The sequence below is a fragment of the Ursus maritimus genome, unplaced genomic scaffold (assembly GCF_017311325.1).
Source record: "Ursus maritimus isolate PB19 unplaced genomic scaffold, ASM1731132v1 scaffold_12, whole genome shotgun sequence".
Lineage (NCBI taxonomy): Eukaryota > Metazoa > Chordata > Mammalia > Carnivora > Ursidae > Ursus > Ursus maritimus.
The window spans coordinates 49,003,766-49,147,944 of NW_024423564.1; the positions used below are offsets into that span (position 1 = coordinate 49,003,766).

At 41.5% G+C, this 144,179-nt stretch overlaps 2 protein-coding genes and 2 long non-coding RNA genes across 10 annotated transcripts in view; 2 read left to right on the plus strand and 2 right to left on the minus strand.

Annotated features, from left to right (window-relative positions):
• Positions 1–50,554: 50,554 nt before the first annotated feature.
• On the minus strand, positions 50,555–97,196 carry LOC103663031. 2 transcript variants are annotated; one of them, XR_568637.2, is made up of 7 exons: positions 96,957–97,196; positions 92,071–92,492; positions 79,068–79,161; positions 61,898–61,986; positions 60,084–60,265; positions 59,236–59,390; positions 50,555–50,608 (listed from the first exon to the last, which is right to left on the minus strand). It is a non-coding gene; the product is annotated as an uncharacterized LOC103663031 (long non-coding RNA). The 2 variants fall into 2 exon arrangements; XR_005834137.1 differs by having other exon boundaries at positions 60,084–60,316.
• Positions 97,197–97,333: 137 nt separating this feature from the next.
• Positions 97,334–111,429, plus strand: SERBP1 (SERPINE1 mRNA binding protein 1). Of its 4 annotated transcripts, none has more exons than XM_008690735.2 (8): positions 97,334–97,770; positions 101,477–101,627; positions 102,502–102,642; positions 102,755–102,844; positions 103,385–103,504; positions 106,169–106,346; positions 109,552–109,725; positions 111,038–111,429. In XM_008690735.2, the coding sequence occupies exons 1-8, from the start codon at positions 97,458–97,460 to the stop codon at positions 111,092–111,094; spliced, it is 1,224 nt and encodes a 407-aa protein (XP_008688957.2). In that variant the 5' UTR covers positions 97,334–97,457; the 3' UTR covers positions 111,095–111,429. The 4 variants fall into 4 exon arrangements, with proteins under 4 accessions (XP_008688957.2, XP_008688959.2, XP_008688958.2 ...); XM_008690737.2 differs by having other exon boundaries at positions 103,430–103,504; XM_008690736.2 differs by having other exon boundaries at positions 102,773–102,844.
• Positions 111,430–122,970: 11,541 nt separating this feature from the next.
• Positions 122,971–144,179, minus strand: part of IL12RB2 (interleukin 12 receptor subunit beta 2) — an 80,217-nt gene continuing 59,008 nt past the window's right edge. For 2 of the 3 annotated variants that reach the window (XM_040627155.1, XM_008690739.2), the window contains exons 10-16: positions 143,577–143,777; positions 139,027–139,125; positions 138,778–138,936; positions 134,300–134,437; positions 131,413–131,503; positions 128,895–128,994; positions 122,971–123,894 (exon numbers count right to left, since the gene is read on the minus strand). In XM_040627155.1, the coding sequence (XP_040483089.1) occupies positions 123,352–123,894; positions 128,895–128,994; positions 131,413–131,503; positions 134,300–134,437; positions 138,778–138,936; positions 139,027–139,125; positions 143,577–143,777 (1,331 nt within the window). In that variant the 3' untranslated portion in view covers positions 122,971–123,351. The remainder of the gene's footprint in view (positions 123,895–128,894; positions 128,995–131,412; positions 131,504–134,299; positions 134,438–138,777; positions 138,937–139,026; positions 139,126–143,576; positions 143,778–144,179) is intronic. The other variant, XM_040627156.1, reaches the window with a different exon arrangement.
• On the plus strand, positions 123,802–127,676 carry LOC103663035. The gene is made up of 4 exons (XR_568639.2): positions 123,802–123,933; positions 124,040–124,191; positions 124,542–125,362; positions 126,541–127,676. It is a non-coding gene; the product is annotated as an uncharacterized LOC103663035 (long non-coding RNA).

Here is a 144,179-nt window from a genome sequence, read left to right on the forward strand (position 1 = left end):
CAAGTGTTCAGTGCATCTTCAGTAACAGGAAGTCTACTCCCCCAATCCCCCTACATTTGCTAGGTATGTGTTTCTTTAAGGCTAAAGAAATCAGAGATGTGAAGAACTGTTGACTCGAGATGGTTCTCTCTGCAATTTGCCCACAGATGGATCAGCACCATCCCTATCAGACAGTCCTTGTGCCTTTGAGACCCAGAGAGATTCATGGATGATTGAAATAATGATAGATGCTGATGTGCAGAAAAGACTTCTCACTGTTATAAAGCATTCCTGTGTTCCTCATCTTATAGTGAAGTGTATAAAGGCCAAGAGTGTTACAAAGGACACATCAGGGTTCAAATTTTAGCTCTACCGTGTGACCAGGGGTAAATCACTTAACCTCCCCGGGCTCCATTTCCTCATCTGTAAAATCAGGATAAAAATGCCATTCTCAAAGTGTTGCATTGGGAGGATTAAGAAGCATAGTAAGTGCTAAGCTTAATACCCAGCATGTGGCAAAACCTCAGTCAAGGGTAGCTAGGACTATAAGGATTCCCACCATGACTTTGTGAGGCAGGGCAGGCCTGCTTCGGAGATGAAGAAATTAGAGCTCAGAGACAGGGGTGACTGATCCATGGGAGTGGCAGAGGCTCCTGGGTCTCAAACTCTGATTCTCCAGGCACTGAGTCCAGGGCCCTTTCCTCACACCACATACAAGGTGCCTATACTCCCTGCCAAGTCTATAGACACTCGGCTGAGGTGGAGAGCTCAGGGCTGGAGAAACAGCCACATCCAAGGGAGCCAAAGCAGGCAGTGGGGGACCCACCAGACAGGCAGGAGCTGGATGCCCAGAGCTCAGGGCTTAGACACAAGGGGGGAGAGCCAACCCTGGGTGGACGGCAGGGAGGGCCAGAGGGGTGCATGAGGCCAAGGCACAAGGTCCTTGGCATGAAAGGACAGATGGCCTCACAAGCAGCCAGTGAAGCCTGACTCAGGGAATGGCATAGTGACATGAGAGGCCAGAAGCTGGAGACCAGGAGACACGGAGAACTCAGAGACAGAAACAGAAGGAGGAAAACCTGACTGAGAGGCTCCCTGATAGCATTAACTTAGGATGGCATCTGCCTTTTTGGGCATGGCAGGTGAAAACAGTTTGTGGTAAAGTCAGCTCAAGGAACTCCTTTAGGGTTCCTTCTAATGACATTTAAAAAAAGTGTCTTTCCTTAGCAAACCAAGCAACATCCCCTTCATCTCTAAATTCAAGTCAAATTCCTCCAAGTCTACAGTCAAATGAAATTAGCTGGGAGAAATACGACTTGATATGATTGGATCTGGGTCTCTCTGATGTGCATGTGATGTGTCTATGTGATGTTGCCGTGACTGTCCAGAAGTCACCAGAATCTCTTTAAGCCTGTCTTCAGAGGCCAGGAGTCAAGGAATCTTAGAATGAAAGGTCGTGCAGCTCAAATTTCCCTCCAGTGCACGAAACCTCCCTTCCAAAGGGAAGTGGTCTGCCAGGCTTTGCTTGAACATCTCTGAGGATGACGAGCTTGCTCCCCGCCAAGGCAGCCTCTTACGTATATGGACAGCTCTGAATTTTAGAAAATGTTTCCTCGTTTGCCTGCCAGGATCCCTTCAGTTGCCAGTGACAGAAAGGCCAGCTGAAACGGTCATTACCAAAAGAATAATTAAGGAATAACTTGTGTGGCAGGCTCTTGACGGACCCATCAGATGCCCCTCCAGTGAAGGATGTTTAGCACCAGCTGACGGAGAGCTACCAGTCAGCAATCTTTAATCCTCAACCCCTTCAGGAATTGCTTTGCTGCCCCAGCCTTTCCTGGGGTAACCCAAAGCCAATGAGTAATCAATGCTGGACTACAGATGTCTGGATCATCTCCACCCAACTCAGGGTGTGGCTGAAGCCGTTGTAAGGCCTCGCTTTGCAACCTCTACTCCCTTCCCTTCCTCAAGTGTTCATCCCCAGGACACTCCCCAATGAAATATCCCACACCCCAGACTCCATCTGAGTCCACCTTCCAGGGAACAAAATTGTGACATACTGGCTCACCTAACTGAAAGATCTAGAGAACATAAGGCACAGCTGCTTCCAGGGGCTCAGAAGGAAAGAGTTGGGGCATAGTGTTACCCCTTCTTTTTGGCTGTGCGCTCCTTTGTGTTGAGCTCCCCGTAGATATATGCACCTGTGAATCCAGTGAGGGGAGAAGATTTTTACCAACAATTTCCTAGAAACTCAAAATGTACTTCTCATCAAACTGATCTGAGTCACAAGCTGATTCTTAGACCAATTATTGTGGCCAGAGAGGAAGCGGTATGCTGATTATCTTAGGCCAGAGCTGTAAGATCACCTGGGGAAGGTAATAGAGTTAGCCCGCCAAAATGACCATGTTGGCCAAGCGTAAGAGGGATTTATTCCCTGAACGAGACATGGGTTCTGTGATAAGAAAGAAAAGCAGACACCATGCAGGCAAAACCCACAAACGTCTACCACAATTTTACCACGTGGGACTTGGTCCCCATGCTGTTCCCATTCCTAGGGCCCCCTGATGTCAGCCTAAGCCCTCTGTCACCAGATAGCCCTTCATGTTTCTGAAGAGCTCCACTCCACCCCCACCTCCGGTCTGCTCCCCCCAGTTCCTGACCTTCCATCCTCCTATGGCCTGACCCTGAGTCCTCTCACCTCTTCTAAAAACAATCTATCTTTTGTCTTTAGTTTCAAAGTGTGCTACCCAGGATAAAATACAAAGCTCTTAGAAAAGTACAAGATAATCACTTCTCTCCTACCCATCCTACTTCTATTAGTGGAGTCCGAAATCAAAATAATGAGTTTTTCTCGGTGGGCAAAAAATTGACTTGTAACAATGTTAGCTCTTTACTTGCAAATCCCTATTTGCTGACCACACTTACTGCTCAGCTGCTTTCCCAAGTGCCATGGCCTCACTCCACTGCTGTGCAGTTGGAGTTTTGCACAATATTGTGTATAAAAAATTACAATACTATAGGTATTGATGGGCTATTAGTGCTCATGCAACCTTGCGTCTGGGTGTAGGGTTATAAAAATTCACATGAGTGAGAAAAAGTACTAGATCAGAATCCTGGATTCAAGGCCCAAGCTCCAACTTCTACAAGAGGTAGGACCTCTGCAGGTCACTTAATTGCTCAATCTCCATTTCGTCACATCTACAATGAGTTAAAAATAGCTACCTCGTGTGGGGTGTACATATCAAAGTCCAATATATAGGCTTTGAAAACTATGGGAATGTGTGTGTGTATGCGGTATAAAACACTGCATTGTAAAATGTTTTTCTTACCATATAAAAATGTTACAGTATAAAATGTTTCTCCTACTGTAGGTCACAGTTTAGAAATCTGGAGAAAACACTCCTTCACACCATGTGCTCCAAAGTGCCCAGGCCTACATCTGTCTTATTCACTATGGTGCATGCAGATACACACACACACACACACACACACACACACAGAAACAAAGGCTTCATGAAACAAACCTCACTCCTTACAAGGAAGTAAAAAATAAAGCTAAGTAGCAAACATGAGTTTATTACTATTGAAATGTAACCTAGAAAAAAAACTCCAAGATAAAGATTACAAAACCTAAATAAACTGGTCATGACCCACTATGCTGATTTCACAGCCCGTCAGTGATCGGAACTCAGTCTCAAAAGCCCGGGTCTGGTACAAGAGCCAGACAAGCAGATAGGGAATCCAACAGAGTGTAAATACTGCCCTGAGGAAACGGCACCAGCCAAGACCCAGGAGGTGGGAGGGCTTTCTAGAGAAAGTTGCACAGAAGCTGAAGCTGAAGGATGACCAGGAGTTGCAGACACCGCGGCTGAGAGAAGCCTGGGCAAGTGTGGAAAGCGACTAGCAGAAGGACCTGTCTGTGCAGAGAGAAAACAAACCCCTGGCCTCTTGCCACCCAGTACACAGGAAGGCGAAACCAGTATTTCGTACCTAAAATATCACAGTGAGCCGAGGTCATCGAATTGAATGGTTGCAAGTTAAAAACATAAAAGCATCCTTACAAAAATCTATGTATTATTACAAAACCATTAAGTATGCAAAAACATTGCTCCATGTAAATAAAAAAAGCACTTCAGAACTCTTAAGAAATAAAGAAGACAATTATGACCAAGATATTTGAGAGGTGGGATGAAGTTCAAGGTTATTCTCTCACACTTCCTTAGGGAGTACTCAATCAGGCATAATTTATGTAATTGCTCACGCTTACTTTTAATCTCAGTGGAAATGAAACTGCTTAAATTGCAAAGGTGATAAAGCTTTGAAAAACGTAGACAGGTGTGGTTCCTGGCTCCAGAGAGTTCCCCTTTTCCATGTGCCCGCCATTCTCAGCATTACTCACACCTGCAGACGAGGCAGGGCCTCAGGCTGCAGCTCCCAAGTGGAGCCAGGGTAGGGCTGGCTCCTATAAAAAGCAACCCAACCACAGACCAACCACCTTCCAGCTGACTCTGCCCCCACACTCCACTTTCCGGCACTCCGATAATTGGGCCTCTGATTGACTCGTTTCCTGGTTCTGGTCCATCTCCCTCATGCCAGGACCTGGCTCCTGGACCTCACCCCCTTTGGCGTGGCATTTCAGCAAACGTTTTTCTTTCTCCACTTGGCTCCAGCCTCTACCTCCACCGTTTCCTCTCTACATAACCCTTCCGCTCACCTGCAACAAAATTATTGCCCTAAAAGGTCCTAAGAAACTAGATGACCTGAGAAGGGGCATGCATTGTCATTCGTTTTTTGAATTTATTAAAGAAGTCCAAGGGGATCCAAAGGGTGCAGAATAGATTAACTGAGGGCAGAGAAAAGGGTGTTAGGTCAGGAAAGCAGCAGGTCTGTTCAGAGAGAAAGGGGGACAAAGAATGAGACATCTCAAGCATCCAACAGGCAACATGAAGATGGAGGATTTCAAGTGAGTGGCTGAGATGAAGAAAGGAAGGAGCCTATACAGCGAAGCTTGAAGTTTTGCTGCATTAGGCTCCAGCTACCCTGACCTTTTGGTTGCTTCAAACACAACTTCTTCCTATGATGTGTTGTCCCCTTGGGCTCGGCAGACTGTCCCCCCACCCTGGCTCCTCCTTACTCATCCTACAAAGTCATATTATGGGTCCCCTGCTTGAGGAGGCCTCCCCAGGCCATGTCCCCTATTATAACTATCACCCCACCTTCTTTTCTTAGTAGCTCCCATCTGACCATGATTACCATATTGGATACACCATTATTTAAGGTTTCTCTTCTTCACTAGATTGTAAGGTCTGAGAAGGTAGAGATTATATTTAGCTTAACTTTCTGCTATGCTTGATAGCCCCTAGACATTTCACTTAGGTGAGCCAGTATGTCACAGGTTCATTCCCTAGAAAGCAGACTCTGAGATGGAGTTCGGGGGAACGATATTAATTAGGGAGCATCCCAGGGATGAACACTTGAAGAAAGGAGGGGAAGAGGACAGAAAATGCAGATGAGGGCAGGAGGTGCCCTGGCACTAGAATGGCCTTCAGAGTTATTGCAGCTGGGCAGAGATGACAGGCATTGATTACTCATTGACTTCAAGTCACTTCAAGAAGGGGTAGGACCTTGGGCAAGGTAACTAAGCAGCAAAGCCATCCCTGAAGGAGTTGACAGTTAAAAGTTGTCTGCTGACTATGGCAGAGTTTAGTTAGAAATTAAGACTTTCAGGGCACCTGGGTGACTCAGTTAAGCGTCTGCCTCTTGATTTCAGCTCAGGTCATGATCTCAGGGTCCTGGGATCAAGCCCCATGTCAGGCTCCATGCTCAGCATGGAGTCTGCTTGAGATGCTCCCTCTCCCTCTCCCCCTCTCCCTGCTCACACACATGCTCTCTCTCTCAAATAAATAAATAAAATCTTTTTTTAAAAAAAAAGAAATTAATACTTTCAGAGGGAATTCAAGATGGCCGTGTAGGAAGACCCTAAATTCACCTCCCCTTACAGACACAGCCAACTTATAGCTAGCTACCTACAAAACAATTTTCTCTTGAAAAGGACCTGAGAACTAGATGAACAGCATCTCCACAACAAAGGACTAAAGAAGTTCATTGAGCAGAGTAGGAGAGGCAGACATGGCCTTGCCCAGGACCTCACCCCAGATTCAGTGACCCCACAATCAGGAGAGATCCCAAAATATGGAACTCTCCCTCGAGGAGTGGAGGGATTGTGCCCCACATGAGACATCCAACCCCGGGAGTTAGCACCAGAAAGACCAGCCCCCAAAACACCTGGCTTTGAAAATCAATGAGGATTAAGAACAGAAGAATCCTAGAACTATAGGGAATGGAGATTCAGCTCTTCAAGGGCTTGCATACAAACCCACTCACCCTGAGACCTAGCACAGAAGCAACAAACTGCAAAGCACCTAGGACATAAGTAGGGGGACCCACTTACTAATTTTAAAGCTGCTACCAGAGAGGCAGGAACCCGCAGGGACTTTACCCAGGGATGGAAGTGCTGGAAGACACCATTTTTACAATCTCATCCTCACTTGCTGGTAATGGAGCAAACAGGTACCATTTTTGGTGCCCTCCCTCTGGCCTACTAGCTCCAGATGGCATTCTCTGCCCAACCCATGCCATATCCCAAATGGGAAAGTGCCCCCAAGCCACACCCTACTGGAGCAGATGAGCGACAAATGGACCAGACAATTGCTCAGAGCCCTGCCCACCCCACATAGCAACCTAGCTGCAACCAGGCCAGATGAGTGCCCTGAGCCCCACTCTCCCTACACAGCAACCACAGCCCAATCACTCCTGCAGGTCCATACAGCTCACATGAGGGATGCTTAGAGAGTGCCTAGCTCTGTGGCCAGGGGAGATTGCACTTCTGGGCCACACAGAACAGATCCTACACAAGACCATTCTTTCAAGACTGAGAGAGGTAGCCATTTTGCCTAATACACATAGACAAACACAGAAAGACAGGTAAAATGAAGAGACAGAAGAGTATGTTCCAAACCAAAGAACAAGCAAATCCCCCAAAAAAGACCTTAATGGAGATAAGCAACCCCCCTGATAAAGAATTCCAAGTAATAGTCATAAAGATGCCCACCAAGGTCAGGAGAAAAATGGATAAACACAGCAAGAACTTCAACAAAGGGAAAATATTAAAAAGTACCAAATGGAAGTTATAACTGAAGTGAAAAATACACTACAGGGTTCAATAGCAGAATGGATAAAATAGAAGCACAAATCAGCAAGCTGGACAATAAAACAATGGAAAACAACTAAAATAGAGCAGCAAAATGAAAAAAAAAAACAATTAAAGAAGTGAGGATACCTTAAGGAACCTGTAGGAATCAAATGGAATAACATTTGCATTATAGGGGTCTCAGAAAGAGAAGAGAGAAAGAAAGGAATAGAAAAGCTATTGGAAGAAATAATGGCCAAAAATGTCCCTAATCTGGACCTCCATGTCTAGGAAGCCTAGAGAGTTCCAAATAAGAGGAACCCAAGGAGAAGCCTGGTGATGGGTCTTAAAGAGCACGTATTGCAATGAGCATGGGGTATTATATGCAAACAATGAATCATGGAACACTACATCAAAAACTAATGAAGTACTGTATGGTGACATAACATAATAAAAAAAGAGAGAGAAGCACACTGAAACACATTATGTTTAACACGTATAATGAAACACATTATAATTAAAATGGTAAAAGTTAAGGATAAAGGGAGAATCTGAAAAGCAGTAAGAAAAAAACAACATACTACATAGAAGGGGAAACCCCATAAGGACATTAGCAGATTTTTCAGTAGAAACTTTGCAAGCCAGAAAGGAGCAGCATGACATACTCAAAATACTGAAGGAGAAAAACTGCCAACCAAGAATTTTTTTTATCCAACAAGGTTATCATTCAGAATTGAAAGAGAGATTAAGAGTTTCCAGCTAAGCAAAAGCCAAAGATATTAATCACCACTAAACTGACCTTATAAAAATGTTAAGGGGACGTCCCTAAGCTAAGAAGAAAAGGCACTAATTAATAAGAAAACATGTAAAAGTAAAATCTCACTGGAAAAGGTAAATAAATAATAAAGGTAGCAGATCAACCACTTATAAAGAAAGTATGAAGGGTAAAAGATAAAAGTAACAGAAATAATTAAAATACAATAATTAGTTAAGTGATGCATAAAATAAAAAGATGTAAAATGTGTCACCAAAAATATAAAATGTGTGTACGGGGATAAAAATATAAAGTTTTGGCCTGTGTTCAAAATTAAGTTACTGTTAACTTAAACCAGACTGCTATATACAAAATATATTATATGTGATCCTCACAGTAATCACAGAGAAAACGTTTACAATAAATATACAAAAGAGAAAGGAATCTAAGTATAACAATAAGGAAAATAAATTACAAGAGAAGAAAAAAAAATTACAAGAGAGAAAGAAGAAAAAAGGAACAGAGAGAAACTATAAACACAGCCAGAAAATAATTACCAAAATGGAAATAAGTACATACCTATTAATTACTTTAAATGTAAGTGGACTAAATTCTCCAATCAAAAGACAGAGTGGCTGAATGGATTAAAACAAATAAGACCCTTCTATGTGCTGCCTATAGGAGACTCACTTCAAACCTAATGGAACTCACAGAGTGAAAGTAAAAGTACAGGAAAAATATATGCCATGCAAATGGAAATAAAAAGAAAGCTGGGGCAGTGGTGCTTATGTCAAATAAAATCGACTTTAAAACAAAGGCTACAACAAAAGACAAAGAAAAGCACTATATAACAGTAAAAGAGTTGATCCAACATGAAGATATAACATTTATAAACATTTATGCACCCAACATAGGAGCACCTATATATAAAGCAAATATCAACAGGAATAAAGGAAGAAATAGACAGCATACAATAATAGTAGGGGACTTTATTACCTCACTTACATCAATGAATAGAGTATCCAGAAAGAAAACCAATAAGAAAACGTTGGCTTTAAACAGCACATTAGACCAACTGGACTTAATAGATATATACAGAACAATTCATCCAAAAACAGAAAACACTTTCTTTTCAAGAGCACATGGAATATTATCCAGGATAGATTGCATGTTAAGCCACAAAACAAGTCTTAATAAGTTTAAAAAGATTGAAGTCATATTAAGCACCTTTTATGACCATGATAGTATAAAACTGGAAATCAATTACAAGAAGAAAACTGGGAAAAAACAAAAATACATAGAGACTAAATAACATGCTATTAAACAACCAACGGGTCAATGAAGAAATCAAAGAGAAAAACAAAAAGTACCTTGAAAAAAATGAAAATTGTCTACCTCAAGAAACAAGAAAAATCTCGAACAATGTAACTGTACATTTAAAGAACTAGAAAAAGTAGAACAAAGAAAACACAAAGTTAGTAGATGAAAAAAAAATAAAGATCAGAGCAGAAATAAATGAAATAGAGACTAAATAAATAAATAGGGTCTGGTTCTTTGAAAAGACAAGCAAAATCCACAAACCTTTATTTAGACCCATCAGGAACAAAAGAGAGAGCCCAAATAAATAAAATCAGAAATGAAAGAGGAGAAATTATGATGGATACCACAGAAATACAAAGGATCATAAGAGAATACGCTAAACAATTATACACCAACAAATTAGATGACCTAAAAGAAATGGATAAATCAATCTTTCAAGACTAAATCATGAAGAAATAAAATGTGAAGAGACCCATTACTACTCATGAAAGTGAATCAGTAATCAAAAACTCCCACCAAACAAAACTCTAGGTTCAGATGGCTTTATAGATGAATTCTACCAAACATTTAAAGAAGACTTAATACCTATCCTTCTCAAATTATTCCAAAAAATTGATGATGAAGTAACAATTCCAACTTCATTTTACAAAGCCAATAACAACCTGATACCAAAACCAGACAAAGATACTCTAAGAAAAGAAAATTTCAGGCCAATAGCTCTGATGAACATAGATGCAAAAATGCTCAACAAAGGTTGGCAAACCAAATTCAACAATACATTAAAAGGATCATACACTACGAACAAATGGGATTCGTGAGATGCAAGGATAGTTTAACATCTGCAAATCAATCAACATGATATACCACATTAAGAAAATAAAGGATAAAAATCATATGACCAACTCAATAAATACAGAAAAGCATTTCACAAAACTCAACATCCATTTATCATAAAAATTCTCAACAAGGTGGGTATAGAGGAAACATGCCTTAACCTAATAAAAGCCATATATGACAAACCCACACAGTTAACATTATACTCAATGCTTAAGAGTTGAAAACTTTTCCTCTAAAATCAAGAACAAGACAAGGATGCCCCCTCTCCCCACTTTTATTCAACATGGTACTGAATATTCTAGCCATAGCAATCTGACAAGGAAATGAAATAAAAGGCATCCAAATTGGTGAGGAAAAAGTGAAACTGCCACTATTTGCATATGACATGATATTATATACAGAAAGCCCTGAAGATTCCACAAAAAAAACTATTAGAATAAATAAATTCAGTAAAGTTGCAGGATACAACATTAACATACAGAAATCTGTTGCATTTCTATATATTAATGATGAACTACTAGAAAGAATTAAGAAAACAATCCCATTTACAATTGCATCAAAAAGAATAAAATACCTAAGAATTTAAACGAGGTAAAAACCTTACACTCTGAAAACTGTAAGACTTAAAGAAAAAATTTGAAAATGACACAGATAACTGGAAAAATATACCACGCACATGGATTATAAGAATATTGTTAAAATGTCCATAGTATCCAAAGCAATCTACAAATCCAATGCAATCCCTATCAAAATACCAATAACATTTTCATGGAACTAGAACAAATAATCCTAAAATTTGTATGGAACCACAAAAGATCCCGAATAGCCAAAGGAATCTTGAGAAAGAAGAACAAACCTGGAATTATCACAGTCCCCGATTTCGAACTATACTACAAAGTGTAGTAATCAAAACAGTATGGTGCTGGCACAAAAATAGACACATAGATCAATGGAGCAGACTAGAGCCCAAAAATAAACCCATGCTTATACGGTCAATTAATCTACGACAAAGGAGGCAAGAATATACAATGAGGAAAAGACAGTCTTCAAGAAATAGTTTTGGGAAAACCGGATAGCTACGTGCAAAAAATGAACTGGACCACTTTCTTATACCATATGCAAAAATAGGTCAAAATGACTGAAAGCCTAAATGTAACATATAAAACTAAAACCATAAAATTCCTAAAAGAAACCAAAGGCGGTAAATCCTTGGACATTGGTCTTAGCAGTATCTTTGTGGATCTGTCTCCTCAGTCAAGGGCAACAAAAGCAAAAATAAATAATTGGGACTACATCTAAATAAAAAGCTTTTGCATAGCAAAGAAAACCATCAACAAAATGAAAAGGCAACTTTCTGAATGGGAGAAGATATTTTCAAATGATATATTAGATAAGAGATTAATATTCAAAATATATATTTTAGAAAACTTATACAACTCAACACCAAATAAACCAAACAATCCAATTAAAAAATGGGCAGGTGACCTGGATAAATATTTTTCCAAAGTAGACATACAGATGGCCAATGGGCACATGAAAAGATGCTCAATGTCACTAATCATCAGGGAAATAGACTTCAAAAACCACAATGAGATATCACCTGACACCTGTCAGAATGGCTAGAATCAAAAAGACAAAAAATAACAAGTGTTAGAAAGGATGTGGAGAAAAGGGAACACTTGTGCATGATTGGAGAGAATGTAAATTGGTGCAGTCACTGGAGAAAACAGCGCAAATTTTCCTCAAAAACTTAAAAATAAAAATGCCATACAATTTAGCAATTCTACTTCTGGGTATTTATCCAAGGAAAACAAAAACACCAATTTGAAAATACATGTTGCACCCTTATTTCACTGCACATTATTTACTATAGCCAAGATATGGAAACAACCAAAGTGTTTGTCAGTGAATGAATGGATAAAGATATCTCTCTTACATACACTTACACACACACACACACACACACACACACACACTACTTAGTCATGAAAAAAAGAATGAAATCTTGACATTTGCAACAAGGATAGACCTTGACATTTGCAACAAGGATAGACCTAAGTTATTATGCTAAGTGAAATAAGTCATACAGAAAAAAAACCAATACCATGCGATTTCACTTACATGTGGCATCTCAAAAAACAAAACAAACAAAACAAACCAGAAGCAGACTCATAAATACAGAGAACAAGCTGGTGGTTGTGCTGGTGGTTGTGAGAGAGAAGGGGAATAGGGAGTGGGCAAAATGGGTGAAGGGGATTAAGAGGTACAAACTTTCAGTTAGAAAATAAGTAAATCAGGGGCGCCTGGGTGGCACAGCGGTTAAGCGTCTGCCTTCGGCTCAGGGCGTGATCCTGGCGTTATGGGATCGAGCCCCACATCAGGCTCCTCTGCTATGAGCCTGCTTCATCCTCTCCCACTCCTCCTGCTTGTGTTCCCTCTCTCGCTGGCTGTCTCTATCTCTGTCAAATAAATAAATAAAATCTTTAAAAAAAAAAAAAAAAAAAAAAAAAAAAAAAGAAAATAAGTAAATCACAGAGATGTAAAGTACAACATAGGGAATAGTCAGTAATATTGTGGTATGATGTATAGTGACAGATGGTAACTAGAATCACCATGGTGATCACTTTGTAATGTATACAAATATTGAAGTACCATGTTGTATGCCTGAAACTAACATTATATGTCTGCTATAACACAACAAAAAATAATGAATACCAACTATAGAAAGGCACTTCCCATACATTATTTTATCTCCCCAATGAGTGATGGATATATAACTGTCTTATTTGCTACAGAGGAAACTGAGTCTCAGAAAGTTGACAAAACTTGCTTAGAATCATGGAGCTCCAAACAGTGCCAGATACAAACCCAGCTCTGCCTGAATGTGGGCTCACTGCTCATCTTTTGCCTGAGGACCTTGGCTCAGCCCTTGCTGGGAAGTCATAAATCTGGACATTGCAGCTGCAAGGGGGCCTTGCGGTGGCCGGAGAGATGCTACCTGGGCCAGCCTGGCATTTGACAAACTAAGTCTGAGCACCCATCCTTCTCTGTGGCTGTACCCTTGTGGGTGAACCCCAACCTGCTAACCTTACTTGCCCGGATTCTTGATTGCTCTCTTTGCAGAATGAGTCAACTCAGCCCTCCTGACCTTGGGCTGTACTCTTGACTGTAATTAACCTGGCCACAGCCACAGTGGCTCAGCCAAGAGAGCCCATAACCCTTTCTCTGGCGCCCTGCCTACTCTTAGATGAATGATCTCATTGAGTATAACAGGTGTAGGTGTTCTTGCTTCTATGAAAATCCCCAAACCTCTCATTGTATTCTCCCATAGAAAATATAAGCTTGAGCTATCCCCTGCTAATTGGTAAACTCCTTCTGGGCAGGATCAAAGTCTAATTCCACTTTGATTCTGGGTACCCAGTGCGTTATCTGGAGAGAGCAAATGCTTATGGTCCATTCAATGAAAAGGTAAAACCAATCCACACACAAACGAGTGAAGCTAGTCATTCAAAACTAGAATGACACTGACAAAAATTACTAATGTGTTCCACTATATCAGAAAGATCTAGACTTAGAACATCTTTTATTCATTTAGCAAATACTTATCTAACACTTGCTAATTGTCAGACATTGTGCTAGGTGTTAGAAGGACATCACGGAAAAAGAAGATACAGTTCCTAACTTCATGAAGCTTACAGACTAGGAAAAGAAATTAATATCAACAAATCCTTGTTCAAATAACAGCCATTATGAGCCGCAGTACAGAGAAGCATGATGTTGTGCAAATGAGCATAATCAGGTGCTAATCTGATCTCAGGGGCTACAGAAGATATTTCAGTTGGAACCTAAAAGGTGAATGGGAATTAGCCAGACAAAGAGGAAAGAATAGAAGGAGCTCTGTCCATCCATGGCATCTAAGGACTTAGATGTCCTTAGAGTAGGCCTGTGGGACAAGAGCACCAAGAAGACAGGAGAAGGGACCTGGAGATACTGAATGACAAGGATGAGGAAGGTGTGGCTAGGTTATTCAGGGCACTGTGAGCCATGGCAAAAGCTTTGAATTTTTCAATAAAAGAACTGGGAAACCATGGACAGTGTCTAAGCAGGGGAATAACATAATTAGATTGTTTTTTTTAAAAATCTCCCTGGCTGCTATGTGGGAACTAGATTAGAGAATGCAAGAAATGGGGGGTGGGGGGCTTGGTGCCTAGGTGGCTCAGTTGGTTAAGCGTCTGACTCTTGATTTTGGCTCAGGTCACGATTTCAGGGTCATGAGATCAAGCCCCGTGTCCGGCTCTGTACTGGAAGTGGAGCCTGCTTGGGATTCTCCCTCTCCCTCTGCCCCTTCACTCATGCTCACTTACTCTGGTGCTCTAGCACGCGCTCATGCCCCTTCTCTCTCTCCACCAAAAAACTCTGCCCATCCCCCTTTTCCCCCCCCCCAAAAAAAAAAAAAAAAAAAAAAAAAAGGATGTGGGGAAACTGGTTAGAAGGCTTTTGTAGCAGTCCAGGCAAGATACTCTGTTGTCTGGGAGCAGGGAGCCAGCAGGAGAAATGCAGAGCCATAGACAGAATGGAGAACTCCTTGGGAGATGACTGGATCGTCAGGGCTTGATGATTATCCAGTCCTGTAGTGGGGTAGGGTGAAGGGGAGGTGAAAAGGAGAGGAGGTGTCAATGAGGACACATCCCAGATTTCATCCTTGAGTATCTAGATGGCAGGTGGTGTCATCCTCTAGATAGGAAACCGAAGAGGAGGAATGAGCTTAGGAAACAGCTGATAAATTCATTTTAAACCTGTTGAGTCTGTGGTGCTAGGCACATATGCATATGGCGATGACAGTAGGTGGTTGGACATGTTGGACAGAGCTCAGAAGGCAGATCTGAAAGGGAAATATAAATGTGGGAGTGGTCATCATATAGGTGGCATTAAAGGCCATGGTTGTGGATGAGATCACTCAGGGAGAGACTAGAGTGAAAAGAGAAAGTTAAAACAGACAGGAGTCAGTCTAGAATAAAGTCTTCATGACTTTTGCAACATCAACAGCAAAGGCCAGACGATGACCACGTGTGCCCACCACTGAGTCTTCCTTGTAGGGCTTGGAGCTTATGGGATCAGCAATGGATGAAGGTCAGCCAAGCAATTTGGCAAGGCAGTCTCGGGGGGAGGGGAGGAAGTAGACTTTTACATCCTGATAACCCTGAAAGAGGTCTGTTCCGAAGAGGGGTACTATTGAAACTCTATACTTCTCTTGGGTAAAAGTCTCCAGGTCAACCTCCTTCCTGTGCTCCTTACGATTTTTGCAGTATTGAAATGGTGGACTCCTACAGGGTTAATTCTAAAAGCTGAGGAAATCCAATTTCTCAGATATTAAAGGGAGTCTGGCTCCTGAATGCCATTGCTTGCACAGAAGAGCTAACCCATGAAATCTAGTTGGTTAAATATGAACTTACCCACAATCAGCATACCATCCTGTTGTCAAGTCGCACAGTGCCAAAACTGAGTTATGTAAGCTCAGTGGATTTATTAAGAGCTATTTATCAATTTAAGAGCATAAAACCAAGGAGGAGTCAGATTCTCGACTGAGGCGGACAGGTTTATGCAGGGTATGACTCAGGTGCCTTTTCCCCGCAAGCTCCCTAATAAAATGCAATGGTTGACTGAAACCTATAAATGTTGTAGGAAGGATTAGCTTGTACCTTAGAAGTGGCAGCTTCCAGAAAATAAATGGCAAGAATCTTGATACATACCCGCACATATATACACAAACATACCTCCATACGCACACATGCATATCCATCTCTATGTACATACCTATGTGCGTATGTAGAAATATACAAATACTTTACAGAAATGAGAAAAGCATTTGTGGGAGTGAAGCCCTAGATTCTAAGTCGGCCTCGTAACTAACCCCCTTTTGCACAATTTACCATCACAGATGTTTGTGTGCACACACACACACATCCAAAGCAGCAAAATATGCTTCAAGCAATGACAAGGTGTGGTAAATGATCTTTCCCCACCCCCAGCCCCCGTAATGACAAAAGCACTTGTCTCAGTGCCTCGGAGACAAGTGCCTTGGAGAGAAACAGGCTTTCTGAAGAAGATAGCACCTGAGCCAGACCTAGAAGTTGTGCTGGGGTTCCAGTAGCTGGGTAGCTGGTGGGGGTGGTGTTCTAAGTGGTAGAGAGCAGTTTGAGCAGGGATGGGAAAGGGATGGTGAGGATCTTGGGAAACACCAAGCTTGCACTAGAGTATCAGGTACATTTTGGAAAGAAATGGAAGATAAAAATGGACAAGCAGGGGCGCCTGGGTGGCACAGCAGTTGAGCGTCTGCCTTCGGCTCAGAGCGTGATCCCGGCGTTGTGGGATCAAGCCCCACATCAGGCTCCTCCGCTGTGAGCCTGCTTCTTCCTCTCCCACTCCCCCTGTTTGTGCTCCCGCTCTCGCTGGCTATCTCTATCTCTGTCAAATAAATAAATAAAATCTTTAAAAAAAATGGACAAGCAGCTTGGGGGCAGGTCACGGAGGGTCTCCAATTTGGGATGACATAATTTAGATTTCATCTGTAGAAAATGAGGAGTGGGAAGCACTTGAAAGGGTTTCAACAGGAAAGTGACATGACTAGGATTATGCTTCAGGGGCAATATTGCTCACAGGGTAGAGAGAAATTAGCAATGGAAAATTCAGGAGGTTGTAATACCAGGCCAGGCCAAAATTTAAAATAGTGACGTTGATGAAAATCTACTAACATAAAAAGATGTTTAATATAAATTTCTAAGCCTAAGTCAGTTGCAAATTGATATTATATAAAATCTCCTTTTTTGTAAAATAAATACACGTACACATTCTGGGTATATCTGCAGAGAAAAAGTCTACAAAAAATATATCAAAATACCACATTGGTTGTTGGTGGGATTATGAAAGACTTATTTTTCATTTGATTTTGTGTATTTTATATTATTTCCTACAATGAACAATATCATGTGTTTAAAAAGAGGGTGGGGAGATGGAATCTGCCTCTTTCAACCAAAATGTCCATTAAAGTGCCTTTCCAAACAATAGAATCATCTACTTTGGAGCTAGATTGTACCTCTTCCCTCATTTAATAGCCCCAAGTAAAGGTCATCGTGACCTGAACAAGGGAGGAAGCCACCAGAATGGGAAGGACTCAGACTTTTCCTTCTGAAGTTTCTAAGCACTGGAGAGCCATACAATCTGGTTTATATAAGGAATGCCAGCAGTCATCACTGTAGGCTTGAAACTGGACAGGTCACTCTGCCACTCACACAATTACCGGACAAGTTCCTGGGATTACCAAGACCCACCGCACCACTGAAGAGCAGTGAAAAATCGGACTGTGAACATGATACGGTTCAACAGCATTCTTGCAAGCTCTCAAGCACTTCTTAGTACACTGCTCGCTCACCTGGGGTTGTGCTAGAATCACCACACACACCCCAACTCCACCCTCCTCGCTGATTCCGATCCATCCACAGCAAATAACGTATGAAGATCTTAGCGTGTGCCAGGCACGGCTCTAAGTGTGGGAGGCGCCCCAAAGATCCAAAACAGATTTACTGGGTCAGACCTTTTGCATTTCATTTCCTTGAAGACTCCCGCTCTGCTTTTTCCTTCCTTGGTTCTTTCTGCTTGGCTCCTTCTGGCTTCTTAAATGTGAGCAGTTCAATAGCTGGGGTTTTTGTTGGTTCTCCGCCATATGCCCAGAGCCTAGGACACCTGCTTGGCCCATAGCAAGGTCTCAACGAGTAACTGTTGAGCAAATGGGCTTCATGTGTGTTTCTCGCTCCACGGGGATCATGCTTCCCCTAAATTTTTGCCTAGCTTGTGCCTATGAACCCCTCTTTGCTCAGCTCAAACATCACTCTCTTTGAGAAGCTTTCTGGAATTAGCCAGAGTCCTCTGTTAATTATTCTCTTGGTATCCTGTGTTTCTCTTTGGAGTACTTTATCATCATTGTAATTACATAATTACTTAATCTGTCTCTCCTGTTAGTATCGAAACTCCATGAAACCTGGGACCCAGCTGGTGTTGTTTACCACTCAATCCCCAGTTCCTACCACAGAACCCAGCCCGTGGGAGCCACTCAATGAATGGCTGTCCGGTGACAGACTGACCGAATACTTATAATTTGATGATCACTGAAACCTAGCTGAAAATGGGATTATTGTTGCTGCTGTGGTTATTGACGATGATTGCAGAGAGCTGGCAGCCAAGCAGGTCACAGGCCCACAGGCCCCAGGCGAAGTAAGCCCCGAGGCATTTTCAGCCGCCCGGTGCTGTTTCTGAGAGCAGATTCAGAGAATCGGTGGGTGCACGGCAATCACGAATTCATGCAACAGAAGTTGAGGTGTAGTTAGGTGTGATACAAAGGTGACTGGAGCAGTCTCTGTGTTCGAGGGGCTTACAGCTCAGTGGAGGTAATAGTCCCAGAAAGGCAGTGACATGTTGGAGGCTATGAGCTGTGTAGGGGTAGCTCAACCAAGTACCACAAACTGAGCGGCTATTGTTTCATAGTTCCGGAGGCTAGATGTCCAGGATGGAGGTGTCAGCAGGGCCATGCTCCCCCTAGAGGCACAGGGGGTGGGGCGGGTAGGAATGTGTTCCAGGCTTCTCTCCACGTGTCTGGTATTCCTTTGCTTATGGCAGCAGAACTCATCTTCACATGGTGTTCTCCCTGTGCGCATGTCTCTGTGGCCAAATTTCCTTTTTTTTTTATAAGAATACCATTCATACTGGACTGGGGGCCACCATGATGACCTCATTTTAACTTGATTACCTCTGAAAAGACCCTGTTTCCAAGCAAGTCACATTCTGAGGTACTGAGGGCTAGGATTTCAATATAACTTTTCCGGGGTCACAATTCAGCCCAGAACAGAGGCACTCTAAGAGAAGTCTGCACAGGACTCAGTGGGGCAGCAGAAGGAAACAATCCACTCCAACGGAGGTAGGAGTGAGGGAGGGTCCAGAAAAGGCTTCTCAGAACAGGTAAATCTTGGACTGAGTCTTGACAGGTGAATGGGCATTTTCCAAGAAGTGTGGGGTGAATGGGGGGTAGGGTGGGGTATACGATGAAGAGAGGGTGAGCAGAAACCAGATCAGAAAAGACTTGGTATAACCAAAGTGTTGGGCCTGAGTGACTCCCAAGTCCTCTACCCTTCTAGAATCATCCTTATGTTCAATATTCAAATGGAAATGCTGAGGCAGCCCTGCCGTAAACAGTGGGGAGCCTGATATCTCCGAGGAGGCTCCGCGTGGTTCTGGTTGAGGTGAGACTTCCCTGGGCCACCTGGCATTGCAGCTTGCTGCCCATTCCCCTGGCACTGAGGGCTCACTATGGATCTCAGCCTCCACTGCTGGAGTCCCTCTTCTGCAGCCCTCGATTCTTTCTCGCACCAACTTGTTTTCCACAACTGTGGCCTGGCAAGCTTAGGCTACAGGCTGGAGAGAGCCAGAGGACACAGCACAGAACAGGGGACAACTTCTTATGAAACACTAGCTACAGTGGCCCCAACTTGGCTTGGCCACCTCCACCGATGGGAAGTTCCTACCAGCCAACTTAACCTCCTTAGTCTCCTGTGACCACCTCTTCTCTGTCTCAACAGTTAGACTCTTCTAGAAGTTTTTAAAAAGACCAATGCCCAGGACCACCTCAAACCATTTAAGTCAGAATCTATGGGAGTGGGGCTGGGCAGGTATACACCTTAAAGCTCCTGGGTGAGTCTAGAGTGCCACTGGCATTGCAAATACAGCTCTGTATCTAGACCTTGCTCATCTGTCCCCTTCCCCATTGTCCTGGCTGCTAAGGAAAGCTTCAGTTCCTATTACCTCATTACACAGAGCAATTCCTCTTCCTTTCTGTCTGTCTCTCCCTCTCTCTCTGACTTGCTCTCACTTATCTAGGCTTAGGCGCATTAAGGCAGCTCTTCTCAAAACAAACGAACAAATAGTCATCCTGATGTACTCCTACACAACAGAATCCTTTTCCTCTAAAATGAATTGTGTCTCTCCCTTGAGAGGGAAAAAATTGCGACTCCCAGATTTTGTTTTAAATACCATATTTCAGTGATTTTAAGACTCAAACGTTTTCCATATTTTAATCTATCTGCAATTGGATATGTCTTATCCTTAATGAGTTATCTTAGTTTATTTGAAAATTTTTTGTAGTACTTCGAATAATAAAATACTCCACAATTATAAGGGGATTTGATTTGGTGAAATAGGGTGGCAATTACCTTTTTATTCCTTCTTCCACACGGGCTGGCTTTGCCTGGGAGTTTGTACTTTTGTACTTGCGCTGTAGGTAGTAGGGAGGGTTTTGAGTGAAGGCAAAACACTGCAAAGTTTTGCTTCCCCAAACCACTTTGTCTCATGCCCATGAGAGTAAAGGCAGGCATGCTCCTCAACTGAACTGGAATTACCAGGTCTGCTTAGAGGTCAGGGGATCCAAAGTTGGTTCGTTGAGAGCAGGAAGGAGTTCCCTGTGTTAAGGCCCAGGTGTCACTGTGACCCAGGAGCTATCCTCAGAGAAGGGCAACAAGCTCTCTCCCAAGAGACCACAGGACATAGTATTCACTACCTTGATGAATTCTCCCCCTACAGCACCCGCTTTCTTGCCATCCCGGAGACCTGACTTTGTTGGCACGCCCCACCCAGGTCCTTCTTACCCAGGCATCTAGGTATTAACTACACACACACAAAAGGCTGATATATAAGCTACAGAACGCCCATTCGTTAATTTACGAAGCGAAATAAAGCTGGCAGGCAGACAGCACACACTAGTAAGGAGATTTGACCATTCCCTCCCTGAAGGCAAATGACTGCAAAAGCTAAGTTATAATGAGAAAGCCAATGTATTTACTTATAATGAGAAAATCAACTTTCAAGAGTATTGGAAGTTCACACTGACCAGAACGACTTGTTCTTTTCCTGTTGAAAAATGAATCATGCAGATGCCAAATTATCCAGAAGACCATGAGCAAGGAATAGGGGCCAGGGTGATGGTTGAGCATTAGACTTATCTCTTAAGTCCAACTGCCTGTGGTGCTCTCACCCACTTACAGCGTGGTTGTGCCCAGTCAACCTCATTGCTCAGGTCTGCTTGCCAAGTTTGCTTCTTGCTTGGAAGCTGAATGGATAGACACTGCCAGCATTTGCCCTTGAGACTTGCCATTAAGCTTCCCAGGCTGGCCAGTCCCCATCTCTTACCCTGAGGTCCTCCTGCTCCCTAAGTAACCAGCGCTTTGTTGACTCCCTCACAGTCACAACCAAATCCAAATCCAGCCTCATCTACTGAAGAACACATTTAAACACAGTCTCCTAGATTCTTCCCACAAATGGTTTATCTCAACTCTGCATGTGTATTTCGGTGTTTAACCCTTTATAAATTTATTTACAAGTACTTCAGGACTCCTGGCTATCACAGCCAGGAAATTCTCATTAGCAGCCTCAGAACAGGGATGGGTTTTGCTGGGTCTGCATTGTAGGAGTCACCCTATCAGAGGGTTAACGACACAGCCCCTGGAGTCACATGGAGCTGGGTTGCAATCCCAGTTTTGCCTTAGATACAGCACACACTTTCTCTGAGTCTTATTCTTAAAATGGGAAAGTAACACCTGTATCTCCTAGAAGAATGAAATAAAATAATAATGCACAAAGCTTGGCACATAGTATGCACTATTCCTTCCTCTTCCCCTTTTCAACTGTTCTCGTTATTAGAAATTGTCCCACAAAAGCCTTAGACTTCCACGAAAAGCTCCTCCTCCCCACTCTGCTTACCCCCACCCACCAGGCATTCCTAAGGCAGTGAGAGAGGCCTAGCAGTTAAATTTTTCTTTTTCTTTTCTCACAATGTCTTATATACACGAAAATATCCACATCTATGTATATATGTCTAAGATTTACTTTAAAATAGTGGGATGAGAAAGTAGGAAAATGGAGAATATAGAGGACAGATTATTGGCCATGAGTTGATAATTGTTGAAGCTGGATAATGGGTACATGGGAGTTCATTATACTGTTCTCTGCACTTTTGTATATATTTGAAATTTTTCATATTAAAAATATTTTTAAAAGAAAAAAATCTTACTGATAAGTTTCTATATGCTCGACACTGGTCAAGGAGATAGAGTTTAAAAGAATAAGTTCAGGGGCACCTGGGTGGCTCAGTTGGTTGACTGTCTGCTTTCGGCTCAGGTCCTGATCTCAGGATCCTGGGACTGAGTCCCACATCAGGCTTCTTGCTCAGCAGGGAGTCTGCTTTTCCCTCCCCCTGCTTGTGTTCTTTTTCTCTCCCTCTAAAATAAAATAATATAAAATAAAATAAAATAAAATAAAATAAAATAAAAAAANAAGAAGAAGTTCAGGTCCTGCCCCTGAGGAATTTATGAGTTAGTGGTAGAGACAGGCATGTTAACGGTCGTTTCCAGCAGAGTGATGTGAATAAACAGGGGGCCCAGTGAGACACCTTGCCCAGCCTGGGCAGAGAACGGGTGACTCCACAGCTTCCTCCTCGCCCAGCCCTCCTCCAAGACCATATCACTGGCTTGCACAAATGCACGTGAGACACAGCAGGCCTTGCAGAGAAGGACATGCCTGAGTGGACATCACTCCCATCGCCGTAGGATGCAAGACTCAATTTATTTATCACCTTCTTTGAGAGCTACTTCATTCTGTCTACCTTCCAAGCTGAGCTAGGTGACTTCCTCTGACCTATGTCTACCTCCATTAGCCTTCATCACGCTGAATCGAGTGGTTATATTTGGTGGGCTGGGGGAGGAGGAAGAAGTCCTTGTAAACCTTGTATAATGCAAAACTCCCATAATTCAGCACCAACCCTGACAGAAGGGTGCATGCGTACATCTACCAGTAATGGTGGTAACCGTGTGGCAAAAGTGTGAACATGACCTGCAAATCACCAGGTTTGCCGGCATTAAACTTAGGCAACTCGACCAATTTGTAATTTGAGAAGCTTCCCACTTCCTCACTATTTGCACGTAAGTGAGACTCGATTCCTACATTTCTACCACACTGCTTCAAATCCACAGCATAATGGAAAACTGCATACAACCTGACCTCTAAACTGTAATGATCTGTTCGCTTCTGACAGGGTCCTCTTCCTCACCTCCTGTCTTTTCCTAGTAGAGTAGAAGGAGGGAGGGAGAAAGGAGGAGAGGGTAAGTTTAGACAGGAAGACTGTCTTCTCTTCCTCTTTGCCCTCCCCTACTCCCTTAATGCGCAAGGTACATTATATGAGAATTTAATGTTAGCAATCATCTTTTCTGTGCTGAACAGTAACTGACATAGAAGTGATGTTAAATTCTGCTGTGGACTAGCTTCGCCACCTTGGGCTTGTCATTTCACTTTCCAAAACTTTCATCCCCCATCTATAATACAGGAATAGCAGGGCTGACCTGACCCCCTAAGGGTCATAAAAGGGTCATACAAGATAATGCAGGAGAAAGCCTTTTGAACACTATAAAACTGTAGACTCTCGTTAGGGGTGTTATGACTGGCTGACACAGGGCGCCCACAGCCCGGCACTTCCGAGTGACTCACCGGCACCTTATTATAAGCCCGTCTCACGAGGAGGCCCTGTGGGTCACTGAGCTAATGTTAGCAAACCACTTAGAAGAGGAGAAGGCCTTTAAAACAGCTGGATTGCTTCCAGTTAGATGACCCACAAGGGTACAAAGAGCAAATATGAACTTTTCTCTTCCTTTTAATTTTCTTTTAAAAAGGGGACAACTCACTGCATCATTAGTGCACATCACAGTGTTTGAATTAGCCAAGCGAGTGCAGAAGAGATTTCTGGGGGCAGGGTTAGTAAAAATATTATTATTGTTCTTTTTAAACATGAGCAAAGCAATGTGTGCTTGTTAAAAAATGTAAATGGTATGGAGGTACAGAAAATAAAAGGGAAAACTCATTTTCCCAAATACCACCTCCTCCCCTTCCCAGAGATAGCCACTATTAAGATTGATGTTTGGAGCCTTCTGTGAGGACTGTCCTGCAATTTTCTGTTTTCATTTAAGCATAAATGGTAGGTTTTTTTTAAGGGTGGAAATTTTTAAAGATGTTAAGAAGGAAATATTAATGTTCTACAAGGGGTCTGTTCATTCGAATGTGTCTCTTGAGCCAAAGCACAGAGTTGAAACGTTCTAGTATCTGAGAGAAAATCATGCCCCGTATACACCTTTGTCGTGTTTGTGCTCCCAAACTAGCATATGAGCTTCTCGAAGCAGTGTTCCCAGGCCCTAACACAATACCTGGCACAAATAAATGTTTGCCGAGTGAATAACCAAATGAGCACATCGACCATGACCCCACAATTCCTGCAGAATTAATCCCGGCTAGGCCCCCGCTGGGCTGGATGGCATGTTGCTTTCCCAGCACTTTCACACATTAGGTCATTTTGTTCTCACAACACCCTCTAATGTATGTTGCCCTTTGTATTTCATTTTATCATTATTTTATAGCTAGGGAAACAGTCCTAGTGAGGTCACAGAGCTGGGCCTACAACCCAAATATTTTGTGTTGCCCTCAATGCCAGTCTTGCTTGTGTACCAGGTCAAAGGCAAACAGAATCAGTTTAATTTCAACACAGCTGAAAGCTCCTTTTGAGGCAGGGTGGGTGAATTCCCTTTCAGCTGATGAGCTAGGAAGACTACTTTAGATCAGGCCCTGCATGGCTGGGCAGTAAACTTGATCAAGCCCTCTCATTTGCAAATCCATCTTCTGCCATCTGCTGGAGGAAAGCAGCATTTCTTCACTGCCATTCATCAGCCATTTCAACAGTTTTCATCTATTAAGAGCCGTGCAATTTACATGACTAATTCCTTTTCCTCCTCCAAGCAACCCTATGAAGTAGGTCCAAGTCTTATCCCCATTTTCAGTTGAGGCAACTGAAATTAGGTAACTCCCCTTATGTGTCCTAGTTCCCTAGGGTCACTGCACCAGATGATCACCCACTCGGCTTAACACAATAGGAATTAATTCTCTCACAGTTCTAAAGGACACAAATCCGAAATCCAGGTGTTGGCTGGGCCATGTTCCTTCCAAAAGCCCTTGGGAAGAATTCTTCCTTGCCTCTTCCAGCTTCTGGTGGCTCACGCGTTCCTGGGTTTGTGGCCACATCCCTCCAGTCTCTGCCTCTGCCCTCATATGGCCTCCTCTTCCTTCTCCCTCTGGGTTTCTCCTCTGTGCTTCTCTCTCTCTTTTAAGATTTTATTTATTTGAGAGAGAGAGAGAGAGAGAGCACAAGCAGGGGAGTGGCAGAGGGAGAGGGAGAAACAAACTCCCGGCTAAGTGGGAAGCCAGATGTGGGGCCCGGATCCCAGGACCCTGGGATCATGACCTGAGCTGAAGGCAGATGCTTAACCAACTGAGCCACCCAGGTGCTCCTGAACTCATTTTTTAAATGTTTGTAGAACATGGACTTTGTGCTGTGAATCACTAACACCACTCGACCCCTACCATCAAGGAGTCTACAAACTAGCAAGCAAGTGGGCAAATAGCCGGAAGTGCCATACACCTGAGGATCCTCTGAGCTGCTACCTGATGGAGGAAGTTGCACCTGAGAAAAGCCCTCCTGGGAGAAAGGCGAATGGAAATGGCATGACATAGGGTGCTCCAGATGTTCTACATACATTATTTCAAGCAGTCCTCACAATCCTATGAGGAAGGTGTAAGTCCATGGTCCATTACCCAAACTCCCTGGGGCCAATGCGCTTTGGACTTCAGACATTCCTGGGTTTTAGAGAAATAGTATGTTGCAAGCATTTATTTATTTCTTTTGCTAAAATATATTTATCCAGGCCAATTGATAATACTATTCATCAACTTCGAAAATTATTTATTGGGCTCTACTCTAATGATATTTATTGAAATTTTGTATATTTTTATCATCAAATAGACTGCATTTTAATACTTTAATACTTAAGTATTAAAATTTTTTTGGCTTTTTAAGTTTTTATTTTAATTCCAGTTGGTTAACGTACAGTGTAATACTAGTTTCAGGTGTACAATATAGTGATTCAATAATTCCGTACAACACCAGGGCTCACCACAACCAGTGCACCAAACATCTAATGTTATGTACCCAACGGTCTGAGGCTATACCCTGTAACTAATACATTCATAATTCTGTAGCAAAACATGTATGTTCACATTAAATAAAATAAATACAGACTATAAAAAGGCTCAGGTGAGTCCAGGGAAGGGTTTTACCACCAAATTAATTAAGATCAATTAGATTTCACCGCCAAATGAGTTAAGAAAAGGATGCCTGTTTTTATTGCTCTTAGGTTTGGGGACGATAGATAAGACACTGGGGAGCCCCAAATATTATTTGCCCCACTTTACGGACAAAGAAACTAAGGCTCAGAAAACTTGCCCAAGACTCACAGTATGTGGTGTAGATAGAACTGGAACATTTGTCTCTCTGCTCACCCTTAGCATCATCAGTTTTGGCTTCAAGTAAGCTACCTGAGCCCTACCTAGCCCTGAAAAATATCTTGATTTCGGAAATAATATTGATGGCTCCAGTCCACTCACTTGAACCAAAGCCTTAAGTCATATGAACATGGATAATTTTTCTGTCTACCCATGTTTGTGACATGCCATTTTTGAGACATCTGGTAGTGTGAATAATTCTGTGGTTTCAGGCAGGGGGTGAAGTTCTAACTTGTGAACTCGGAAGGGGCTTTAATTAAAAAGTCATGCTGATGACAATACAGGCAGAGTTGCTTAGACAGCAAAACCAGACAACTCCTTTTTGTTGACCTACTTCAAACACATATGATTACGTAACTTTATAAGAATAAAATAAGGTCCCCAAGAGAGTAATAATTATTCTTAACAGCACCTTTAAAAAAGTGGCCCAACTAACAGAAAACACCCAGTGTAAGAATAATTTAAAATGCTGGCCTCCTTCATTGATAAAGCAAGGTCAGGTTTCCTGCCCTCTCACTCCCAACACACATGCACAACACACATCACACACACGCCCCACATACCACACACATTTACACACCCACACACATCTCCCCGTACCACACACGCATCACACATATCACACACATGACACACACCCCACACACCCCCCACATGCATCACACACTACGCACACACACACACCATAGAGCACACACATCCACACACACATATATACCACATACTCCCCTCACGGCACGTATATTCCATATATACGTGTACCACATACCACACACAGGCACACACACCCCACATGCCACACACAGACCCCCCACATCTCCACACACACATCATACACCACACACACACACACCACACAATGTGCATCCTGTGGACAGTGAACCTTGGTTGGCGTTTACTCTTCCTTTCATCTCCACCAGGCAATGTGGTGCTGAATGCGACTGCGCACGGCCAGCCCCTGGTTACGCTCAGCAGGCCAACAATTCAGTCTTTTCAGTTTAACTCCATGACTTACCACCACTTTTTGTGTCTCTGAGGAGAGAATTCACTCCAGGCCAACAAAGATGTCCATTTTCCTTCTACAGCTCAGTCTTGCAGCTTCTCCTCACCACTAGGTTTTCACCGTGGTTTTGTCTCTAGACACAACAGATGTCATGCTCAGAAAATTCCCTTAATAAATCAGTTTCACGTTCCTCACACTTCAGCAATGAGGAATGAAATGACAACTTACCTGAAATAATCCAAATTTTCCATTCAAACCGCACCAATGACAATTATGATGATTGCTAACTTTACACATTGAGAGGTTACTATGCGCCAGGCAACCCTTAGCATGCTGTGTGATTTATCTTGGGGGAATAAAAGTGATCAAATATCAGCTTTCAGAACTGCACTATACTGTATGCAGATCACAATAATAAATACTTACATAGTATTTTCATGTGTCAGGCCCTGTTCTAAGTGTATTATAGGTAATCCCCTCATTCTAATTCACACAACAACCCTCTAAGGTAGATACCTATGTTATGTGATTTTACGGATGGGGAAACTAAGATCCAGAAAGGCTAAGTAACTTGTCAAGGTCACACAGCTAGGAAGTAAATAGCTAGGATTATAATCATGACCCTTAGGCTCTGAAGTGCATATTCTTTCCCACTGCTGTGGAAATATTGTCTCTGTAGGAATGAGGTCTATGTCTCATTCATCCCTGCATTTGAGCTCCCAGCACCGTATCTTGCAGAAATAGATGCTTAACAGATGTTCAAGGAGGAAGGAAAAGAGAAATAAGAGAAGGAGAAGAGGCAGCAGTTTCAGAGGCATGCCCTCGTAGAAATGAAGACCAGGGCCCATTGAGTCACCAGTTACATTTCTGAGAGAGAAGAGCTGACGGACCTTTGCTGGGGTTTGCTTCTGTGAGCTGTCAGACCGTCTGCTGTAACCCCACCAAGGGAGAACCCTTTGCAGCCTCACCAATGGCCGAAGGACAGACCTGTCAGCATCTGCTCGTGATTCCAACAGCAGGATTATAAGGCCCTGCACTGATCAGGGGTGCAATTTGAGGGCACAGGAGCATAGTCGTTCTGCTGGGTCTGTTCTCCAATTGTACAGCATTTTCTAATATTTGTACGGAAATATTCTGACTGAAAGATTGTGAAGACTACGCTGATGTGGTGCACAAGCCTGGCATGGAGAGAAGCTAAGGAAACAACTGGATCACTACTTCCTCGGGGCTCTGGAAAATGTCAGACTTCATTAGTGTAGGTATCACATTTTCTCACAGTTACTTGTTTACATCTAGCTCTCCCGCCAGCCCAGGTGTTCCTGAGAGGCAAAGACCTTGTTACTCATTCTTGGTGTGGCATAAGTGGCTAAACATGTGGCCTGGGGAGTCAGATTGCCTGAAATAACATTAAGGCTTCATCACTGTGTGACATTTGGTAAGTGACTAAACCTCTCTGAGCCTCTCCCTTTTTTTTGTTAAATAGGGAACAATGATAATATTTTCCATAAGGGAGCTTCAGCCATTGAGCAAAGATCGCTGGCTGCTGCCTCGAGGAAGCTGTACTTGAGGAAAAGCTTCCCAGTGAGAAGAAAAGGGAATGACAATGAAGCAGGGCTCTGCAGGTACTGTTTCTGGAAAGCATGATGAGTAAGTGAGAGCTTTATACAAATTGTTTAGCACAAATGCCTGGCTCTTGTAGCCTGTGACAAAGACTGCTGTTTTACCTAGTGCCAATGCTGCCCTTCTTTCCTAGTAATAATGGTACCGAAGTTTTTAGTGGGTTGTGTGTCTGGTTCTAGAAAGAAGTTTCTGGAGAACTGTAGAGAAGTGGTGGGGTGCACGTGGCAAGGGGCAGGTGTCCACTGAGAGAGGCCATCGTCAAAGTCATGATAAAAGAAATACTGAGCTGGAAGAGTTAAGATGGCGGAGGAGTAAGGGACCCCTTTTTCAGCTGGTCTCCTGAGTCGAGTTGGATAGGTACCAGACCAGCCTGAACATCCACAGAATCAGCCTGAGACGCAGGAAGATACATCTGGATCTCTACAAATGAACATCTCCAGCGCTGAGTATTGAGGTATGAAGCGGGGAGCAGTGAAACCGCGCACAGATATTGGAAGATAAACGGAAGGGGGAGGGAGCAGCCGTATTCAGGCACCGGGAAGCGGTAGCCCCCTGCACGGGGGAGCGGGCGGACTTGCGGACGGCACCCGCGAGACAGCAGACTGAGGCCGTGAGCCAGGGCACGTGCACGACCAGACTGAAAACCGGAGCTCCGGTGCACTCACTGGAACCAGACTGAGACCAGGAGCTCTGGAGCGCACGGGGGCAGCTGGCAGCTGGAGGCTGGCGGTGTTAGAAACACAAAGGACAGAGACGCGCTGGCCCTGAAAGTGAGGGCTGGGACGCCGGGTGTGGGGCGCACATCCTGGGACGCTGCAGGGTTGAGCAGCACCAACAGAATCAGAGTTAAAGTGGCTGATCCCGGCGTTCCGGAAAGGAGTCCCTCATCGGGCTCCTCCGCTGGGAGCCTGCTTCTTCCTCTCCCACTCCCCTGCTTCTGTTCCCTCTCTCGCTGGTTGGCTGCCACATAAATAAATAAATAAAATCTTTAAAGAAGAAGCCCACATCCCTAAGATCCCTATAAAACAAGGGGCACGGCCTGGGACCCAGTCAATAATTTGGGCTCTGGAAACCCCGCAACCTCTCTTCATCAGAATGACAAGAAGGAGAAGCCCCCCCCAGCAAAGAAAAGACAGTGATTCTGTGGCCTCTGCCACAGAAATAATGGATATGGATGTAACCAAATTATCAGAAATGGAATTCAGAGTAACGATGGTCAAAATGATGAGTAGAATTGAAAAAACTATTAACGAAAAGGTTACTGAGAATATAGAATCCCTAAGGACAGAAATGAGAGCGAATCTGACAGAAATTAAAAATTCTATGAGCCAAATGCAGGCAAAACTAGAGGCTCTGACGGCCAGGGTCGCAGAAGCAGAGGAACGGGTTAGTGAATTGGAGGATGGGTTAATAGAGGAAAAAATGAAAATAGAAGATGGTCTTAAAAAAATCCACGCCCACGAATGTAGGTTACGGGAGATTACTGACTCAATGAAACGATCCAATGTTAGAATCATCGGCATCCCCGAGGGGGTGGAGAAAAACAGAGGTCTAGAAGAGATATTTGAACAAATTGTAGCTGAAAACTTCCCTAATCTAGCAAGGGAAACAAACATTCGTGTCCAAGAGGCAGAGAGGACCCCTCCCAAGCTCAACCACGACAAACCTACGCCACGTCACGTCATAGTGCAATTCGCAAATATTAGATGCAAGGATACAGTATTGAAAGCGGCCAGGGCAAAGAAATTTCTCACGTACCAAGGCAAAAGCATCAGAATTACGTCAGACCTGTCTACACAGACCTGGAATGAGAGAAAGGGTTGGGGGAGCATATTTAAAGCTCTTTCAGAGAAAAACATGCAGCCAAGGATCCTTTATCCAGCAAGGCTGTCATTCAGAATTGATGGAGAAATAAAGACATTTCAGAATCGCCAGTCACTAACCAATTTTGTAACCACGAAACCAGCCCTACAGGAGATATTACGGGGGGTTCTATAAAAGTAAAAAGGCCCCAAGAGTGATACAGAACAGAAAGTCACAGCCAATACAAACAAAGACTTTACTGGCAACATGGCAACATTAAAATCATATCTCTCAGTAATCAGTCTTAATGTAAATGGTTTGAACCATCCCATAAAACGCCACAGGGTTGCAGATTGGATAAAAAGAAATGACCCATCCATTTGCTGTCTACAAGAGACTCATTTCGAACCCAAAGATGCATTCAGACTGAGAGTAAGGGGATGGAGTACCATCTTTCACGCAAATGGACCTCAAAAGAAAGCTGGGGTAGCAATTCTCATATCAGATAAATTGGATTTTAAACTACAGACTATAGTTAGAGATGCAGAAGGGCACTATATTATTCTTAAGGGAAGTATTCAACAAGTGGATATGACAATTATAAATATATATGCCCCCAACAGGGGAGCAGCAAGATACACAAGCCAACTCTTAACCAGAATAAAGAGACATATAAATAAAAATACATTAATAGTAGGGGACCTCAACACTCCACTCTCAGAAATAGACAGAACACCCTGGCAAAAACTAAGCAAAGAATCAAAGGCTTTGAATGCCATACTCGACGAGTTGGACCTCATAGATATATATAGAACACTACACCCCAGAACCAAAGAATACTCATTCTATTCTAATGCCCATGGAACATTCTCAAGAATAGACCATGTTCTGGGACACAAAACAGGTCTCAACCGATACCAAAAGATTGAAATTATCCCCTGCATATTCTCAGACCACAACGCTCTGAAATTGGAACTCAACCACAAGGAAAAATTTGGAAGAAACTCAAACACTTGGAGACTAAGAACCATCCTGCTCAGGAATGACTCGATAAACCAGGAAATCAAAAATCAAATTAAACAATTTATGGAGACCAATGAGAATGAAAATACAACAGTCCAAAACCTATGGGATACTGCAAAGGCAGTCCTAAGGGGGAAATACATAGCCATCCAAGCCTCACTCAAAAGAATAGAAAAATCTAAAATGCAGTTTTTATATTCTCACCTCAAGAAGCTGGAACAGCAACAGAGGGACAGGCCTAATCCACGCACGAGGAAGCAGTTGACCAAAATTAGAGCTGAAATCAATCAAGCAGAAACCAGAAGTACAGTAGAGCAGATCAACAGGACTAGAAGCTGGTTCTTTGAGAGAATCAATAAAATTGACAGACCACTGGCAAGACTTATCCAAAAGAAAAGAGAAAGGACCCAGATTATTAAAATTATGAATGAAAAAGGAGAGGTCACGACGAACACCATTGAAATTGGAAGGATTATTAGAAATTTTTATCAACAGCTATATGCCAATAAACTAAGCAATCTGGAAGAGATGGAATCCTTCCTGGAAACCTATAAACTACCAAGATTGAAACCGGAAGAAATTGATTCCTTAAACAGGCCAATTAATTATGAAGAAATTGAGTCAGTGATAAACAACCTTCCAAATAACAAAACTCCAGGCCCGGACGGTTTTCCTGGGGAATTCTACCAAACATTCAAAGAAGAAATAATACCTATTCTCCTAAAGCTATTTCAAAAAATAGAAACAGAAGGAAAGCTACCAAACTCATTCTATGAGGCCAATATTACCTTGATCCCCAAACCAGGCAAAGACCCCCTCAAAAAGGAGAATTACAGACCGATTTCCCTAATGAATATGGACGCCAAAATCCTCAACAAGATACTTGCTAATAGAATCCAACAGTACATTAAAAGGATTATCCATCACGATCAAGTGGGATTCATACCTGGGATGCAAGCGTGGTTCAATATTCGCAAATCAATCAGCGTGATACATCATATCAACAAGAAAAGACTCAGGAACCATATGATCCTCTCAATCGATGCCGAAAAAGCATTTGACAAAATACAGCATCCTTTCCTGATTAAAACCCTTCAGAGTGTAGGAATAGAAGGTACATTTCTCAATCTCATAAAAGCCATCTATGAAAAGCCTACTGCAAATATTATTCTCAATGGGGAAAAGCTGGAAGCCTTTCCCTTAAGATCAGGAACTCGACAAGGATGCCCACTCTCGCCACTATTATTCAACATAGTACTAGAAGTCCTTGCAACAGCAATCAGACGACAAAAAGGGATCAAAGGTATTCAAATTGGCAAAGAAGAAGTCAAAATGTCTCTCTTTGCAGATGACATGATACTCTATATGGAAAACCCAAAAGAAGCCACTCCCAAACTATTAGAAGTTATAGAGCAATTCAGTAACGTGGCGGGATACAAAATCAATGCTCAGAAATCAGTTGCATTTCTATACACGAATAACGAGACCGAAGAAAGAGAAATTAGGGAATCCATCCCATTTACAATAGCACCAAAAACCATACGTTACCTTGGAATTAACTTAACCAGAGACGTAAAGGACCTATATTCTAGAAACTATAAATCACTCTTGAAAGACATTGAGGAAGACATAAAAAGATGGAAAGATATTCCATGCTCATGGATTGGAAGAATTAACATAGTTAAAATGTCCATGCTACCCAGAGCAATCTACACTTTCAATGCTATCCCGATCAAAATACCGATGACATTTTTCAAAGAACTGGAACAAATAGTCCTTAAATTTGTATGGAAACAGAAAAGGCCCCGAATCTCCAAGGAACTGTTGAAAAGGAAAAACAAAGCTGGGGGCATCACAATGCCGGATTTCGAGCTGTACTACAAAGCTGTGATCACAAAGACAGCATGGTACTGGCACAAAAACAGACACATAGACCAATGGAACAGAATAGAGAGCCCAGAAATGGACCCTCGGCTCTTTGGGCAACTAATATTTGATAAAGCAGGAAAAAACATCCGGTGGGAAAAAGACAGTCTCTTCAATAAATGGTGCTGGGAAAATTGGACAGCTACATGCAAAAGAATGAAACTTGACCACTCTCTCACACCATACACAAAAATAAACTCCAAATGGATGAAAGACCTCGATGTGAGACAGGAATCCATCAAAATTCTAGAGGAGAACATAGGCAGCAACCTCTACGACATCGGCCAAAGCAACCTTTTTCATGACACATCCCCAAAGGCAAGAGAAACAAAAGATAAAATGAATTTATGGGACTTCATCAAGATTAAAAGTTTCTGCACAGCCAAGGAAACAGTCAGAAAAACTAAGAGGCAGCCCACAGAATGGGAGAATATATTTGCAAATGATGCTACAGATAAAAGACTGGTATCCAAGATCTACAAAGAACTTCTCAAACTCAATACGCAAGAAACAAATAAACAAATCATAAAATGGGCAGAAGATATGAACAGACACTTTTCCAATGATGACATACAAATGGCTAACAGACACATGAAAAAATGTTCAAAATCATTAGCCATCAAGGAAATTCAAATCAAAACTACATTGAGATACCACCTTAAGCCAGTTAGAATGGCAAAAATTGACAAGGCAAGAAACAACAATTGCTGGAGAGGATGTGGAGAAAGAGGATCCCTCCTACATTGTTGGTGGGAATGCAAGTTGGTATAGCCACTCTGGAAAACAGTGTGGAGGTCCCTTAAAAAGTTAAAAATTGAGCTACCCTATGATCCAGCCATTGCACTACTGGGTATTTACCCCAAAGATACAGACGTAGTGAAGAGAAGGGCCATATGCACCCCAATGTTCATAGCAGCATTGTCCACAATAGCTAAATCGTGGAAGGAGCCGAGGTGCCCTTCAACAGATGACTGGATTAAGAAGTTGTGGTCCATATATACAATGGAATATTACTCAACTATCAGAAAGAACGAGTTCTCAACATTTGTTGCAACGTGGACGGCAGTGGAGGAGATAATGCTAAGTGAAATAAGTCAAGCAGAGAAAGACAATTATCATATGATTTCTCTCATCTATGGAACATAAGAAGTAGGAAGATAGGTAGGGGAAGAAAGGGATAAAGAAAGGGAGGTAAACAGAAGGGGGAATGAAGCATGAGAGACTATGGACTCTGAGAAACAAACTGAGGGCTTCAGAGGGGAGGGGGGTGGGGGAATGGGATAGGCTGGTGATGGGTGGTAAGAAGGGCACGTATTGCATGGTGCACTGGGTGTTATACGCAACTAATGAATCATCGAACTTTACATCAGAAACCAGGGATGTACTGTATGGTGACTAACATAATATAATAAAAAAACATTAAAAAAAAAGAAATGCTGAGCATTCTGATGGTGGTGGAGAGAAGTGGGGAGCATTAGGGGTGTTACTGGGCAGAGTCAGCCAGATTTTATGAATGTCATGGTGACAGAAGGAGGCAGGTGGCAGGGCGGGGGAGAGGCTGGAGGACACCCCGATGTTCAGCATGGTGACTAAGTAATGGTGACTTAGTAATTTATATTCACTGAAGTGGAGAATGAAGGAGGAGTACCAGGTTTGGGAGGCAGGGGATGACTGTAGTGAAGGACACGCAGGGGTGGGGGTGCCTGGGGATGTCCCACCCAGATGTCCAGCCAAGTTCTTTTTGTTCACTGCCTCTGTGGAATGGCGTTTCATCGTCAATACGAGTCCTGAAAAAGGGTTTTGCAAAGAGCGCGTGAATGTTCTGTGCCCAGAAGATCAAAACAACCCGCAAAGACAGCAACTTTCACACACGCGCAGCCCACTGCCAGCCCTCAGGCGGCTCCCCCTGCACTTCCGGTTTGCTTTCCAAGCCCGCAGCTCAGCCCGGCCTCACCCCCACACCAGGCTCCCTGGGCAGGAGACAAAAGGTGCGTATCCACAGCACAGAATGACCATATCCACCCTGTCAGCAATGGTTTCTATGGAACGTTTAGTCACAGTGTGAGGGTTTCCTTTTTACTGAAAAGTCATTTCAGTGAAAATAGCTAACATGATGATGTTGAATACACAGCAAACGATGGAGTTATTTCTCCACTGCATTTCTGCTCTCTGCAGACATTTCCCTATAATTCTATTTTGCACCAACTCCATGGGGGCTTTTCCAAGTCTTGTAAAGCTAAAAAGTGCCTAAAGCAAGTGTCCCACACAAGTTCCTGACCTCAGCCAAGGGAGGTCAAATTGCAAGGAGCAATGGTTTTCTGTCTCCACAGGGAGCTCTCAGAGGTGAACCCACCACCTTGAAGACCCAGCCCCCACTTAATGCTTGCTAGTGCCTAACACTACATTAAATCCTTTCTACGTATTATTTCATTTCATCCTTAGAACTAAACAATAAGGCAAGGAAAATGAGGCTCAGAGAGGGTGAGGAACCTGCCTAATGTTGCACAGCTAATAAAAAAGAGAGAGCGAATTCCAAACAAACCGGTGTCACCCCAGTTTCCGATGCTTAACCAGTAGGCTGCCCTGTCCCTCCACCATCAGTCCAGGATGTCACCTCCCTGCTGATCTGACCACAGTTAACATCGCTGTCATTTATTTCCAGGTCCTCTTCCTCACTTTGCCCTACTTTCCACTTGCTGTTCTTCACATCCAGGCTCTCTGTTTTACCAGAAAAGAATGTGTGTGGTTTTCTACCATCCACCCAGTATTAGGAGAGGAAAAGTCTGGGTCATGAAGAAACACAGAAGCGGTGTCTCTGGATCTACTTGCTCTCCTCTGAATGAATCATCAGCCCGGTCACCAGTGGTGACCAGTGTCAGGATGGCTAGGAAAGCAGCCACTTGGTGGAGCTGTTTGCGCAGGTGACTTGCACACCCAGCTGGGGGCATAATGGTCTTAAAAATGGAAAAATTATCTATTTGGGTTTACATCGAATGTCAGGTATGGGTATCCTGAGCTGTAAGGGGAAACAAATAGGAAAGAGTGGGAATGTGTAGAAGAGATTTTGACAGTTCTGTTTTCCTTCTCTCTGAATTGCTTCTGTTTCCTCCGAGCTGCCCTTTCTCTTTGCTCGCCTGGATCGTGGTCTTCCCTGGTAGATGGTAGACGGTGAGCTGGTCAGGCTAGGACAGGCTAGGCTGCCGTGCTTACACGTACAGGGTTGCCATATAGAGAAACAGAGGATTGAGATAGCACACCAGCTTTAAACACCTCAGCCCAGGGACGCCCGGGTGGTTCAGTCAGTTAAGCATTTGCCTTCAGCTCAGGTCATGATCCCGGGGTCCTGGGATCGAGTCTCACATGGGGCTCCCTGCTCAGTGGGGAGCTTGCTTCTCCCTCTGCCTGAAGCCCCCTTTGCTTGTGTTCTCTCTAACAAATAAATAAATAAATAAAATCTTTATTTAAAAAAATGCCTCAGCCCAGAAGCAGCACGTGCCACTTCTGATCAAGTTCCAGTGGCTACAGCTAGTCCCAAGGGCCAGGGAAGGTAATCTCTCCCCATGTCCATGCAGGAGAGGAGAACAGGGCATGGGAGCCCCGGTGATGTCCTTCACGGAGACTTGTCTTTCATGTCTGGTGACCCCCTAGATGCCCGCATGATTAGGGACACAGGGAATTCTGGCAAGATGCTAATGCTAATGGTGTGGAGTTATTTGTAAGATTGTGGGTTTTTTTTAACCTTATAAATTTATATATAAATTTATATATAAATAGAGATTATATATAATTTATAAATCATAAAGGTCACCCATTTTCAGTGTACAGTTCAAGGATCTTGAGTAAATGTACCAAGTCATGCCACTAGGTGGTGGAGCAATTTCAGAATCTCCTTGAATCCTGCTAATAACACATTCACAGCAACTAGGTTATCAAAATCAAAAAACCCATGAACAACACCTACAACAAAACCTGGTAACCAGTGTTTCCTTGAACACCAAATTTCGAGTGAGCAGGGTCACCCTACCAATAACCGTATGAATCACATGGTATAAGAAGCTGTGCAAAAGGAAGAGGAAGGAAGGTAGAGGGACCTCTGATACTCCTGAGAACTGAAGGATACCCAAATCACCTGAAGAACTTACTGGAAATTTCCGCGGGTCACTTAGAGAACAGTGGCAAGGCTGGGGTACAGAGAGAAGGTTCTGATGCACAAGTGAGTGCATGGAGACTAAGGGAGATCTGACCGTGTAGGGGCTGGGGGGAAAGGCCAAGAATCTGGGCCCTTTGAGCTCTAAAACCTGCAAAACCAGGGATGCCTGGGTGGCGCAGTCAGTTAAATGTCCAACTCTTGGTTTCCACTCAGGTCGCCATCTCAGGGTCGTGGGATTGAGCTCCATGTGGGACTCCGTGCTCAGTGCGAGTCCACTTAAGATTCTCCCTCTCCCTTTACCCCTTCACCACTGCCCCCCCACCAAACGTGCGTGCTCTGCTCTCTCTCTCTCTCTCAAATAAATAAACAAATCTTTAAAAAAAAAAACAAACCTGCAAATCCAAAGCACTCTTCCAGGACAAAGCCCTACTCTGAGCAGAAAATGCTGGGAGGAGAATCCAATCTGAGCAAGGTGGGAACAAGGGTAAAGAAATGGTGAAGTCAAATCAAAGGCGGGGAGTGAAGCTGGGAAGAGGAACTCAGAATGTACGATGTCATATTTTTAAAATTACTTCATGAAATCAACAGAAGGGAAGCTCAAGACTGTGAAACTAGGGAAGTTCTCTGTTGTCATTGTTTCCTCCTGAAAGCAGAGGAAAACTAATTTCATCAAAAAAGGAGTCCTAGGGAAAAAGTATAGTCAAATACCAACAATGCTATTATATAAAGGAAAGAATAAGAAGCAGAATAATATCGCCTCAGCCAATGAAAGAATACCAAACACACGTCACAAAGCAGAAACGTAATAAATGTAATGGAAATGAATGGAAAATATAATATTTCAAAATAAACTAAAAAAAGAAAATAGAAACTATAAAAGACAACACAAATCAGGATGAGAAAAAGTCAAAGATGGAATGAATGATTCAGGAAAAGGAAGATTTGAAAAGAGAAATGAAAAAATTCAAAACAGAATTGGAAATAAAAGAAAAATTGCTTCGGAAATGAAGGCCAAACTAGAAGGAATTCAAGAATGAACAAACCAAACGAAAAATTCCCTGAGCGAAATAGAAAATGAAAAATAGCAGAAGTTTTGTTTGTTTGTTTGTTTTGGGGGGGAGGGGCAGAGGGAGGGAGAGAGAGAGAATCCTGAGCAGGTTCCACGTGGGGTATAGGACCTGACACGGGGTTCGATCTCACAACGCTGAGATCATGACCTCAGCCAAAATCAAGAGTCGGACACTTAACTGACTGAGCCACCCAGGCACTCCAAAAATAGGAAAAGCTTTTAAAACCAAAAAGGAAAGAAGACATAAAAAGGGTTTGAGGGACATGAGAGACTATGGACTATGAGAAACAAACTGAGGGCTACAGAGGGGAGGGGGGTGGGGGAATGGGATAGACCGGTGATGGGTAGTAAGAAGGGCACATATTGCATGGTGCACTGGGTGTTATACACAACTAATGAATCATCGAGCCTTACATCGAAAACCGGGGATGTACTGTATGGTGACTAACATAATATAATAAAAAATCATTATTAAAATAAAAAAAAAAAAGGGTTTGAGGGAAAATGATAAATATGGAAAATAGGTAAAGAATATCCAATACATATATGATGAGTCTCCAAAGAAGGAAACAAAAGAATAAAATAAAAAAAATTACTAAAAACTAAAACTTAAAAAAAAAACTTTCTTGAAATTAAAAAAACCCAAAAACCTTAAAACTACGTATTGAACAGACATACCGTATATATTGGAAAAATCAATCCTCAACATCTCCACTCTGAAACTACTGGACTTTAGAGAAAAAGAAAAAAAATCCTTTGTGCAATCAGACAAAAACAGGTATTTTATAAGAGGAAGAAAGTCAGATCATCATTAGACTTTCAACATCAATGCCTCATGCATTGATCAGTAGAGTAACTTATTTAGGATACTCAAAGAAAATATGAGCCAAGAATTTTAAGTCAACTTTAAATTGATCTTTGAATAGACAGACAGCAAGCACACTGTCATGAAAAAGCAAGAACTTGGGAAGCACTACCTCTGGGAGTCTTCTCTGAGGAATCGGAAGAAACTTCAGGCAACCAAGTGGCTGAGGAGATAGCTATGCTGAAGTAATTCAGCTAACAAAGGAAGGTAAATTAAATTCTTAATAAAGCCAATTCAACACAGTGAAGGTGGATTCTTTTTCCAAAGTTGACAGCACAATTAACACTCAGTACTTTTGTGTTCACCTATAAAAATATAACCAGCTCCATCTTTTGCCAGTAGAAATATGATTTCTCCACTATGTGCTCCTCCAAAAGTGCTTTCTAAAAGGTTTTCAGGGACTTTCTATAATCAAATGGTCTCTAACACTGCTCACCCTTCTTGACTGCACCATGACTTTTGACCACCTTCCTCCTTCTTTAAATAAACTCTCTTCTTTCTCAGCACCCATGATTTCTCTCTCATGGTTTTCCTCCTAACCACCTGGAGACTTTCTCCTTCCCCATCTCCTCTCTCTGACATCTAATCAATGTTGTTGTCTTCCAGTGTTTTATCTTTAGAAGACCCTTGTGTCTTTAGCAGATACCATTTGGGGTATTTTCCTAGTCCCACAACCACCTCTAGTCCTTCTTCCTAGGAACAATCCCCATTCCCACCCCACATTTATGGGGATGAGCCTTTAACAGATACGTTTGCCCTGTGTTCCTGGTCTTAGCTGATTGGCCCAGGGGAAGACAACAGACCAAAGACCAGCCAGTCAGATTCTTGTTCCCCACATTAGGAACTGAGACCCAAAGTCTTGACCAACTCTTTGGCTGGAACTGTGACATGAGAATCTGGGATCCCAAGGCACCTTCATTTTAACAAGTAGGCTAAGAAGTGAGGACAGCTGTCAGGGAAAGGACAGAACAAAGCACATAAGTGTAGAGAAGCAGAGACAGGTGACGGTGAGAATTCCTGGCATGATGTTTTGGTTCCCAGATTCCAAGCCCATTCTCACCCTTGGGTTCCATGAGACAGTCACAGCTCTGTTCTTCTATCAAGTTCCTGTTGTGTTCAGTCTCACTCACCATGGTCACTGCTATTCACAATTTAAGTGCCAACTGACCTCTTCCACCTCTATTCACTCACTCTGGATTATTTCATTCCCACTGGAGCTTATCCCAGAACCCCATCCTACCCAACTGAAAGGCACCATTGCTTTGTATTTCTGGAGGAGGGAATGCCATAGCTCAGGAGAAATCCTCCCTGGTGCAACTCATTTGTCCTCGCTTCGTACCATCCTGGGGCTTAAGGCTTTTCTGCCATGGCTTTCAAACAAGAAATCATCTGTTCCTTGTCTTTCCTCTGGGCCCTGCCAGCCTTCCCTTAGCTTGGCAACCTCACTTTAGTGCCCCAGGCTGATACCTCTTATCTAGAATTCCCTTTTCTCTAAGTCTGGCCAGTTTGACTTAGCACCTACTCTCTCCATCCAAGAACAGCCATGTTCTCAGCCATGCCCCCCACCCCCACCCCTGACCTGGGTATTCATATCGGCTTGGTGCCTGTCAGCACCTGCTCTCAGGACTCAGTTCTGTAACCCTTCCTTAGGACAGAGCCCACTCCAGAAATAGCAAATACATGGCACATGTGATCAGTTCCCACTATTCCCACCACAGAAATGTTTTCATTGATCATATCTTTCTTTCTTGCTCATTCTAGACAAGGCAACATCTTAGAATCTTTAATATAGTTCTCTAACACCAACAAATTATCCATCGGGGTTTGATTCTGGTGGTGTGAAGGAATGATAACATTGACAAGGAAGAGACATTTTGAGAACGATTTGGGGAAATGTGTTGAATTCTGCTTTTTTAGCCCTTAGATTTGAGGAGAAGTCATAATTTCTAAGTGCAGCAGTCTGATAGACAGCTAGAAAGCCAGGGTCACAGAGGAACAGGGCCCAGAGAGGGACACCTCCTTCCCCACCTTGGGATTTCTCTGCAGCCTGGGCTTCTTCCCCTGGACTGTCCTCAACCCTGGTCACTGGCCCCTACATTTCTGTGGGAACTATTTGTGCTTTGGGTAATATAGTGACTAAAACCTTTGGTTCTAAAGCCAAGATCTCAACTCTCCCACCACCAAATGTGGGAGGCACTTCGGGCAATGTATTTAACCCCTCTGTCGCCATGCCTTTGTTTCCTCATCTGTAAAATGGGATGGTAATCAGATCTCATCGCATTGTTGTGAGGATTGAGCTCATACATGTAAAGGCTTACAATGGTGCTCAGTAAATGGCTGTAACTAGTACTATCCCACAAGGAGACTATAATAGAAGGCAGTAGACTCAGCTGGTCTTTCTCATCTTTCTCTGGCACACAGATGGTTCTGAACAACAATGAAGAGCTCAGGCTTTGAAGTCCCAGAGATGAAATCTCAGCTCTGGCACCGGGTGACCTGAGAATAAGTGTCCTCCTTGTAAAACTGAGATAACAATACCTACTTTACAGAATAACTGTATTAAATAACATAACATGCATAAAGCTCCAAGGACACATCAAACCCTAAAAAAAAAAAAAAGCACACTCTTATTATCAGGGCTAGGTATAGTGTTATGGCTGTGTCAGACAGCTTGGTTTTGAATTCTGGTTCTGCCACACAGTTGTTTCCTGATCTTGGCAAGTTCCTTAGCCTCGGTTTTCTCCTCTGTAAAATGGCAATATAATGCTAGCACCTAGCATATAGGGTTGAGGTATGGATCGGGTCATAAAATACGCATCTAGTCCTTGACCCACTGCCTGACACATATCTCAGCCAATGCCAGCTTGTTCTTGTGTGCTTAATAGAGAAAGATCTTAAAAAATAAACTTGCTAAAGGACAGAATCTATGAGCTCTGTAATTACAAAGATTCATCCTAATATCAGATTCAGGTTGAGCTAAACCCATAAATGCAAGGAGAGCCCTGAGAGACTGCAGCCCAGGAAACCAAGCCTTCTCCCTGATGTCTCTACTCATGACATGGGCTATGGGGACAATTAGCATCTAGGATCATAGGCTGTTAGAGCTGGAAGGATCTTTATGGCTAGGTTGTACAGACTATTTCCTCCTGAGTAGTTGAACCCCAAAGAGGTCAAGTGACGCCAGTTGTAGACTGAGTCTGAACCAAGATTCAGGTCAGTCCAGTGCTTTCATCACTGCAACACACTGCTTCTCGACTCCACAGCCTCCTCACTTGAAAACAGAGCTCTGCTTGCTGTCCATCGCCTGCTTCAAGGCATCAGGGAGCTAGGAATTTCAAACTCCTCCTGGGACAGAATTTCACGATAGGAAGATAAAGCAAGAATGGTGTAGAGTCTACTTTCAGCCTCTAGAGGGAGCGCTGGGCACGGCCGGGAAGCACCAGCCTGGCGCGCTCCCAGGCCCTTCTGGGCTGGCAGCAGCATGAGGAGGAGTCCTCCCCAGGCCTCCTCCCAGCAGGCCAAGCCCTTCTCCAGCGCGTAGAGCAATGGGAACAGCCCATGATCTGGGCATAAACACATGGCTTTCAGCCTTATTCCACTCTTGCAGGTTACATGCATTTGTGCACATACCTTAATCCCACGGAGCCTCGTCTGTCATTTGGGAAGAGCCATATCTGTCTTGCCTCTTTCAGGATTTAAAAGGCCTAAGTCTAGGAAAATACCTCAAATAAAGAGAAACAAGCCTGCAGATTTGTGTGCAATAGCAGTTTTCACACTTTTTGGTCTCACGACCTTTTTATACTCCTGAAAAATTATTGAAGACCTCAAAGAGCTATGGTTTATATGGCTTATATCTATCAATATTTACCATGTGATAAATTACTACTAAGATATCTAAATAAATACTCATTTAGAAATAACAAGTCAGTATATGTAGGCATGAAGAGCATTTTTGTGAGATAATATTGTCCAAAACAAATAATACATTTTTTTCAAGTCTTTTTAATGTCTGGCTTAATAAAAGGGAGATGAATTCTCCTTCTGCCATAAGTCTGCAGTGATTTTACCCCTGTAACCTCTGAAAAACTCCACTATGCACTGTGAAAGAATGAAAGTGAAAAATGAAATGAAATGAAAAAAAAAGTTTAACTTTGAAATGAAAAAAGGTAATAATAAACTTGAGAGCTCCCTGAAGGGTCTCAATGACACTGCAAAGGTCCGGGGACCACACTTTGAGAACTGCCAATATACAAAACCATGTATTTCTGTGTGCTTTATGACAGGGAGACTCCTCTCTCTCTTCTCATGGCCACCAGCCTGGTTCAGACTAGCATCACATGGGGCAGATGACAGCAAAGCCTCAGAACTGGTTTCCTTGCCCTTCTCCCCCACCGCTCCCACCCATGGAGGGAATTCTTCATAAAATGCTGCCTGATTATGACACGGCCCTCCTCGAAGTCCTCCTGTGGCTCCCCATTGCCTAGTCACAGCTCACATGGGTGTCCGGCTCCATGGTCTGACTGTAGCCAAAATGCTAGGCTTATGTCACACTCTGGCCCTCTGCTATGCCTGGTGGTTTTAGCAAAACCCTCCTCCACACTTGCCTTCATGGCCCACCCTTGCCCTGATGCTTTTGTTTCTGCTGGTCCCTGCCCTTCACACACCCTCTGTCCACTTCTTCCCACTCACCTTTTGTTTTCAGACTCATCCTCCCAACTGCAGATCTTCTACAAGCTTCTAAAATACTTCCTTAGTTTGCCCTCATTTAGGCAAAGCAGAGTGTTATGACATAGGGCTTCTGACCCAGCTGTTGTGAAGTGAGTATCCCCCAAAAGTTGCTTTATTGGTTTCTTATTGCCACCGTAACAAATTACCATAAACTTGTTGGTTTAAAATGACACGAATTTATCTTATGGTTCTGAAGTCAGAAGATGAAACTGGTTCTTAGGGGCTAAAATCAATGTGTTAGCAGAGCTTTGTTCCTTTTGGAAGCTCTAAGGGAGAATCCATTGCCTTCCTAGCTTCCAGAGGCCTTCCTTAACCAGCGGTCCCTTCTTCCATCTACAAAGTACATCCCTCCAGCCTCTCCTTTCTCTCTCTGCTCCTTCCTCTCTCTGACTTTCTTGCCTCTCTCTTATGAGGGCCTTCGCGATTACATTGAACTCATCTGGATGATCTGGGATACTCTCCCCATGGCAATCCCATCTGCAAAGTCCTTTTTGCCATGGAAAGTAATATAAGCACAGGTTCCAAGGATTAGGGTGTGGACATTTTCGGGTGGCCACTATTCAGTCTACTATCACGGTTACTATTAGCAAAAGATGAAATCAAAACGCAACCTCAATGAATTGTACAAGTCTTGGAGTCAGACATATGTCCCTACGTGAAGATAAAACTCATTCATTTGATTGCTTTGAAGATTAAATGAGATGATCTGCATGAAGCATGATGACAGCTGCATAATGATCACTTACCAAATGTCTCTATTATTATTAGCCATTATTTGGCATTTTACCATCAGCTGACTTGGAGTCCCCTTCACAGCACTTGTCATATTTAATAACTTTGTATGTATGTTGGGTGACTGTGGAGTATGTTATGATTTTAATTATGTTTTAATTATGTAAACACTGCCTTAATACATTCTCCTTGTAAAAGAAATTGGTTTGTTTAATTTATCTCTCTCATATTAGATCATAAACCCTGCATTGACAAAAACTATTTTGCACAACATCAAATTCCCAGAATCTAGTCCAGTAGCAAATATATACATAGTTAACACTCAATAAATAGTTGTAGGATTAATGGATTCAATCTACCTTTTAAAATACCTCTCTGGTTTCCCATTGAAGTTCAGGTTCTGAGCATGACAAACAAGTTTTAGCAGGTCTAGTCTCAACTTGCTTGAAATTTCACTTCCTATCAATACCTCCCAGCCTTGTCCCCTACCCTACAGCAATACTGAGCTCACCCTGTCCTCCTAGGGCTTGTGCCCTTTCTTGTACTCAGAGCAGCTTTCTTTGCCTAAAATGCCTTCTCCTCACCCTCAGCAACAAAAACACACACACAACCCCCTTGTTGTCACCTGGATGGTTTCTGCTCACACCTGGATAATTCACCCACACCAGCTTGAAGCATACCAGATTGCAACTCCCTGTCCCCCTGACATTTCCTTCCCACTGTCCCACCCCAACAGATGTTGTATCTTTAAGGGCAGGGACCAGGTCTTACTGTTATATCCCAGAGTCTGGTAGGTGCATGAACATAGTAGGCACTCAATTAGTGGTAGCCGAAGGCCTGCATCTGCCTCCGTCTCTATAATGTCAGTTCCCTGGGTGCAGGGACTTTGTATCCTCCGACTGTAGTCAGGCTCCTGGCAGGAATATAGGGGGCAGTGAGCATTCCACAGATGTTTGTCCAACGACCAAGTCTCTCCACAAGATGCCCTGTCTACATTAACAATAAATTACAGGTGGTGTGCTAATCACCACTGCTAGGCTTTGGAAGGGATTTTAAAAAATAATAAAAACAAAACACCGTTCTTCCCTCCAATGCTTACTGGAGCATATGGTGGGCGGTACCCAATATAAATGTCTACTGATGGTTTCTACAAATACGTTTCAATGGATTCCACTGGTCACACTTCTTGCCAAGAAGTATATCTCACAGCAAGAAAGGCTAGCAAATAATCCTATAATAGCCACTATGCTCCCCATTCAATCAGCAATTTTCTAGCCCTGACTCTCCTCAGTATCCTACTCTGCACCTGATCACCCCCTTCCACAGATAATACTAGTCTCCTACAACTCTTGACAAACTGGCAGACCTACTGTGTGTCCAGCATCAACCATTCCTCCTCTTACCTTATTGGCACTTTGCCAAGGATCTCAGAGGGCTACCCTTCCCCAACCCACTCTTATCTCACTTGGCAGGTCCCCAGATGCCCAGAGCACCGGTCCTATCTCCTGAAGCAGAGCTGAACCGTGGTTCTGGTAGCAGGAGAAAGGACGGTTGGTGGCAGGAAAGAGGTGTGAGCAGAACAGTCTCCAGAGCACCCAGACACACCCACTGAAATGACAGATACCACTTTATTTTCTGTATTATGGAGGGAAAAAAATTGTCAGTCTCCCAACAGGGAGCAAATGGTTGGTTGTATAATTGTATCCTTTACAACTGTTTACTTCATTAGTTTCTTTCCAACCATCCCCATTATCCACAAGTATATTAAATATTACTATGGTTGAAGGAAATAGGTGATAAAGAAGGAAATGAACATTTGAGAAGAGAGGACTCTGTCAGGCAAGCACCGTGCTGGGCATCCTGGTATATGTTAGCTCTTTAATATTCACCAAAGCCAGCATGCCAACAAAAAGACCATGCAATAGTAGGTATTTTATCACCCACAATGCCCAGGGCTGCAGAAAGTTTTATGTGGTCACACAGCTGATAAGCAGTATTACCACAATTTGAACCCAGTTTCTAAAAACCCATGCTTTCTATGCTACGGAAAGATGTCTGTTATTGCTCTATGACAGGCACTTTGCAAATGATATTTCACAGAATCCTTCCCACTACATGATGGGAAGTGGTTTCACACCACCATGTCATAGGTGAGGAAGCCAGGGTGAGAAAGGTTTGGGTGCTCTGTGCAAGTCCTTATTTACAAATCAGGAGATTTCACATTAAAATTTTGAAGAGCGCGCACACACACACACACACACACACACACACACACACACGATAAGAAAAAACGTTCTAGCTATGTTAAGCAGGAAAACATTCCAGGGAATTGGGTGCTCACAAGATTGATGGAGAGTGGCCCCCCAAAACAGCACTAGGAACAACACCCAGATGGTATCTCAACTGCTCAGTCCAGGCTCCTATCACCTGAGCCACAACTCAGGATGGGGGAGCTGTCATCACGGCTAGAGGCTCTGCACTGGCCAGACCCGCACCAGCAAAGCAGTGTAGCAACAAGCTGATCCCACCTTCACCCCCATTTAACTCAGTTTGAGCCTCCTGTGAGCAATCTAAATGGCAGACTCTAATCATACCCAGAACGTGTCAAGAAGGCTGATAAAGGTGGATTTTATTTCTCCAGCCTCTGCAGTTCAGGGAGGCATGAGGAGAAAGGAGGGACAGATGCAGAGCGAGTCATTCTGCTGTATCTGTCATAGGCTTTATTCCCACAGGGCAGCCATCTGCTGGAGCTGAGAAGCCCTCTTCAGGAGGGGCCAATGACCAAGTCCTCCAATTGGCATTAGTGCTATGTGTATTGCTAATCTACTGCTTCTCCCTGCTACATAGTGCCCCACTGTGAGAACCCAGCACTTCTCACCTATCCCTGCTGCCCGTGATGGAAACCCAAGCTGCCTTTTGGGTCTCCATGGGAATTTGCCAAAGACTTATGTTTGGACCCTATGGACTTTTGAGCTCCTCTCACCTAATTTCAGTTTTATCCAGACAGAAAGAGGAGAGAGAGAGAGAGAGAGAGAGAGAGAGAGAGAGAGAGAGAATATAGAATAATAATAGATATCATTTATGGAACATTTACCATGAGTCAGACACTCTTCTAAATGTCGTAATGTACTGATTCATTTAAAACAGTCCTCATGGCATCATCATGGGGATTAAATTAAGCAACATACGTATCTGGCGCCTTATGTCAGGGACATAGTGGTACTCACTAAAGGACAGTTATTATCACCGAGAAGTATGTCAGGGGCTGGACACCAAAGCCCAGCCTTGTCTAACACAGTCTGGCATGCACTCCCAGACAAGGTGCCTCAGTTTGCCTTTGTGCACCCACTCTATGGCCTGGGCTACTTTGATTCTAGCCCCTTAAACACAGATGGCACTGATTCATTTACCTCTCTGACTCCCCATGAGATTAGGATGCCTTTGAGGGAGTGGTCTTATTCTTTTCAATACTATAATCCTAACACCTAGCGCAGTGACTGCCAGACAGAGGCATTCAATCCATGATTTTGGATGAAGGTACTCATGTGTAGGGAGTTTATGACTAAGCCTGAATCTTGTAAGGGAAAGACACTGGTGGGCACCATTCCTTTGGAGTTACAAGGAGCATGGGCACATTGGCCTCTGAAGGTCAAAAAAAGGATATTTTGTACCAGGCCAGGGAATGTCATTCTCTTGAGGAATGAACTATATAGGGAGACACCAAAATCCACGGCTGTTTCTTACACACGCAGAGAAGCCTAGTTGGGGGTGGAGTAACAGGGGGAGGACAGCAACTTCCACAATGCTAAGGCAGGCCTGCCTGTTCTCAAAAATGAACATTTCCTAAAGGGCTTCTTCTCAGATCAATTGGCCACTCTATACACAGCAAATCAGCATTCCCATGTCTTCCACCATGTTCCAGAGACTGACGGGTTCAAGGTCAATAATATAATTCTGTCCAACTCAGATTTACGGTGCCAAGCTAATGTGGAAAATCAAATGATTCTTCTGAGCTTCTGCAGCCTGCCAAGCACTGGTAGGCACCTCTATCTACAGCACTAACTTAATCTCCTTAACCATCCTGTGGGTGGGTACTGCTGCTACCCACATTTTTAGATGAGGCAACCAAGGCTTCAAAAGCCTGAGAAACTTGCCCTCATGTGAGTAGTGGAGAACCAGGTTTTAAAACTAGGGCTGTCTGGCTACCGCTAGAACCTTGTCCTTGTCCTTTAAAGTACCTCTCCCAATTGTTAATCATCCACTGTGTCATTACTGGTTTATCACATGCCTCCCTGGCCAGACAGTATGCTCCAGGAGAGCTAGGCCTGGTCTGTGTTCACTGCTGTGTCCTCAGCACCAGCACATAATGGGCCACAATGGAAATCCACTTATGGTCATTGAGGGAATATTTCAATGAATGAATGAAATTCACAAACGCAAATGACAAAGATTCTGCTCTCCAGCATGTGGCAATGGTCCCATCCTCAACTCCTTGTTGGCTTTCACCTGGACTGTTACAATAATTCCCCTATTGCTTCCAGATTTTTACGCATCCCCATCCTCCATATAAGGATTGGTTTGATCTTCCTCATATACTCGAGCACATCGTNGCTGAATATCATCACCAGTGCCCCATTTCCGGCAGGATAGAGTCCAAACTCCTGGGAATGGCCTACAAGATTGTTATATTGCCCGTATCTGCTTTGGGAGCTTTAGTTGCTGCTGTGAAATCTAGGCCCTGCCCACACCAACTCCGAGCGCACTGTAACAGCAGCCATTCTAACTCAGCTCACTGTTTCCCAAACTTGCATTCTTTACCTGAAATCAACCCATCTCCAATAGCCCCCACCCCATGCCCTGCTCAGCATACCTGATAGATATCAACTCATCTTTTTTTTTTTTTTGAGATAAAAATCACTTAACATAAATTTTACCTTTTTAATCATTCTAAATTGTACAACTCAGGGCGCCTGGGTGGCTCAGTCAGTTGAACATCTGCCTTCAGTTTGGGTCATGATCTTGAGGTCCTGGGATGGAGCCCTATGTAAGGCTCTCTGCTCAGCGGGGAGTCTGCTTCTCTCTTTCCCTCACTCCTCCCTGCCGCTTGTGTGCAAGCGCTCTCTCTCTCTCAAATAAACTAGAGAAGAAAAGAAAAGAAGAGAAAATGTATGATTCAATCACTCCTATTACAGTCTTCTGCAACCATCACCACTATATAATTCCAGAATATTCTTATCATCCCCAAAAGAAATCCTGTGCCCGTTAAGTCATCACACCCCAGTCTCCCCTTCCCCCAGCCCCTGGAAATCTGCTCTTTGTCTCTGTGGATGTGTCTGTTTTGAACATTTCATATAAATGGAATAATACAATATGTGGCTTTTTGTGTAATTCACCTTTTAAGACTCAACTCAAAGTTCCTCTACAAAGTCTTCCCTGACCCTTCAGCTGGCTGTGACCCACCCCCTTTGTGCACAAGTTCCAAATTCTCATGGACACCTCCGTGTTGCCCCCTTTCTCCTTCTACACTTCTATAAGGACACCCGTGATACTCATTCCTCCTATTGGACCACGTCCGTCTCTTTCCATTAGCTTGGGAGTTCTTTGAGGGCAGAGAGCATGCTACTATTCATCTTTACATTTGCAACATATCCTACAGTGTCTGGCACACAGCAGTTTCTTTAAAATATATGCCGAATACATATCTGAGGTGGTGATAAGGTGCCCAGGCTCTGGGTCCTGTGAGTGTAAGGCACTCCAAAAAATGCCTGGCACATAGCAGTGTTCCATAAATATGAACTCGACTGATTGATTATAAAGAGTATTTATTATTGCAGTAAACGTCATTCACAACAGGTGCTCAAAAATAATGGACTGGTGGTGTATGAAGTCGGAGCTCATTAATGTTGATGGAGGCTTCTTGGAGGAGGTGGGAATTGACCTGGTCATTCAAAGTTGTGTGAGCACTCAAAGAGCAGGTGTGAAGAGGCACAGAGAAGACTAAGAATGGACATTAGGGACCCAGAGATTAAGGCCTGGGCAAACGCAAGTGGGACAGGGAATATGGGGCCTAGTCCAGAGAGGTGTGGCAGAGGCTTATTTATTCAAGAGGACAGAGGCCTAAAGAAGTAGCCTGGGGTCCAGCTTGCGGTGGGCCTATAGGCAGTGTGGAACTCTTAAATGTCTTTGAATATGAACTGGGATAATCAGATCATGGTTTAAAAAGAAGATAAACCTAGTGGTCCCAGGAAGATGGGTAAAAATGGGGAGATGCTAGGGACTAGGCTTGCAAACTCAGATGTTTACAGAGGGTAGGTGAGGAACTTACCTGACTGAGGAGGTCTGGAGGTAAAAAGCAACAGGGACTTGGCCAACTGAACCAAAGATGCTCAATTTCAGTCATTATTGGCATGAAGATTGCAAGTTCAGTGTTACCGAATTTTTCCTTTTTCAAAGAATACCATAGGATATAGATTTTTATGTGATCCTTTTATTTTTTTACAGATTTTATTTATTTATTTGACACAGAGAGAGAGAGCACAAGTGGAGGGAGGAGCAGAGGGAGAGGGAGAAGCCGACTCCCCGCTGAGCAGGGAGTCCAATGTGGGGGCTCAATCCCAAGACCCTGAGATCGTGACCCGAGCCAAAAGCAGATGCTTAACTGACTGAGCCACCCAGGCGCCCCTAATCCTAACTTTTAAATATGAATTTGTAAGTTAAAATGGCCCTCAGAACTCACATGTGTGTCCTCTGAGGAAAGGATAAGCTATTCTAATTATCCAGAGAGAAGTGATCAAGTCCTTAGGGAAGTGGCGCTAGGAGTAAAAGACAGGAACAGGAAGCTCAAAGATGGTGGAGCTAGGATCAACTCTATTTGGTGACTATTGGATGCAGACGATGTTGAAGAAGACACTGCTATTCCAAGCCTCAGTGACGTGGAGGAAGCTGATGCCACAGGCAGCTTCACGGAAATGGAACCAGAATGGCTCTTGAATCAGAACTGGTTCAAACTCAGCCCCTCACTCAGGAGCTACACGACCTTGAGCATGTTCCTGACCTTCTCTGAGCCACAGTTTCTTCATCTATTATATGGATGTAATATTAATATGTATCTTATAGAGTTGTTTATAAAGGTTAAATGAGGGGTGCCTTCAGTGGCTCAGTCAGCTAAATGTCTGCCTTTGGCTCAGGTGGTGATCCAGGGTGCTGGGATCGAGCCCCACATCGGGCTCCTTGCTCAGCGGGGAGCCTGCTTCTCCCTCTCCCTCTGCCCCTTCCCTCTGCTCATGCTCTCTCTCTTTCTCAAATATATAAATAAAATATATTTTTTTAAAAGATTAAATGAGATTTGTGCATGTGGGATGCTTAGCATAGAGTCTGGCACATAATAAGAGCTCAAATGTTGTCAAACTTATTGGCAACATCCCTCTGTCCTACTTCCAGTGGAGCCTCCAGTTGTTTACTTACTGGTCTGTGCTTGCCCCAATCCCCCCGTCCAGGAATGTCCTGTGACCCATTTCTGGCCAGTGAGAACATTGTTGTCCTCTTATGCTAGTGACTGGCTCAGGGACCCATCAGACAGTCTGAAATTGGAGTCAACAACAGAGGACACAGAGTGGAGAGATGAAAGAGAGACTGATTCCTCCTGGAGCATTTGATTGTCTGCATCATGCCACACCTGAAATCAACTCTACATCTCAACTTCTCAATTAAGTCTCCTTTAGGTTATGTCATTTCGGATTGGATTCTCTGACACATGTCACTAAAAGAGTCCTGATTCTATTACTACAACCACTATCATTGTAACTTTTAAACTTAGATTCCTAATGATGGCATATCATTTGTAGAGTTTAAAGCTGACAGCTCTTGGAAAGGATTCTCCAGCCATAATCCCCTGGGGAGGAGGTTTTGTTTGGGAACACCTCTTAGATGAGAGTGTGAACATGATGTATCTCTGAGGTACTCTGAGAAGGCATTTCAAAGTGGGAACAGAGCCTGGTCACACCTCAGCAACACCCACCCAGCTTGAAGTTCAGAATCCTACTTTGAGGGTAAGGCAATGGCCAGTGAGGTCATTGCTTCTGCAACTTCTGGAGTTCTTGTCTGGTTCCCAGGGGAGAATCTCAGGTTGGACACTAGCTAGGGAAGCAGCAGTCTGGTGCGATCTTCAGACTAGGGAGAACCCTGGGTGTGTGGACAGAAGACCTTTCAACTTGACCCTCCAGGGATATGATGTCTAGGTTTTGCCAGCTCTGCTCTCACATCCCAGAGGGTCATAAGAGGGGGTGTTACATCTTGGCTCTGCCGCTTGGAAGCTATAAGCATAACGTGTTACTTAACTGCTCTGTGCCTCAGTGTCCTTATCTGTAAACTCGGGCTCTGGTGACACTTGGGAGACATGGGTTTTTAGCCCTGTCTCCAAAACACACTAGCTGTCTGATCCAGACATTCTATTCACCTTTCTGATTCTTATTCTCTTCATCAGTAAAGTGGGAAAATTTAACAAAATAATATATCGAAGGCACTCAGTAGTGTCTGAAACACAGTATGTATGTTCTTAGAAATTTTTCTTTTCCCTCTCTGAATCTCAAGTTATTCATCTGTAAGAGTGAAGGGGATGAGGGTAAATTCTAGTTACTGGATAATCCATGAGGTTCCCTGAGGCTGGAAGATATTCCAAAATATTCTATGTTGCTTTAATTTATTTAAAGTGGTAAAAAACCAGGCGCCTGGGTGGCTCAGTCAGTTAAGCGTCTGCCTTCGTCTCAGGTCATGATTTCAGGGTCCTGGGATTGAGTCTCGCATCAGGCTCCCTGCTCCGTGGGGAGTCTGCTTCTCCCTCCACCACCTCTGCCTCTCTCTCTCTCTCTCTCTCTCTGTCTCTCATGAATAAATAAATGAAATCTATAAAATAAAATAAAATAAAATAAAATAAAATAAAATAAAGTGGTGAAAACCATAGTGCAAACTTGTCATGATACTATAGAATCATAACCCTTTATCCAAAACTCTTGGTGCCAGATGCAATTCAGAACTATTTAGTAATCTTTACTGTATTCTTTTGTAGGATAATACTGCTCCATATCTTGCATGTAACTGAACACCTCCAGGAAGATCTGGGTAACGCTTCTATGGTGGTTTTGAAATAATGTCCACACATTTTTTGATACTCATTTCTTCAAGAAGTGACATCTAAATCTCCTTTTCCTGTGTGTGGGCTAATCTTGGTGACTCTCTTTTAAGAAAGGGTAAAGCAGAAGTGACAGTGGGACATTTCAGAGACTAGGTCGTAAAAAGCATTGTGCTTTCTCCTGCCCATGGCCATATGAGTGAGCTGTCTTGCAAGGGAACCCCTGGCCCTGGGCAAGACTTCAGATGACTACAGCCCGGTAGCATCTTGACCACAACTGCAGGAAAGACCGTGAGTCAAAACTACCCAGTTAAGCCTCTTCTGAATTCCTGACCCACAGAAACTGTGAGAAAATAAATGTTTGTTGTTTTAAGCCTTTAAGTTTTGGGGTAATTTGTTATGCAACAATAGATCATTAATACAACCCCATAATCAAGCATACTGATAATTTTGCAGTGTAGTGTCTAAATATTCACAGCAAGTAGTTTAAATAACATCGGCCAAAAAACCTGCAGTCATGTTTGACTGCAAAATGAGTTTCCCCAAACTTAAGACTTGGTTTTCGAAGCATTTTTATTTAATCTTATTTTGGAACTGTAGATGAGAAATTGCGAACTGAGGTCACATAATGCAAAACACTCTGGGGACATTTTTTAGCTCCCATGTGCCTGTTGGACAATCCCTGAAGCAGGGAACCAGTGGCATGAGCTGAGTTCATTCCGTTATAATAAACATCATCAGCAGCAAACTGTCTTCCTCGTTAAACTATGTACTTGGCACGTATGGACTTCCCCATCTTCATGGACCTGCAGCCAGAGGGAGCCTTAGAGATCATCAAGGCCATAGCTTTCCAAAGTACAGTAAGGAGGTCAGCCTCATCTGAGCTGGGAAGGTTGGGGCAGGTACTTGTAATGCAGATTCCAAGGACGTACCCAGGCCTACTGAGTCAGATCTCAGTGGCGGACCTAGGAACCATACTAGCTTCGTGGTTTTAGGTTAAGTGAGTTAATCTCTTTAAACCTGAGTTCCTGCATCTATAAAATAGGGGTAGTAATCCCTCTAAGATTGTTGGAAGGATCAAAGGAAATGATGCAGTGAAGTGTCCAATACAGTGCCTGGTATAAAAATGATTTCTGAACTGAATTATATAAGAAAGCTATAGCTTGATCCTTGGGAGACCAGCATCTGGGGAATATATAACACACCTTCACTGCCATCTGAAGTGTCAGCAGGGTACAGCAGTGTGATAATAATAACAACAACATGATTGTTGAATGTTTATGTGCCGGGTACTGATCTAAGTGCTTAGCTAACGTGAACTAATTAAATCCTCATAACAATCCTATGAGGTAGATACATTTTTCAGACCTAGTTTACAGATAAGGACACTGAGGCACAGAGCAGTTAGGTAACATGTTATGCTTATAGTTTGCAAGTGGCAGAGCCAAGATTTGAACCCAGAGGACATAAGTAATTTGTAACACTAAGCTTTACCAAGGTCTACTTGTCCTAAAATGGAAGAGAAGGGGCCCCATGTCCCTAAATGTCCTCCTTTTCTTGATGAATACTCCTCTGCCTCAAAGCCATAGCTGAAGGCTGAGACTCCAGATGACCCTGTAAATTCTTACAGATTCTGGCAAAGTGCGTTCTCAAGCTATCACCAGGAACACGTTTGGATGGAACAAAGGAAAGCTCTGAAGGCCCCCACCAAGAGCAACTTAGCTATTTCTGCTTGCCTGAGCTGACCTTGGCTTTAGAGCCTTTGCACAATCCATTCCCTCTGTCTGGGATTCTCCCCTTGCTTCTTTATCCTTCATGTTCATTATCCTTCAAGTGCAATCCTTCACATCCTCAGAGAGGCCTTCTCTGATTACTCCATTCAAAACAAATAGTCCTGTCCCATCCCCCACTCTCGATTATTCTCTGTAATAGCCCAGTCTTTATTCCTACCATCGCTTACCATAATTAGCAATTATTGTATTTAACTGTTAACTTCTTTCTGATCTTCCCCACTGCTCTAGAAGGGCAGGAACCATATGTCTTATTGGCCATTGTAAACTCCAGGACCTGATTGTAAACAAGGTCTGGCACATAATTGATTCCATCAGGACTTGTTGAATGAAGATGAATATGCCGAAAACCACAAGTGGAGATACCGGCCTTTCCCTTCCCCCCTCCACTTTGACACTACTCCTCATCACTTCACTCTGCACCTTTCCCTTTGAAGGGAATTGCTGATCAAAGGCTCTTGAGCAAGGGGCATACCCGTTTTCAGCACCTATCACTGTCCTCAGTGGGATTTCTCCCACTCCCCCACCTTCAGTCTTTACCACAAAGTGCCCACATCTTTGTGCAGGAAGGCCGAGCCAAGCACAAATGAGTGATCTGAACAGAGGGGACAAATGGCTCAGAACACCTACTTATGTATTTGTAAAGGGGACCAGCTTTAGAGCTTTAGAGTCTTCATTCCTAGAAAGGAAACTAGAATGCAATCAAGTGATTCTTACTACAGGGGGCAATGGTCTTCTTTACGCTAGAACTAGCGGCATTAGCCACGGTACACAAAATCTCTTTAAACCAATCCATTGAATGACACCCAAGGGTGGAACCAATTAATCCACAACTAGATCACAGCTGGAGACAAGTGGTGGCAGAGAGAAGTCACTAGGGTCCCATCTCACATCCCAACTGTAGACAATCCATAGTCCTATTGACTTTAGCAAGGAAAGAACACCGTTGGGGGTTGTTGACTGTGTTCTTCCCCCCACAAAGCCCTAGGAAAGTAAAACTGATAACTAGGGATGACTTAAAAGTGGCAAATAGTGCAAGTCAATGAGGAAACCAGGCTTGCACAATCATTAAAACAGCAGAATCTCCCAGAAGGCAATTCCTAGAAATAAAATGCCAAGCATAGTGTAAGTCATCAGAAAGACTCTGGAGCTGGAATTTCCAGCTTGACAGAAACTATCCACTTAGTGTTCAAAAAGAAAAGAACAGCATTACCCCAATTTCTCACACTTGTGTTGTTTCTGAGACTTAGAATAGATTATTCAACTAAATAATGGCTCCAAAATTCATCGGACATTTTAGCTCTGTGACCCTGGTTAAGTTACTTGACCTCCCTTGGTCTTCATATCCTGTAGAATAGAAATAATTGTAGTACTTGCCTCATATTGTATAAGGATTAAATAAATTGTAACGTATGTAAGTGCTTAGTACAGTGTCTGACAAATGGTAAATGCTATGAAAGTGTTGAAAATCAATTTCATTTTGCAGATGTTTTTATGGCTACAGCAAATATGCTCACTAATGAAGTTTGCACACACCTCCACCACCTCATATCCTAAAGCCAGTTTGCTTTTCCACTTCTGTTCTAGAGCAACCTGAGGGCAGGGACTTAGTCTTTTTCTCTGTGTAAGCAAATTATCTGACAAATAATAAGTGTCTGATAAGTATTTGTGATGAACATATAAGTAAAGGTATATTTCTCTGAGGTTATAAACAGTCCTTGCTCTTGAAGAGCTTATTGTCCAGTGGGGGAGAAAGACACTAAACAAATCCCCATCATGTGATCGACTAGAGTTCTAAAAGAGATATGGAAACACTGCTGTTAGAATTTGTTTCGCTTGGGGGATTGAGGGAAGGAGGTCATATATAAGCCAACCTCAAAGAAGGAGAGGGGTTTCACAAGTAAATGTTTGGATTCAAGAAGGTGCATCTGAACCGAGTTTTGAAGGATGAGTAGGAGTTAGCCAGATGAGGAAAACAGAGACGGCTCACAGGACAGATGAAATACATGTGTACGCTTCAAACTTTTGTGTGGAGAGGGTATGTTTATCTGTATGTGTGTGAGAAAGACAGTTCACCATCACACTGTTCCTACAGGACAGAAGTTGGCTAGTTTTTTCTATAAAGGCCTAAGTAGTAGGGGCGCCTAGGTGGCTCAGTCGATTAAGCATCTGCCTTCAGCTCAGGTCACAGTACCGGCGTCCTGGGATTGGGGTCCTGGCATTGAGCCCTACTCGAGCTCCCTGCTCAGCGGGGAGTCTGCTTCTCCCTCTCCCTGTGACTCTCCCCCCTGCCCGTGCTCTCACTCGTACTCTCTCCCTCAAATGAATAAATAAAAAATCTTTTTTAAAAAGGGCTAAATAGTAAATATTTACAGCTTTTTGAGCCATCCAGTGTATCACAACTATTCGCTTCCGTCATTGTAGCAAGAAACCAGCCATAGGCAATATGTGGACAAGTGATGTGCACAGATTTGGCCTGTGGAGGGCTGGATTTGACCCACAGGTCCTAGTTTGTCAACGCCTACTACAGAACAAGGAACCCCCCCCCCCGGCCTCCCAAGGACAAGGTGCATAAAGGTCCCCAACCCACAAGGCTTATGCCAGAGGGCCCTTCACATAACCAGACTTGCTCTTTTCATGGGTTATCAATTGCTGTGTTATAAATTAGCTCAAAATTTAATGGCTTAAATCAACAATATCTGTCACAGTTTCTATAGGTAAGGAGGAGTTTGGGCAGTTCTGGCTCAGGATCTCTTACAAGGTTGTAGTGAGGATATCAACTGTGGCTGCAGTTATCCGAGGGCTCTACTGAGGCTAGAGAATCTGCTTTCAGGGAGGTTTACTCACTTGGCTGACAAGTGGGTGCTGACTTTGGTGGGAGGTCTCAGTTCCTTCTCATATAGACTCCTCCACATGGCTGCTTCAGTGTCCTTCACAACATGGTGGCTGGCCTCCCCCAGAGCAAACGATCCCAGAGACCAAGGTGGAAGTCAAGACCTAGCCTAGAAAGTCACACACTGTCACTTTTGCCATATTTTATTGGCCATACAGACAAACATGGATTCAGTGTAGGGAGAGACACTATGCAAGACATGAGCAGCAGGAGGCAAGGATTATTAGAGGCCATTTTGAGGCTGGCTACCACACCCTTTCCTCCTATCCACAGTGAGATGTACCTTCCTCTTGTCTCTATCTTCTCTCCCTTATGTCAGCTAAATATTCTCATGGAACCTTCAAAGAATCTCAATGTCCACATCCCTCACATTGTCCATAAAAGACAATGAGAAGACCCCTTGGATAATATGGAGACATGTTTACTCTCCTGAAGAACATTAGAGGGACTGGGTACAAGCACAGCAAGCTCATCTCTGAAATTCTCCCTCAAGGAAATGGCTTATCAGACAGAGCCATTAATTGCTCCCCCTCAGTAAATGGACCCCAGCCCTCCACATCCCAGCTTCCTCTCTTGCCTAAAGGTGAGCTACACTAGACAGCCGGTTCCTTCACTCTGTACCTTCCCTTCCATAAATGAGGTAGATGCAGAAACTGCTAAAAACTTTACCTAGAAACACAGCTCACTCTCCCGAAAGCAAACCCAGTGGGGGCTATTGAAGGAAACAAGCTGAAGCAACTCCATTTCTCTCAAACTATTTGGGACTTAGGATTCTAACATTTTAGAATTGATGAGCTCTTACCATTCTTTCCAGCCTCCAACTTCATCCAGCACCCTTTTCCCCAGGACCCCTGGGAATAGTCTTCCTGCTTCTGCTCTCAGGTCTCACAGGTCCTTTTTGGCTGAGCAAGGTCTGGGAAGAAGTGAGACGACATCTCTTCAGAGTTCTCTTCACCTGGTGCATGGAGGCACTGTGTTTTGTGGCTGGGGGAAAAGAGTTTTATTTATTGTGGCTGTCCAGGTGACAGGAGACAGCTGAGAAAGAAACAAAGGTGACAGAGAGGGACGTGAGTTATAGGGCCCAACTTCAACTGTTGGATTGTCTCTGAAATTCTATACCCAAGGAGATGAGGGTCAGTAGCTGAAGGGGACATTTTATTGAGAGAGACAGAGGACTCTAGTCAAAAGTATCGTTTCTTGGACACTCAGATGACAAACTCAGGTACAGAAGTGGGACCATTCTCCACAGCTCTCAGAACCCAGAAACACACAGACCTTGAGCCTTACAAACTGGGGCACATTGTGAGGAAGCCCTCTTGGCACACACGTTGGTGGCCTCATAATTAGTATAGTTGGCGAGGCTGTGTGAATAGCACTGAGAGCTGAGACATCACCAAGAGAGAAGCCATGGTGCATAACATGTGCATGCACATTATCCACTAGGTTGTAGGTATAGATAGACACTCCCTGGAGACTCCTGGAAATGATCTGGGCACCTCTGGATGAGATAACCTAAATCCTATATTCTGACATATAGGAGCCTACAGTCATACTTTGGGTGTATTAATATAAATGTAACCTCAATATAGCAGTTAAGAGCATGGGTGTTTGATCAGACTACCTGGGTTTGAGTCACAGTATGGCCCCGGGCAAGTTACTGAACCTCTCTCTGAGTCTTATTTCTCCTCATCTATAAACTGAAGATAAAAATACACTTATTTTAGAAGGATGTTGTAAGTATTCTGGGAATTATATATGTAAAGTACTTAGAATATTGCCTGGCATATAATAAGCACCACATAGTTATTGGAAAAAAGTTTTACATTCTCAAGTTGATGATGCCTGAAAGAAAGTTGCTACACAGCCTTCTTCTGATGAAAATCACATCTTAAAACCTCTTTCTAATATTAAGGCAATTTGCCTCCTTGCAACCTCTCCGCATGGGTTCCAATTTTTCTCTGAGATATTATTCCAAAATAAACTTTTCTCGTGCTAACAGCTCATTGAGACAATCTCAGGATCTCCCTGAGTTTTCTCTTTTCCAAGCTAAGTAGCCCCAGGTCTTTCAACCATTCCTCAGAGAACTGGCCCCAGACCTCTCTCCAACCCAGGTGCATGCCCCTGAACGCACTGCAGATTGCCAGCATTTGGGAGTTAGGTATATGGACTCCAAGCAGAGAGCCCGGGGACAGAAGACCCTGCCCCCCTCATATGAACACATGTTCTTCAGAGGAAAAATGTCAGATTAACCCAACTGTTTCAAATTAATTTTGTTTGGGAGAGCAAGGGGAAGGGGATTTCCAAACAGGGCCAAGGACTTTGTTAAAGCTGTTCCTCCAAGATAGAGATGGACAACTGGCTGCCCTGGAGAGGGGCCAGCTGGGAAGCATAACTCTGTCCAGGAACGGGAGCCAGCACTGGCTCCTCCTCTTGGGAGGTAAGAAGGAAAAGCTGGTTTCCTCAGTAGAGATAAGCATATAGTGTGCACTCAAGGAAAAAATAAGGCTTCTCCTTGTACCTGGCACGAGCCCTAACTCATGCTCCCAGCTGGACACATGCCTCCCTCATTCCACTTTCACTGTGAGAAGCCGTGGACAGCAGTTGTCTGCTCCTCACCTCCAGGGCATGAGGCTGACAGATATAAGCGCAGCACATTTCCGGGTTTCACTTGCTCAGGACTTTCTGAATCATTTTCTTTTATGGGCCTGTGGGGTAGAAGAACAGGAGGTAGGAGGAAGCATGGAAAATGTCACTTTTAGTCTCAGTCAGACTTTGTTTTCTATAGAATGACAGCTGAAACTCTCTTCGGTTGCTTTCTGTTGAGCAGAGGGTAAAGATGAAGAAGGATTACACCCAAGGACTGTTTGGGAAATAAGGCCTCCTCATTTTTTTGATTAAAAAAAAGTTTCCCCTATTATAAAAGGCCTGCTCATCAAAGGGGAAAAAATCATCAACCATAGTTCACCATCCACAGTAGCTTTCATTAACACTTTAGTGGATCTCTTGCCAGACTTTGTCAGAGCTTCTAATCTTCTTTCCAAATAGCTATAATCATAATTCACAATGCACAATTCCAAATCATTCACAAATATCATGAACATTTCTTCTCCTAGTGTATACTTTACACAAATGTATTTTTAGTAGTTTTATGAAGATACAATTCATATGCCATGAAATTTGCCCATTTAAAGTATATAATTTAATGGGTTTGGATGTACACCACCCGAACAGTGGTACAACCATCACCATAATCAATTTGAGAACATTTTTGTTACCCCAGAAAGAAAGCTTGTGCCCATTAGTGGTCACTCCCCATTCCGAACCCCTAGACAACCACTAATTTACTCTCCTGTCTCTATAGATTTGCCAATTTCAGACATTTCATATAGATGTTGTATATTTCATATATAATACAGGTCTTTTGTGACTGACTTCTTTCATTTAGCACAATTTTTTCAAGGCTTATTCATGTTAGAGCATATATCAATACTTCATTCTTCTTTATTACCAAATAATATTCTATCATCTAGATACACTACATTTTATTTATCAGTTTGTCAGTTGATGGACATTTGTGTTGGTTCCACTTTTTAATTACTATGAATAATGCCGCTTTAAACATTTATGTAGAAGTGTATGTTTCTATTTCTGAATGGAATTCTGCGTGGAATTGCTGGGTCACATGGAAACCTTTTGGTGGAACTGCCATACTATCTTCCAAAATGGCGGCTCCATTTTACATTCCCACCAGCAGTGTTATGAGGGTTCTAATGTCTCCACGTTTTTGCCAGCACTTGTTATTAACTGTCTTTTTTAGTATAACTATCCTAGCAGGTGGAAAATGGTATCTCATCATGTTTTTTTTTTATTCTTTTTTTAAAAGATTTTAATTATTTATTTGACAGAGAGAGAGAGAGCACAAGCAGGGGGAGCAGCAGAGGGAGAGGGAGAAGCAGACTCCCCACTGAGCAGGGAGACTGATACGGGACTCCATCCCAGGACCCTGGGATCATGACCTAAGCCAAAAGCAGGTGCTTAACCGACTGAGCCACCCAGGCACCCCTCATCATGGTTTTGATTTGCACGTCTCTAGTGGCTAATGATGTTAAGCATGTTTCATATGCTTATTGGCCATTCTTACACCTGCTTTGGTGAAGTGTCCATTCAGAACCTTTGCCCATGTTTTAATTAGGTCATCTTTTTATTTTGGAATTGTAATTTTTAAATATATATTCTAGAAGGATACAAGTCCCTAATCAGATAAATGGTTTGCAAATATTTCTCCCATTGTTTTGGATTGTCTTTTCACTGTGTTGACTGTTCTTTGAAGCACAAAAGTTTTTAATTTTGCCTATTTTTTTCCTTTTGATGTTTGTGCTTTTGATGTCATATCTAAGAAGGCTTTGCCTATCTCAAGGTCACAGTTACTCCTTTGTTTTCTTCTAAGAGATTTATAGTTTAAGCTCTTAAACATTTCAGCCTACAATCCATTTTGAGTTAATTTTTGTGTATGGTGTGAGGAAGGAGTCCAACTTCACTCTTTTTCATGGGCATATAAATGTCTTTTTTAGTGGTTGCAACTATGCCATTTATTTGAAAATATTTTAATCTTTCTCATTTGGGGCTGCTATAATAAATTCTATGAAGACTCTACATCAAAATTAATTTTTTCAAATAAATCAATAAAGACTAGAAAACTACAAATGGGTATATGTCAATCTAGAAATAGAATTATCAAGTCAAAGAGAATAACCATTTTAAAGGTGATCTATATCACCACATTGATTTCTTAAATGGTTTTATTGATTTACATTCCTTTCAGCAGTATATGAGAAAGCTCCTCCCTTATTTGCAAGGGAATACATATTATTTTTTTTTAATCCTTGCCAACTTGATGGGCAAATGTTTTACTCACTAATTTGTTTTCTAGTTGCATTTCTTACTCTACAAATTTTCTGATTCGTTGCCCACATTTACCCGTTTTTCTTACTGCTTTGTTTAAACTCCTTATATGGATGGCCCTTCTCATTGTTTGGCTCCCTATCATCCATCACCCTGCAGCATATTGACCAAAACTTCTTGCTGGATCACTTGAATCTTCTGTCTCCACAGTGAGAACTTGCAAAGACTTAAGTCAGATTTTTAAAAATGTTTCAGCATCTTTTTATCAGCTGTCCCCACTCCTGGAAATGTTCATCCTGCAGAACTTTTTACATCAGCACCATAACATTTTTGGCCTTTTGCTTTCTCCTGAAAACTTACCAGTCCTGTGTTCCACCCTTCAAAGCTTTTCCAATTGGCTCATTAATTAATTTAACTGAACAAATCATACAGTTACATCAGATAAAACATTTTTGCATGTAGTACTTCTCTTTAGCTCACATAAAGGCTGAGAGATAATTATCACTATCATCCCTGAGATGGAAAAACTGAAGCACAGATAGGTTAAGTGCCTTGCCCAAAGTCACACAGCTTGTAAGTGGTTGAGGTGGACATTGATCCCAGGCATTCAGATCCCGAAGCCCCTGGCATGGCTAGCTAGTTCATCTGATTCATGAAATCACATTAAGGTAAAAACGGGTGAATGGGACCTGATGTTACCATTCCAAGTTAAAATGTACACTTTCATAGTCACCTCAGCCCAGAGTTATGACTAGTTCTGGGCACCATGACAAGACTGATACAAGGTAGAAGACCTATTTTAAGGTCAGATGTCATTCTTTTACCTTCCTCCTAGCATGCTGCTTTGCTCTATATTGTATCTGAGCTAAGTATGTAGAGGACTAGCATAGAGTAAGTACTCAAGAAATGATGGCTTTCTCTCCCTGTTGCCTTGGCCCTCAGAAAGATGCCCTCTCATCATCAGTGCAGAACCCTGGTGATGGTCTATCAACTTGACAAATAGTGTAATAATAAGAGCTACTTCTTAAATGCAGTCTACTGCCAGATATTAAACAATTCACATGCACTGCTTCATAAGCTCATGTCAATCTTAACACATGCTTGAGAAGTCAATCTTTAGACACATAGTCAAACCACATGTTAAAACATCTGGAAACTTGGTCCTTTTCCACATGGACCAGATCATGTTATTTCTTTTCTGCTCAATACACCCCCACCCATGGCTTCCCAATGCATTTAGAGTAAAATCTAAAGGCTTTATGTGTTCCAGCCACCTTGATCTTCTCACTCTTCCTCAAACAGTCACTGAAAGCACCCTTCCTTAGGGTTGTCACATCCCCTGTTCCCCCCACCTGGAATCTTCTTCTCCCCACCTAGTTCGTATTTCAGCTCAAATGTCACCTTCTCAGGGGAGCCTTCCTTGACTACCTCTTCTAAATAGTTTCCTTCCATCTTTCATATATATCTCTTACTCTGCTTTGCTCATTGCATTTGCAATGGCATCCATGTTTATTATCTGTTTCACTCAAATAAACTCTTACATACATGAGAAAAGGAAATTTGTCCTTGTTCACCACTGTATTTATTCCCAGAGCCTTGCATATTGCAGGTTCTCAAAAGAGTATTTCTTGAAGGAGAGATGGGAAGGAGGGAGGGAGGGAGGGAAATGAAGGAAGGAGGGAGGAAAGAATCCTTCATATCTCCGTTTCATAGATGAGGAGTCAGAGAGGTTAAGTAACTTGCTCAAGGTTGTATAGCTAATTAAGTGGCAAAACAGAGATCGAAAACTTCTGCTCTTAACCATTACATGGTTCTGTCAGTAAATATGACCTCACACATACTTGAGTATTGGAGGGTTTATTTGCAATATTGCATGACTTTAAAAGTAAAGGAGGCCCAAGTCATTGTTATTTATAGACTACTTGTTTTAAAAAAAAAAAAAAAGGGAAAAAGAAAACACAAAAAGAACCAAAAAATGGCACACACACATTCTGGGTGAAAACACAAAGTTAGAAGTACTTGAATGCGGTAGTAGGTTTTGGTTTAGTGCCTTATTTTAATTTCCTCTCATATATATGCTCAAAGGGCATGGAATAATCCTTTTGTCTGTCACACAGGGAAGCCATTGTAAATGCCTAGGCATGGGATTTATCTAGAAGGCCACAATCCAAGCATCTTCTCAGAGTAACCTATTCTTTTTATTTAGTCCAAAGTGATATAATCCTTTAGACATCTAATTTGTAGATCAGCTATAACATGGTTGGGAAATTGGAGGCTGGATATTATCCTTTTTAATTCTTTTCAGTTTATAATAAACAAAAAGTGATATATAATGTCTGAAATACATAAACCAGAGAACACAAGTACTAGAAAGCCCTTTAGGGAGCATCTGGTTTACCCCTTCATTTTCCAGATGAGGAATGTAGATCTCTGGGAGGTGGATTTCTACATATATAATAATTATGCTTGACATTTGCTTTCAAATTTAGCACAGCGATATGTCAAATGAACCGAAAAACTGAGAATATGTGGCCAAAAAATTCTGTCTTTTCTCAGGAACTCATTGAATCATGACATCGTTTTTTTTCCCCCAAGTCTCTAAAATCTGAGTTTAACTAAAAATGACCTCACACCTCAATAGGGAATAAATTTATAGGACTGCTAACCTCAAACTAGCCAATATATTGGCTCTATGTGCATTGTGGGCCACCTCTGATTCAACCCACCAATCTTTGTTGAGCCCCAACTCTGTTCAAGGGTACTGACCATGCACCACAGATATGAAATTGTGGTCTTCAGCCAGGTGTGAACTCAAGCCTAAGGATGGTCTAAGTATGGTCTATGTGCCTGCAGTGAAATCCTCTGCACATGGAACTTATTAGCATGGGTGGCCCGAAACAAGTTGCAACAACTATTTTTCCTCTTTTTTTCCCCCTATTCAATTGCTGTTTTATTTCCCACTGTTCCTTCTTTTTTTCCTTCCTGATAGTAAAATAAATACATGTTTGATGTAAAAAAAAAAAAATCTGGAAAGAACAATTATGTACCAACAACATTACATCTATAATTTCAAACATTGGTAACACTTTCATGTGCGTACTTAAAAGTCCATTGAGTAAGAAAATGAGGCTGTTTGGGAGAAATACGGGACCTTCGATTTGATAACAGTAATCGGAACCTCTTCCACATCTTCCCAGGGCCCACGTTGAGGAAGAACCTCAGAGTGGATAGTGGAGTCCATGATAGGAGATTTTGCTATTGAGAACCTGAAAGTAAATTGTATCAGATGGGTACCTTCAGATTGAAATCATGGTGAGGGAGATGCAAAGGTTAAGGCTGTGGTGGGCATATCATGGTTAAGCCCCTTGAGGCTTTGGAGCTTGACTCCTGGGTTAGAATCCCATCCTATTACTTTTAGGCAGGCTGGTTGCTCAACCCCTCAAAGCCCCCTCTATAAAAATGGAGATAAAGGTTCCTTCTCTGTAGGAAGGTTATGAGGATCTCATGAGATGGGCCTATATAGATTTTAGTGCAGAGCCAGGCACATAGTGTGTCCTGACTCAGCATGAGCCACTCTTGTATGGTAACCTTCAGTGCAGTGTCATGGCAACCAGAACTCATGAAAGAGTCAAAAAAGGCAAGTTTCCTGCACCCTGAATCATCCACAGTTTCACAGGGGCTCTGAGAGCAACCTCATGGTAGGTGAGCTATGGAATCCAGGCTGGGAGCAGGCATAGCCCACCCACGGTTCCAGGCTTGGGAAGCCAGGGAAGCAGCTGCCAGAGGTACAAAGATAATTTGGGGCTCCCTCCTTCATCCCAGCATGCTGTCCAAGTGAAATCTGGTGAAAATGAGGAGTTTGGACCACCAAAGCAGCAGGAGGAATGGAGGCCCCAGCAGGACAATCTGAAGCCTGAGAAGGGCCAGTGTGGAGTCAGGGAGGTGACACCCAGCTCCATTGCCTTAGTGGTGCGGGCAGGAAAGGAAAACCAAGTCAGTCAGCTAGTTTCTATGACAGAAAGGGGAACTCCCCAAGCCAGGGCCCTTGGGAAATCAGTTTAGGAAATTAGGCATGGTTTAATTTGTTAAACCATTGGGAGGGTAAAGATATGGGAAAGGGATTCCAGGTACCTTGGGAGAGAAGACAGTGGGTGGCATATCCTCTGCAGGGAGTGAGAAATACATTTATTCTTCTGTTGTCTGCTTTTCAGTGGAATGGAAAAACGCACACTCTCTCTCCTCCATAATAAGAGGTTTGGTCTGTGCCTCTCTTTGACTTCCTCACAAACAACCACAGGGAGCAGACAGACTTCTCAGATTACTCTTGACCTTGGGAGTTGACCCTTAGAAATGCATTCTACTTCAAGATCTGAGAAAACAAAACCAAACCCACCCCAACAACCTCTTGAGAAAGACGGTTTATTTCTGCTGGGGACCCTGTTTCCCCTCTCTACTCCATTGCTGCTCTACAATTAAGATAGCTTTAACATACACATACACACACACACACACACACACACTCACACTCACACACATCAGACCATCCCTCTTCTAATCAAAGCTTCCCACTGTCCTTAGATTAAAATCTATATGGCAAACTGTGGACAATGAGGTCTCACATGATCCAGCCCTTGCCCACCTCTGGGACCTCATTCCACAGCAACAGCCATTCTGGCTGTTCATTATGTCCCAGCTACCCTGAACTTGTTCTTCTTCTTCCAGGCTTATTCTCACTTAGGACCAGCGTGCCAGCTGTTCTCCACGTTTGAAATGCTCTTCTCCCCAGATTTTTGCATGTCTGACCCCTTCTTGCCTTTCACATCCCTCTCAAATGTCACCTTCTCAAGGAGACCTTCCTGAACTACCCAGTCCCAATCCCAATCTGTATCCACACCATGACTTGCCAGCACTTAATCACTTTCTGGCATTTTTTCTTGTGTACTTGCTCCTTGATTGTGTTGTTTGTCACTCCTACAGAAACATGAGCTCCATGACACAAGGCCCTAGCTGTCCTGGTCACCATTGTATCCACAGAGTCTAGAGTCTTGTCTGACACATAGCAGAGCTCAGCTCAATATCTATTCGTAAATGGGAAGAATGAAGTTTGTACTTCCCTACTCTCTCCCCCACTGCCATCTTTGGTGACTTTATCATCTACCTGGATGACACCTGATTCCTTCTCTTAACCTTCTCCACCACCCAGAAACCAGCAGAGCCATATTTGGGTCTTCATCATCATGTTCTAGGGTTCCTACCCAGCATTTCCTGCTTGGAACTACTCTGTTGTCTTCAGAGTCTCCACATCCTCCAAGCCTCCTTTACCTCCCTCCCCTAAAGCAGGTGTTCCAACTGCTCAACTCTTCCCAAATCCCCAACCCCATTAGCTTCTTTTCCACTTAACTCCCTGTGCATTTTTGTCATTGTGGCTGGGAAGATAGGGTGTGGTCAGACTCGTGACCAGAATTTGAGGATTTTGGTAAGGATTAGGTAGGCACAATGCCTGGCACATTGAAAGTGCTCAGTCAACAGTAGCCTGTCTCATTTCTATCACTCTTATGATGAAAGTTTCTTCTTAGCCTCTGCCTCCTGCCCTTTTCTTTTCTCCCTCCCTTTCACTCCTACTTGGTTAGTTTTACTTTCCTTGGTTCATTTATATGAGGTAAAGTGAGGACCTTTCCTGGTCTTCTTGGTGGCGATGCAGAGTTCTGACTGGATAGAACCAGCCTGGTGCAGGTTGAAGAAGAGCTGGGTGCCTCCCAGTCTCCGTGGGAACCTTGCACACCAACAGCCGATGAACTTCACGCTCTGGCTGTCTGGTATCTATAGGTGGGTCTCTAAAGGCGTTAGAGACAGGGGACAAGGCCCCCGGGGCCAGGATAGGTTGGACTGATGTTCACTTCTGTTTTCACTTATTAGATGTTTAAGAAGCTAGTGTCTGCCCTTGGGATCATCAGTTCAAAGTTTACTATAATCCTTCCAATTTTTTCACCTTTCTCATTCAAGTTCTCAAGAATCCAGAGAGGCAGTCCTTGGAAACAACCATCAGTAATTCCTGGCCCGGTTCCCTGTAGGGAAGAGGGATGGAGTGAGCACAAACAGAGGAAGCTGCCTGGGTCTCCGGGCTGTGATTCTGTGGCCCAGGCAATCTGAAAGTGTGAGACCTTTTCCTAGCTTCTCCACAGATAGGTCTCAGGCCCCAATTGTGGGGAATTTTTCATTTGAGGAAGTCCAATATATTTCGGGATGACTAATGCCAATCACATACCAGATTGTCAAATATTTGCTACAAGAAGTTATAAGTGACTAAATAAAGGAATTCAGAAATGGATATTACTATTGGCCCTCCTGCTACGAGGGATTGGCAAGTCTGGAATAAGTAGGGTGACTTTATAAAATGAACCAATTATTTCCACAAATGCCCTGGGCACACAGTATGTGCCAGATACTGTGCCAGATGCTGGGGATACAGGGTGAGACAAGCAGACCCAGACTCTGCTGTCACAGAGCTCAACGTTGGAGTGTACAAGTGAGAACGATATAGTGTGACAGGTGCTACTGCCAGAGGGAACATACTGGGTGATCTATCTGGAAGCACATGGGAGAGGACATTTCACTCAAAGCCCCAGGCTTGGAGAGGGCTTCTTGGAGGACAATGTGATGCCCCAGGTGAGACGTGAAGGATGAATGAGTCAGCCAGGTGGCAGGAGGGGAAGCAAGGTTAAAGGAAAGTTTCCAGGCAAAGCCAAGAGCATATGCAAAGGATGAAGGATGAGAGAGGGCATGATGCTCTGTAGGCCTGAGGAATAGCCGAGTAGGGCCCCACCATCAGAGGTTCCGACTTAACTGGTCTTGGAGAGAGTCCAGCCTTGGGTATGTTTTACAAGCTCAAGTATGTTTTAAAGCAGGTGACTTTAATGTGCAACCTGGGGTGAGAGCCACTGGACCAGAACATGGGATGAAAGGAAGGGAGTGGTGAGAGGTGAGGCTGGAGATGTGAAGTGGGCCAGATCACACAGTGCCCGGAAGGCTGTGTCAAGGAGCTTGAGTTTTCTTCTCCGAGCACTGGGAAGCTATTTAAACATTCAAGCAAGGGAAGAAGTGGCATGATCAGACTTGAAGACTTCAGAATATCTCTGTTGTGGAATATGGATGGGGGGGCAGGAATGGAAGTAAGAAAAACCAGTTGGGAAGCTCTTGCAATATGTGATGCAAAAGATAATCACAGCCTGAATTAGGCGAGTGGCAACAGGGATGGAGAGAAGTAGATGAATTCCAGAGATATTTAGGAAGTAAAACTGCTAAGGCTGATCAAAGATTGGCTATGAGAGGGAGAAGTCAAGGGCCATTCCTTTGGTTAGACAGTTGAGTGGGTGGAGCGTCATTCCCTAGGACGGGGCTCACAGGAGCGGAGGCCCCAGGAGACGAGAAGCTGGTTTGTGGATGTGTGGGCAAGGATATCAGCCCACAGCCTGCTGAGTTTGAGGCATGAGCAGGACATCCAAGTGAGAAGACCAGCTAAGAATGGTAGCTTAGGGGCGCCTGGATGGCGCAGTCGTTAAGCGTCTGCCTTTGGCTCAGGGCATGATCCTGGCGTTCCAGGATCGAGCCCCACATCAGGCTCCTCCACTGGGAGCCTGCTTCTTCCTCTCCCACTCCCCCTGTTCGTGTTCCCTCTCTAGCTGGCTGTCTCTCTCTCTGTCTAATAAATAAATAAATAAATCTTAAAAAAAATAATAATGGTAGCTTAGTCCTCAGGTAAAATATCTCATTTGAAGACTGAGGTCTAGAAGTCACTGGAAAAGAATGAGAATGGATGAGATCCCCCAGGAGACAGACTGTGGAGTGGGAAGAGAAAAATATGTCCACAGAACCTTGGAAGTTGCTCCCGTCCTCCAGGTAGACAGCCCTAAACCCATTAAGGGTAATTAGGCTAAGTGGTGACGTGACTTGTCCTAGCTAGTCCTCCTCACAATGTTTGAGTAGGCTTACGCTAGCCAATGTGAGTCCCTGCTGCTGGCCTATATTTGGCCCATCACTGTCAGTGCAATTGGATCTAGTCAATCTGCAATGAGAAGTGGCTGGCAGTTGTGTCTTGCACCTATGGAGCTGAGCTGCGGGAAGTAGTTCCAAATTCCATGGCTCTGCTTAGAGGTTTCTAAATACAGTGGTAGTTACGTGTTAGACATTAGAGACATTTTAAAGAAAGTCAGCCTGAATCATCTGAGAATTAGAACATTTGACAACTAACTCAACACAAAGGTCCTGGGAAGAATTTGCTGTGGAGAAGGGAAGGATGGGTCAGCAGCTAGTAAAGCTTTTATTCTAGGCTCTGTGCAATTGTGATTCTATTTTTGGTTTTCAGTCTGCCCAGATCTAAGTGCCCTGTTATGCCCTCAGATTCCAGAATCAACCTCTGTTGTATTGTAAACCATAACAACAAAGCACTTTGACATTAAGCCATTTCTTTTATTCCTAATAACAGGCCTATCAAATAAATAAGGCAGGTGTTAGCCCCATTTTAAAGATGAAGAAACTGAGACTAGAGCTAATTCACTTGCCCACATTGCAGAAAATATAAATGGGGTTCAGGAGCTGACCCAGTTTCTCACTCCAAATCCACACCAACCTCCCATCCCGGCTTCCACCTCTTTAAAAAGGGCATTTTTTAACCCACTCCAGAGAAGAGCTGCAAGAGGGGATGGGAAGAGGATCTGAAAAGAAGCTTGGCAGGTACCTCCTGTGATAGCTGTGTTTGCGACTTTTTGCTTTGCTCTTAATCTCATTCCCACACAAATCACACATGCACCATAAAATGTTGGGAGACAGTTGTCTGGAGCAGGTGGAGGAGTCAGGGAACCTGATGAATTATAGACCCTCAGGACTGGAAGGGATCAATGGGTCACCTACTTTAACCCCTAGATGCACAGATGGGAGAAAGTGAGGGGAAGGTAACTTGTACACGCTCATCTGGCTAACTGTGGTGAAAAGGAGAACAGAACCGTACCTAGCCTGCTGATAATACCCAAATAACAGTATGAAAGTAACCTCAGACTGAGAGCACTGAAACAGAGAAACAGAACCAAAAACCCTGGGTGAATAAAGTGCTGACCTAAAAGAAACAGTACACACTCTGCTATGCATTCCCTTTTTCTTTTGGATATGTTTTTATAGGGCTCTGAATGAGAAAGTTAATTAGGGAAATTATGATGGTACTCTCTTTCTCTTGTCTTTGACTAAAGTCATGGAAGGAGGTAGGTGGAGGTGCCTAGCAGGTAGAGTGGGTGGAATTGGGAAATTGCTCTGTAAGATTCAGGTTGGTGACAATGGGATTGTTGGTTCCACCAGTTTATTATTCACTAGTCACTAGAATTAAGTGTAATAATAGCTTGCATTTGTATAGTATATTCTAATTTACAAAGGGCTTTTATGACATTATCTCATTTGATCCCACTGACAACCCCGTAAGGGAGACAAGGCAGGTATAATTATCCCACTTTATGGATGACAGAACTAAGGGCCAGAGAAGTGAAAAGACTTGACCCAGCACATTCAGTTGTTAAACCAAAGTCTGGACGAGAAACCAGGCATTCTTACCTACAGAGCTTCAACTTTGCAACAGTCACACAGCTAAGTAAAGTAGGACTTGAATCCCAGGGAGGCTGCCTAGAGCCTGTGTTCTTGACTACCATGTTTTACTAGTCATTCAAAAGACATTTGTTGACTGTGTCTTGTTCTTTTTAATTTCCTGCTTATTGTACATATAATTCATGTGCTCTTGGTGAGGCAGGTACTCATTAGTGAAGGCATGGTAAAGGCTTCCAGAACCTTCTTCATACCTCAACAAACACAAGCCTATGGCCTAATTTTGGAGTCCCCATACGCACAAATTCCAGGGAAGATGTACCAAGAGGAGACTGATGTGGAGCCCCCAACCCCCTCAACACACACACCACAGACTTTAGGCTCTGTGCTAATGAGAAGCTGATGCACCACATGTCCAGCCTGGGTCCAACTAGAAGTGAGGAAGCCAGAAGACCCTGATTCCCCAGGAGTATTTTGTGTTGTCCTCTCCCTTGCTATGTTAGCCTTTCTTAGTAAAAATTAGTAGTAGCTGTTGGCTAGTCTTAAAAATTGTCCACCCTCAGGAGAACGTGTCACAAAGTACACAGGGCCTCCTTGGGGCTGGACCCCTGGGACAGGCGGCTCACTCCTGGGACAGGCAGCTCCATAAATAGCACCTGTGCTATGTGAAAGGGGAGGTGGCTCAGGAAAGCAAGCTGACTCTCCTCAGGAATCATAAACCAGTGAGTCTAAGCCATGACTCTCGGAAAAAACACAGTTCCTATTACGTAGGTCTATCACTGAGGAGTCCCTTCAAGAGCTAATTTGTATTACAAGCTATTTAGGACTTTCTTTTCCTCAGTGCCTCCCTCCCCTCTCCTTCCCTCAGTTCCTGACGAACATGCCTTCTCCATGCTGTCAGATGATATTGTATAAGAATTCAGACTGAGTGTTTCTGACTATTTATAGAAGACAGTTGTGCTGTTTTAGCTACTACAGGAACTGGAGTTTGGTTCCGGGTTATGTTACATGAAAAAACCTTACAGAAATGTATTTGTTCTCAAGTTTTCCTATTCCACTCCTGTACCACCACATTGAGGAGGCCTCTCTGAGTACCATTTCCCTCCCCATGTCCTTTTTTAATGAAAAAAAAAAAAGTTTTTTTTCTGATTACAAAAGCAGTTCGTGCCAGTCAAAAGTGTTAAAGACCACATAAACGTATAGCTAAAAATGTAAAAGTGCCTCTCGATCTCTAGCCCAGAGATAACAACTGTTAACAGTCGACGACTCCTTTAGTTTGGAGGCTCTTGCAATGATTCATGGGAAAGGTAAAGCATGCTGAGTGTAGGTATGGAGAGGAGGGGACAATTACAAAACCAGTCCAAAGCAAAATCACAGGGAGATGGGGAAAAGAGGAAGATGAGAAAATTAGCCCCAGTTTTTCATCTGGGGTGAATGAAAAGATGGTGTCTCATGAAATAACCTAGGGGACCAGAGCCGAGGAAGAGAGGTGGGGAAGATGCTTAGTCTGTCAAGCTTTGGTGGTCATCTTGTGTCAGTTATTATTCTGGGAGCCGCAGTTAACAACTGCTCAAAGGCCTGCACTTAGCCTCCCAGATGTGTTGTTGAGTATTCCAAACTCAGACGACCTCAGCATCTCCACAGGAATTAAAGGCTGGGAGGGAGAGAGAAAATTCAAATGTAGAAAACACTCATCTATTTGAGGGATCTGAAGTTTTCAGTCATTACCTCCAAGCAGCTGCTTGGAACATATTTATTAGCTCTGGAATCCACATTTTCTATAAACTTACCCATAACCTTCTCAAGGTATAAACACTCTGTAATTAATGCAAAATCCGCTTCAGCAAAATGTAACTTGAGCCAAATATACATCTTAGAGCTAAGGCGAGATGCAGATTGTTTCTATGTTCGAAATGTGAACTCTGCTGGCCGACTTTGGGGGTACATCATCTAATAATCACAGCAGACCAAGACTCAAGCTTTTGATGTCATCACGCTTGACACTATTAATGTTGCTTATACTCATTGTGTGTATAACCAGGAAAATTCCCATTTTAGGACCTTGACAAACAAGTCCTACTGGTCTTACCTTCTTAATCCAGTATTCTGACAGATAGCACACGCTATTAAGTAGGCTGTGCTAATAATGCCAGTCTTGGGCACCTTGAATGAGGCCTGTGAGGACACAGTCAGCCCTCAGTCCTGCTGATTTCAGAGTGGGAGGGTAATTGCTGCTGACTTGCAGCTCTACATCCTTGGAGGCTCCTACTCCCTGGAATTGCCCCTCCCGAGAGGTTTTCAATGGGGGTGATGATTGCTGTACTTCTCTTTTTAATTATCATAAGAAAAAAAAAATAAGATAATATTGTTGCTGCCATCTGGTCATTTTATCTAATTTTACTTAGCCATTTTAGGTTTCTAACGTTGGCTTAACTGAACCAACTTGAATTTTCTCATCATAGCCCCAAGGGACAGAACAAGGATCAAGGAGAAGAAAAGGAAAAGAAGGCAAGTTTTAGCATTTTTAAAGGCACAAAGCAAAGGCCAAAAAAGCAACCCATAAATACTGAGCCCCCTCTCTCTAGCAGAAGTCAAGTGTGATCTTTTGTTAGGACCTTGTCATCTAAATGGAAAGGCCTGGGATAAAGTAGGACGTGACTTGAGCAAGCAAGCTAGTCGACCATCTAGAGTTTACCAGATGGTGGTATTAATTAGGTGGAGTCACCAGATTTCCAGGAAGGGTTCTCCCCTTTAAAGGCTCATAAACTGAATTACAAGTTCACCATGATTAGATCAAACACTGAGACTAACTTACCAAACTTAACAGGAGACATATATAAAAACTTAGAATGCTCTTTACTTTTTCCCATTGAGAAGTATAACTACACAACACATAGGATATGTCAACTAATTGACTGCATTATCAGTTGTGAGGGGGGAAAAATAAGATTTAAACACATCTACAGAATCCTGGAAATACATCATCAAGACTGTGTATAGTTAGGGAATGTATCATACTTTTAGTTCTCTGGGAAGAGAACCAGCCTCGTAACATGTAAGACTACTGAGGGATTTCAGCATACTCAACCTTTTGGAACGTTTTCCTAACTTTTGACTTTAACTAGTTTTCTAGAATAAGTCTGCCTTTATGCATTTAGTAGAAACACTGGTTTTGAAAGGGGAGGGCTCACAGACTCTCTTTTAGTTCATTTCCTCAGTTACTAAGTTTATGCCTTACATTCTGATTCTCAATGATGCTCTTCTCAGAAAGTTGAGTTGAGTTAATTTGTGAGAAAAACTGGCAGCTCACCTTTGAACTGACTACAGGGTATTCAGTTATGGGAAGGGAAGCTGGACTAGATGACCTTTATGGTCCTTCTATTCACAAGGGAATAAAGGAAAAGGTGAGAAAAGTTGGATAGTTGAGGTCAAGGAATAAGGAGAGGGCCAAATCTGACTTAATGAATGAAAGAAATTGAGGGCAGAGATATGGAATTGTGTGTGTTAAATTTTCTCTACTTTCATCGTTCATAGGCAAATGCCACTTTTGGCAACTAAAAATCCAAGGAGGCTCTCCCGGTAGACAAACTAGGCAGCTGCTCAGAACAGTGTCTATGCAGCAGCCCCACTCTGTCAGGGCCCACATACCATATATATACTTTCTGATAGATCCCATGCAGAAATTGGTTTGGCCTCGATATCATTCGGCTAAGTAGCTTGTTCTGTCCAGTCATTCATTCACTCAGGCAACTTTTACTGAGCACTAAGCCAGGTGTTGGCATAGAAATATAAGATATTGTCCACTCACAATCTAAGGAAGAAGAAGGATGTAGAAAGAATGGTTTTAAGCCAGAGTTTTGGGTTTTGCTAAAGGAACACGCAGAGTGCTGAGGGATTCAGAGGACAGAAGGAGTGCCTCCTTCTGCTTCAGTTGTGTCCCATGAATTTTGATATGCTGCATTTTCACTTTGGTGTAATTTTTCATTTCTCATGATACTTCCTTTTTAACCCACAGATTATTTTGATGGGTTTTGTTTTGTTTCCCAGTGCTTGGAGATTTTTCTGTACTGGAGATCTTTCTGTTATCTAAATTGATTCTAAACGAAATCAATTCAGAATACACTCTGTGTGATTTCAACATACTTCAAACACACTCTGTGCGAATTCAATTCTTTTCATTTTGTGGAGGTTTGTTTTATGGCAAGCATTATAGGATATGGTCTATCTTGGTATGTGATCCGTGGGCGCTTAAGAAGCATGTGTTCAGGGTGTGGAATATTCTGTACAAGTTTATTAGTTCCTATTGGTTTGTGGCATTACTGAGTTCTCCTGTATCCTTGCTAGTTTTTTGTCTAAGTATTTGATGAATTATTGAGAGAAGTGTTTTAAATTTTCCAAATATAATTGTGAATTTATTTCTCTTTTCAGTTTTTTCTGTTCTTGCTTCACATATTTTGCAACTCTGTTGTTTGGTGCATACATATTTAAAATTGCCATTTTCTCTTGGTGTAGTGTCCCTTTTATCATTATGTATTGTCCCTCTCTGTCTTTGCTAATTTTCTTCTCATTGGAGTCTACTTTTTCTTTGTATGGCCAATCATGCTTTCTTTTGATTAATGTTTGTATGACATATCTTTTTCTATCATTTTACTTTCAACCTGCCTTTATTATTATATTTGAAGTGAGTTTCTTACAGATAACATATTTGGATTATATGTTTTAATTCACTCTGCCAGTTTCTGTTATTTAATTGATGTATTTAGACCATTTATATGTAATTTAATTATTCATACATGAAGGCTAAAGTTTGCCGTTTTATGTTTATATCCTCTTTATTCTGTCTCATTTCTGTTTTCTTTTTAATACCTTCCTGTGAGTTACCTAAATATTTTTGAGAATTCCATTTGTATTTATCTGTTGTGTTTTTGAGTATATTTCTTTTTTTTAAAAAAAGATTTTATTTATTTATTTGACAGAGAGAGAGACAGCCAATGAGAGAGGGAACACAAGCAGGGGGAGTGGGAGAGGAAGAAGCAGGCTTCCAGCAGAGGAGCCTGATGTGGGGCTCGATCCCAGGACTCTGGGATCATTCCCTGAGCTGAAGGCAGATGCTTAACGACTGAGCCACCTAGGCGCCCCTTGAGTATATTTCTTGTATATCTTTTTTGACAGTTGCTTAATAGATTATATACACATAATTTATCTGCTGGTGTCATCACTGTACCAGTTTGAATGATTTGGATGATTAAATTATAAATGAAATTCCTTCCCAAGTCTATAGCATTTCACTACAAGATATTACCTCTGGCGCCTGAGAAGGTCTTGATGTCATTAAAGTCCAGATTTCAGTCCTTCCTTATATCTTCAGAGGTGCTTGCCTGTGAAATCCAGACCATCTGTGACATAGGAAAAAGAGGTCCACTGAGATGTTTAGAAAGCTACCAATTGTTCATGCCAATGAGCAGAAGAATAGACCAGATAATTAAAATACAGATAGAACTTACAAAATTCCAAATTTTAGCTGCACATACCAAACTGTTAAACTTTTAAGTGGAAAGTTTAAAGATAGCAAAATTGCATTATTCAAATTTTACCTGCTGATTTAATTCTTTTGCTCATATTTCATGTAAAGGGAGAAATGGGTCATAAATGACTCACACTGGATCATCAGACTGCAGGGACTTTGAGTAAGGTATTATGGATTGGCAGTTTGGCCTTACAGAAGATATCAAGACTCGGATGTCAGACAGATGTGGGATTGAATCCCAGTTTTGCCATATATAAGCTATGTGACACTAGATAAATCACTTAACTTTTTGGATACTTTGTTTCCTAATTTGTCAAGTGTGGTCAATTATATTTCCTGCAAAAGTCTGTCGTGAGGATTAAAAACACATAACATATGTAAAAGGCCTAGCCCAGAGAAGATGATCAACAAACATGAGTTCCCTAGCTGTGTTCCTGTTGACTTTCAGAGAGGGAAGCCAAATACCTGTGCTTAAGTATATGGGTATTTCTAAACGAGGCCTGTCTCATCAACCAAAGTTTGTAGTTTTTGATATCATCTTGACATATAAGCATGAGTGGCTATCAGAGAGCAGAGAGGTGTGCTAGACAGTTAATATTTTGGTAGCACTAAAGAAGCCCTTTCTTAAAGAGCTTTTTAAAAAGCCAACATTTGCTGATCACTGGCTATAGGATGAGCCAGGGGTGAGCACTATGACATCTGACATCGTGGCTCCTTTTCACTGCACCCACCTTATCATCTCTGACATCCAGACAGATGAAGAGTCAGGCAGAAAGGGACCTAACCTGAAATTTAAGTCTGGGATCTAGATCATAGTTGCCTAAGTAATTGTTTGACCTTGAAGAAATGACTTAACTTCTTTATAGTTCAGTTTCCTCATCTATTAAATGGGACTAGACCTGTCTTCGGGGAAGCTGTGAGGGTGAATTAGGTCATGTACATAAAACACTTGAGGTCTTTGGAAGAAAAGCTTTTATAAACCTATAAATGGCATAATTAATGTCATCATTGCCATTATTATTGTTGATGAGGTGGAATATTTCTGCACACATGCAAACTTCAGAGTTGGGAATATTTGTTACAGAGAATGTGAATCTAAAGTTTCTCTTACCCCACTCTCTTTTTTGCTGGCTTAAAGTATCCCACTCCCACAGAAATACTTTTATTTGCACAATTGGCATTTTATTGCCAGCAATAAAATGTGTGTGTATGAAGTCCCCTGAGCCACCACCCCTCTCTTTCACAATGGTTAAGGGTCCCTCAGGAGTGTGCTAGGTGGGACTAGAAAGATTTCCACCTACCTGTAGCCTTCACTGTGATGAAATACCCTCTTTAAAAACATAAGCAGCTAATATTGATATAGTGCCCAGTGTATTCCAGATAATGTGGTAAGTTTATCAGCATTATCTCATTTAAATCTCACAATGGCCTAGAACACACTTCATTTTCTTAATTTCTTTAGACTCTGCTCAAAGGGTACCTTCTTTTGGAGACTTTTCAGACCACTCTATAGAAAAGGGTAACCTGCTCCCTCACCCACCATGTCCTTCTACCTGGCTTTATTTTTCTTCATAGCCACCTTCTGACTTAGTCACTATCTAATGTATTTACATTTCTTGGTACATTCTCTGTGTCTCCCCTTACAATGCAAAGTCTGTAAGAATGGGACCTTGTTTTGTTAACTGTCTATCCCCAATACCTAATACCATACCTAGCACATGATGGGGGCTCAGAAAAAAATATTTGTGAGCAAATTAATGACCCTAGGAGTTAGGTAAGATAATACCATTTTACTAATGATGAAAAGGAGACTGAGATTTGCCCATGGCCACACAAAAAAATGGCAGAGTTGAGACTGGAAAGAAGTCTATCTGATTCTAACCTGGTCCTTAACCATTTACCTTAACCTCATGCCCCACTGCTTTCAGGAAAGATCACCCAAATGATACTTTATTGCTTGGTATGCTTCTCTCAGAAGAGTCATGAAGAGAACAGCAATGACACAGAGACAAGGGATATGTGTAAAGTATCAGATAAACTGGGGGGAATACTTAGATGCTAGTAAATTGTCCCTTTCTCCCCTTCCAACATTGTTCATATCTAAAAAACATGTATCAGTCAATTTCTCTTCAGGTCTAGCTAAGACCTGAAATTCTAGAGGCCCACATCTCTCCCATTCTATGTCTACCTTCTCTAACCTCTCTATCAGTTTTCTGGGGTCACAAGTTCCTATAAGAAGAAAAAGGGAAATAGCATTTATTAAGCATTTAATACACATCACCATTGCATTAGGCATGCTACCTTCTTTATCTCTACTACATACCAATTTACAGGCAGTAGGTGTTTTTAATCCACATTTTACAGAGGAAAAATACCGAGGATCAAAGAGGCTATTTATCTGTGTAGATTAGTGTAAACCCACAGGGATTTTCCTAGTAGGATCTCCCCTGGTCTACTAGGAGATTGATGATGAAGTCCAGTCCTTGACTCTGATGAATATTCAAAATTGCAGGGATTGTAACACCAGGGTAAAAATGACAAGATTGGTATCTCTGTACCTGGTTGGGATATGTCCTCACTGTCCTTCTACACTTGGTCCCCAGATGCTCTTCCATTTGGAAAAGACCAGGGTCCAGGACTAAGCATTCTCTACCCATCAGCCTTTATTCTCTCCAGGTAACATGCTTATGTCTAGGGGAGAAAAAAATCCTGATTAAAATAAGTTATCCTAGGAGTGTGGTAGAATCAGGCTGTGAGAAAATGGATCTGATTCTGGAAGACAAAAGGGAAAGAATGTTAAGGGAAGGCAGAACTAAGGAAAGGAAGGTGGTTAGGCTCTAGGGCAAGGACGAGAATTGGACCTGACACCTTCCCACACTTTGTTCTTTCCTCTCCATCACATCTCCTAATCCCTGCTTCCTTCAGTCCCTGACCACCAAGCTACATACTTTCTGTACAAGCCTCTCCACCCACCACCTACCCTCCCTGTCACCACCCAGCATTCTAAAAGGACCCTCTCAGAAAAAAACAGGCTGGGGGCTGGGGAGTACAAATGTCTAATTAACATAAGCTGCCAACCGGTCTGGAAACCTGAGAAAAAGAAATTTAAAACGAAGCTAACAAACCTTCAAAGAGTTTTTAAACAGGGAGGGATGTGATCCGAACATTTTTTAAACATGCACCTTTGTTTAATTTGAAATTTTAATGCAGTGTATAATTCTTTAGACACATCCAAAAAACAAATGCTTCAATTTCAGGTTTAAATATATATACGTAACAAATGTGGTATTTTGTTTTGATATTTAAAAGCAATGTGGTATGCTTGTAAATGGAAATTTAGTTTTCCAATTGCCAGCTAGTTTTGCAATTGCCAGCTACCTTCCCTTTTCCATATTTGAAGGACTTCTTTTACCTTGGGACTTTATAAGAAAAAAAAAAAAAGATTAGTGATGAAAAAGCAAAGGGCAAGGCACGTTCTACATGAACAATTTGCAGTTTGGTAAATATTATTGAAACATGTTTAGATAGACGTAAAATCCATTTGATATGCAGACATACCTTTAGAGTGGTACTAACTGCATAACTCAGAAATCTTTTGAAACTATAAAATCAGAAAGCTTTTGAAAAGTTGTAAAAGCTGAAACTTGGTGTTTTGTTTTGTTTTGTGACTCATTCCTGGCAAGACCCAACCTGACCTGAATTCATTTAGTGGCAAACCTGAACTGAGCTCACATGTTATTTGGCTATTTATAATCTTTATTTCCCACTTTGTATGAATATTCATACATTTCACTGCAGAACTAATGTTTGATTACAATTACAGGTCTGCTGTGTAACCCACTAGAGTGTTACATAATACACTTTCTATGCACATGTTATCTTTCTTAAATCTGAAAATTTTTGAATTCTGAAAACTTCTGGCTCCAAATGTTTTAGATAAGGAATTGAGGATCACCTTTCTTAACTCAGGTATTCATAGCTGCATTACAGTGTTAAAGAAGGAAAATATCTCAGAGATCATGAAGTTCAACATCTTCCTCTTTTTAAAGGGTAAAAATTAGTATCCAGGGAGAAATCAACTCCAAACACACAAATGGTAACTCAGAGAGCTAGGGCCAGCATTGCCAAGACATCTAATTCTGCAGAAATTGAGCCAGGGAGCAGCGCCCATGCTATCCTGCCTGAATTATCTACTTTCACTGTCATGATTCTGAACCTGGCTTTCCCCTACTTTCTTGCAGAGAATGAGAGAAGCACAGGCCATGTATGGTTTTTGAGAATCTTGTTATGTTTTTAAAAAATGCTAAAATGAGGTGGTAAAAATTGTGATCATACTTAGATTATGTGGTTTTCAGTAACAATTAATATATGATAAAAAGCAATATATTTTTACCATGCACAACATAGTCATGAGATTGTCTTATTAAATTTATTAATATTATTAAAAATATCAATTGTCAACACGTTATAGGTGGTGTGGTCTAGCAATGAAATGCAAGTTTAAAATTGCATAATGAACAGGACCTTCTTTCAATTTTGTAAGTATATCTCCAGGACAACCAAATATATAACTTTATTTGGTAATAACATAAAAAATCTACACTGGAGGGCTTTGAAAGTGAGGCCCAGGCCTTGTGTCAGGCTTCCTGCACTATTCCTGGATTGTTTGCTTTTCTCCTTTAACACTGATCTGCACAGAACTCTCAGTCTCTGAAGCTACTCTAAGTTGGGTCTTCCAAGCATGGTGTTTCCCTGAATTATGTATTTGTGCTGCTAAATTTATATTATTCTTATGTTTTGTTTCTGTACCTAATAGTTATAAAACAGACACAAATACCAGGAACCTTGACCCACCCCAAGCCAAAAGCCCTACAAAGGTGCCAGACTGTCAGTGACTCTTCTCAGACCTATGGTGGAAGGACAGGCTATTAGGGACCTCTATATCTAAAGTCTGTTGAAATTAAAGGGCAGTCTTCTGAGCCAAGTACCGCCCAGAAGACTTTCCTCTTACTCAAAAATCTTTTCCTCTTTGGTCGTTTCCCTCCTCTCACTGTAATTGTCTCCGTGGCAGAGGAACCACCTGCTCTGGTTCTCTGGGGGTGGAACGGAGCCAACTGACCCGGGTTTTCCGTTTAACTGCTTCATGCCTATCCCACATGGGTTATTATTCAGGCAAGGAGACTAAGAATGAGAGAGGTTATGTAATTTGCCCAAGGTCTTATGACAAGCAAATGGCAGAACAATGACATCAAAATCCATGCTTTATTCCCCTGCACTAGATCGGCCAGGTGGTCTATACCTGCTGAATTTTTCAAAGAGCTTGTAATTGTTGAATCAGTTACAAACTCCTAACTCCACTATCCTGTGGCCCACATTTCTCTCCTTTTTCCCTCCAGGAATTCATGAAATATGTTGCTAAATGTCCTGAATTCTTTACAAAATGTATGATAACTTCATGAAAGAAGAAAATAAAATTAGTTCATGGGACAAGTATTTCTTGGCTTCCTACCGTATGCCAGGGCCTGTGTCTACCATGATTTGTTCCTAATGAATTTGTGTGGGATTTTAGTGATCAATTCTTTCTCTTTTAGTAATTCACCAAGTATTCCTTTAACATGCTATTCCAGAATCTAGCCCAGGATGAGGGAACCAAGCTGTAGTTCGTGGAATCCAGTTTTTTTACTTTTTTAGAAAATAAAGCTATTTATGCATCCCCAGGAAAACTTCTCATTCTCCCTGATACCTTAGAGAGATAACCAAAGTGGTTCAGCTTCCTCACTTTTAATTTCCTTCCATTGCTCCAATAAATCTAATTGCAGAGTACAACTTTCTTCATATTTTGACTTTTATTTTTAATGGTAATGCCTCTTCTTTTAGCTATTTCTGAGGCCGCTATGGTGCCTACCTTCTTCTTCCAGGATCTGCCCGAATAAAGAAAAATCTCTCTGACCCCTGGGAAGCCATATTCCTGGATCTGGGATTGTTTGTGTTTTATCACATAAGATCAAACTCCTATATGTATGCAAGCAGAGGGTCCTTTGGTAGAGGACCTGCAGCTGTCTTGTGCGAATGTTCTAATTTTCCTTCGCTGCATAACAAACCACCCCAAGACTTAGTCAATTAAAATAACAATTTCCCATTATGTCTCATAGTTATATGGGTTGACTAAGCTCAGTTGGCAAGTTCTCACTTGTGGCCTCTCAAATGGTTGCAATCAGAGTCTACTATATGGCCACGGTAGGCTTCATAGCATGTTGACCTATGCAGCCACGGAGGGCCCCATGCTTAGGGGGCCCTCACACTTGGTTCATTGCTCTTGTTGCTGTCTTAAATCTCTTAATATTTTTTGAACAGGAAACTCAAGGTTTTCATTTTGCACTGAGCCCTACAAATTATGGAGCTGGTCCTGGCTGAGGCTGCACTTATCTGTAGAGTTGAGTAGGCGAGATGTTCAAGATGCCTGACTCACAAGGCTGGCAGCTGATGCTGGTTGTTGACTGGGAGCTCCACTGCGGCTGAAACCTGGAGTCCCCACACATGACTTATCTGTATGGCCTGAGCTTCTCAGAGAGAGTATTTCAAGGGACCCAAGCCGAAGCTGAAATGTTTCTGATGACACAACCGTGAAAGACCCAGTATGTCTTGTCACTTGCAACACATTTGATTGGTGAAGCACATCATTAAGACCAGCCCAGACTCAAGGGCAAGTGCACTGAACTCCACCTCTTGTTGGGGAGTTGCAGGATCACATTGCAGAAGAGCACATGGGATGAGACATTGCTGTGTTCATCTTTAAATAATATATTCTGTTGGGGTGCTTGGGTAGCTGGGTCAGTTGGGCATCAGACTCTTGATCTCAGCTCAGAACTTGATCTCAGTGCTGTGAGTTCAAGCTCAGCATGGAGCCTACTTTAAAAAACAAAAAACAAAATACAAACAAACAAAAAAACACCCAACATTCTGTCAAAGGGCTATTCTATTCAGGGCACACCATTTCTTTGTTTGGGTGCTCTGTCTCTCAGGCTTTCCAACAAGCTCTGTCCTGTGGGTAGGTATTCATTATCAAATGTAAAAAGACAGTTTCAGGGTATTGGCCCTGTCCTTTGGTCTTTTTCTAATACAATTAAAATGGGACTTGCTCAGAATGTCTTCTAACTAAACATGTGCCCTTAAGAAGTGTGCCATTAAATAGGATTCTGATCTTGAGGTGGGTAAGGGACTGCTGAGAGACTTTTTGAGCTTTTGCCACACGTCATTTGAGTAAAAATATTGAGCTTTTCTCGATTACATTGCTAAATCTTGAAGATTTCAGCATCAAGACTTCATAGCAGAGACGAAAAAGAAGGTTTGCGGGGCACCTGGGTGGCTCAGTCGGCTCAGGTCATGATCCCAGGGTCCTGGGATTGAGCCCCATGTCGGGCTCTCTGCTTAGTGGGGAGCCTGCTTCTCCCTCTCCCTCTACCTGCCACTCCCCCTGCTTGTGCGCTCTCTCTGTCAAATAAATAAGTAAAATCTTTAAATAAAAAAAAGAAGATTTGGTGTTTGATAATTCTCAGATAAATCCCAATTCTACCACTTACTAGGTAGGTAGACCTCTGAGAGCTTCAGTGTCTTTATTTAGGAAGCAGTAATGATTCCCCCATTGGGGCTATTGTGATGATTAGGTAGAATAATGTGTTACGTGCTCAAATAGGCACTGTTATTAATAAATCTATCACTTGACCTTGATTCAAATTACTCCCTTTTAGGTTTCCTTTGCCCTGGAAACTCATGCTTGAGTTCTTAGAATCACTCAAATCCTCTGGGGTTACTGACTGATGTAAACATAAGGAAAACAACCAAGAGTGGTATGGTCCTGTGGCCTCTGTCCTAGAAGTAGTAGTACGAGGTGTCGGTTTCCACCTGTCAAGGTTGAGGGCTGGCAAAACTAGTAGTAGTGGTAATTAACATTTACTGAGCAGGGTACTTAACTGTGTTGGAACTTTTAATCCTCACCACAACCCTCTCAGATGGATCTTGTGTTATTCCTAATATTAAAAATGAAGGCATAGTAGTTAGGTGAGAATAAGCAATTTGTTCAAAATCACCAAGGTGGTAAGTAGTGGGCCAGGATCCAAACCGAAGTCTCTCTGGCACCCGAGCCTGCATTTCACCACTGTGCTCTATGGCCTCTCAGACAAATGAAAAATATTCACATAGCTAAATCCTTTGCATGCAACCTGAGATCCCAGGCTCTTGTTTAGTGGTGGATTTGAGAGCTTAAGACTCTGGTATTTTACTATCAAGTCCGGTTGTAGGCCCTCCTAGGGAAAAGTTCCCAAGGCTGTCCAGTTTTTAGGCTGTTGGTATAAAGTCCCCTGGAGGATGATCTTGTGGTAGGCCAGTCCCTCATACTTGTGGCCGGGTAGCTTTCAGCAAGGCCTCTGACATTTGGCATTTTTCCTGGCAGGCAGCCAAGGGGACTGAGTATTTCTCTGTTTTCTTTTACTTTCATTCTTAACCATTTCCTCTCAAAATAAACAAAAAAGAACTCAGGGATTTTACTGGTAGAAATGCATCTTAAAAAGTAGTTTGTGAGGGAAATTTGTAGCTGGAGAGGAAAAGAAGAAAAAGGTGATTGAGGGAAAGGCAGAAACATAGCCATTAAATGATTAACAGAGTTCAGAATTCCCTTGCGCTAGAAAGGTTCTAATTTTGAAAGCCACTTAAATTCCTCAAAAGAGAGGTACTCTCTAAGTATAAATATATGGTCAGGCACTTCTTGATGAGCTATGGAGAATCCCTAGGTGATTATTTGTGTTTTCTCCCAACATTTCCCTTTAGCAAAAGTTTACAATGGCCTTCTCCTCCTAACCTTTAATTCCAAAATTGATGGAAAGCAGCAAAGAATTGACTTAAGTGTGGATCCTTTTTCTTCCTTTCCTACTCGTTTCGAAAAGGTGCTGGCAGCTATTTACAAACAACTGACAGGACCACTTGGTGTTAGTGACCCTCCCTAAGGGGAAACACTTTTTCCTCCTCCTTTTTCTTTCCGGGAGCACTTAATTGCAGGCTCTGCTCTAAGTGTTTTGCATGTTTTAACTCACTGAGTCCTCACAATCCTAAGAGATCCTAATGATGATATCTCTATTTAACAGATGAGAAACTGATGTTAAAGAGGTTAAGAACTGAGCTCCAGACACAAGGCTATGAAGTGGGGTAATGGTTTGATGGGAGGGCCTTTAATTCCACAGCAGGCCATCACGAGAGTCAAGTTTACACAGCTCTGGGGATCAAACCCAGGCTCTGCTAACTTAACATTGTGTATACTGCCTGGAAGGTACCTGAAGTTCTCACAGTATTTCAACCCTTTCCAATGAAATCAAGGAGAAATTAAGAGCCTCCTTACACAGGCTCCTTAATACCTCCTTAAATAGGCTCAGGACTCTTGGGCTTTTATTCCTGTAGAAATTGGAAAGGATTTTATTTATTTAGTCCCTCACTGGACAGACACACACAGGCCACATGGCATAGTGTCAGAGTGCAGATATTGGAACCAGACTACAGTGACTTGATCATCGAACAATTCAGGGGTCAGAGGCACTAATCCCCACACAGTCAAAAATCTGCATATAATTTTTGACTTCCCCAAAACTTGACTACTAATAGCGTACTGTTAACAGGAAGCCTTACTGATAACATAAAAAGTCGATTAACACACATTTTGTATATGTATTATATACTGTATTCTTACAATAAAAAGAAAATGTTATTAAAAGAATCATTAAGAAAATACATTTAGAGTACTATACTGTAGTTAATGAAAAAAATCCACATATAAGTGGACCTGCATAGTTCAAACCTGTGTAGTTCAAGGGTCAAATGTACTTTGTTTGAATTGTGGTTTTGCCATTTACTTGCTCAAGGTCACATCACTTGTTATTGAACCTTTCTGTCCCTAAGGTTCCTTAATGTAAAATGGGTTAATGATACCACTGACCTCACACAATTATTATGAGTTTTAAACAAGTTCATCCATATTAAATATTTAGAACCGTGCCTGGCACGTAGTAAATACTCAAAATGCCTGAAGTATCACTGAAAAGATAGTTAGGATATTTAAGCATGCAAGGCACTAGAAATAAGAGTTTATATTCTATGGGAGATAAGGGGCACATTCTTCAATAGAGAGATTTATGTGCTAAGCACCAGCACTTGGGGGCATAACAGCTAAACACAACACTCCCACTGCAAAGATTTACAAACTACTGCACGAGGTAAATAGACAGTGATAATGCAGTGTGGTAAGTAGTGCAAATGAGGTAGAAAGGGGTAATATTAGAGCACATGGTAGGGCAGAAGGACATGATGTTTAAGGGTCAGAGGAGGCTTCTTACAAGAGTGAACTCAAGATGAGACCTGGTGGATGAGAAGGAATTTGCCAAGTGAATTCTTGGAACAGGACATGAATTGTAAGATATAAAAAGGATATGGAGCATGTTCGTGTGCATGGGGTAGAGTGAGTTAGTCCCATAGGGTTTGAGCGTTAGAGTGTGTGGGGTAGGAGGCTGGAAAGTAGGTAGTACCAAATTATCAAAGGCCTCCAGTGTTTTGCTGAGGGTTCTGGACTTTACCCTGTATGTAATAAGGGAAGAGCTGTCAAGTCTAGGAATGATATGATCTGCAATCCAGACCAGATGAAATTTGAAGTCAGGGCTACCATATACAGTGATACGCCTAGATACTCTGCATTGGAGTGCTGGTCATGGGGAGGGAGAAGTGGGATGTTTGGGAGATAACAGGAAGAACTGTTAGAATGTAATGACTGATTAGAGCAGAATGGAAGGGTAATAATATTGTACATTGCCCTCAAAAATTGTATCCTTCTAGCTATTATGGGTACTTAGTCGGAAAAACTTGAGAAGTACTGGTGGCATAACAGAAGGAACATGAGTTTTTGGAGCTGGATGAAATTGAATTCAAATCCAGTTTTATCATTTGTTGGTTTCATGTTTAGTGTGAATTAGAATCCCCCCTCAAAGTTTGTTATATGATAATATAATAAATGCAAAGCACCTAGTACAGGGCCTGGCACATAGTAGGCACTCAGAACATGACAGTTGTGAGTTTCTGGGATTAGAAAATAAGATATGATCAGGAGTTTATGTCAGACAGCAATGGTAATTAATCTTTTGAATGTCTTAGATGCTTACTATTAAAAAAATTTTTTTGAGATATAATTCACATACCATCACAACTTAGAGTTTACAATTCAATATTTTTCCGTATATTTACAGACTTCTACAACCATCACCACAATCTAATTTTGGAACATTTTAATCACCCCTAAAAGAAACTCCACACCCGTAAGTAGTCACTGCCCATTCTTCCCCACAGCTCCTCCACAGCCCTAGGCAGCCACTAATCTATTTACTGTTTCTATGGATTTACTCTTAAATGCTTCAGAAGATACGATGAAAGTAACTACTACCCTGGGAATATGCAAAATTTTGCATACAATTTCTTGGCAATCAGAGACCACAGATTAAAATTTAAAAAGAATACCCTTAATAAACTCAAACGGAATTCTACAAAGTTGGCACTAGAGGAAGGAAGAACCTCCCAGTGGTGGTGGTGGGCAGCAAGAGCTTGTAGGCCTCACACCCGGGTCTGTGCCTAACCTGAGATTTCTGCATATATGAAACTTGCTCCAAAGTTTCTACATATGATCTCCTCCTGCAAACATTAACCACGGAGGCTTCATCTCCTTCACTCTTCCCATTTGTTTCCTTTGGGAGCAGCAGAAACCTAAGAGATTCCAGCCAGCAATCAAGAGTAGTATCACTGAAGATCAGCCAAAGCTATTGAGATAATAGCTACCATTTATTAAGTACTTATTATGGTTGAGCATTGTGCTTGTAATTAATTATCTCTAATTTTTCAGTTTTAGGGATAACGCCTGGATATATTCTATCTCAGCTCTACGGTAATTCCTGATAAATAATGTGATATCACTATGAAAAAAGCTTCTGCCAGCACTTTTTGTTTGGTGTTGTTGCCTCTAATCCACTTCACAGAAGCCAACAACACCTGGAATATGGAGAGGGGGTAACTTTTCTCTCAGTTAAAAAAAACAAAAAAGCAATGTTTAAGTTCCATTGGATCAAGAAGAAATGCCTTAAGTTTCCACGGGATCAAGTAGGGAATGCCTTTGCCCTCTCAATGCCTAAGGTATCAGGTTAAAACTTCAAGAATGTATTGATCTGGCCTCTTTAGAATAACAAAGCGAATTCTGATTACAGAATATTTTCCTTATTTAAATTTTAAACTTTATTACCATGTTAGTTGAGGATTCCTCTTTAAATAAGAAACTGGAGGCATACACGGTCTTAATTACGTTTGTATTCACTTCAGGAAGTATCTTCCAGTTTGCCACCCCAAATCTTGTGCATTTGCCTATAGACACTTAGAGAGATTTGGTTTTCCTCTTGTTTTTTAACTTGGAACCTACAAGCTCTTTCCTACCTCTTGGTCTCTTGCTCGCTGTTCCTTTGCTCGCTGTTTTTTGTTTTTGGTTTTTTTCCCCCAAATCATTGCAAAGCTGGTGTTATTGGCCATTGATTCAGATCTCAGCTCAGAAGACTGTCTGACCATGTAATCCAAAACATTGTCCCTCCCTCATATTACATTCTCAAAGTACTTATCATTCTGAAAATAAACTTACTGATGTATCTATTTACTTGTTTTTTCTCTGTTTCTTTCCACCAGTGTGTAAACTCCATGAAAATGAAAGCCTTACCTGTTTTGTTCACCACAGAATCCTCAGGGCTCAGAATAGTGCTTGACAACGCACTATTAAATATCCAACAGGTGGATATTTAATAAATAATTGTCAAATTAAATGTCTTTTCTTAGAACGAATAGTTCATATTAAGTATGAATCATATTTTCTATTTTCAAAGGGATTTAGACAGATGCATTTGGAACTTCATTGGATGTAATGTCCAAAATAAGATGAATAATAACAGTATCTTGTTTTCCTTCTAAAGTTCTTCTTTTTGGTTTGACATATTCAAAATTAATTTAAATTAAAAGGAAGTGGGGGGGGCACCTGGTTGGCTCAGTCAGTTAAGTGTCCAACTCTTGATTTCGGCTCAGGTCTTGATCTCAGGGTGGTGAGTTTGAGCCCCATATTGGGCTCCACGCTGGGTTGGAGCCTACCTAAAAATAAAAAATAAAAAATAAAAAATAAAAGAAAGGAAGGGGAATACATGAAGCAAAATACTATTTTTAAATGGATGCTAGGCCTAAATATAGAAGCTAAAACTATAAAAATATCTATAAAACTTTTAGAAGAAGACATGGATGAAAATAAATAAAAAGACATAAAAGAAGACACACATGTAAATCTTTGTGCTCTTGGTTTAGGCAAAGCCATGTTAGATATGACAACAAAAGTACAAGTGACAAAAGAAAAATGGATAAATTGGACTTCATCACAAAAGACCACATCAAATTAAAAGCTTTTATGCTGTAAAGGTTACTGCCAAGAAAGTAAAAAGTCAGCCCACAAAATGGGATAAAACATTTGCAAATCATATAACTGATAAGGCACTTGAAATCTAGAATATATGAAAAATTCTTATAACCTGATAATAAAAAATATACCAGTTAGAACCTAAATAGATTTTTTCCAAAGAAGATACAAAACACCCAATAAGCTCATGAAGAGATGGTCAATATCATCAGTCATTAGGGGAATACAAATCAAAGCTCCAGTGAAATAGCATTTCACACTAACTAGGATGCCTATAATCAAAAAGACAGACAAAGCAAGCATTCGAGGATGTGGAGAATTAGAACCCTCATAATTGTTGGTGGGATTGTAACATGGTGAAGCCTCTTGGGAAAACAGTTTGGCTCTTCACAATGTTAAACACATAGTTACCATATAACCCAGCAACTCCATTCCTAGATATATATACAAGAGAAATTATATATATATATATATATATATACACATATTTATATATATATACATATTTATATATATATACATATTTATATATATATATATACAAGAGATATATATATATACAAGAGAAATGAAAACATGTTCACACAAGCCCTGTAAACAAATATTCACAACAGCATTACTCACAATAGCCAAAAAGCAGAAACAGTTCAAATATCCATCAACTGGCAAATGGATAATTAAAATGGAGTCTATCTGTATAATGGAATATTATCCAGTCGGAATAAAGTACTGATACATACTAAAATATGAGTGAATCCGGAAAACATTATGCTAAGTGAAAGAAGTCAGTCACAAAAGACCACATGTTATATAATTTCATTTATATAAGATGTCCAGAATAGGTAATTCTATGAGACAGAAAGTAGATTAGTGGTTGCCTAGCTGGGGGTGGAGGGAATGGGGAGTGTCTGTTAATTAGTATTGGTTTCTTTTGGGGGGTGATAAAAATGTTCTAAAATCAGCTAGTGGTGATAGTTGCATAACTCTGTGAGTATACCAAAAACCTTTGAGTAGTAACCTTTAGACAGACGGGTGAATTATATATGGCATATGAATTATATTTCAGTAAATCTTTTTTTTAAGAGTATAATGCAGGGGAATAAAAGGAAAGGAAGTTTAAAATTAAGAGGATCAAACTTCAAAGTTAAGTTTGAAGTGGCAAAACAAAGAGTGTAATATTTCTATTTTTAGCTTTGATATTCTAACTTTAGCAAGAGCATAGACTTGCAATTTTATACTCAGCAATGCATCCTCAGACACAGAGGATTTGCCTTTTCTTCACAAGTACCACCTTTATTGCTTTTGTTTTAAAAATGCATAATATACTTAGAGTACACTAAAAATTAGAGTCTTTTATTTACATTTATGTGTTGCCTATATCTAGTGCCCCCAAAGTGTTATAATAATAGTTGTACTTTGCTAAAAGGTAACAGCAATATAAAGATGAAAGACTTTGTTCCCTCTGCCATGTCCCTCATAAGTATAATAGTTGGGTGCCCAAGCTGTGAGATCAGACTGACTGAACTGTCTCAGGCAAGGTAAACTTGGGAGAGGCACTTAACCTCAGTTTCCCTATATATAAAAGGGAGGTATAGGTCATGATACTATTTACCTCATAATGTTGTTCTGAGATTTAAAGGAAATAATGCATGTGAGGAACTTAGCATAAGATGTGAAGAGCATAGTAAATGCTCAAATTACCGTAGTTGTAAGCAATTATTATTTTAATTTAGCAATAGTTAGTGATAGGTGATTGAAATTATTAAGAAATGGGTAGAAGCAAGTCGTAATGTGGTTGAGAATTGAGTATTAAATTCCTATCAGTGAGGACTGGAACGATATGTAATATTCTCAGTTTTGTTAACATTAGGTAATTGTATTCAACATTTAATCAAGATATTTGGGTAGTTTTCAGCATTTAGTGCTAGAAAACTCTTTAGAGAGCTTGCTAAAGATAAAGCTTAGAAGTTGCATGAATATTTTTCAGAGAACAATGTGTGATACAAGCATCGCTACAGAGTCCTGATATTTTAGGCTACATTTCTAATCAGTGGTATCTTATCACTTGTCACTTTACAACTAAAGCCTTTAATTTGAGTAACAAATCTGCCAAGAAGTCTCCTTTCCTCCTCCCTTGAGGTTTATTCAGCCAATATTTTTTCTATGGAGAGCAGCAGGAGCTTCTATGTTTAAGGACTATTTTAATTTCTCAGGAGAAAGGAAACGTTAGTGAAAATAATTACTTATAAAATAATAACTGATTGTGAGGTGTGAAAGAATTGCCATTTTGAGCTTTATTTGTATACTTTAAAAGTGGGCTTTAAAACTTTCCTGGGTTAACCAAAATTCCAGGAGACAAGAAAGGGAGAGAAGGAAGTTGAAAGTACTTAACAAATTTCTCTCCAAATGTTTATTCTTATTTTTATGTTATATTAGTAAGTAAAATTCTCTGAGGAGCATTAAGTAAATTCATAGCCATACAATTCCCCTCTGTGTAGCTTATCTGTAAACATTCTTAGTTATAACACTTGGCTATAGAGATCTGTTTGAGGAAACAGGGGATCTGTACATAAGATAAAAATTCCTGAGTATAGGCCTACCCCACGTCCCAGTTAGTCTCTTTTTGTACTTCATTTTCCTCACCTCAAAAAGGGAATACATGAACTTCCTCATAGAGTTGATAGAAGGGTGAAATGAAATCAAATATGTAAAGTGCACTAAGCACAAAGTAAATTGTCATGTTTTAGCTCTTATTATTGTTGTGGCAGTGGCCTGAAAGAGGTAAAGAGGAGCTGTAGCAGATGTCTCAAAGATGCAAATAACAGTCCATGGTAAAGAGGAAGGGTTTGTTAAAGCATGGAGATTGCAATTGAGGTATTTTCAAAGGGGCATAAAAAGTACTGTCAAAAACTCCTTGTCCTTTGTCTTGGTGGGAGCCACAAGAGTCAGAGCTTGTGGAAGGGGGTGGGATGTGTGTGTGTAAAATGGGAGTGTGTGTGGCAGGGACTGAGACAACAGAGAAATAAGTGACTTTGAGGAGTGGGGCTGGAGTTAGAAACTAGAAAACCAACAGGCTTGCTGCCGCATGCCTGAACTATGACTCTTTTACTTTCCCTGTTAAGGAATTGATTTAAAATCTGCTCAGAAATTGATAAGATTAGAGTCAGCCATGTTTACATACCCTGTCTGACATGCCACAATATTTAAATCTTATTAAAGATTGGAAATTAATTAATAATGGACTGACTTCTATCAGAAGGCAGAGTTTGGATTTAAAGGTTAATGCCAACAGTCTCACTGTGGAGTTAGAAGACTGGGTTACCTCCTGGCATTAGCACTTAAAGAGGTGTGAACTTGGTAACTCATTTCACCTCTGGAATGGTTTAATCAGCTGTGAAAAGAGGAAACTACCTACCTACCAAGTTGTTGTTGAAAATTAAGGTTATTCATAGCACCTGGAACATAGAGTTGCATTTTCTATTTTGTGTAAATGGGAAAAGGTTGAAAAATTATGGTGATATATTTAAACACTTAAGAGTGTTACCAAATATGTTTGCGCACTGACATCTGTTACCTTAACGGATCTTAATATTCTCAACTAATATCAATGCTTTTAGTAATGGCAATTAATTTGCTGACATATTTTCCTCCCCTCACTGCATCTCTCAGCACCCTGCACACCCGGATACTTTAAAATACTATTTCTTGAGCACATTTTACTAATACCTAATCCTTAACTTGCCGGACACTAAAGGACAACAGACAGACTTCAGAAAATGTACAAACAGTGCTTTTCGAGGCTTGCCCAGTGTCTAGCTAGTGCTGCACTGTTAGGAGTTAACAGCAATTAAAACACCCATCGCAACACTCAGGAAACGCGCGCAACACTCCCCTGCGATAGTTCAACTTGTCTTTTTGATTAATTCTAACCGAGTTTGTGTCCCCGCGAGAGAAAGCGTATTCCTCCTCACATTAAACAGAAGAGTCTCGATTCATTATTGGCGGTGCAAGAAGGCGACTCCAGCACCTGAGCAGCTAGGGATTTGGAACTTGGAATCGGGACGTGCCTTCGGGAGGCCAGTGAGGTACCTCAGCAACCCTCCCAGCCCTGGAAGTTTGCGAGCCCCAGTTGTAAAATCTAGAATCACCTTGACCTTCCCCGGGAGGTGGGGAAAGTTAGTCCAGGGACAGAGGCGGGGTGAGTAAAACCAAAGACAGAGAACTTTCGAGAGCGAAAAAACGCCCTCACGTTTTCCTGTTTGCAGCGCCGCTCGAGACCCAGAGAGTTTAAGGGTGGCAAGAGCAGGTGGCAGAACTCCGCCCACCTCCGCGCTTCCCCGCCCTCAGCTCGCACGCTCCACGCCCTCCGTGAGGTCCCGCCTCTTAGGCGCGCGCGAAGAGTTGTCACGCCATGCATTCTGGGAATTGTAGTCTTCGCCCTGGGAGTCGCCTCAGGAGAAGCGACTCTGGCCTACATACCCCATAGTGCCGTGCGGAGCTGGCTGCTCCCGGATGTGTGCCTGGCGCCGGAAGAGAAGACGGCCCCCCTCTCTCGGCCCGGCCATCTTGTGGGAAGAGCTGAAGCAGGCGCTCTTGGCTCGGCGCGGCCCGCTGCAATCCGTGGAGGAACGCGCCGGCGAGCCACCATCATGCCTGGGCATTTACAGGAAGGCTTCGGCTGCGTGGTCACCAACCGATTCGACCAGTTATTTGACGACGAATCGGACCCCTTTGAGGTGTTGAAGGCAGCAGAGAACAAGAAAAAAGAAGCCGGCGGGGGCGGCGTTGGGGGCCCTGGGGCCAAGAGCGCAGCTCAGGCCGCGGCCCAGACCAACTCCAACGCGGCAGGCAAACAGCTGCGTAAAGAGTCCCAGAAAGACCGCAAGAACCCGCTGCCCCCCAACGTTGGCGTGGTTGACAAGAAAGAGGAGACGCAGCCGCCCGTGGCGCTTAAGAAAGAAGGTAAAGCTGTGGTAGAAGGTGGAGGAGACCCGGGATGGAGGGAAGGAGCGAGGGGACTTAAGGCTAGTACTTGCTTCTGGAGTTTCGAGTGTCCGCGGGAGACTTTGCCGCCGATTTCCTCACGTTTTCCCCCGCACGACAAAAGCCAGGTCCCACGAAGGTGGCTGGGAGCGTGGTAGCCCCAAGTTGAAACCACCTGCAAGGATCGTGGAGCCACCCCCTTCCCGCCTCTGTTTCTGAGGCGCGGAGCGTGCTCCAGAGATAAGCTGCTCCGCGAGCGTGTTCGCGATCGTGGGAGGTTGTTGCCTTCCCGCCGGATTCCTTGGCGGGCAAGCGCATGGACCGAGGTTCGGGGAAGCTGGCCACTTAAGCTTTTGTAGTTAGGGGGAAGCGTGGGGTCCACAGCTTCTTCCTGCTCAGAGCTCTCCCTCGGCGTGCTGCTTTGGGGTGCGGTTGGCTTCTCTCCTGCCATCTTGTCCCACGATGGCGCGGAGTACCCCCAGTGAAAAGCTGGAGGTCGGAGTTTGCACCTGAGCCAGTTCTAGGTTCTGTGGAGTGAGCTACTGTTTCGGGTGCCACATGTGCCTTATTGTCCCTCCTCATCACTTCAACTATTAAAAACCACTAACTTGCTGGAGTGAATTAAGCTTTTGAGAAGAGAAATTTGGTTACACTGTGGTAAGCAGAAGCGGGAATTGTGAACGAAGACTGGTTATTGCAGGAAATTCTGAGGCTTGTCCTCTCTCCCGGCCCCCCCCCCCCCGCACTTAATATTTCATATGGTGGCCCGGCCTGGGCCTCGTGTTGAATTGAGTGCAGAGGCTGTCACAACTTTAGCCACAGCAGAGCTCTTTTTTGAGTCTGTAGCTTTTTCTCCACATGTGCGTGAAGCATGGTCGGGATTCATTGGCGGGTAATAGTTGCTTCCAGAGGTCACTGTAAACTTCACAGGATTGTCTTGAGGTTGGTTTTTTTTGCATTTTCTAATTAGTGTTTTGTCCTCTTTGGTGGGCGAAAAAGCAAAACAGTTGAGGATAAAAAGTGTACGTGATCAGTAGCAAGTAGGTGTAGGATCTAAGCTCTGGATCTTTAAAGTTGCCTTTTTATGTTGAAAGTTGAAATTACCCTTTATTGCCACGTGCTCCTGAAAGAAGTTGTTTCTCATTAGTTTTAGTTGAATTCCGTAGCATTCAACTAATTTTAAAAATCACAGCAGTTGTGTTAGGTTTTAGTTTAGGTTTTTGTTTTTGTGTTTTTTTTTTTGATGCAGAACTTCTGTGATGGTTGGAATGAAGAACCTATGTGGTGAATAAAACAAAAGAATTCTTGTATTAAAATTACAGGTTGGGGAGAAGCACAAGTTGGAGTGTTGGAAAGCCCTGTGTACATCGTTTAGACCAAATATCTATTCAGTCATCAAAGTTTTGAAGCAACCGGTAGCTCGGTTGAATAATTATTTAATTTCCGCGTTAAGGAACACAGGCCTGTGTTATTTATTATTTTTGCTCAGGTTTACCTCCTTGATCTCACTAATGAAAAAAAGTGCATGAAAAAAATTGAGTCTAATACATAAATCTAAAGTGTACCAGGTAGATGTGTTTCACCCATTTTGAATGCTCAAAGCATGAAGCCTGGTTTAAGCCGCGGTTGTTTTGATCATAAAGCCCATCTTTGAGGAGGTAAGCTTTTAACCTGGAACCTAGTATTTTAAGTTGTTAAAGATGAGGAATTCTTTCATAAATTTATAACCAGGACAAAGTTCACCATTCAGTACTTTTCCCTTTGGAAAACTTCCATATTACCTGTCACCATCTTCCTTAGATCAGCAATACAAAGCACTCTTAACCTTAAATAGCATAAAGCATAAGCTTTTAAATACAGGAAAAGTGTTGAATGAAAAAAAAAATTTCATTTTCAGATCCTGCTACCTGTCATTTGATGGTCTGGGATTTGGAGACGGATAGACTGTAAAAAGTCTCCCTACCTCTTGTAGTGGAAAGAATTGCTACCTGGTGATGTGTTCTTTGCCTTTAGATATAGGTGCTGGCAAATACTAGACATACCTTAGATATACGTATTTAATATTAATAGGAGTTTTGTAGCTTGTGTTTTGTCCATTTGAAGAATTTGAGAACTGACACTTCAGAACATCACTTAAGTGTAGACTACAAGGTGTTTTTTAATTTTTTTATTGAAAGCCTGAAATCTAGTGAGTTTGCAAGTACAGGTAAATAGATTAAGAGAAGCTTGAATTTTTAAATGTCAGTTATTGGGTGAATTTATTTAGTAAATTTTTTAGGTTCTGTAAGCATAATAATGAATATTGGGTGGGGAAGGAAGCCATTGTTCACTTGGGTGTGTTTGGCTTGGATATCATTATTGTAAGGACTGGTTCCATAGCTCCACCCCAGTACACTATACCTGTGACAGCATTTGTTTAAGATGCCTAAAGATTTAACATTTGTGGTCGGTCCTGAGAGTTTATGTGGAATGGACCTTAAAATTTCATTTAAGAGTTTGGTATTTACCATTTGACTTCAGTTACAAGCAGTCGAATGATGGGATGTATCCTGGTGGTGGGTCACTTCCTTAGAATCAGTGAATCAACTTAAGATCTTGTTATAAAACCAATTCCTCGGTCTTTTTTTTTTTTTTTTAACTTTGTCAGAACTTACGGTTTAGGAATTAGAGCATACCTGAAATTATACAGTCATGAATGTATCTACTTATCCTTAAGGCCAATAATGCATACTGGTTGCCTTTGTGGGCCTCAGACACTAACAGGAAAAAAGTAATACAGGGGGAAATCAGTAAATGCTTCAGCCATCACTTAGTGCCACAAGTTTCTATTAAATACTGTTTTTAAAGGGGTCCGTGTGTGTGTGTGTGTGTGTGTGTGTGTGTGTGGTTTTTAAAGATCCTTTGGAAACAAAGATACCTGTTAAGGCAAAAAAAAAAAAAACTCTCCATTTATAATAAAACAACTGGACTATTGCCTAGTGGTTGCATAGCAGTATATTTTTTTAGTCTGTGTGGTTTTGTATGTATGGATATGGATGGATACATATGTGAACACACATAAAAATAATAAGAAAACAGTACTTTTTTCTGGTTAATTGGTTTGAAACAATGGAGATGTAATTCTCAATGCTGTTTGTTTCCTTTCAGTTTTGTAATTTATAGAACTGTCACTCTACTTTTTACTATAGTTTTATTTCCTCCAGATCATATAAAATAGTGCGGTCTTCACTGTTTTTCTGAGGGTCCTTATCTGGTGAGTGTGTTGATTTGCTTGGGTATTATTAATGAATGGCTACTGGTGTTAATCTTTTTTGGTATCTTTAAAGCCAAAATGTACCATGCCTAAAATTTCTTAAAAGTTAGAATTTTACATTATGAGACTGGCATCTTGAAAAGTGAGAGGAATGATGGCTACCCAGATGACTTTCAAGTCAGGTACAGAGACTGCTCAGGTTTACCTGAGTGTGGGGGAGGCATAATTTGGCGAACTAAATAGAAGTTTGAAACAAGTTCTCAGGTATTTTGTTATATTTTTTAAAAGTGCCCAGTTTTTGCCTTTTTCAGCAGCAAGTGCTAGTTAACTGGATTGAAAGAATAGCAGCTTTGGGGGGGGATCTTTCAGTAGTCTGCCAATTTTTTTGTGTTGCAAAAATAATTTGCTTATGCAGGTTATTTATCATTTCAGGAATAAGACGTGTTGGAAGAAGACCTGATCAACAGCTGCAGGGTGAAGGGAAAATAATTGATAGGAGACCAGAAAGGCGACCACCTCGTGAACGACGATTTGAAAAGCCACTTGAAGAAAAGGGTGAAGGAGGAGAATTTTCAGTTGATAGGCAAGATTTGTTTTTAATCTCTTCATGTTTTGTCAGTTTATATAGTCTTTTTTTTTTAAAGATTTTATTTATTTATTTGACAGAGAGACAGGCAGGGGGAGTGGGAGAGGAAGAAGCAGACTCCCAGCAGAGGAGCCTGATGTGGGGCTCGATCCCAGGACTCCAGGATCACGCCCTGAGCCGAAGGCAGACGCTTAATGACTGAGCCACCCAGGCGCCCCTATGTAGTCATATTTTAACACAAAGCTATAAATTGGGCATAATTTGCCAGGTAGCAGTCTGGCTGGTACATTTATGTTTTTCAGAGAAATAAATATCTGAGTGTATGCATTGTTCTACTATGAACATTTTGGTAACAATTTTTAGTGTTCAGTCTTGGATTTCTGGTAATGAAACACTTCAGTTGAATTGATGGACAATTTCTTTTCCTTGGTTTCCTTTCTCTGATGTTAGCAGGAAAGTCTTGTTGGGTAATTGTTTATAGCAAAACATATTACTCACATTATGCATGTTAGGTGTGTTTTTTTTACTCATTATGCATGTTAGATGTGTTTATTTTAATTTTGAAGTATATTGGTGAGCTGTAGTGTGGTTTTACTGGATTATAATATGAATAAATCATTTAAAAAGTACAGGTACTAGTAGTAAAGTTTTAGAGAAAGCAAAAATTTCTTGTTTGGGGGGAGCTTCCTAGTTCTGAGTACTTTTATGTGTTTAGAAGTAGACTGTTTTTGAGTTTTCTAAAACAGGTGTTTATTAACCATTGGATTATTAGCCAGTAAATATGTTTTTACATTTGAGCATTTGGATGCATTTCCCTTCTTTTTTTCCCCTGGAAACCTTGGAAGTATATGATATTTTTTATTTGCTGTAGACCGATTATTGACCGGCCTATCCGAGGCCGTGGTGGTCTTGGAAGAGGTCGAGGAGGCCGTGGACGTGGAATGGGCCGAGGAGATGGATTTGATTCTCGTGGCAAACGTGAATTTGATAGGCATAGTGGAAGTGATAGATCGTAAGTCTTTTATTGGTTTTTATTGTAATTTTACATGTGAATCTACTTCTTTAATAAAACAAAATTTGAATTTCTAGAATTAAAGAGTATTATGTTAACTCAGTTTTGTTAGTTCTTTTTCACATTACAGTGGCCTGAAGCATGAGGACAAACGTGGAGGTAGCGGATCTCACAACTGGGGAACTGTCAAAGATGAATTAACGTTGGTATTCTGATTTTTTAAAATAAGTAATATTTAAATAAGATTGCTTTTACGCTTTATTAAAAGTTTATCCATAACTATTATACTTTACTTGTCCCTAGGACAAGAACAGATGCTCTCATCTCAGCTACTTCCTTGTAATATCTTGTTGGATATGTTTGAGTACAATATGTCACATGACCAGTTTTTCTATATTTAAATACATGTGATGTCAGTTTTTCTTTTCATTTGGGTATTCTGATTTTCTGTGTGTCTTTAATAGTTCCTATCGTAGCTATCGACCCTTGTGGTCATACAAAAATTTGATAGGCTGGTAAAGCTTTGTCTTAAAGCAAGCTACTCTGTCCTGCTACTTTTTGAATAAAGTACGTGAACTATAACTTGGATCAGTATGCATTTTTAAATTATTTTCTCAGAGGTCTACTAGGAACTAAATTTAGTAAGAAAAGACTCTTAGAATGAAGATTTTAAAATTGTATAAAGAATCTTTAAGCTACATGTAAATGGACCTAGATGCTTTTCTTTTTCTTTTTTCCTTAGAGAGTCCCCAAAATACATTCAGAAACAAATATCTTATAATTGCAGTGACTTGGATCAATCAAATGTGACTGAGGAAACACCTGAAGGTGAAGAGCATCCAGTTGCAGACACTGAAAATAAGTAAGTGGTTTTATGTATAGTGGTGATGCCACAGCACTGGAAGCAATTTGGGTTTCTACCGAGAAAATAACATACAGGTTTAATGCTAGCATTTAATGGCTTTTGACAGGAGACTTGGACCTGAATTCCTCAAATAGTAAATATTTGGAAGAGTGCTTTACACATTCATATATTGGGCTATAATGGTTTGAAAAATAGAAATGCTTATTTCTAGTTTAAATTATTGTTGTCTTTGAAAAGATAATGGAAAAAACATATTTTAGTAATACCTCTTTAGGAACAAAAATTAACTATTTGACGTGAGAATGGAGAATAGGAATAAGATGTCCTCCATTTTACTTATCTATACCTTACTTGGTAGAGAAGTTAAACAATGACTAATCCTGGTGATGATAGCTGTCCAGAGACATTGAATAGGTGGGAATTGGAGGCTAAAGTTGGGGGTTTCTAAAAATTAGACCAAATGGTTGACAGAAGAGATAGTATTTAGAACACAGAGTTCAAAGTAATTTGGACTCAACTATATAAATTTTATTCTAAGACCGTTTAAAACCAGAAAATGTGACCGTTTTAAAATTTCTCCATCTGAAGTTTCTTTTTCCGTCAACATAGGATTTGGAACGTGGCATTATTGGCTTGTTTTAAAATGTATGAGGAGAGCAAGATAACAGAATAACAGAATATGTTATTAATTCAGTTGGCTTTCTTAATCCTTTTCATTTTCTGAGTTTTTAGGCGTAAGATTTGGTTTTGAAGTTTTCATTCAAGGATGGAAGAATTGCAAAGCCACAAGTTACGCTGGTAGAAATAATTTAATGCCTTCCTCTAGTTTCCATCAACCCAAGCAGAAGTTATATGCCGTTCATTTCTTATAGGATTGTGGCTTAGAGTCTTAAATTACCAGTTATTTAGGGTTTGTAATTCTTAGCCAGAGCATATTTAAATCAGTCAGGGAGGGATCCTTTTCTGCTTTTTCTCCCAGAATTGCTCCTATAGTGGACCACTATTGGTAATAGTATCATATTCCATGGATTTGTTGGAAGAAGGAATAATAACTGATTTAGTATTAGAGTAGATAAAAATACATGGTATTAAGTGATATGTTGAACTTGAGGGGCACCTGGGTGGCTCAGTCGTTAAGTGATATGTTGAACTTGGGGTAATAGGAAATCATAATTTTGAGTGTACACAATGAAATTATGATCAGCAACTGAAATGAACCTTAAAGTAACAGAAGTACTTCACAACTCCTAACAGAACTGTTCCTTTAATAAAGAGCCCATGTTTAAATGACCTTAAGAGTGATTTGCAAAGATTAAAACTGTTTATCAGAAGAAATGATGTATTGACAGCATGTTGCAAACAAATCCTTCTCTTAGGACCCAAGAATGAAACTGGGGATATTTGGGCTAAAGAAGATCAAGATGGTTGACATTAGAGCAGTTTTTAGTTTTACTCCAGAGTAGGGAGGATCTGAATATAGCATTATACCTTGCATGTGGAAGTATAAATTTAAGCACAGGCTGAACTTTGATTAACTCCCTTAATATATTGTTCCCAGAACTTCTTTTTTGTTTCATTTGATTCTTACAACCACCTTTGGTAGGTGTGGTTTCATGATGTGGTAAAGGTATGCCAAGTTCTATTCTTGGCTGTGTCGTGACTTGAAAATAACTAGGACCTTTTCTTGATCCTTAGTTTTCCCATTTGTAAAGTGACAGAGTTGGACTTGATATTGATAGCCAAGATCTCAATAATTAAATGTAAACTTGGTATGGGCAGTTTTAAGATAGGATTTGTCAAACAGTGAGGAGTAGCATGGAAGGGAGATATTTGAGCTCTAAGGTTAACTGAATCACCTGCTATCTTTGGAAGGAAGCAGGGCTCCCAGAATAGCAAACAACTTGTTTGGTGACAATTGCAAGTTGAGATTAGACTAAAATAATGGATTCCTAGGCCCATGCTTTGTTTTTATAAAAAGGGAAAAGGGTATTATATAACAGCTATATCCTGAGAATTGTATTTGGAAATAATTAATTTAGTATTAAGTACTGAAACTGATATGTTTTGTGGAGGGTTCTAATACTAGTCAAACCACAGTCTCTCCTGTCCATATACAGGCTGGTTTGGAGTATACAGGATTCTGGATTTGTGGAAACTTGGCTTTTAAAATTATTTTGCCATTAAGTGTTAGTTGATAAAGAGAGGAACAGTTCTTTCATATTCTAGAATATGAATTTTAGTTGTTCACAGGCATCCTAGGTGACTGCTTTTATTTCTGTTATAATAATAAGTTCTATATCGTGGAGAATTACGGAAATTGAAAGTGTTTTAGGAGAAGCTAGGTCAAATACTTAAATCACATAAGGGTACAGTTTTAAAGCAGTATAGTTTTAAGAAGTGTGTATTTTGGGTAAAGACAGTTCAAGGTTGTTAACTACTGATAGTTGATTTCATAGTTCATGAAGTTCGAATTGTATATTTCTCAGTTATCCATGCTTTCACTAATTGAATAAGCACTGAATTCCTAGCCTCCACCAAGTTATGTGTTAAGCATTGGGTGACAGAAGACTGGGATTACCAACAAGCCAAGAAGTTATTCTTCCTTATAAGTTACGATTTTATCAGCCCCTTAATAGCTATAAAACAAATATGCTTTCACAGGGAGAACGAAGTTGAAGAAGTAAAGGAAGAGGGTCCAAAAGAAATGACTTTGGATGAGTGGAAAGCTATTCAAAATAAGGATCGGGCAAAAGTAGAATTTAATATCCGAAAACCAAATGAAGGTGCTGATGGGCAGTGGAAGAAGGGATTTGTTCTTCATAAGTCAAAGAGTGAAGAGGTAAAATTAAGTTTTGTGGTGTTTGAAAATGTTGAGATTTGTATTGAATTGTATTTGTACTTCCTGTTTTAAAATATCACATGGATAATCTGTTGATAAAAGATAAAAGCTTTACATGGGAGCATTTGGAGCAGATAAATTGTTCAGAAAGGAAAAACTGCATTACTGTATATTTCAAGAAAGGTAGTCCTTCAGTCAATCCACAATATATTTAATATGGTGGTTTTGTTGTTTTTTTTAGAAAGCAGTCAGTTGTGTATCATACAATTACTAGTGTTTTAGAAATAAAGTAGGTCTTTTCAAAGTTGTGATAATATTTTTAGAAATCTTGCCTAACTGAATCAGTTGAAAGGTTTGCATTTTCATGTGGTTTAACCTAAGCTAAAAGAGTGGCTTCATCAGTGTTCAATTTTTCGAACTCTCTGCCTTTGTCATTTATAGTGATCAAGATTTTTCAATGAATGATGCTATCCTTTTTGAGGACTGATGTCTTATAAGAACTAGCAAATTAATTTACTAATGAAAATACTTGAGAAAGACATGGTGGTGGTGGTTTTTGATTTGGTAACAATCCCTGGGGCAGGTTGTTAGAGGAATGGCTTACTGCTACATCATTTAGGGCTTGTACAAGTATGAGATTTTAATCATAAAGTTAAATTGAAATGTTATTAAGGCAGTCTGTAATAAGATTCAATGAGATATTGCATGTTAATTTTCTTAAATAGCTGTGAAACAAACATGGAACATTTTGAAATAAAATTAAGGTTGAAGAGACTTAAATATTATTCTAGGTTTAGAGATGATTTTTTTTTAAACAACATTGACTCCATAAAATAATATAAATGGGGACATTGTCTTAAGTGCCAAGTCCTGTAGGAAAAAAAAAATTTTGCTTCATTTGAATGCTTTTGCTTATTTTTTTTAATTCTTTCAGATAAAGTTGTATATCTGGGTTAACAAAGTATTCCTGATTAAAGAAACCATCACAGTTCATCTTGGGGGGACTGTTAATTTGTACTGCTGATTAAACTGCTTAGGTTAATATGGAAAAGATTTACTCAGGCATCTTTGACACAATTATATGTACCTTTTTTGGGGTCTTGACAGAACTTTTCTTCAGAACAAGACACATACACAAAATACTGATATATTTTACATAATTCTCTTGTCTCTTATCTCCCTGAAGTCTCTTTATGCATTTTGTAGACATCACGTTAGGTATCACAGTTTTACATTGAGCTTTTCAGAAATAATTATTATATAAGCTGATATATATGATTAGAAATTTTTGAAAATTAAAATGTGAAATTGGTTATGAATAACTTTGAAACCAGGATGTTTTAATTATCAAGCCACTTTAGTTTGGATTCATGTTGCCTTTGTGACGTGGCTGTTTGTTTAAAGCTGACCTTATTGGCATAAATGGTCTTGTCCTTGAATATGTGTAGGTCTTCAGGTTTGTTGTGTATTTAAGTACTCTTTCTCTTTTACATATCCTAATCCTCAAAACAAGAAGTAGAGAAAATAAGAAATTCAGAAACAGAAAACCGAATTAAGGTGTTAAACTGACAGGGCTGAAGCCAGAGCTCTTCTTTCCTGATTATCATTCACTGCTCTGGGGGGAAAAAAAACAACTTTGCAGATTTATTTGTTGCCTTAAAGGGATGTCCCCTGAACATCCAAACTTTTTCTGTATTACTGTATGTGTATTATATATTACTGTAGTAAAACCTTTGAGGTGTTTCAATTAGGTGTTTTTGCTTCTGCGCTCTAGAAACTTATAAAATGGTTCTAATTAATGAATTGACATTGTTGCCTTACAATAGCACACGTTTAAGAATTAAACAATTAGTATGTATAATTGATTTTGCTAGTGGTTTTGTGGATTTACATTTAAACATTAATTTAAAATAAGAACTTTCTACTGCCTTTAAATTAGGTTGGCTTAGCACTGAGGAATGACCATTTATTTGGATATTAGACAATTAAAGGGGTGAACATAGATAAAAATACAAAATTTATTGGTAATTTAAGGAATAGTTACAGGTGTAGTGTTAACAAGATTTAGAACAAAATGTTTGTTCTTCAGAAAAGGATTATACCTGTATTTAGGAAAACTAAAACATACTTTAAAGTAGTGTAAGAAAAGTATCCAACTAGAAGATTTTTTTTTTTTTAAAGATTTTATTTATTTATTCGACAGAGATAGAGACAGGCAGCGAGAGAGGGAACACAAGCAGGGGGAGTGGGAGAGGAAGAAGCAGGCCCACAGCGGAGGAGCCTGATGTGGGGCTCGATCCCACAACGCCGGGATCACGCCCTGAGCCGAAGGCAGACGCCCAACCGCTGTGCCACCCAGGCGCCCCCCAACTAGAAGATTTTAAAACCTATTTATCCTAAGCTATACAGGAAGAAATTAGGAATTAAGCAGTGTAAAATTGTCTGGCTTTATTGTTTTTTTACAGAGTAGGTGGTGTACCTTATTTATAAATACAGAGGAGGATCTGGATTTCACAAACATTTTGACTTTAAGGTTACCTGTCTATATTTAAGGCTTGCATTTATTTGTGCTTAGCTTTTTAAGGTTCCCTGATGTAAAGTTGTGTTTCACTTGAATCTAGTTCTCCAATTTGTAGGGAAGAACACAGGATAGTTGTTACATGAACAGAAAAGCATTCTGAGAAGTTTATACATGATTTCTTTCCCCAAGTCACACCTGGAAGAGTACAGAGCCAGAATTTTCTTTATAACTTAAAAAGTGATTCAGTATTAATCACCAGTAGAAACCTCATATGCCATCTATCCAAAAGTCTTCATCAGAGGTTCATATTGGAATCTAATCTGAAGGATATATTTAAAATGTACTTAACCAGACTTCACTCCTATGATTCGGTAGGTTTCATATGGGGCCCAGCCACTCGAGTTGTTTGATTATATACCTCTCATCAAGACTTGCCAATATCAACTGTAGTTTTAAAATTAAGAGAAGTGAAAGGAGGTCTTCCTCTAAGATCACTATAGCTGATCCCCAAGCCTTCTATGTTACCTTTAGTGGCATTGATATTTTTTATTATCATTTGTTGATACATTTGTTCACATGAAGTGCAGATTAGACTTTTGGTCTTTTTAAGAGAGAGCTCAGTATTTAGATATTGCAGTGTTGCTTTCATATTAATAACCCCATGGCCTGCTTTTAAATTTTTAGGCTCACGCTGAAGACTCGGTTATGGACCATCATTTCCGGAAGCCAGCAAATGATATAACGTCTCAGCTGGAGATCAATTTTGGAGACCTTGGCCGCCCAGGACGTGGTGGCAGGGGAGGACGAGGTGGCCGTGGGCGTGGTGGACGTCCAAACCGTGGCAGCAGAACTGACAAGGTAATTTTAAGAATTCTTTCACTTTTTCAAGTAATTTGAAGACCTCTTTGGTAAATCAGTGCCTTAGGTCCTTTTGGGGATAGACGGAAAAAGTAGATAGACCTTCAAGAAATTATATTTACAATTCAGGAAATTAAAGCACATTAGTTCTGTTAGTAAAGTTATCACTGTTTATTGAGTTACTTACTAGGTGCTTATTGAGTACTAGGTGCTGGTCATGGTGCCATGCTAGTTTAACTATTTTATGTATTGTGACATTTAATTCTTTTTGTTACGTTGACGTACCCATTTTACGGAAGAGGAAATTTAGGTACAGGGAACCAGGTTAACTCTTGGCTTTGGCTGAGGTCTACTTGCTTCCTTTACCTTGACTCTGCTGCTTTTTTAGGTCTCAGTATAGCATTTGTGTCCATAATTGTGTGACACTAACTGGATGGTTATTGGCACTCTTTTTTCTTGATTTTTTTTTTTTTTAACTGCGGTGTGAGAGCTGGGGTTCATTTTTGTCCTACTTTTATAATTTAATGCCTTGTACAATGTGTATGACACAAACAAGTTCTTAAATATTTTTATAGAAGCCCTAGTAATTGATAAATTTGAATTCTGATCTATTTGATGCCAAAGTATATGCTGTTAATGACTAGATATTTTAAAGTATTAGCAGTAACCTTTGGGTTAGGTAAGTTCATTGTCTCTTGTGGTCTGGCTAGGAAACAATGATGTCCTTGAATTCTCAACACCTGATGTGTAAATTGGGGACCTACCTGCTCGATTGAGTCGATGTTCGATTATAGTGGTAGCTTAATACAGATTTCATGGTTGCCAGTAATAACGGGGTGATTTCTTTTTCTTCCTCTGAGCCATCAGGTTTTTTAAAAGGCCAATGTTGTGTATATGGATCTTTCAATACGTTTTTGTTGTTATTCTTTGACTATAAATAGCAGTTCGGTCCCTTTCTAATGTTGATGAATGAATCATGTAATAGGTTTCTTAGCCTGCTTTCAAACTGATGCCATTCTTAGCAAGTGAGGAGAATAAAATAATAGTAAACAACAAATCCACATACATATGCCATGTGGATCTACTTATGTGATTTATTAGAAAACTAAACCCATGATGTTATTAAGGAATAGTTCTTGATGGACATTCAGGACAAGGCTCATTGCAAATAATTATAGTCCTGTTCTGATCCATAACAGTAAAGCACATTTTTGACACATTTTTACTTAGTATTTTAAAGTTATGTGTATAAATGTAGACAGTGGCAATCCAAGATTTGAGAATTGTTAATTTTGATTTGTTTCTTTTTCAGTCAAGTGCTTCTGCTCCTGATGTAGATGACCCTGAGGCATTCCCAGCTCTGGCTTAACTGGATGCCATAAGACAACCCTGGTTCCTTTGTGGACCCTCCCATCTGAGGTTTTGCATGCTTAAGGATCCCAAACGACTTAAGAATTTAAAAAAAAAAAAAAAAAGACTGTCATTCATACCATTCACACCTAAAGACTGAATTTTATCTGTTTTGAAAATGAACTTCTCTCGCTACACAGAAGTAACAATATGGTAGTCAGTTTTGTATTTAGAAATGTATTGGTAGCAGGGATGTTTTCATAATTTTCAGAGATTATGCATTCTTCATGAATACTTTTGTATTGCTGCTTGCAAATATGCATTTCCAAACTTGAAATATAGGTGTGAACAGTGTGTACCAGTTTAAAGCTTTCACTTCATTTGTGTTTTTTAATTAAGGATTTAGATGTTCTCCCAATTACAAACTGGTTTTAAATATTGGACATAATATCAGTTTTAATACCTGCTTTGCATTTTCACACATGGTCAACTGGGTCATGTAAACTTTGATTTGTCAAATTTTATGCTGTGTGGAATACTAATACTACTTTATGTATTTTAACTTAGTTTTAATATTTTCATTTCTGGGGAAAATCTTTTTCACTTCTCATGATAGCTGTTATATATGCTAAATCTTTATATACAGAAATATCAGTACTTGAACAAATTCAAAGCACATTGGTTTATTAACCCTTGCTCCTGCATGGTTCATTAGGTTCAAATTTATAATTGACTCACAATTTCAAGTATATTTACTTTTAAAATGTGTGACTTTCCCATTTTAAAAACCGGATTGGACACCTTATTGGTGAAAGTTTAAGCTACTTATTGTTGATACACATCCTATCAAGTGAAGTAGTTTTATGGGTGTTGGGTTTTTTCCCCTCCAAAGGGTGGGTGGAACAAGTTGATTTGGCTGCTGCGTAATACTTAAACTGTTCTGTAAAATAAGCGTCTGGCCACTCAGTATGATTTGTGTGTATGGAAGGTCCCAAATCAAAATTGTTCTTCCATAATCAGCAACTCTTTAACCCTTCCTTTTTCTAAAGAAACCAAAGGGCACTGGTTTGTATGGTAAGATGGGGGAGTATGTTAATTTTTGGAATTTGGAAAGCAGACAGCTTTACTTTATAAGGTTGGAACAGCAGCACCGTCCATGAAATATAAACCAAAAATCTTACTGTTTCCGAATTTCCTGTATTGCTGTTAATTTTGGTCTTAAGTTGATAGATAACTGTTCCACAGAAAGTGATAAGTATTTTTACCTCTTCCTCCATTAGAAAATTAGGTTAATGGATTCCTTGAATGGGAGCATCACCACTTACTAAAACATACTTGGAGAGAATTATCAACAGATTTTCTAGGATCTTTTTTTTTTTAAATCTTACGCCACATTTATTAGTAAACAGGAAAGGAATTTTCATGTATAGTATCAAAGATCTTTTGTCACTCAGTATTTTCTACCTGTTGTATGGTAAGTCCAGTTTTGAAATATTGAAGATCTTAAATCATAAAATGTCTTCTATTTAGCTGACTCATTCTCCCGTATACTTCTAAAAGAGATTGTACAGTATGAGAGTTATTCATTTGGATTAGATTCATTAATCTAGTTACCTGCTAGTTTGACATCTTAGGAAGGAGGTAATTGGTTTTTAATGATGGATAAACTTCTGTGCTGGTGTTTTGGATCTTATGATGCTGAGCATGTTCTGCACTGGTGCTAATGTCTAATATAATTTTATATTTACAAACATACCTGCTACCCAGAGGCAAGTATTAATTTAGTCCATATGGACTATTGACCCCTCTTGAGATTGCAACATACACGCTCCGAAATCATTGTGGTTAGACTTCCAAGTATCTTAACTTGTTTCTGGACATGTAACATGTTTATAAACCTCTTAATTTTTAGCAACATATAGAAAACACCTCCTATTAAAAACACTTCACAAGTTCTACTTAGTGTCAGCCATTGCTGGCATTCTGTCACTAGAGAATACAGCAATATCTGGTATGTTGCAAGCTTTCAAGATAGCCTGACTTTAAAAAGTTGGTCCATTAGTTGTATCTGATGGATGTAAAATTTGCCTCCTAGTTCACTTTGTGTTAAAAGAGCTAAAACTGTGAACCTAACTTTCTCTTATTGGTGGGTAATAACTGAAAATAAAGATTTTATTTTCATGCTCACTTCTTAAAAGTCATGAAAACAATCAAATAGGAGCCCATTTATCGTCACGTGTTTTCTGGCCTGTGTGTGTACCCATAAGATAATGATCATATTTCATATTTTCCCCCTTAGATTTAGATTTTGTGTATGTGGGGTTTTTGTTATGAGGACGTTGGATCACATTTGGAAGGGATAAAACCTACTACAATTAGAAAGTTGAAATTTTAACTTGTAAAATGAATTTCAAGGACTGACATGGCAACTGGCATTTCTTTTAGCAAATCACATTTTGAGTGTGAAGGTTAACCATACTGAATGCCATTCTTTTTTTAAACAAATGATATAATACTTAAAAAATCCCTTAATACAGATCTCTAAATAATAGTGGTGGCTGATTTAATGTTTAATGAGCATATATCTTGATTACATGGGAATAATGCCAGAGTTGATACTTTTATTAAGACATTTTCAACTTGCATTGAAATAATTGGAATCTAGTTTATTTTTTTAGTTCAGTAGTTTTTGGAGACCTGTGTGGAATTAGGAGAAATTTTAAAATGTGCAGTAGGTATTACATATCTAGTTAATTTACTCAGTTTTATTTTAAACATGGAAGCATGACACATCATCTCCAGGGTTGTAAATATACTTGGGGCTTATTTCTAGCTATGGGTTTGGAAGGAGAGTATTAAGTACTCATTCTGATTTTATTATTTTTCTAAGAGGTCATTGCACTGAAATAGGAAAATTTTGTGCCATTAGGGAGTTGCATACAAAGTCTAAATATTATGTATTGGATATTTAAAATACATCTTTAAGAGCACTAGTGTTATGTAGAAGGAACCAACAAATATTAAAAGGTTAAAAAACAAGTGTGAAGCTGCTGGAACCTGAATGATACTGACTTCAAGGTAAGATTATATCAGGTGTATTCATGGCCGTCTGTCCCAACTTTGAAGTAACTGGTTTGCAAAATCTAGAGCTCTCAGGTACATTTAAATTGTATTTTCTAAAGAAAGTAAATTAATACTTAGATTTTAACCCATACATTTTTAATTCTGAAATTAACCTGTGTTTAGTGAGTCTAAAAAGCCACATCTCCAAGTTAACTGGAGAAAGCCCAGAGTGTGGTTAGTGGTACACTTTACAGAATAGTGACAAGTTGTAAAATGATCTTAACAAATTTTCAGACCTAGTAATTAGTGAACTAATCTATCGATGTGATTTGCAAAATTGTCGAAGTTTTAGCATTAAGATTATATTGACTGGCAGCTTTTAGGATTTTGGGTGGTTTCTTTTTGCTCAGTCTAGGATTACCATAAACACATTCTCTCACATTGAAAATCCCACTTGATTTTTAGGTTAAATAGAGATGATGTTCAAGGACTGATTGAAGTAAGCCTGTTTAAGGCTGAGAGGAATCACTAAATCAAAGAATATAAGGAAAGAAAAATTGTCTAAAGGATGAGAGACTTAATTTCAGAAAATGATGAGGATATAAAGATGCATTACTGAAGCTATCACGATTTTGGCCTCAGGAAGATAGCATTGGAAATGAGTGTTTAAATAAGTTCTATATCTAAGCTAGGAGTCACCAAACTTCAGCCTTTGGCCTGCTTTTGTAGTTTATGAGCTAAGAATACTTACACATTTTTAAAGGATAAAAAACCATTACTACCATACAAAAGATGGATGTAGCACACAAATCATAAAACAACTGTCCCTTTATAGAAAATACTTGTTGACTCCTGATCTTAAGCTATCATTCCCAGGTCAACATACAAGAGTTCTTTTAAGTGATAATTTAGTTCTAGGTACAAATTAAATCCTCTTGCCCCATGGGAAGTTGTGAAGTTAGAAGTATATTAAAATACCTCTTCTATAGTCAGAAGAAGGGCAAGATATCTGGTAGCCTCTAGTAAAGATGGTCTTGTTAGTTTAAAAAAGATTATATAACTTGTAACTGAAAACTTAGGAAAGTATAAATTTGCTGTAAGAGTACGCTTAATGCCGTGATTACAGTTTAATGTTTTATGTTCAGCGTTATATATTAGACTTTGTCAGTGCTAAACTGTTCTAACTGGTTTTTCCCATGAGGTGAGAGTTGTGAACATTTCGTATAGGTGAGAAAACAAATGTCTGTTTTGTTTTTTTTTTTAAAGATTTTATTTATTTATTGGACAGAGACACAGCGAGAGAGGGAACACCAGCAGGGAGAGTGGGAGAGGGAGAAGCAGGCTTCCCGCTGAGCAGGGAGCCCGATGCTGAGCAACAAATGTCTTAATTAACCCCATAGGTTGAGCTGGGACTGGCTTCTTGATGACTGCATTTCTCAGAGCTTAGGAGAATATTCATTTGGGCAGAATTTAGTTTTTGTGCCATTGATTATCTCACAAATAACTAGGAGTCAATTGTGCGTTTCTAAATGGAAAGAAAAGATGAAAAACGACCCATACAAGTTAGGAAATTACCAAATTATGTTTTTGTTTGAGGTGTTAATTATGTAGGTACTTAAGTGTTTTAAATTAGTAACATTGTCCCTTTTGCCGCCTATTTGGCAGGGTGTGGTAGTTCCTAGTATGCTTATGTGTATGCTAAGCTTTGTGCTTGGAAGACATAAAAGAAACCAGGTGATTACTAATATCTGATAATTCTGATGAATTATGGATTTCTTAAACCTATTTTGGATAACTGATACCCGGTGTTGGGAGAGTTGCTCTTGATATGGCTTTATTTCTTAAATAGATGCATAAAGTGTTATTGGTATAGAAATGTGGAGAGCAAAGGGCTAGTTAATATTCAGGATTTTGATACTTGGTGAACTGACAGTATTGATTATATTAACCTCGATTGCAGTTGTGACTGATGATTTAAAGATTATAGGACTTAAAGAGTTGTCTTAATTTGAAGAAATGGCACTGGTTTTCATCTATCTAGCATGAAGATTCTTTGTAAATATAGTGGTCTACCTGAACGTGGTTCTCTACGTTTGACCGCATGGAGTTTTGTTACCTTGGGCCTAAAATTTATTATCTGATGAATAATGTCAAAAACTTTGTTTTGGAAACCTGTTGAATTCTTTGTTTCACACTTGGGTGTAATAATCCATAGTGAAATGTTGCTTTGTTTGGCAGCCACACAGAGTGCTCAGACTGCCAGAGGTGGTTGTGGAAATTGATGACTAAACACATCAAAGAAGATGGTAGTTGTCGCCACCCACCCATCCCGCCAACTTCCAGTTTCATGGCTGAAAATGTTTAGGCTTCATGATTGGTGAATTGAACTAAACATACTTTTCTGTTTAGAGAGAGAGAGTTGGTTTGTCTTTTACCTATAAATTCTGAATTTTCAGTGAAGCTTCCACACTATTTTTTTTTCCAGTAAAGGAAGAACTTTAACAAAAACTAGATAATTTTGTTCCAGCATGATTTTATGGTACATAGTTACCAAGGTTTTACTTAAGTGCTAAAGTCTAAAGAGCTGAAGAGTGCATGAGAAGAATGGATTGGATAAAGGTACTCTTAAGACCTGTTACTGGTCACTAGGATGGAAATCAGCATAATTGAGCAGGTATATTTTATTCATAATGGTATCCCTTGAAGATTGAGTGGCATTTAGTCACTGTATTAACAAAACCCAGTAAACCGAAGTTTTTAACAGATTGGCCTTCCACATGCTTACACACACACTTCTTGGGTCATGGTAGAACTCTTGGAAGTCATGTTGACTGAAGTAGAGAAGGGGTTTAGATGGTGTGTAATGCTAAGTGAAATAATCCTCAGAATATGTTCCCTTCAGGAGAAAATGGGCCAGATTTATTTAGAGAAAATTGCCAATATATTGTTTGTTAATTGAAGAACTGAAATAAGCACATCCCAGTTACAGGAGGGCAAGGATGTTCCCCTTTTTTTTCAGGATCATCAGTCTTGCTACTTAAGAGTTATTAGACTTTAAAAATAACTGCAGATTTTTAGAGGAAAGAAATCTGAATTGATTTGAAGATTGCATCTGTAGCTGGAGAAATGACTTTCTTAATTATCCTTGCAAGTTAATTTTAGTCAGTTGCAAGCAGGTCAAAGTGAGTGTTTTCTAAAAACTCTTTGCAGCTGCTTTGAAATCGACCCTGTCATAGACCAGGAGGGGTAAACTAAAGGGAGTGTATAGGAATCCAAAGGAATCTAGTCATAATGAAGTTGTAATTATAAGGAGAAAACTTTTAGAAAAAGTATTTTATACAGTGTTGTGGAAAGATGGCAGATGATCTTTTTACTCTCTGTGATGGAATAAAGTAAGATTTCTGTTTCTAAAATCTTGCAACACCCTACTTTCACCTTGAGAGTTTTTGTTTGGGGAGGACTGGGGATGGAATCGCCAGGCTCCTTAGTTTAGGTGGCACAAGAAATGTGCCCTCAGCCTAACATAGGCCACATTGTCTGCTATGATTGCCATTTTAGCTGGTAAATTGAGATTTTCTTTCATAAAAAACAAGTGTCTTATGGTTAGGGGTTTTCATCTGACATTAAAAGAATGCTTTCGCAGTTTTTTGAACTAGTAAAAGTATCCTGCTTTGGGGTGTTCAGGACTGATCAGTGACAATTCAGGGCTTTTGAGAACAGTTTATTCTCCGAGAAACTCCCTAATAGTTACTACAGTATTCCTTTGGGGTCCTATTATTAACTTACAGGTAATCAAATGTCTGAAATTGACAAGGAAGGGTATTTTGAACCTCACCTAACATTCTTTTGCCTAGGGCAAGGGGGTCTCTTATGGAAGAATTATTTAAATTTGTGGAAATTAAAAAGAGGCGTGAATTGACTTTTAAAGGGAACACATGACAGCACATTTAATAAGTTTGTCTCTTAGAGATGCGATTGAAATCTCAGCAGAACCAACTTAAGAATAGTTTTGCTGCCGTAAATAAATGACCACTAGCAAAATGTAGAACCAATTACCACAGAATGGAGGAAGGGCATTTATGTTTCAGCAATTCACATACACAACACAATTAAGTCAAATGCAGCCCCAAGAAAGCCTTCGTATGTGGAAAAAAATAGGTAAGTTGGGTGGGGTAATAGGTATTAAAGAGAAATTAAGAGAAAGCTCTGGTTATTTTTCTATTTAAAAGGCATAATATACTTACAGCTTTAAATACTCAGTTTACCAATTCCTTAAAATAATGGACTTTACTGGGAGTGTTACTTCCTTTCCTACCTGTGCCTTCTATTATAGAATTTAGAATAGCTGGGTGGTAAGTTTGCAAATTCAGGAGTGCCAGATCTTTTCTGGTCATTTAAGGTTTACCATGTTTTAGGTAGATTTCTCAAGAACCAATAATCTAGAACTTAAGAAGTATGGAAATGCCATTTTTTGGTTACCTAGTAAAAATACACATCAAAGATTTTTATGGAATTATAGTCAACTACAGTCAGAACCCCAGCTGATGTAAATTTGTAGAGCAGTCATGCATAGGAAGGAATTACAGAGTAAAGCTTATGCTCTGAAACAAGACTGTCCAGTTTCAAGTACTAGTTATGTGACTTACGAGTTTGTATCTGTTTCCCCATCTCTGTAGTCAGAGTGAGCACTGCATTACACCCTTCAAAACTGCATGTACTAAGGACTTTTGTTAGATGTTATAATTATTCCTGTTAAAATGTCTGTTTGGGAAAAACTGGCTTGTGATGTAAACTTAGTATTTCCAAGATCCATCATTTAAATTATTACCCTAAAATTTCCAACCCCCACCCTCACCGAGCGTGTCATCTACTTTGCCTTTTTTACTTTTCTGCTATGCCCTCTGACAGGAGTACTATTGGTCAGTGAAAGTGCCAGACACGGTGGAGGATGAAGGCGGCATGGGCTTAAAGTGCTCGGTAGGGTCTCTCTCTAGATCCACCGTTTCAAGTCTTCGGAAAGAAATTGGTAATACTTCTTATTTTATTAACTTTATGCAGTTATAAAAATAATGAGTATTTGGTGAAAAGAATGCAAAACTGTAATTTTAAAACCTATGGCTGGAGATAACCACTAGCATTTTGGTGTATATTCTTCCTGCGTTGTTTTTGTGTTTGCATTGATTTTATAAGAGTGAGATGATTCTATTCAGCCTTTTGTAACTGACCATTTCCATGTCAAATATTGTTATACTTTTATGAAGACTGTATAGTACGCTTTTCAGCAATTCTAAAATCCATTCCAATTTCAGGCATGTTAAAATGGTGGGGGAATGTCCATCATAGAAATTGATGGAATATTACAGTTTAATTAGCAGTTTTTCCTACTCAGAACATAAAGTAATGGTGTGTCCTAAAACTGGTAGACTCAAACTCCATGAAATTGAGTGTTTCATTATATGGATTATGATATAAGCAGGTCCCTACTGAAGGGCGTTTAGGCCCCCTCTCCATTTTAAACTATGCTGTGATCAGTCCTTTATCCAATTTACGATATTTATACTCTTCTTTAGTCTACATTGCTAGGAGTGGAGTTACTTACTCAAATTTTACTGAATATTACTGCCCAACTGCCTCCAGAAAGGAGCCAGCTAACACTCCTGGTTGTGAGCACCATATTCTCTGATTAATACTGGCTAATTTTCCCCTTGATTTTGCTAAGTTGATAAGTGAAAAATGATATTTAACTTTCATTTCTTTGATTACAGGTGATTGTTTTTTTCATGTTACTTGGGCAGTTTACATGTATTGTGAGTTGACTCGGTCCATTTTTCTTTAGTGTTGGCTTTTATACTGATCTCTTAAGAGCACCTAAGTTATTTTGGGCATATATTGCAGATATTTTTATCTAACTTGGTGTATGTGTTTTGCAAAGTTTTAACTGGAGATTTATTCTTATCTAGGCTGTGATGTAAAGATCGGACTCCTTTACGTTGACAGCCAGTTGTTGAATTGCTTATCTTTTATTAGTGGGAAGAAGAGACCTTTATTCTAGAGAAGTGATTTTACTTCAGAGTTCACCTATCAGCCTTTCATAGGATGGATAATATGAATGTCCAGGAGTCCTTCAGATTGGGAAGAGAAAAGTGGGGTTCTTTTGGAGGGTTTGAGCTGCAATATTGGAACAGATCACAACTATCAGATGAAGGAAAAAAAGGCTAATGGAGAAAAACCAAGAATCACACAGAAGGGATTGACTAGAATAGAATGTGCCTAGCTTGGCATGTCTTTCACTGGCCTCAGGGCATTGGTGAGTTGCAGCTGTGGGCTATTAATGGAAGCTGAGAAATTAGGACAGAATGGAAGGGAAAAGTCAGTAAAGGGGAAAGAACTAGATAACACTAGTTAGACTTTATTGCCAAAAAAGAAGACAGAGGCCCAGGAAATAGAATCTCTGGCTTCTGGGAAAGAGGGCCCTTTCAAGGGGCAATTTAAGATAAGGATCTGTACACAAGAATTAGTGGTGAAGATTCCCATGAATCCACTTAGAGTGAACTTGGACTCTATTTGTAGTATTTAGGCCTTAGAGAATTTGATGTGTTTCAATGGAGCAGAGATTTCTGGGCTTTGGGATGTACAGAAGGAGTGAGGATTAAAATCATAGCTAATTTTCCTGAGTAATAAAAACTGGGCGTATGAATATTCATGAGTCTCATCTAGTCCTGGTTAAAGGAGGCAACCTGATTTGGTATTTTGACTGCATCTGCAGGATGAGGGGATTGTGAAAACTACTTGGCAAGGGCAGAACAAGGTTACCCGTCCTCAGCTGTTCATGAAAAGAGGATATTTTATCTGGCAGAGTGAGCAGCTAAAGCTCAAAGAGGTCTTCAAAATAAGAGCTACTGCTACAAGTATTCTATAGCAACGTTGTTCATGAACAGTAGGGTAGAATGTTGGGAATGAAGAATACAAACTCAGTTGTCCCAATAAAGAGGAAGCAGGCACAGCTAGACTGGCTTCTGGTACAGAAGGAACAAGTGAAAGCAGTGGCAGGTGATGGTTCTTACTTTTTATTGACAGCCTACTGTGAACCAGGCATGGTGCTGGGGAAGCAGATTACCATCGTTCCTGCCTTCGTGTCTTACAGTCCAGTAGAGGAAGTAAGTGGTGTGGACATCATGCTTAGGGAAGCATTGAGGGGATGAGACCTCAGCAGTCATAAAAGGAGCCTTCAGAGGTCAAGGAAGTCTTTTTAAATTTTTTTTTGTTTTTGTTACTTTTTTAGGAAAACAAATGCAGTATCACCTGGAGACGGGAAAGGGTCTAGGGGTAATAAGGGGATTGGAGCTAGGTGTTGGGTCCAAGCGGGGAAGGGATGAATGACTAAGATGGATGTCAGGCAATCAAAAGAAAATCCAAAATAGGTAAAGCAGGTACTGCAAGAAGGGAAGTTGGCTCCCATTGTCAAGAGGTGATAAGTTAGCCAGCTTCTGAGGAGGTGGCCTTGTCTGTTATGACTTATAAACAGTCAAACATGGGGCACCACATCCTGGGTATAGCCAAGCCAACACTGAGGCTGCTGAGATGCAAGAAGCCATGTGCGAGGGTGCTGCTCCGCACCTAAATAGAGTAGAATAGATGTAAGGAAGGAACTTCAGCTTTTCAAAGAAAGCCTGAGGAAACTAAAGATGTTTGGAGTGGCAGGGAGCATAGATAAAGAATTAAACATGAATAAGCAGAGCAAATGCTCATGATTTCAACTTCTAGAGCTCTGAGGGACATCTGGTAAACCAACACTGTCTCGGTGCCAGTGTTTGGGTTGAAGTCAGGGTAAGGGGTGGGCCCGGGGCTTGACAGCCTGTTACTTTGGGAAGGGCGCTAAGCATTTTGAAAGCCTTCCCTACCACCTTTGCAGAAGGGCCTATAGTGAAGAGATAGAGGCAGTGATGGGGTAAGGGATGGTGACAAGCCAGCTTTAAATGAGTAAAACATGTGTTAAAGTTCATGTTGAGAAAAAGAGAATTATCTTCTAGGCTGAACTTGAGCTGTCTGAGGACCAACTCAGAGCCTTCCTGAGAAAGGAAAAACAGGATGCCTTGGAGAGAAGGGGGTGACACAAATATAACATTAGTGGTTAGGGTCTTAGAGGCCCAGGGTCTTCAGGGCAGGTTTCTGGTAACTTTCCATCATCCAGCTGCCCTTGATTCACTGAAAGGGTGAAGATAAAATAGGAAAAAGGTACATTTGTGTAGGCTTTCACAAGGACATTCATGACCATCTTGGGGGGCCTTCTATATTGGTGTTCACGAGGGTCTTTTATGTCTTCATCTGTAAAACTGGGTTGATCTGTTCTGAAAACTCCTGTAATGTTTACTAGTGTATCCGTCATTTAGATTCGTGCCCTCCAATACAGTAGCCACTAGCCATGTGTGACTAATTACAATCAAAACCACTTACTTCCTCATCACTACTACACACATGCCAATGTGGTTCATATCTACGGCATTGAACAGTGAAGATAAATATAACATTTCTACCTTAGGCCTATTGGATGCTACTGACCCAGGTGTATGACCTGTGTAGGAGCTGCCTTATAAATTGTTGCATGAGCAGTCCCTGGACTGTTAGTGATTGCTAGTAAGAGCCTTGGTTTCCACTCTGCCCTTTCCCTTTACTAGCCAACAGAGCCAAGAAAGTTGCAGGAACCCAGATTGGAGTCTAGGTGCACACAGTGTACAGGTGACCGTTGGACAACATAGGTTTTATCCGTGCGGGTCTATTTAGGTGGATTTTCTTCAGTGAATACAGTACAGTACTATAAATACATTTTCCGTATGATTTTCTTAACATTTTCTCTAGCTTTATTGTAAGAATACAGTATATAATACATACAACAAAATATGTTATCAATAAGAGTGGTCATCAGGCCAACAGTTAACGTTCTGGGGACTAAAAAAATACACCGATTTAAGCCTGTGCCCCTAACCCTCACATTGTTCAAGGATTAACCGTAATACTAAGGCTCTGGAGAAGGCAAGATGAGGTATCCGGGTTAAAGCCAATTCTCAGTTCCCAAGATTGACCCTGAGCGGCCTATCTGCCCTCTAGTTGCAAACCTGATGGCAGCACCCAGAGGTGTTCACCACTGGAGCAGGGGACTGGGGAAGTGGGACTCATTGGGGCCTGGGAACACATTGACTTTCCAAGCTTCACCACTTACAGCATGAGGGAGCTGCACCCCATCTTTAACCGATCCAGAGTCAGCTTCTTATCACAGGAGAAGGTGAGTGGGTGAAGGGAACTTGAAGGGAAAACAGAGAGAGAGATGTGCTGAGGCTCTAGTTCTTCCAGAGGGTCAGTTACAGGAACCTCATGTGAAGGGAGATACTCTATGTTGGCGGGTAAGTATCCCTCATGGGTGGGAAGGTAGTCCACTGGGAGGGCTGTCAAGGGGCTGACTAGGTGTCCTGGCTTTGAGTCAGGGCCCCTGCTCCCCAGCATCTTGTACAGATCCACTAGTTGTCCTGTCTCTGCTATGAGAGCTTTTGAAGGTGGTAGGCTTGAGGCACTGTACCCTGTGTCTTCCTCAGAGGTGTAGTGACCTTGGACTCCTTGTCCTTTGTCCGGCCAGTTGGGGTGACAGGGATGTCTGAAGACTGGGGTCACTTGATGAAGGACTTCGGTGATGACCAGGGTCTCAGGTTCTTCAGGATTGGGCCAATCTGTCAGGAGCCTGTCCAAGGGCAGCTGCGTCTTCTCCTGAGAAAGGGGAGGAAGAGGCTCATACAGCCATGTTACGTAAGTAGCCCTTGACAACTGACTTTTCCAGGGTTATGCAGCCTTGAAGGCTGCACTGCCTAGTTGGCTCAAGGTGGGACACTGGGGGCCGTTGCCTTTGTGACAGGAGTGAAGCAGTCAACATCGTCAGGGAGGAAGAGAGACAGGAGCCATGGACTCCTCAACCCCCCAGCCAGGGAGCGACTCTGCTCAACCTTCAGCCAGACTGTTTCTGAGGAGTCCAACTGCACTAGCTATTTCTCCAGGATAGAGGGCGAGGTAGGTGCAAAGGGAAGGCTGGGCTTGCTCCTGTCTGGGGGAGGAGGCAGAGAAGACTTTCAAGAAGTCTCACTAGAGCTAATCTTGAGAGAGATACTTTCCAAGTAGGGAGGTAACAGGCCAGGAGGACTGTTCTGTTCTGGAACCTGCTAGTTCTTTCCTTTGCCAGGCAAACTGAGGCTTTGGAAATCTGAGGTTGCCTAATGAGGAGATCTTTAAAGGATGCTAATGAGTTTGGGCTTTGATTAAAGGTTCAGGGTAAACTGGAAACTGGAGTAATTAATTCTTTTTCCTCTATGGCTAATTTTGTCTGCTACTTCTCTGCCTTCTCTTTGTCAATATCACATCAGTTACTAGCTCGTCAATGTCCTAATTCTTTCCTATCTTATTGTGGATTCCTGAGTCCAAGTGCTTTATGAACATTTCTCTTTCTGTGCTTTATTGGGCTCTACCTACCCCTCAAAACTATCTTTCACACTGACTGCTTGTTCTTTCTGAAGCAGAGTTCCAAAGCCGCTATCATCTAGACTTACATGTGCAGTGAAGCTTCTAGCCCTTAGACTGGTAGTCAGGTTCTTGCACCTTCCTCTACCTCCTCATGTCTCCATTCAGAAACTATTTCAGGCACACCATCCTGGTCTTTTTAAACACATTTTTTCTCAGTGCCACCACCACATTGGGCGCTTCCACTGCCAACCTCCACCCTGCTTTTGTTGGCTGCACCATTTCCTGCTTGATGCTCTTCCTCTCTCATGAAGCCCCTCCTGATTGTTTCCTCCACTGGACTCCTACAACAGCAAAGAACCACTTTCAGGTTCTTGGCACATGATATTTTATACTGTCACTTTTTCTTTTTTTTAACATGTCCATAAACCATCTACAATCAGGGATCATTCATGCCTTAAGAGAGGGGTAGGATGACAAAAAATAGCCTTAGACAGGGGAAACCCTGAGAACTAGTCCCAACTCCGAAACTCTACAGCTTGGGGAAACTCCATCAACCTCTCTGGCCTTTGTGCTCATCTGTCAAATGCCAAGTTGTGTAAGAGTGCTTAGGTCTGGATTGGCCTCTGATGTCCCCTTCTTTCCTCGAGCATGGCAAGATTCCAACAAGTGACTGATGGTGCTGTCTCAGGACAGACTTCCGCAAAGGACACTGACAAGCTGGAGGGTAAGTGTGTGTTTCTTTTTTAGGAGTGTGCTCTTTTCTGATCATTACCCAAACTGGCCGTGGCACAATGGTCTGGCTTGGTAGATGGTCTTTAGCTCGGGGAAGCATAGCTAACAAAGCATTGTTACCCCAGGTGTGGGAGAGACTACACAGGATGCGAAAATGGTTTGTTTTTTTTCATAAGGTGAGGCATTTGCTATGCCTTCTTGAAGGCTTTGACAGTATTGATAGAGCCGGCTCCTTAGAGCTTGTACAAAGCAGGGCCTCTGGCTAACAAGTCCTGGGGTAAGGCCTCTGAGACCACCATTAGTTCAGGTACCTCATGGACATGGTTTAGTTTCTACAAACTCAAAATGGAGAACATCCCAGTGATCCCCTTTATGATTTGGCCTTTTCTCTAGAACTTGAAGACATGTTATATTTTAGACACATCTTAAAAAGTGGTAAGGGAGCACAGGAGCTAAGGCCTGGGAACTCAGAATTCTGAGAATTTTGTTGGAGGTGAAAGAATATTGTTTCTAATGTTTGCCTCAGCCTATTACCAGGAGAGCAGTTTGGGTCTTTAAAAACAGTCCACCCACTTCAGGGGTCAAGTGACACGGGGTTCTGAGGCTGCCTCAAGGCCATCATCACAGATGCCATGTTTAAGCTAAATTTTATTTTCTAATTTACCAGTTATTTTTGCAAAAGATATATATGCACATAGTTTTGTTAGAGTTTGAAGAAACTTTGTAATGAAAATTAAGTGACCCTCTTAACCTCCAACCCGCTACTCAAAGGCAACCAGCATTATCAGTTTCAGATGTAGGCTTCTAGAAATACCCTCTACACATGCTGCAGTTGTGTGTGTATATAAAATCTCCCTCCTTTTTATACAAATGAGAACCCATTTTAGACAACTGTTACAAACTGTTTTTTTCACCTTCACATATCTTAGGGATTTTTAGACATGTGGATCTCTCTCTTTTTTTCAGTAGTTGCTTAAATCTTGTTGTATGGATGTACCCACGTTTAATCTGCTCCCCTGGTGGCAGGCTATATTATGCCCAGTTTTTTGGCTTCTATTTATAATGCTACAATGAACATACTTACACTATATAATTTTGGACACATGAATGGCAATTTCTATTATCTCTTCCCTGTGTTAATGTCTCTAAACCTTTGTGTGTCTGTCTTAGCATTTCTTCTAGGTTTTTACGGCTTTCCTAGGCCCTGCATGCCTCTGTTTCTCCTCATTCCCAACCAGAGGCAGACAGAGACCATGACGCCAAAGCTACAAGTTCGGGAGCCATGTGTCCGGGACTGACCCAGAGATGCTTCCCACTGTGCTATTTCAGGCTCTTAGGACGTGGGACTGTGGAATCTCAGCATTGGAAGAGAGGGATCGTAAAGCTCAAATGATGCAGCTTCTCGTATTTGAATCATCTCTGCCACCGGCAACAGCATCCTTATTGAGTGTGAGCACGTAGGTCATCACAAGATTGCCACCAAGTTAGGGCCCAGTGTGTGAATACCTCTTCAGTTAGCCTGTTCAGCTCAGAGGTGCTGACTGCTAGAAACACTCCCCTCACTGTATGCTTAAAGATCTTTTAGAGCATACAATATAATGTCAGATAGAACATCCTACTTGTGTGTGAATCCAGGACCCACCATTTACTAGCCAACTAGTGTTGGGCAAGTTACTTAGTCCTCTGTCCCTCAGTTTTCTCATCTTTGAAATGAGGATAATAGTGCAAACTCCTAGAGCTGTTGTATGGATTAGATTTTAATGCATGAAAGAGGTTTTTTTTTAAAGTGCCTGCTATATAAAAGCTACAGATATACCTCATTTTATCATGCTTGGCTTTATTGCACTTTGCAGGTACTGTGTTTTTTACAAAATGAAGGTTTGTGGCAACCCTGCTTCAAACAAGTTTACTGGCATCATGTTTCCAACAGTATTTGTTCACTTTGTGTCTTTGTGTCACATTTTGGTAATTCTTGCAACATTTCAAACTCTTTCATTAATATATTTGTTATGGTGATATATGATCAGTGATTATGACTAGCAGAAAACTCAGATGAGGATTAGAATTTTTTAGTAGTAAAGGATTTTGAAATTAAGGTATGTATATTGTGTTTTTAGACAGTACACTGCACACTTAATAGACTGCAGTGTAATATAAACATAACTTTTATATGTACTGGGAAACCTAAAAATTCATTTGATTTTATTGCAATATTCGCTTTATTGCAGTGGTTCAAAACTAAACCAATAAATCTGAGGTATGCCTCAGATAAATATATATAAACATGAATATATTACTTAATAATACAATTATATACTATATTATATATAATTATGTATCATGTATATGACATATATATATAATTAAATATATGTCTACATATATAAAAACTGTTGTTATTGTTCTTGCTATTGTAACTTAATAGGGACAAAATACCTCAATAGTGAAATATGTCAAGTGTGAGTCTTCCTGGGAAGAAAGTGAACCACCTTTGCCTTGTATGACCCATGTGCGTTACACGGCATTTTACTTAATCCCCACACCAGTTTACATGGGAGATACTGTCCATTCCTGTACAGAGGGTAAAACTAGGGCTCAGTTCATCAGGCAAGTTGCCCAAGGGCCATCCACCATAGTAAGTAGCAGAGGTGGGGTTTGCACCCAAACTTTATTTCAAAGGCACTAACAGTAGTACCTTCAGTTCCCACTGAGGCAGACATGGCTGAAACCCGCTCTCTCTCTGAGCAGCAGCTGGTACCACTGGCTTCTGGCCTGAGGAAGGGTGTGGATGAGAGAATGCGCTGTGTAACTGAGGAGGAGAGTCTTGGAGGAGAATGGCTATGAGGTGTGAGGGAGAGTGTGGGGCTGCCAGGGTGCTGGGCAATGGGAAGAATACTGGCATACTGCCTTTCTCCCCTTTGCTCCCCTGAAATGCACAGTCTTGCTCCATGTTCAGATGCCTCCAACTCCCAGAACACCCACCCAAGATGACCATCTTGCCCACGTGAGCTGTTCTCACTTCCTCGGGCTGTGCGGCAGTGCCCTTCTCATCCTTTAGTCTCCGCTCTCCCATCTGCCAGCCGAGCAGCCTCTCCTTCTTGAAAACCTTTTCCTTACACAATGGAATGACTTACTGGCTTTCTGCCAACACCAAAATAGTCTGAGCTCTATTTATCTGTTCTATGCTCAGGACAGGAAATGTCACGGTAAAACTCCAATTCTCTTGAATTTGGATGAGTCAAGCTAGTGCTCAGCAAATGGCAAAAATACTTGCTTTTTAAATTTCTTTTGAAGTAGTTGAGGTGAGGAGGGGAGCATAAGGCAGAGAGAGGAATGAAAAGCCATGGGTCTTTTTGGTCGTAAGCTTCAGAAAATTCTGTGCATAGGAGTGGTGACTCAGTAACCTAGCACAGGGGCTCCATCTTATCCATAGGAACTAAGCACCTAGGTCTCCTTGTAACTAGAATGGGAAACCTGCATCACTGGAATCCCATCAACTCACCAGTAAGGCTTTATAACCTTACCTCCACGATGGGATATTTCTTGGCCCAGGTGCTGTTCGCTGGGTCTGGAATTTCTTTACTACACCACTGAGGTCTGAGGGCCGAAAGAAGAACAAATACCCTATAGATAAAAAAATGACATCTGGTTAAGTGTGCCCACAGTGGCATGGAGGCATTGGTTCTTAGTGCACTGATTTCACTGTAGAGGCGGTTCAGTATAGGGGTATGCAAATGAGTAGCATAAAAACCCTGAAGGAGAAAGATGATGCATCATGCAAGGCTAGACTAGTTTTCTGTGGAGTTTGGATAGATGATAGACTCATGATGCCGCTGTTTGGGGTTTGCTAAATAAACTATGAAACTTTTACTCAGTGTAATGTTTAGCTGTCACTATCCAGCCATGCATTCATTCTGCAAACATGGACGGAAGCCCCAGCGAGTGATGAGCACATGCCACGTACTGGGGATGGAGGAGCAAACAAGAAGACATAGTTCCTGTCCGTGGGGAGCTTACTACTTAGTTTAGAATGTTGATAAAGTGTTCGCAGTAACAGGTAAACTATTATGCTAAAAGTAAAAACAAAACAAAAACAAAACCTTAAAAAGCAAAACAAGATACAAATGGCATAAGTAGTTTGAACATAACTGTATTTTTTAAAAATGCCTAGAAAAAAAAAAAGAAATAATCCAAACTGTTAACAGTAGTTGTATTTGATAGAAGAAATATGGGTCTTTTTTCTTTATCATTTCTGGGCTTTTGAAAATATTTTAAAATTGTTTACATTACTTTCATGACATGGAAGGAAAAAAGTCCTAAAAATGTTTCTTATAAATGCATGTGACTTAAACTTTTATTTTTAAAAAATTCAAAACTAATATGAAACATTTTTTAAGAACTAGCTTTAAAAAGCTTTGATGTTTAATAAGAATGGAGGTTTAGCCCTTTGAAGCAAGAGATAGGCCCACGTAACGGGTTTTTCTCCAAACAAATGTGAGCAGATCATGCAGATGAGGACAGTGCCCAAGGGATGGTGGGCCAATAAGGTGGAAGAAAACTAGGTCCCTAATGACGAGCACAGCTGCCAACCAACCTGGATGACTCACCTCAGGACTGTTCTATGGGAGAGAAACTATTTTATTAAAGCCATATATCTGGTGACTTTTTTTTTTAACAAAAAAGTCTTCACCCTAACTGATAATATTTCCCTCAAGAAGATGAGTTTGATCCTGCTTGACTCTATTTGAATTAAACTTTTTCAAAGTTTACCTAAAGAGAGCGCTGCTTTGAAGTATCTGTCACACAAGGGAGCTTCAATAAATGTAAAGCCTTTCAGACAAGTTCAATGGCTAGTAGAATGACTTTGAGCTAGTTTTATTTTGACCTCTTCTCTTTACACATTTGAAGAAATCTCTGTATTGAATAACTCATTAGAAGATTCTCTTTACAGAATAATACCCGTTTAAAGAAATTGTAGAAAATAGTTAAACAGAACTACAATCACCTGTTATTCTAGCCCCTGATAGAACCACCATTAATATTTTGGTGCATTATCCTTGGGTTAGAGAGTGTTAATCACTACCCAATACTCCTTTACCCTCTTCCTTAGGAAGAGGACCCTGATGTACTGGGATGACAGTGGGCCCAGATGTAAGACCACAATTTTTAAGTCTCCCTTGCCTCACCAAGTTCTGGGCAATGAGGTGTAACCAAAAGTGTCCTGACTTCTTCAGTAAAGTGTCTTGACTTCTTCACATAAAGGCTCCGGAACAGGGAAGCGTGGGCACCTTTCTTCCCCCCCGGTAGTTGTAGAATGCAGGCATGATGGCTGTGGTCACTGGACCATGAAGTGAGCTTGAGGATGGAAGCCAAGAGAGGACAGTGGCACGAAATGACAAAAGGAGCCTAGATCCCTGATGACTACAGAGCTACTACACCAGTCCTCGACCTGAGTTTACTTCCTTAACTTGGGTGAGAAACTGCCGGCCAGTTTAAGTCCTATAATCGGCTTTTTATGTTATACAGAAGCAAATTTAATGCTAGCTGATATATCTTGCATATGGGTATGTGTGTGTGTATGTACTTTTTAAAAGGTGAAGTTGTGTAATTCCTTGCAACCTTTTTAACATGTAATATTGCAAATATTATACCATTTAATTTTCTTCTATCTCTTTAATGGCTATAATACGCCATACAGCATGAGATATTGTGATGTAGGAAACCAGTCCCATGTCACTGGGCAAGTAGGTTCTTTCAAATAGTTCTCCATTAATGAACAATAATTCAGTGAACATATTTGCCACTAAATATCTGCAAATACTTATGATATACTTAAAATAAATTTCTACTTAGGAATTGCTAGATCATAGGTTTTATTTTTTTTCAAAAAATTTAACATATACTGCTGTCCAAGAAAGTTGAATAAATTTAGTCTGCTACCAGCAATGTTTGAGAAAGCCCATTTCTTTGACCCATAGTGGCAACAGCTGTTATCATTTAAAAAAAAAAAGTTACAGAAATTGGAAAATGTAACCAACTCACTTTTGCCGGAAGTAACGCATTGAGAAAATGCCCACTATGACGACAGCAATGCAAATGCTTGGTGCCACAAACACACTCCAACTGGCTTTACCTGAAAAGTTAGCAAACCCTGTGACTGAGTTATCTGCCACGAACATCTAAAAATACTGTTGCGTGAACCCTCTGGCACCTCCCCACAGCTACTGGATAGCTGGGCTCAGGAACAAGGCCAACTTGTTTTTGTCCCTTCGGTTAGGGAGAAGGGGCCCTAAGGGGACCAGCTCTCTGGTTCTAAGGAAGGGACTCCAGCCTTACAAGGGCTCCTTCCTCTTAACAGGGGCAGAAGGAGAAGGGGGTGTGGTATACAAAGCGCTGGCTGGGAATTGGGAGCCCTGAGTTCTAGTCCTGGCTTTGCCGCTAACTGCTACGGGATCAGTGGACTTCAGATTCTTGATCTATAAAAGGTGAATGATGACGTCTACCTTACGGGTTGCTGTGAAGATTAGTGATGGTACATATAAAGCACATGGTGATGTATCTGAACAGAAGCAGCCCCTGAGAAATGGTATCACTGGTTTTACCAAACCATTGGAAAAGCCTTCTGTCTTTCTAGGGTCTTTGAAACTGTTCGGATTCCTTGCTATGAATGTGTACTCAGCTATGTGTCAGGATTCTCCATTACTTCATCCAGTTATTGAGTATTAATGCATCAGGCCCTCTTAGGTGCTGGGATGCAGACGTCACTAGGCCATGGGCTCTGCTGTCTTAAGCCATGAATCTAGTCCGGGAGACAGATGTGTAAACATGTAAACAAACCATGATGCCATGGGGTATACATTTAAAAAGGCACGTAAGAGGCAGTGTAGCAGGGATCGGCATGGGAAATGACATCAAAGGCAGCTCAGGATGTTCTCCCAACGGCACGATGTGAAAAGCGACAGATCTGAAGGATGGAGCCAGCACAGCAGACAAGTTAGGGAAGCAGACTAGACAAAGCTAGGCGAAGGCATGGAAAGAAGAAACAGTGCTGCGCTGTCGGGCAACCGCAGGTAGTCTGGCTTTGCTTTCCAGGATAAATGATGAGCATGTGGCAGAGGATGAAGCCAGACAGATGAACAGGAGCAGATCACACAGGGCTTGGAGACGGAGCGGTTTGAATTCCGGCTTGAAGGCCCTTGGGGAACCACTGACGGGTGCCGCAGGAGGCCGACTGTCAGCGTGGAGCAGGCATCTTGCAGAAAGATTCTTCTAACTGTGTGCAGGACAGGTGGGGTTGGGGGCAGGGGAGGGAGGATGAGCAGGGAAGGATGAGAGGCCACAGCCCTGCCAGCCCCCCAGAGATGTGTGCCACCAGGGCTGAAGGGGGGGCGGGGAGCTGACGCAGGCAGCTTTGCTACCTCTCCGCACAATCAGCCCCATCTGACATTTCTGTAGCATCTGCCTTCCTTCCTTCCTGGGCAGATGGGACAAGTCTGGGGTACCACAGGTAGAAAGATGCTGGGTCATTAATCCAATTAATTGCTTACAAGTTAGCTTTCACGGGGTACTAGGGGATGGGGTTTGTCAGGCTTCCCAGCGGAGAAGTACCTGGCATAGAACAACAAAGTCCTGAATGATGGTTGCAGAGCAAGAACAGCTGGTTTCATGCTCGGAGCAGATGCAGACAGGTGCTGCCCGAGAGAACAGCACAACTTAGCCTGCGGAGGCAAGTCCATGTGAGCTATGTCCCTTCTTTATACACTCCGATTTAACCGAGGTCACTAAAACCTGAGTTTGAATTGTCATTCTACCACTTGCCACTTCCATGACTTTGGGTAATCTTTCTGTACCTTCTGGGCCTTATAAAAAGGCATCCTAATCCCTTATTCCTTTATTCATTTTTGAATTGAGTGCTTCCTGGTACTGTGGCCAGGTACAATCGTGTAAAGCAGACACCTTACGTGGCAGTGGTCAGGATTAAATGAGTAAAAGTATGTGTTATGCAGGCTGAATTGTGTCTTCCCACCCCAAAAAACCGTATGTTATTCTAACCTCCAGGACCTCAGAAAGTGACTGTATTTGGAAATGGGATCATTGCAGGTGGAATTAGTTAAGATAAGGTCAGAGTGTAATAGGGTGGCCCTGACCCAGTATGACTGGTGTCCTTATAAAAAGAGGAAATTTGAACGAAGACACATACAAGAAGAATTCCAGGTGAAGATAAAGGCAGAGATCTACAAGCCAAGGAGCACCGAAGACTGCGCCTCAGCTGGAGGGGGAATTCTATGAGCTGATTCTCTCAGAGACTTCAGAAGAAACAACCCTGCTGACACCCTGAACTCAAGACTTCCACCTTCCACAACTGTGAGAATATAAATTTCTATTATTTAAGCCACTCAGTTTGTGGTGCTTTGTTACAAGGGCCCCGGCAAACAAAACAGTATGCAAAGCACTTAACGCAATGACCGCTGCATGTAACTATCTGATATGCACTAGCTGCTATGGTTATTATTGAGATTATTCCCATTGGCCATTGGAACAGATATTTAGTGAACAAGTACCATGTGCCGGGCACCGTACTAGACCTCAAAGATAAACAGGTATCAGTTCCTGCCTATTGGATTCAGAGTTTCGAACAGGCGTCAAATGTAGTGCATTATGAAGGAATTATGGAGGTGCATTTGGGAAGGCTTCCTGGAGGAGGAAACATTCAGGCTGAGTTTTGAAAAATAAGTAGGTACTATCTCCAAGCAGACCATGAAGTGGTAGAGTACTCCAGTTAAAGGAAACAGCAAGTGCAAAGGGGTAGCAGCGAGAAAGTAATTAATGAATTAGAGAAACTCTGATCATCTCTTTGCCAGTCGTAGTGGGAGTGTATACCCATGTAGGAATCCAGGGTGGACATACCACCTTTAAAGTTGCTTCTTACCTTCCAGACAAAATTCCCTCTTGTTTCCTGGCGGGCTTTCACCAGCAGCTGTCAGAGCTGTCATCCATAGCACATATGTCACTCTGGGCTGCAGGCTGTCTATTGAATGTGAATTTAGGGATACCCTATAGGGAATTTCTGAAAGGAGGATAAAGATAAAAGAAGAAAGACACGTATTAAAGGAAATATTTGAATGCGAGCTTTTACTTATTTTTGTTGCTGTTGTTATGCTTTATTTAATTTGAAAGAGAAAAGCACGTTGCGGTTTTAAAATGGTTCTAATTCATCAGTACTTAATACTTTAATTGGCCCTAGATACTGTCATTTATGGAGGTCCTACTTCACAGCATACGTAAATAATTAAATATATTTTCTGTGGTAAAATCTTTTGAAAGAACTTTTATCATTCTGCTGGTTTCTTTTTTTTTTTTTAAGATTTTATTTCAGAGACAGAGTGTATACGCATGCCTGCTCTCCCTGGAGCACAAGGGTGGGGAGGGGCAGAGGGAGAGGGAGAAGCATACTCCCCGCTGAGCAGGGACACCCAGGGGGGCTCCATCCCAGGGGATCATGACCTGAGCCAAAGGCAGACACTTAACAGACTGAGCCACCCAGGCGCCCCTACCATTCTGCTTCTGAAATTATTTAGCTGTAGTAACTCATTTCATTTCCTATGACTACAATGTTTCCAACATTTTAAGATATATTTGAGAACTTTTGGGGAGGCAATTAAATACACAAATTGTTTTCAATGGAATTTTTAAGCAAGCTAAGTTCAGCAGTTAATGAAATAGTTAAGTAACATTAATTTTGATTTTCTGCTTTTTTTGGTAGGTTCTGGACACGGGTCTTTAATGGGTTTAATACGATGATCTACTTTAATTTGACATAAAATCTAAAAGTGGGAGCAATTGTACTTAGATTAGATTTACTCAGGAGTTTAAGCCTAGCCTATCAGTCCCTTTTGCTCTCAACACCCCTGCAGAGTCTCAGCAGGGAAGATTTTGGGTTCTGATGTTGTTTTTCTCCTCCTGCAGAACGTAGGCAATCTCCTCCAGGATCTGCTGGCTGTGAGTTTTGGAGTGACTTCTCAAAAGCTGGGGATGCGGGGGCAGGGGGGCTACAAGGTCAAGGGCAGAACTTGGGCAGGAGCAGCCTGCGGGCTCTTCAGGCGTGCCTGTGCTGGTGATCCAGGTGGAAACTAGAACCCAGCACTTTGAGCCTCAATATCAGCTACCAGCTCACAAACCCCAGGGCAGGTCAGACAACGTTCCTGTTTGCTAAACTTATTTCAACAGTCACAAATATTTATTGAGCTGGTGCTCTGGACAAGTCACCAAGGATACAAAGGCACAGAATCTGCATCAGTGGGGAAAACAGACCTCTTATGCTCCCATACCCCTGTTTACTATGGGTAACCAGCAAGAAGGAGTCCTGTACTATCGTGGCCACTCCACGCAAAGGGGCTGAAGCCTGAGCAGATCGCTTAACAGCTGTGACTATCAGGGCAATTTCTGTATTCAACATCCTGTTGCGAAAAAAGTACCACGTGGAAAGTGGCAAGCCAACTCTAACCTGATGAAGTTGCTTGCCCAGACTTAAGCAGTATGATGAAACTCAAAAATCTCTCCTTATTCCTGAGGCAGGAGAGTAAAACATTAATTTTGGAGAGACCTTCTGCTCATCTTGCTGCAGCAAAGCATCAGTGAGCATCAGAGTCAACTGTCCGACTGCATGAAGGCACCGTCGGCTCTGAGACCTCAGAATAGGAGGGAAGGGATCTGAATGGTTTGCTGGGCCAAAGAAGTTTACATGCAAACACACACACACACACACTTGAAGAACAAAAATATTAACTCTGTGGAGGGAGCAGTGAGGCAGGTGATGGCGCCAGAAGTTTGGCTAGCAAAAGAGGTTGTGTTGAGTAATGGGAGAAAGAAGTCATGCCAGAAATACTGGTTCTGCTGCCTGGTCTGGAGTGTGACCTCCAGCAGAGATAAAGGGGGGGCATTCAATCCGCAGGGGTCTGAAACTTTAGGCCGAGGTGGTGAAACAAGGAGGCAGCATTTTGGAAGATGGGATAGCTGCCAGTCCTTTGAAAGGCTGCAGGTAGGAAGGTCAAGTGCTACCAGACAAAACAGCTGCACGGACTGGAAACTAGTTCTAACCTAACAATCTACATTGGTTTACCAAAGTGGGGGGCAGTAGTCACTCATGTGTCAGTCAACAAATACTGTTTGTACGAAGCACCTCCTGCATGCCTGGCTGTATTGTAGGTACGGGGAGACAACGGTGAGCAAATTGCCATGGCTTCTTCCTTCATGATGCTTAGAGTCTGTTGACAAGAACAGCCCGGTAGTAACAACGCACAACGTGTGCGCAGGTGGAGACACGCGCTCTTGGTGCCCGTGGCAGTATCGGCGTGTTTTCAGAGGAGGGGCTGCGCAACAGAATCCCCTGTGCAAGGTACGAAAATGCAGATGCCCACCCCAGCTGCACCCCTCCTTTCTGCTCCGGCAGCACCACGTGCTCCTACTGCGCTCCCCATGCCCCCGTCGTGCAGCTGCCTCGGGGGCAGCCCCAAGAGACAGAGGACAGGGCCCCTTCTGCCTTGGCCCTCCATCCTCCTCCTCTGCGTGTGATGCCTCTCTCTTGGGGTCTTTTTCCCTCGTCCTCAACCTACAGCCCTCTACCCGTCTCTAGAAACTGTACTTGTGGATTTGCTAATGATTTCTGGTTGCTAAATACAATAGGGATCTACCGTCTCCCTCGGTGGACCGGGAGCTCTCTGAAGTTAGGGGCAGGTCTAATTCATCAGTAAGTGCTTCCGGAACAAAAGGAAACTTAAAGTGGTGTGAAATAGGACTGTGAATCTGCACCCCCTTTCAACTTATTTTAAAATGCCCTTACACAAGGGGCGCCTGGCTGGCTCAGTCCGTGGAGTGTATGACTCCTGATCTCAGGGTCTTAAGTTGGTAGAGATTACTAAATAAATAAATAAAGCTTAAAATGCCCTTACATAGACTTTAGACTCATCAGATTCGTAGTAAAATAAGGAAGAGATTTTCTTCAACACGTACAAGAGTGGCTTTAAGAACCAGCTGACTGTGTTGGTTGTTAATAGGCATCGTGGCTTAAATTCTGCTAAAATGACAGCTGGGGTGGGGGGAAGCAGCACATCTCACACAGAGAACTCCAATGGCCCACAAAGAGGTCAATGAAGTCATCAGGTTCTCAGGCGCATTTCCGAACTGACTTACCCTGACAGGCCCAGTAGGAAGCAGCCCTGTTCAATGATAGATTCTACTTATCGATGGTGGGTTAGTTAAGTGACTGCTTGCAAGGCCTTATAATAGAATTCTATAGAGCTGTTAAAAAGGAATGATGCAAACCCATACGGACTGATGTGGACCGATATATTATTGAGAGGTAAAAAGCGAGATGTAGATCAGAATACAGATGATGATCCCAAATATATGCTTGACAAGTGCATTAAGTTTTTTTCTGGAAGAACATGTGAAGAACTGCTATAGCCTAAGAATGGAGGAAGAATTTCCACTGTATAGCTTTCTGAACGATTTGAATGTTTTTTTACCACGTGCAAGTATTATTGATATAATAAAAATTAACTAGCATCAAGAGTCATAACTTTCAGAAAAGCAATACTGAAGATCTTCTAAGGTCAAGAGAAAGGACCACCCTGTACAGTTTCCCAGGTAAAAGTCACTCTGGCAGGCAGCTGGTACCCACATCTCAGGGTGGCTTTGCTGCATTCTCCCTGACCTAAGAGCTCTCATGAAGGAATAAAAATATTGTTTCTTTATGATAAATGCTCCTGAAAGAAAGCCAGCTGCTTATGAAATAAAAAGAAGGTCAAGCCAGGAAAAAAAACACGACTCTGAATAAATCAAAGATTAGAACATCAAATCTGGCAAGCGACTTGGAGCTCCGACATAAATGAGAGATGAAATCATTTGAGATAATGTCCCAGCCAAAATTTAATTGCTTTCATTTTAGAGTTATAGAATAATTATAGGTCATAAGAAGTTACTTAAACTGTATTGTATTTTACCCATTTTAAGGAGAACATAATATGCTATGATAGTATTTGCAAATGTGGGGATTCAAAATTTCTCCCAACTCAACCCTTGCAAACCTCAAGGGTCTATATGATAGTATTCAAGTGCTGTTATTGCTTTTTGAAATGCTATCTCCCCCTGTGAGCAGCTCCTGAGAGCCTAGTCCATTACCTTCTCTTCTTCAATTTGCTTGGCACATAACATATTCAGTAACTCTGTGTGCATGTGTGCATTTAGATATTTTATTTTTCTTCATTCAGTTAATTTCACAAATATTTACTGAGCACCTACTACGTGCCACTCACAGCGCTAGCACCTGTAAGTATGCACATGTGTGTAGTTACGTGTCCCCGACACCTAAATAAAAAAGACCCTACTGCATTTGTTTCTCACACATACCACAAAGTTGAGGCTGGGAATTGGAGTCCTGTTCCTTCCAGTATATTCTATAATGGAGGAGGCAGCCCATTTGCTCCTGGGCTGGAACTTCATTCCATGAAATTAATACACTCCCCTTTTCCTCTGAGATGGCATTAATGTGGGGGCCACTCAGTGGTGCTGCAAAGTAGAACACAGGAGGCTTTCGTCACCCTCCAAATCCAAACTGTTGAAATAAAGCAAAACTTGGCAAAAAGTGTCAAGACTCACCTTTGTGTTTAGAGTTAGCCCGGATGGAGCTGCCTCCTCTCTGGTCCCCCGACAGTGCATACACGCTGATTTCGTAGCAGCTGTAGGGCTTTATGTTCTCTGCAGGGAAAAGGGAGTTCTTACAACAGGTTTGGCATCACGTATGGGTCACTAAAGGGAGACAGTTAAGTATCTGATACGGATGCATTCAAGGCACTTCTTTGCTTTCTTTAGTTTGAAGATAGTTCAAGTACAGTCCGGACTGAGGGTAAAGGGATGACCTAGGTCACGAAATCTCAGCATCCGGTTTGCCACGTTGATGGCTTCTGGAAGCCACTGCTCCCACCTCCCAACTTCACCTCCTGGTGAACAGACAGGCCAACCTGAAGTGTCTTTCCAGGGTCATCACGATTAAGGAGACAAAAGCTATTGCACTTCCAACAAAGATTTAAATATAACCACACAGACTGCTTTTGAAACAGAACTCACTTTCAAGAAAAAAAACCTCACGGACTTCTACAAACAAATAATTTGCTGTTTACAGAGAAGTGTGGCTGGCGGTTTGCAGTCACAGAACCGGGACAGCTCTTCTCACTCCGGACATGCTTAGCGGGATCGGCCCCATGCGGCTGAGACTAACTGGGCACGCTCAGGGCAATCCAACCTCTCCTTCTGTCCCTCCTTCCCCGCGTTCCCCTCCGTGCTCCAGTCAGATTACACCTGCTTCACAGCCGGGAGGTTAGAAGACACCTGGGAATGTTAATGCTACTTCCTAGCTTTTAAAATGCCACACTTTGCAATTTTCTGTCCGTCATGACGTTGGCTGGCAAGCTGCTCATTCCTGTCAAAACTCCTTATTTCCATGAGTTTCAGATTCTACTTCCTGTAAAGAAAAGGCCCTTTTCATAGATACTGCCCATGACAGATCTTTAAATGTCCAAGGAAATTTAAAGGGAAATGAGAGAGAATCCCTACCAGGCAACTATAGGGCATATGGTCAGCGTAAGGACTCTCTCCCACAGTGTTTAATGCCCTGCCGTAGGCAGATCGGGTCCCCTCCACCGACAATTGATGAGGGCTTAACATTTCATTTTTGAGGAAGAGGAATTTTATATCACAGAATAATTTACTCAATCATGTTTTATATGAAAATCCATTGTCCCTTAAATAGTCCAGCAAGTACCCTACATAAAGCTCAGATGTGCAACCAGTACTGTCAGAAGAGACCACGAGGAGATTCAAACCCATGCCATGGTGAGTTCTCATTTGTATTCATGAATCAAGTGATACGGAGAAAAGGACAGCTTAGTCCAGTCATCCAAAGATTCTTCGCGGTGGCATGCAGACCCAGAAGCTGAAAGGGCAACACGGAACATGGAATCATATTTCATTTGGGAGAGGGTTGGGCCCGGCTGCTGTCTCTAGTCCTGCAAGTAGCCGACCAACCACCGTGCTTGTGCAGGTGTGGGAATTCCAGATGAGCTTATTAAGCAAATAGTATCGTTGCATTTTGCCATGCAAAACCTGAGCTCAGGGCAGAGGCTGTGGGCTTCCTCTTGTGAACACCCTACCTACCCTTAAAGGAGGAGGGAACAAAGCAGGGCTCCACAACTTAGCTGACATTTCCCTTTGCAGGAAGAGGAGAGCCCTAACGAGCTTATTCCCTGGTTCGGACCTTAGGGACTCCTGTTTTATTGGCTAATTCTTACACATACACGCCCTAATCATTAGCTTTCAAAAATTCATCTCAAAACTTCCTCAGCTTTGCTGTCCAGTGCACAACGTCCACATTCTTAAGATCTTTATCTCTTTCTACAGGCTGGCCCCAACTTCCGGGCTCATTTCCCACTACTCCTGTGCATACATATATACCTGGCACCCTTGGGCAAAGGCTCTGACTCCATGTTTATAAACTACCTCTTTGGTGCGTTTTTTGCAGAAAGCTGTTTTCACCTAATAAGTATGGGAGAAGACACACATTTATGATCAATAATGAGGAGTGATCACAGAGGAAATACAGTGGGAGCATGCAGAAGAGGGACCCAAATAGCCTAGGCACTGGGGAAAGCATTTCTAGATACCTACGGATTTCTACCTATTTGTAAAAGGAGTGGCTCTATGTGGTCAGAATCATTTTTACCCACGAAAGACAGTACTGATGGTCTCTAGCCTAGGCCCCACCAACCTATAACCCAAGAGCTGGATTGTATTCTGGCCTCCACAACATACTCCAGAACACGCAATGCTGCCCCAGCCAGATGCTGGGAAAGCGCTGGTCAGGATCTGATGGCACGGAGTCACCTTACTGACTGGAGAGTGCCATACTGAATCCATACGTATGAATTACTTAATTTTTTAAGTGTTTATTTCCAGAATGTAACATCAATAGCTAACCCACAGTGTTTTCAAGCAGGGGAATAGCTTTAATTAATGAAGTTATTTTACCCGGTATTGTACTGATTTCAAATGAGTATTTCTAAAATGCTTAAAAATGTTTTAGTTCCCTAAATATGCAAAACATTCTTTCTTGTCATCTCTTTTATGGTATTTGAGTAGTATTACAGAAATTCTAAAAGGAAGAAAGTATAGGGACCACAGGGCTCAAACTATCTCACAGAGGTCAATCCTAATATAGTTTATAATAAGCATTTACAATTTTGTAGCAGTTTGTAGTTCAGTAAATGTCTTTTCTATCCACTGTTTCATTTGATCTGATGGGCATAAGAGCCCTAAAGGGAAGTTGGTTCTACTGCAACAATCTAGGGACAGGGAATGCATCACCCTGAGGGCCACTTGATTGTCCTGTTAGAGACTATCACATGTAAGGCAATTTCTTTCTCAAAACTGAACTGATATCTGCCTTATAATTTCCATCTGGAGGACTCAAATTTGTTCTCCAGAGCAACAAAGGACACATATTCTTTCTCAGGTATACATCAAAGCCAGCAACAGCCATCAAACTGCTCACCCCCATCTAGAATTCTCTTCTATAGGCTACATGGTTCCCATGTTATTACAATTACTATTATTATTTTAAAGCAGGCTCCACACCCAGCATGGAGCCCAGTGCGGGGCTTGAACTCACAACCCTGAGATCAAGACCTGAGCTGAGATCAAGAGTCAGATGCTTAACCAACTGAGCCACCCAGTTGCCCCTAAATGATTCCCACATTAAAAGTTCCAGACCCCTAATGACTTGTTCATCTTCCTCTGATGTTCACTGGGTTATCTAGACAACACTATCTTTAGGTGTAGTGATGACAACTGAACACAACCCACTAGAAGTCTGAACAGCTAAACTGTGAAAGAGATCCATGGTTAAGGGCTAGCTCACGTACTTACTGTTTTGTGCTGTGTTCTGCTCATTTCATTTGTCTTTTTTTTTTAAAGATTATTTATCTGTTTATTTATTTGACAGAGAGAGAGAGAGAAAGTCAGAGAGAGAGGGAACACAAGCAGGGGAAGTGGGAGAGGAAGAAGCAGGCTCCCAGCGGAGCAGGGAGCCCAATGCGGGGCTCGATCCCAGCACCCTGGAATCACGCCCTGAGCCGAAGGCAGATGCTTAACAACTGAGCCACCCAGGCGCCCCTCATTTCATTTGTCTTGTCTCCATAGGCAGGGTATGCGTATCGTCTCAGGCAGGTGTAATGATGGCCATGGCGTCATAAAATATTATAGAATTTAGAGTTTGAAACCTATGAGAATCTTAGCCCTATCAAGTATAATAACAACAGTGACAGCTAAATTATCAAGTACTTAAAATGCATGAGGCACTGTTCACAATGTTTTCTCTACATTTATTCAGTTAGTCCTCACAATAACCCAACGAGGTAAGTATTACTATTTCCCTCATTTGACAGATAAGGAAACTGAGGCAGAGAGAAGTTAAGTAATTTTCTGTAGGTCACACAGCCTTAAGTGACAGAGACAGGGCTTAAACCCAGATAGTCTGGTTGCAGAACCTGCACTTTTTACTATGCTAAGCTTTTTCCTAAAAGTGACACTGACGAAGTTCTGTCCGATCATTTTAATATCTTTTCAGATGCTTTCTATCACTTGATAGAAACCACTGACAGATTTGGATTTGAGGACTGAGATGCTGATTACCATATAGATAATTCTGGATTTATTATCACACAAATAATATGCAGCAGAATTGAGAATGAAAGATCTCCTGATTTCCTCATCTGTACAATGGGTATAATTAAACACTCACTGCATATGATTGTTCTGAGAATTACATAAACTCCCAAATGAAGGGTGCCCATCACACTGACTGGTTACTACTTAACTTTCAGCCATGCTTGTTTGGTTCAATGATACATTTGTCTTAAATGGTTCTGTGTGAGGCACATGAATTTTCCATAAGTACTAGAGTTTTTGGTCAATCAGTTGGTCTTCTGTAGCTGCAGTGCTGTATTCTAAGGTGCTGTCCTGAAGGACTCTAGGTCACCACTGTCCCTTTTATGCAGCTGCCTATAATTGAAGAAGGTTCTGGGTTCCCAACTGTGATTTCTTATAAAAAAAAAAAGTGAACTTAAAAGCTTTCGAAAAGGTGAACAATTAAGTACCTGAAATCAGAGCAGACACATTGTAGGGGGTAGTCCGCAGCCAGTTCAGGGGGGGCTGCGTGCCACCCCTGGGATGAAGTTCCCTCCATTCCACCACATACTCCTGGACAGCAGGTGCAGCTTTCCCTGGAGGCTCCCACGTCACCATAATGTTGTCCACACCCTTCGAGTTTGCAGACACCTGGCGAGGAGCCGGCAACCCTTTTTGGGGAAAAAGGGGGAAGCACAAAAACAAAATCACAGGTGGATAAAGATATAAAAAACAATTCATTCCGGCAAAATTTTACGAAGAACCAATTTCTCGTTAAGAACTTCAGATTTGTTCTTTTAAGTGCAAGGACCCCTGTGCAGGGTTATTTGTGGAATTATTTTCCCCTTCATCTTGCACTTCTGTGTCCCCAAAGGTACCTGCTGTAGTGACATATGCATCTTTCTAATCTACCTCCCAGATGTTTATTTAGAGATCTATGCATCCTTGAAAGTTAGTGTGGCTTTGTGCTTGTGTTCTGTGTTTCCATGAAACGTGCTGGGAGTAAGTTTAATGCTTTTTCTTACTTTTTCCTTCCCACTCAATATTATATTTCAGAATATGTCCATCCTGCT

Bases quoted from the DNA above. Each gene is read 5' to 3' on its own strand.
- SERBP1 (XM_008690735.2), top strand. From the start codon at position 97,458: ATGCCTGGGCATTTACAGGAAGGCTTCGGCTGCGTGGTCACCAACCGA. The intron at 101,628-102,501 runs GCAAGATTTGTT...TATTTGCTGTAG, and splicing joins GGAGAATTTTCAGTTGATAG to ACCGATTATTGACCGGCCTA. The intron at 102,643-102,754 runs GTAAGTCTTTTA...CAGTTTTGTTAG, and splicing joins CATAGTGGAAGTGATAGATC to TTCTTTTTCACATTACAGTG.